Source organism: Oryctolagus cuniculus, chromosome 12 (genome assembly GCF_964237555.1).
Source record: "Oryctolagus cuniculus chromosome 12, mOryCun1.1, whole genome shotgun sequence".
Taxonomy (NCBI): Eukaryota; Metazoa; Chordata; class Mammalia; order Lagomorpha; family Leporidae; genus Oryctolagus; species Oryctolagus cuniculus.
The window spans coordinates 19597935-19742113 of NC_091443.1; the positions used below are offsets into that span (position 1 = coordinate 19597935).

The 144179-nt window shown below is 44.9% G+C and overlaps 1 long non-coding RNA gene across 1 annotated transcript; it reads left to right on the forward strand.

Annotated features, from left to right (window-relative positions):
* The first annotated feature begins 3463 nt into the window (after positions 1 to 3463).
* Positions 3464 to 65234, forward strand: LOC138844534 (uncharacterized). Its single transcript, XR_011380444.1, has 4 exons — positions 3464 to 3652; positions 5288 to 5447; positions 6522 to 7513; positions 62343 to 65234. It is a non-coding gene; the product is annotated as an uncharacterized lncRNA (long non-coding RNA).
* The last annotated feature ends 78945 nt before the right edge of the window (positions 65235 to 144179 follow it).

Genomic DNA, 144179 nt, shown 5'->3' on the forward strand with positions numbered 1-144179 from the left:
ATTTTTTTTTCAGGGGAGGTATCTGAGGCACAGAGTAGGCAAATGGTTTGTCCAGGATCACACAGGGAGACAGCAGTGGAGATGAGGCCAGAGTCCCACCAAACCCTTTTCCGTCCGCTCCTGGAAGCGATGACTGACAGGCAGCGAGCAGCTTCTGTCGCTGACGCTGTATACTCCATCCTGCTGCTCTTCCCCATGGAAGAGTAATCCAAACAACGTCTAGCATCGATGCAAACACAAACAGCTTGCTTGCTTTCTTTTAAGATTTATTTGAAAGGCAGAGTTAGAGATACAGTGGCAGAGAGAGAGAGAGAAAGAGAGAGAGAGAGTCTTCCATCCACTGATTGACTCTCCAAATGGCCTCAACAGCAGTAGGTGGGCTGCTCTGAACTTGGGAGCCAGGTGCTTCTTCCAGGTCTCCCACACTGGTGCAGGGGCCCAAGGACATGGACCATCTTCTGCTTTCCCAGGCCATAGCAGAGAGCTGGATCAGAAGTGGAGCAGCTGCGACTCAAACTGGCACCCATATGGGATGCTGGCACTGCAGGTGGTGGCTATACCTGCTACGCCACAGTGCAAACCCCAGAAACAGCTTTTTTTTTTTTTTTTTAAATAAAAGAGAGGAACATGAACTACCTGAGAATTGGACTCCAAAGAGAATACATTTTCACATGTGTGCTCAGGGTTTCGGGGATGGTATTTTTATTTTACTCGCAGCTGTGAGCACAACATTTTACTTCCCCAGCTCTGCTTCCTCACCACCAGGACCGGTGGACAGAGGATGCCCTTCCCTGTCTTTCCCTCTCTAACTTCATAGGTGAGAGTGTTTCATTTTGTTCATGGTGCAGGTTTTGCAATTGATTTCTGTATCCAGAAGAGATTTTAGAAGGGGAGAAATCGCTAATGTAAAAATATATCTCATCATTGTACAGCCAAATACTATTAAATGAGCAATTATTTAGCTAGTTGGATGCAGTATTGTTTTCCTCTAAGGAGAAATCAATTTTTGTCACTATTTCTTTCCCAACTCTTTTCTTTTTACTGCCAAAGAAATAAAGATTTTTATTTAACCCTATAGATTGATTTTTTAAGTTGTTCTTCATTATTTAAATCAACCAGGCAAATATGTACTCTTGATAGTGTGATGTAAGAATTATTTATTCCTATTTATTATGAGAATAAAGAATGATGATTTTATTTAGTAACTTGAATACTTCCTGGAGAAAGTAAACTGATAGAACATCTCAATATTTAAGTTCAAAGTTGATTTTCAACGATTTGACTGGGAGGCATATGAATTAAAAAATCAGCTATTTGGAAGAGTCTGTCCTGAATTTTGTATGTTTGCTGTGGTGTTTTTGTCACCCTTAAATTAAACCTACCAAGAAGCTTCTTTTGTGGCATGTATGTGCCCCAGCAGTTAAGCTGTGGCTCAGGGATACCCTTATCGTGCATGCCTGAGTTTGAGACCAAACTCTACTCTCTATTCCAACTTCCCACTGAGGCACACCATGAGAAGGGAGCAGAAGATGGTCTAAGTACTTAGGTCCCTGCCCTCCATGTAGGAGGCCTGGATGGAGTTCCATGCTCCTGGCTTTAGCCTGGTCCAGTCCTGGCTGATGCAAGCTTTTGGGGAGGTGGGAGATCTGTCTCTCTGTATCTATCTCTCTTACTTTGTTTCTCTTTCCCTTTCTAGTAAATAAATTTTAAAAATAAGCTGTTTCCATTTTTTTTTCAGATTTATTTATTTGAAAGGCAGAGAGACACAGAGAGACAGAGGCAGAAGGACACAGTGAGAGGTCTTGCATCCACTAGTTCACTCCCCAGAAGGCCACAGTGGCCGGAGCTGAACCCATCTGAAGCCAGGAGCTTCTTCTGGCTTTCCCATGTGGGTGCAGGGGCCCAAGTACCTGGGCCATTCTTGGCTGCTTTCCCAGGCACATTAGCAGGGAGCTGGATCAGAAGTGCAGCAGCAGGAACTTGAACTGGCACCCATATGGGATGCTGGTGCTGCAGGCAGCAGCTTTACCCACTATACCACAGTGCCAGTTCCCATAAGCTTCTTTTTGATGATAAAAATCTATGTTATAACATTTCTTCCATATTGTTCATTCAGGGCAGAGATCAGCAAACTTTTTGTATTCAGAGAGTATATATTCCGGTTTGTGAGTCATAGGACCTCTGTCACAGCTACTCAACTCAGCTATTGTAGTACATGCATACTTGTAGATAACAAGTCAGCATGGACTTGTCCCAATAAAACTGTATTTGTAAAGGCAGGCAGTGGGTGGTAATAATGCCATCTTAAGTGTTAAGGTGATCATATTAAGTGTTAAATTGATCATATAGATAGAATTAAGTGTTAAAGGAGATCATTTAAATAAGGTCAAGCGTCTGGTAATAACAACAGATAGAATTAAAAAGGAGAGAATGTTCCAACATGGGAAGCAGTCCACATAGCAGACTCATAGAATGATAATCACTTTAAGTAGCACTCTGACTTCAGAATCAGCCCTTAAGGCATTCTGATCTGGCTGAAAGGCCCATGAGAGCATTGGATTCATGGAAAGCCAAGATACCGTAGCAAAAAAAAATGTCCTACAGGAATAATCTCTGTGAGTGAGACTCCAGTAGAAAGAAGGAGCAATCCAAGGAGATACTTTTCTCTGAAGGGAGGAGAGGACTTCTACTTTGCTTATGGCCTTGTCTAAATACTGATGGAGTTCATGGACTCAGAAGGCTTCCATAGCCTTGGCAGCTTGTGTCAAGAGCCTCGGGTAATCTCTGACATCATACATCAGCAGACTCATAGAATGGCAGATGTCCTAAAAAGCACTCTGGCCTCAGAATCAGGCCTTACGGCATTTGGATCTGGCTAAAAAGCCCATGAGAGTTTCTCAGGCATGGAAAGCCAAGACACTGTGGCAAAAAAATGGGATGGGAGAGGGAGTGGGAGATTGGATGGTTGCGGGTGGGAGAGTGGTTATGGGGGGAAAAAGCTGTTATAATCCAAAAGTTGTACTTTGGAAATTTATATTTATTAAATAAAAGTTAAAAAAAACTTGTTCTCAAACATTTTTTTTTTATTTTTTATGTGTTTGTGTGTGTGCAAATTGTTGAAATCTTTACTTAGTATAGAGTTTGGTTCTGTTTATAAAGTTCATTGAAAATGAATCTTAATGGAGAATGAGACTGGGATGGGAGAGGGAGGAGGTGGTGGGGTGGGAGTGGGGGTGGGAGGGCTGGAAGAATCACTAAACTCCTAAAGTTGTAGTTATGAAATTTATACTCATTAAATAAAAGGTTTCTCTGGGAAAAAAAAAATAAAAAAGGCAGGCAGTGGGCTAGATTTGGGCCCGTGAGCTATGGTTCATAGACCTCTGGTCTAAGAGGTTATTGGAGTACATTTGTTTTTCTGGGCAAAGGTCAGTCAGTTGTAGACAAGAAGCTGTCATTTCATGATTTCAGCTCTCATGAATCAGTCTTCAGAACTGTATCTTTAAAAGCAGAATCCAGAATTAGGATGAGCAATGAAGAGAATTTCAACGGCTTCATTTTAAAATGCAGCTTCTAAGTGGGATATGCACCTCATGAAAAACGATGTCCCATGCAAGGACTCTTCAGAAAGCTTGCAGCAAAATGGAATTAAAAGGTAAGCTCCCGGTGAGTGCTGTCCGCAGGGGAGGTGTGTGGCTGCTGTGATTGTTAGATTTCCCCTGTGTAGGTGGTCGCTGGCCAGGTTGAAGACATGGCCATGGGAGCCCAGGACCCTAAGGCAGAGGCTGGGGTCTGGTAAGACCTGTCATTGGACAGGTGAGGGAGTTGGACAGAGGTTTAGTAAACTGAAAGAGATGGGACAGTGAAGGGCAAACGAGAGGACCATTCAGAGCCCACTCCAGTGCCCTGTGGATTTTGCACCTGCTTAGGCAGCCCTTCTCAAGGCAGTCTGGCCCCATTTCCCGACTGGGGACGGTTGTTGGGGTCATTGTTTACTGTGACTGAATCCTGTGTGTTATACAGTGACCTAGTCCTGGGATCTGTAGGGTTCTGAGCCGTCAGTTCATCTTGTGTTCCAGGCAGGAGTGGAGAATGTCTGGCCCATGGGCTGTACGAAGCCTGCGAAATCATTTGTTCCATCCCTGCCAAGACAACTGCAGGTGGGACTCAAAAGTCAATAAATCTATAGCAAGATAATTTTTAATGTGATAATTTTGTGTGGCCCATGAATGATCTCACAAATATCCATATGGCCCTTGGCAAAAAAAAAAAAAAAAAAAAAAATTAAAAAAGTTTCCCCAGTCCTGTGGAGCATAAAGTCAACTGGCTAGAATGAAGACCAATAAAACTTTTATCAAACCAGTGTTAGGCAGAGAATCTCCTTTAACGTTTGCTGGTGACATTTTCAGCTTGAGTTAGGGGACTCAGTCTAGGTTAAGAGCAAGGGCTCTGAAAGCCAGCTGGCAGGGCTCTAACACCAGTCTCGCCACACTGGCTGTGTAATGGTTCTGTGTACAATAGCCTAATCTTTCCAAAACCATCTTCTCTGTAAGATAATCTAGCCTTCTCTCCAAAAGGCTGTGAGTGTGTGCCTGCCTGCCCGCCCCACTGCCCCATCCGCACCCCAGATATTTTTCCCTGGCTGCTGCAGATGTCTGGATGGAATCATATTAATTTTAAATTACTTTTAAAAATGACATACTTTGCTGCAAGCCAACTCCTTCCTAAGCTGTGTCAGCTAAAGGTCTCCCCACCAGTTAGTCTGAAGAAGTTTTTGCTGTCATATCTGTCCTGTTAATTTAAGCAGAAACTGTAATTAGATGTAAGTGGTCCTGTTCCCACAGAAATGAATGGCAGCATCTGTAGAGAGACAACCGTTCCAAACCCTTTTGGCTACCAGTGCTGTACAAGTTAGCTGTGGAGCGAGGCCCAGATCCAGACTTCTGTCGGCCTAATTTTCTATCTATGGACACACAACACTAAATCCAATATTTCTAATGCCTTGCTGTGATGGGTGCAAAGCCAAGCACATTCCAGACTCTGATGCTGGTGGCTCCTCCTGAGAAGGACACACGTAACTGGTGTGTGTGTGTGTGTGTGTGCGTGCTCACTTGGCATAGATAGGAAAAATAAATAGAAGTTCGATGAGCTGTGTGGAAAACCAGAAAATCGGAAAAAGCAGAAAGTTGTGTTTATAACCAAGCAATCAAACCATAAAGATATTTTGAATGAAGATGTTTTGTTTCCTTGTTAATGCTTCTGATTAAGAAATGCACTCCTCATACTACAGAGGCCTGGCCAATGCTAAAGCCAAGTGCAACGGCTTCCTTTCTTCTGTGCACTGGGGAAAGACATGTGCATAGAGACGTTCCATACTGTACCAAAGCTTCAACAAAGTGAAAAAAAAACAAACAAACAGAAAACATCAGTCTTGATGGATTTGCAGATTGGTAAGGACTTGAAATACACAAACTCAAAAACATCACCATACAGAATTGAGAACAATAATAAGAAATAGAGTGAACCTCTCTCCACGATGACAAAAGCATAGTTAAAAAAATTCATAAAATCTGGTCTCCTATTGTAAGATCAATGAAATGACAGAGTGAGGTTACCCAGTTAACCAACTGCCCGGACATTCCAGGGGTCTGTGCCATCAAATCCCTCCTGATCTTGTCCCCAGTTTGGTGCCGCCTGGAAGTAGTCGTCCACTTCCGCTTAAATATGCCTTGGGGTGGACTGGACCTTCAGAAAAGATGTTGTAATTCCTGGAATCTCCCAGAAAGCTGGTGCCCTTTTCACTAGCTGGATCCAGGGAAATTGGGATGTGGGAATTCCTGGCCTCCCTGCTTCCTGGTGGGATTCCTGCATAGGCTTCACTTTGCCTTCCATGCACCTGTCCTCCTGCCCACCAGTATCTTTGAGAACCACACCAGACAAGGGCAGCCAGTTGTTAATTTGTCCAATCCAAATTTGCTCCTTCCTATGCTTTCTTAACTTTTTCAAACGTAGAAAGGAATTCTTCCAGTGTAGATTGTAGCTGCAAAGGTTTCTTGCGAGAAGATAGACTGAGACCTTAATGGAAATGTAAAATTTAGCTGTCCCAAGGGATGATGAGGGCATTTCAGGAAAGATAAACTTTATAGCATCAAGTAAAGAGTATTTTCCTAGCTGACTTTGCGATTCCCTAGAAAACACATACGTGGTTTAACAGGGGTGAGGGTATTTCAAAATTCATGGCAAACAGAGCAAAAAGATTTATTTTGGCACGAAAATTTTAGAATCCATGCATATATATGAGGGGGGCATTGAAAAATTTGTGGAAAATGCATCTTATTTAAAAAATCCTATGCATAGATTTTAATTTTTTGTACCAAAATTAGCTTATCTGTTAATTCCACTTTCCACAAATTTTTTAAACTACCTTTATATTTGACCAAAATAGGGAACTTTGGGATCTTTTGGGGTGGCAGTAAGGGAAAAGAGTCTGTATTGGTACCTGATAGTGTTTTTTTTTTTTTCAGATTTATTTATTTACAAGTCGGAGTTACAGAGAGAAGGAGAGGCAGAGAGAGAGAAAGAGAGAGAAAGAGAGAGAGAGGTCGGTCGGTCTTCCATCTGCTGGTTCACTCCCCAGGTGGCTGCAACGGTGAGAGCTGTGCCAATCCAAAGCCAGGAGCCAGGAACTTCTTCTAGGTCTCCCACATGGGTGCAGGGGCCCAAGGACTTAGGCCATATTCTACTGCTTTCCCAGGCCACAGCAGAGAGCTGGATGGGAAGTGGAGCAGCCGGGTCTCGAACCAGTGCTCATATGGGATGCCGGCATTGCAGGCAGCAGCTTCACCCAGTACGCCACAGCACCAGCCTGATTTTTTTCTTCTTTTGAGCTCTTGGCTTCTTAAGCATTTGGGGTAGTAGAGGAAAAGCTGTGTTTCTCGAGAGGACATTTAGTTGCATCTGTGCATCACACAAGACCCCATCAACTGTGACATGTTTGGATGCGAAGACTAAAAATCAAGAGACAGAAACAGAGAGAGATAGGGGTTGGCAGGGAGAGAAAGAGAGAGAGAGAGAGAGACAAAGCCCAATTCACCTAAGGACCAACCTATCAGAATTTTCTAATTCAAAAACTGAGCTTGCCCTTTTATATAAACACAGCAGCTTTGTCTGGAATTTTGATTTCAGTTAAATCTCAATCAAGCAAACTGCAAATACTCCAGGGATCAAGACAGGAAATCTAAGTTGATAGCAGTTGTGTAGCTCATTTTAGTAAAGGCTTACCTTCTGGTTGATTCACTTGTCATTATCTCTTCCCTTGGTGATTTTCCTATTCCTCCCTATGGTTAATACTTGGCTTTTTTTTTTTATGTAGAGCATTTTAATCTTTAAAGTGCCATGCAGGCAAGAATTAATCTCTGGTGGAATTTTTCCATTTTGTCGATGGAGGAGATGGTGGAGGAGATGTAGATAGATTGCCTGGGACTCCAGAGTGGAATATTTTCCGAGCTGGGATTTGGTGAGTAATCTCAGCCCTAGAAATCCTGACACAGCGTTAGAATTTCAGCCGGCTCCTGCCTTACAGAGAGCCTCTTGCTCCAAATTTGTGAGGATGTGAGTTTGTATGGTGGTGGGGGAAGAGGATGAGGGACTGCTAATGAATAGAGTAAAAGTGATGTGGTTCACTTGAAAAGAAAACAAAACAACCAGCACCCAGACAAGAAATTGCTGACAGCATTGGATATAACAGAGTTTTGGGCAATTATTTTCTGCCTTTGGGGTATGGTGCTCCCATCTATAAGAACAGGAACAAAGACAGAAGTATGTGCTGAGCTACTGTGCTTTGCTATAAAGGACTGAAAGGGAGTTAGGTGGCTTCCTGTGGTCACTGACGTAGACAAAGGAGACTGGGAGAGATGTCGGGACTTGCCGCAGAGCCTGTAACTAAGAAGCACAGGAGTGTATTGTGTCATGCGTAGCAGCCTCAAGAGAGAGGGCAGGACTGGCTGACCCTGTGGGACCTGGATGGCTCTCATGTCACAGGATCCCATGAGAGGGGGCAGTTCGGCGAGTCTGAGTGGATGACCAGATATGATTAAAGAGCAGATCCTCTCTCTGTGAGGGAGACCCCAGTGGAAAGACGGGGCCATCAAAGAAGGATGCACTTTTCTCTGAAGGGAGGAGAGAACTTCCTCTTTGCTTATGGCCCTGTCTAAATACTGACAGAGTTTGTGCATTCAAAAGGCTTCCATAGCCTTGGCAGCTCACGTCAAGAGCCTCAGGTGATCACTGATGTCATACATAAGAGTGTTACTTGCTAAGTTAACAACAGAAGTCACTGTGCACTAACTCCCCATGCAGGACCCGTGTCCTCAATGAGTTAGTTGTATTATGAGAATTAACTGTAAAACTTGTTCTCAAACAGTTTTTTTTGTGTGTATGTGTGTGTGTGTGTGCAAATTATGGAAATGTTTACTTAGTATAGAGTTGATCTTCTGTGTATAATGTCAATAGAAAATGAATCTTAATGGAGAACGGGACTGGGGATGGGAGAGGGAGGAGGAGGAGGGGTGGGAGTGAGGGTGGGAGGGTGGGTAAGGTGGGAAGAATCTCTATGTTCCTGAAGTTGTACTCATTAAATAAAAGGTTTCTTTGGGGGAAAAACAAGAGGTAGTCATCCATGGTGCTTTTAATAAATGTTTCTGACAACTATGAAGCAAACAAACAAACAAAGAGTGGACCCTCTCCTTGCAGCTGTGGGTCACTGATTCAGGCAGTGGTTGTCAAGCTTAACTCCTCATCTGCATCACCTTGGGAACCTAAAAAGTGTCCTGAGGCTTCGGTCCAGACATGGGAGAGGGGCCCGGACATCAGTGTTTCCAGATCTTCCCCGGTGAGTCCACTGCACAGTCGGAGTGGAGTACAGATGCCTTGGACTTAGCAATTCACACTGGGGAGCTTCCTTGGGGAGGTGGTTTGACACAGCCTTCCCTGTCTCTCCCGTGCCTTGTCTCCCTTTGCTCCTGTGAGCGAGCAAACGGGATGGACAGCATTCCCCAGCTTCCTGCTGCTTCCTCCTCGCTCTTCACAGCAGAGTGTGATTGCTGGAGGGGTGGGGAAGAATGAAAATTAATAACAACAGGCATGAACAACAAACACTGGCAACAGGTTTATTCCTGACAAAGACTTAGCAGCGCCTAATCATGACATGCCAAAACATTAGTGAGGAGACTAGTCACGCGTGACTTGCTCGGGTAGCTCTGCCAGCAGACGTCGACTGGCTCTTGGGAGTAGCTTCCACCCAGTGCACCTCCCCAGACAGAGGATGTGGAGGCTTTACTTTGAGGGGAGACACAAAAGTGATGTGCAGTGTCAAAGCATTCCCATGTTCAAAATGACCCAGCACCATATGGGATTCCGTGAGCTAGAAAATGCTTGATTAAAATTCCCACCCTGTCCACAGACCAAAAGGGACTTTATCCCTAAATCTGGCACATTTAAACTGTGGCTACTTCTAGAGTTGTATTATATGGGTTCTTGCTTAGAGACAGGTCCCCTATTTTGGATTCTGATTTCAAACTCTCTGACTAATGGAATTTTGCATGTTTCACAGTAATGAACATGGCAGAATTATAAGCAATCTAGATCCCATTATGTTTGCAGTATAAATGTGTTGCCATAGAAAAGTGAGAAAAATCAGAGAAAAGATGCTTTTTCATTTTGCACAGCATATCAGGTTCAGTTTCAATTGTTAGAAATGTTTTTAGTAAGTTTACAGTTTCTTATTGTGAAATACACACATACATCATAATGCAAAGATATTCGGCTTGGACCATGTGTTGAGCCTGGCAGTTAAGACGTCTGTGTCCCACATCAGAGTGCCTGGATTCTGTCTCTGGCTCCAGCTCCTGACTCCAGTTTCCTGCCCTTGCAGACCTTGGGAGCAGCAGGTGATGGTTCAAGTAATTGGGTTCCTGCCACTCACGTGGGAGACCTGGGCTGCATTACTGGATATTGTAAGCATTTGGGGAATGAACCAGTCGATGGGAGTGAAGGAAGAAATGAATGCAGGAAGGGAGGGAGGAGGACAAGAAAAAAACAGAGAAAGAAAAAATATTCAGCTCCATGACCTTTCATAAGGGACATTTGTGAACCTGCCACCAGCCCAAGAAACAGAATGTGGCAAATCCTCCTATAGTGAATTGTTAGGTAGGAGAGCAGCATCATTTTGAAATTCTGTCTTTCTTCTTGGAAAACTGATGAACATTTGAATCTGGTTCTGAAAGGCTCTTAAGAGGGAAAAGAAGGAAAGTGTGGTCATGGCTAATGCTGAGTTCATCTACAGTGCGGGAGACCCATCTCCAGGCTGGCTCCACTTCCCGCTGTTGCCTGGGCCTCCTTCTGTGCCTTTGCCCCTGCTCTTTCTCTGCATGGAGAGCCCTCCCGCTGTTGAATGTACAATGGGACTTGATAATACCTTTCCAACCTGAGGCTTTCATTCTTAATCACTTGAATATAAAGAGAGGCCCATGTAGCCCAGTCTCTGAGGAATTACATTTGGAGAAGTGTAGCAACTGCAAGAAATTAAAGCAATTCTAAATCTAACCTGCATCATTTGAAGAATGTATTAGGAGTATATTTCATATTCCAGAGGGACAAAAATGCCCTGTCGCCTTCTCACCGCTTCCATGCCTTACAGAATTTCCAGAGTCCTATTACCAATTCTCCCCAGAAATTACCTCCTAGACAGCTCACACCCTGGCACTGTCTCTCTCTGTCCTCCCTCCCCTTTCCCTCTTCCTTATTGTGTAGAATAGTTACGTAGCACAGGCTTCCTTACGTTTCCTTTCATCTCCACCCATCATCTAGATCTTTAAAAGCAAAGAGCTGTGGAAGTGGGCCTCCTAGCAAGATGGTTTCCATTTTCCTCTTTATTTGGGATCCTTTTTCTGTCTATTCATTCCTAGAATTCTGTCTCACACAGAGCCCAGACCGGTTTGGCAAAGGCCAGATTATGCTTAGGGGATGAGCTAGTGGGGGTTGATGATCAGTGTGTGTGGATGGGTGGGAGAATCGGGTGCAGATTGGAATGCAAAATTCTGATCACAAACATAGCTCTTTGGGTTGAACAAGATTTAAAAAATCAGAGCCGGCGCCGTGGCTCAATAGGCTAATCCTCCACCTTGCGGCGCCGGCACACCGGGTTCTAGTCCCGGTTGGGGCGCCGGATTCTGTCCCGGTTGCCCCTCTTCCAGGCCAGCTCTCTGCTATGGCCAGGGAGTGCAGTGGAGGATGGCCCAGGTGCTTGGGCCCTGCACCCCATGGGAGACCAGGAAAAGCACCTGGCTCCTGGCTCCTGCCATCGGATCAGCGCGGTGCGCCGGCTGCAGCGGCGGCCATTGGAGGGTGAACCAACGGCAAAGGAAGACCTTTCTCTCTCTGTCTCTCTCTCTCACTGTCCACTCTGCCTGTCAAAAATTAAAAAAAAAAAAAAAAAAATTTAAAAAATCAATTGAATGAGTAGGACTTAGAACTGCTACAGCTTAAGCTCATATAAGGGGCAGGACAGTCTTTTAAAGGGTTAAACACATTGATAGCCCTGTGTGGGTCAGAGTTACCGAAAGCATTGCTTCGACCTTGGAAGATTCCTCAGGACTGAGGTGGTGGGGAACACAGGGTTGGGTGGGGGTCAGAAAAGTGGAATCGACCTGCTTGGGTGGCGCTCGTCTTCCTCAGGGGTCTTTGCTAAGAAGCTCTTCTTTCTGCCGGCGCCGTGGCTCAGTAGGCTAATCCTCTGCCTGCGGCGCCGGCACACCAGGTTCTAGTCCCGGTCGGGGCACCGGATTCTGTCCTGGTTGCCCCTCTTCCAGGCCAGCTCTCTGCTGTGGCCCGGGAGTGCAGTGGAGGATGGCCCAAGTGCTTGGGCCTGCACCCAATGGGAGACCAGGAGAAGCACCTGGCTCCTGCCATCGGATCAGCGCGGTGTGGTGGCCATTGGAGGGTGAACCAACGGCAAAAGGAAGACCTTTCTCTCTGTCTCTCTCTCTCACTGTCCACTCTGCCTGTCAAAAAAAATAAAAGAAAAAAAAAAAGAAGCTCTTCTCTCCTTCACTCACATCTGCAAGGACCAAATCCTCATGCAGGGCGGAGCCAGAGGAGCCTGAGAGCAGACAGACTCATAAAGACAAGGCTGTGCCAAGGGCCGGTGTGCTGCTCCACAGCCTGGGCTATGAGCCTTTGGGTGGTGAACACGATCGGGAAGCAAAAGTGACCAGTGAAAACATAGCCCTGAAGCCAGCAGAGCGCTTGGTGGGTCCTCTCTTCTAATGTGTCCGGTGGCCAAGAGAACAAAGTAGCCTTGATAGAAAATCAAGGAGCAGGAAGATGAGCTCAGCTGGCCTCACACACGGGTCAGACAGATCCCAGATGGGTGGGCTAGCTAAGAGAAAAGGAGATGATTTTTAGAGAACAGTAACAGAAAAGAACTAGAGATTTTATTTACTAAAAGTTGCTTTAGCCATCCAATGGTGTGAACTCCATATCCTGCAATAATACTTATGTTTCTGAAATCTCAAAAAACAACTCTGTTAACTCCCAAATCTGATTCCACGCAACAAAGCATCTGCTCACTGCAGACGTCATCCTTCATATAATGCATACGTGGGAGTCCTTGTAGGGCTGCAGCCCATGTGTGGGGTAATATGACACAATATATTTCCTAGCTCCCACTGATCCATGGATGGAAACTTGAAGACAAGCAAGGAAAAGGATTCTCAACACCACTGGGAAATAACCATTTGCTAGGCAGGACTATGTCTCTTTGATAAGGAGAGCAAAGATTCAGTAAGTCCTTGTCTTTTCTTGAACTTAAACACTTCTGCCACTCATAACCCAGCTGCCCTCTCAGGCAGTATCTGTTCACAAATATTCATGGTTGGTATTTTAAGGACAAAGGACAAGAAATGGGAACAGCATTTTCTGGGGGCTAAGAGATGTAGCCAGCCTGGTGGCTGTCAGCATGGCGCATCAGACCCTCCGAGTCACACCCATGATCCCAGGACTCAGGATGCTGCTATTTGGACCCATCTCTTCTCTCCTTACCCAACACAGCTACCCAAGTCCTGCTTCTTGTTACCTGGGACCTTGGTACTGAAACAGCCCTACCTACCTGTGGGCTTGTCTCCTGCCAGTCCACCTGAATCACCTGTAAGATGAATTTTGCAAATATGCCCTACTGTGTCATTTCTTTGCCTTAGAATTTATAGTAGTTACCTGCTGCATACTGGATAAAGTCCTAAATTGTGACCTGTAACTTAAGGACCAAATTATTTTCGCTTATTTCCTAATAAATACCTTTTGCTGAACCAAGCTGCTCCCTTAATACAAATGCTTATGAATATTTCTAATGCATGCTTTTCAAAAACAAAAAAGATGATTATCCTAAGGGCTGATGTTCAGCCTAGCCATTAAGATATTCCTGGGGACACCTGTATCCTATATCAGACACTTGGGTTTAGTTGTCAGCTCTGCTCCTGATTCCGGCTCCTTGCTAATTGCACACCCTTGAGAGGCAGCAGTTGATGGCTCACGTAGTTGGGTTGCTGCTACCCACATGGGAGATCTTGATTGGGTTTTCATTTCCTGACTTCAGTCTGTCCCGTCCCTGGTTGTTGTGGGCATTTAAGAACTGAACCAGCAGATGGAAACTCTTTGTTTGTCTTCTCTGTTTCTTTGACTTTCAAAATAAATAAATAACACATAAATAAATAAATAGATATTCTTTAAAAGATGATTAATCTAAACATTCTCACTTGTGATTTGCCTGACAATATACCATACACAGCTTTCCGTGTCAGCATATCAGAATGCCACAGTCTTTAAAAGCTGGATATAATGAATGTTACATGTATGTAATACATCAACTGTAAATGAATACATAATACTATGTATTTCAAAGAGTCATAGTAGAGATCAACAAGGTGAAAACAATTGAAATGCTTAGAACTGTATTTAGCACGTAGTAAGAACCAATAAGTGCTACCTATTTCATAATAACAATAGCAAATATAATGATAATAGTATTGATAATAATTATTGATTTACGTGTCAGTTCCTCCACTGGTAAATACCTATTTCTTCTCTAGTTTTTTTTTTTGTTTTTTTTTTTTTTGTTTTTTTTTTGACAGGCAGAGTGGACAGTGAGAGAGAGAGACAGAGAGAAAGGTCTTCCTTTTGCCGTCGGTTCACCCTCCAATGGCTGCCGCAGCCGGCGCGCTGCAGCCGGCGCATGTACTGATCCGATGGCAGGAGGCAGGTGCTTCTGGTCTCCCATGGGGTACAGGGCCCAAGCACTTGGGCCATCCTCCACTGCACTCCCTGTCCACAGCAGAGTGGAAGAGGGGCAACCGGGACAGAATCTGGCGCCCCGACCGGGACTAGAACCTGGTGTGCCGGCGCCGCAAGGCGGAGGATTAGCCTAGAGAGCCGCGGCGCTGGCCTCTAGTTTTTCAGTTGACAGATAATACTACAACTTATAACATATCTTTGTACACTAGGTGACGATACTAATTCACCTATCAATAGTATAAAAAATGTGGAATAATAATTTCTAAACGTGTGCTGTATTTATAATTAGAGAAATGCTCACTGTGAGGAATATGGAAATACAAAAATGTGATAAAAAATTAAACCCTGTCAAAACCTTACCGTTTAGAAATAAAATCATTGCCAATAGTTTAATGCATTTCTTTGGGGGATCATTTTACTAGATAAACATGTTTTCCTTTTTTCAATATAATATTTTTAAAAATTTATTTATGTATTTATTTGAAAGCAGGATACAGGGGGAGAGAGAGAGAGAGAGAGAGAGAGAGAGAGAGAGAGAGAGAATATCTTCCATCTGCTGGATTCACTCCCCAAATGGCTGCAATGGCCAGGGCTGGGCCAGGCACAGGCCAGGAGCCTGGAGCTTCTTCTAATTCTCCCACATGGGTGCACAGCCCAAGGGCTTGGCCCATCGTCTGCTGCTTTCTCAGGTACATTAGCAGAAAGATCAGAAATGGATGAGTTGGTACTTGAACTGGCTCTCCTATATGGGATATGGTATCCCAAGCAGTGGCTTAACCCACTGTACCACAATGCCCACCTTCCTTATTGGATATTTAAGTTAGTGCTAACTGTTCACCATATATAGAAGTCCACAGTCAATTCTTTCCTCCCTCTCCTTCCCTCCCTTCCTCCCTCCCATCCATCCATCTATCCATCCATCCTTTCTTGAGACAGATAGGCAGAGGCAGAGACACAGATCCAGAAAAACAGAGCTCCCATCTCAGTCTCTAAAATACCTGCAATGGCTGGGGCTGGAGCAAGCTGAAGCTGAGATCCAGGAACTCATTCCTGGTTTCCCACATAGGAGGCAAGAACCCAATCACTTAAGCCACCACTGCTGCCTCCCAGTGTGGGCATTGGCAGGAAGGTGGAATCAGGAGTGGAGCCAGGACTCAAACCCAGGCACTCCGTTGTGGGATGCAGGCATCCTAACTGGCCACTTAACCAGTAGGTCCAACACCTGTCCCTGCAGAGAGTTTTCTTGAATGTAAGCTTTTAGTTCATTTCAGTTTTACTTGAATTGGGCAGAATGCACACTCTTGATTGCCACAGTGCTTTCTGAAAGGGTGTCAGCAACATTAGAGCGCCCCTGACCCAGGAATAGCCTGCAGCCATCCGAGCCCACTTTCCCATTTGGAAACACCCAACCATGCTTCTTTGGCTCCAGACTGGTCCTGGAAAGCCTGGCAACAGATACCAGGCTAGACCTCCTGCCATCAAGATGCCAACAATCCTTAGACTGGAATCTTGCTTTGCAATCCTGCCTTATCGAATAGTATCAGTTCTTGCTTTTCACAATCTTCCATTCAAATTCTTTGTGGCAACACTTCATCCTCTTAGATACCACTGCAGTGAACTATAGAAGATAGGCATCTCAGCAAATCTAAATTCTATTTTCTGCTCAGGCAGGCACTAGCTGTGTGATGTCGGGAAAGTGATTTATCCCCTCTGTGTCGCAGTGGCCTAATCAGTAAACCAGAGGAATGTGTAACAGGTCTTTCTGCAATATGGCATTTAGCACCAACAAATGGAATAAATTCACTACAAGATAATTTGGAAGATAGAAATCCACATGTAAGTGTGCTTAAAAGGAGTCTACAAGGGCACTTCAAAAAAGTTGTGGAAAAATCACATTAAAAGAAAAGCTTGTTTTGGTGCAAACATTGTTTTGGAATCCATGCATGTTTTTTTTTCTTAGTATGCATTTTTCCATCAACTTTTTGAAGATTCTTTCATAGGCATGGACACCAACATAAACTGATTTTTTAACTCCTGTTCTTCCACGGACTTTTCAAAGTCCCGTTGTCTATGGCTCATAGCTTTGTTGCTTTGATTAAATGAGTGATTTGTTAGCTAAGCTGACTTTGGCATTTTCTTTAGCACTGAAGGAGCCGGTGAACACTGGTTGCGTTCCGTACTGCAGAGTAAGATAGGCAGTGAGAGGGGGTGAAAGAACAGAGGTGACTGAAGGGGCTTGAAACAGTCTACCTATCAGGTGTGTTGATAGCGTTGGTCAAGAATTCACAAGCAAGGGGTGTCAGGTACAAAATATCACTGTCTCTTTAGCCACAGGCAAAGAGTTTGTGTCAGTTCCTTTTCCCTTGCTTTCATCCATATGCAAGCAAGTGATAACATGTGCTAAGTTAAATAATGCATGGTACTTCAACTATTCCTACTTTCTATCCTTTGGTTATTGTAATTACATGTAATTTTGTGACGGATTTTCTATTTTTTAAGAAATCGCACTTTTGTACTTGATCCAGCTAACAGGATTTTCTTACATTACTTCATAAAGAGACCATCTTTAAACTTCTAATGTTATTTCTTATTCATTAGTACATTTGCCTGTGGGGTATGTTCATAAATGGGTTAAAGTTACAAAGTTATGCTTATAAAAGCTCATGGTAATTTGGAGTATCAGGAGGATTTATTAATTTTGAAATCTTAAAAGAGCAAAAGCTAAAATGAGATTGGATTAAGTATATTCTTGCATGCAGTTATTCTAAACACCCTTAAGGACCAAAGACTAACTTACAGAGGACATTATGCAAATGTGAATATATCTCCAAGTGCCTCGTAGGCTTGCTGATGTAATATTTTACATGGTTAGTTAAGTACATCAAGTAAAAGGTTTGACCTTGATAGAGTACAAAGGTGCTTATTTAAAAACAACTCCGTTATTTTCCAGGCCATTGCAGAACAATCAACATAAGGTGAACAAAATCAAGAATCTCATCATCAGCGTCTTAGTCAGCCATGCATCTGCTCCACGGGAAACCAAATATATTCAGTAGAACCCCCCTCCCCCCGTATCTCCCATATTTGTGCTGGTCACCTGAATATCCCATGTGCTTGAATGCTCCTTTAGGGGCTGTTTGGTTGCAATGTGAAGAAACCATCTCCAGACATGGCTGAGCCCAAGAATTGCCTGGGGAAGGTAATACAGATTCCCCAGGTCTCATCTAGGTTCATTTCATCAGAGCTTTTGAGAGTAGGCCCAAGAACTATGAGCTTTCAATTCTTTTCTTTTCTTTCTTTTTTTTAAGATTTTTTTTTATTTGAAAGGCAAAGTGACAGAGAGAGAGAGAGAGAATCTTCCACCTGCTGGTTCACTCCCCAAATGGCCATGACAGCTAGGGTTAGACCAGGCCAAGCTCAGAACCAGGAAATCAGTCCAGATCTCCTGTGTATTGCAGGGACCCAAATAATTGGGCCATCTTCTGCTGCCTTCTCAGAAGCATTAGTGGAGAGCTGGGCTAGAAGTGGAGTAGCTGAGACTCCATCCAGTGCTCTGATACCAGATGCCAGTGGTATCTCTAGTGGTAGCTTAACCTACTACACCTCAGTGCCAGCCCTGAATCATGAACTTTCTACGAAAGCTTCCCCACCCCCAAAATTTCTTGATCTGATTTAGGAACCACTGGAGGCTTTGTCAGCCACAATTTGACAGCCTGACATGGTAGGACTTTATCTGTTACTTTTGATTCCACTATCGTTTCCATCAGATAAAGACTAGAGATACTTGCCTGGGATTTGCACTTTCTATTTTAAAAAAGGAACAAAGTATGAGTGGGATATGATAACTTAGACTCTGGAAACTCAGATTAGAGGGGCCATCCCGGGGCCCTCAGCATCTGTTTGTGGTACTCACACGTAGGGGAGGCTGGAGGTAGGGATGGTGTTTAGGGTGGAGAAGACAAGAGATGGTTATGAAGAAATCTAGACATTCATTGCCTCACCTCTGCCCCAGGTAGAATTTTTCCTCCAAAAAACAACATAAATGAGCCAATTAATTGATCAATAGTTTATGTAATTATTCATTTTTAAAAACTAAACAAATACAAGTACTTATCAAGCATTCATAGGAAACAGAGTTCTCTGCTTGCCATGAGGTCACGATTTTAGGAATGTTCTGTGACCTATTCATTAGCAATGAGCAAGAAGAAAGCAGAATATAAGTTTTATAAGCAAACATTTTATGTATTTGAAAGGTAGACCACTGTGGGCGGGGGGGAGAAAGAGAGAGAGAATTTCTATCTGCTGGTTCATTCCAAAATGCCCACTACAGTCAGGGCTGGACCAGGCTGTATCTGGGTGGGTCTCCTGGGCGGGTGGGGGGAACCCAAGCACTTGAGTCATTACCTGCTGCCTTCCAGGGTGCACATTAACATGAAGCTGGTTTGGAAGCAGAGGCAAGACTTGAACCCAGACATTCTGGGGCCAATTTATTTTAGAAGAAATTGTTCTGAGGTTCTGGGATCCAGGAGGGATGTAAATTTCTCATACTGAGCCAAGTGCATTCTCCTCATCTTAATAGAAAGTGTTCGTGTTTCTTTCTGATCATTTTAAGTGTCATTAGCGGCCCAGCAGACTGATACGGGGGCGAGTGGCAGGTGGGGGAAAATGGTGACAGTGGAAGAGAAATGTAATTTCTTCCTCTGTCATCCTGCATGAGCTGTGTAAACTCCTCACAGTTAAACACTTTTAAAGACAGAGATTTAGCATTTGCATCCAAACACTGCTGGTAACACTGCTCACTTTCCCTCTTTTGGAGCCTTCCCAAACAGCCTGGAGATTTGCATTTTCTCTAATAGTCTCAGCAGTATGCTCCTTGCAAAGCAGAAAGAGAAAATGGAAACCTTGCCTTTCCCTGAATGCTGGGTGGAATCACACAACCTTATTCCAGGTGGCCCAGTGAATAAATATGCAATTACTATTATTATTGATTGATGGATGGAGCAAACTCCCAAAGCTTCAGGCAAACTCCCAAACTAAAATGACGTCATTGCCTGCCTGTCAGGAGGGGAGAACTTAGGTTTGTTGTTCCCAGCAGCAGGTGGGTCGCTGAGTGTCTCCTTCAGTTGAGATGGGGAAAAGTGGTGGGGAAAATCCTGAAAATGTAAAATAAAGGCAAATATATGGGATGTGGACTTTTAGTTCTGTGGAGGCTTTGGGTTTCTAAATTTCACACTTGTATTGGGGGAAATAGGGTATCTAAGGAGATTGAATTGTATATTTTTCATTTATTTGAGGGACACACACACACAGAGGGAAGAAGAGAGACAGAAAGAACTCCCACCTTCTGATTCTGTCCCAAATGCCTGCGATGCCCCAGCCAGGAGCTGGGAGCTCAGTCCAGGTCTCCCACATGGGTCACATGGACCAATTACTTGAGCCATCCCTGCTGCCTTTCAGGATCTGCCTTAGAGCCGGGATATGGAGCAGGATGTTAAACCTGGGTTCTCCCATAGGGGATGCAGGCATCTTACTGTGGCATAACCAGGTGGTCAAACACTGGCCCACGGAGAAGCCTTGTGGTAGGGAAAAAGAGGACTGGTGTTGGGAGGACTGTGACTAGGGAGCGCTGTCCTCCCTCACTTTACTAAAATGTTCTGCAATTCCCTCTGTCATTTCTCAGCAGTCCACTTGACCCAATGGCTTGAGCCGTGCCATTTGCTACAAAAGTTAAAATAATGTAAGTGACCTGAACAGACATTGAAAACCAGGGACCCACTGAATGAGTGACATGATCAGCACAATCCTAGTTTCTTAGTTCTTAGTCTTAATGTTGCCCAGGAAACAAGCATTTATGTGACACTAATTGTGTATGTTTTCTTGTCCAAGAACCTCAGAGGCAAAAATACAGTATTTTCTCCTATGCAATTCCTAGTACATTCTAGCACACAATATATGTTTTAATAGATATAGAAAGGAACTAAATTCCCAGCATCTCAGCTTGACTTCTGTAAATAAACCAAATACTAAATATTCCCTGACAATACTCTAAAGGCAAAATATTAATATGTTCAAACTTATTTTCTGCTAAAAGTTATTCTGGAGATGAAATGGCAGTGAAACATATCTACTGATGTATAGTTATTTCTAATGCAGTTGATAGGATTCAGATTTGTCTAACTCTTATTGCACAGAGCAGGTGTAGAGAAGTCTTTTGTTAACAGAGACAGAAAATGAAAGAGATTTAAACCTAACAGTAAACACCACGGCCTTTGTCTCTCTGGTTCTCAGCTGGAGTTGGTATACTGACCTGCAAGTTTCCTGTTGAGACACTTTCTAATAGCAACTTCTGTTCTAAGTTCCTAGAGCACTAGAGTTGGGTGAAATGAAGGAGAAGGACTGATAGTCGCACTTTGGTTGCAAACAACAGAATCCCAACTTCAATTAGTTCAAGCCAAGATGAAATTGATGAGCTCTCATTACTTGAAAGTCAGGCACTGCAGGATCCAGACCTTCTTGATGATATACCTGTTCTGTCTGTCTCAGTCCCTTGGATTTATGTGTTTCTTCTTCTTGTGAACATTGGTCTTACTCTTTCTTGCTGCAGAGGAAGTTTCCCTGTGTTCAAGGGAAGATGTCTGCTAGCCCTCTCAAGTCCATAGTTTTGCATATCATGATGCAAAGGAAGAGAGACACCTGTCTTTCATGCTCACATATCAGTCTCTCCAGTGAGACTCAGATTGATGCCGCTTGTGTCATAAGCTTATCTCTGACCAGTGGGTGCAGTCAGGGCTGCAGGCTACCAACGTGGCCCAAATCTGGACCCCACATTCAGCTCTGTGGCTAAAGGGGACATGAGGTTTTGTGACTGAGAAATCTAAGGAAATCCACTTGAAACAAACTAGGGGCAAAGGAAATGGGGATGCTTTCCCAGGAGGAGGGGGGAGGAGAAGAACAAAACCAGAGTTGCAGCCGAGGTGGGATGGGACGCCAGTGTTGCCTGACAGGTAGTAAAGCTATGGGTTGCTGTGCATCTTTCACTCAGAGATCCACATCTCATCCACTTCTGGGCATTTGATGCCACTAAGTAATGTGTTTCCTACCCCCAAAACAATCCACATGTTGATTGCTTCTTCTTCCTTCACAGGCCCCTCCTTTGAGCCTACTGATGAATGTGGGTGAGGAAGGAGTTGCTTGCTCCCCATGCCCCATCCTGAGATTGCTGACGAGTGGGTGTAAATGAAGTGAGCTGTGCTGAGGGAAGGATCTAGTGGGTATGCTTGGAAACACCGCCAGCTGGACCTACAGCACAGATTCAGTCTCTCAGAATAGAGACTATTCTGATATTTGACAGTCTGCGAAGTCAGCAAGCTCCCTTGGCTTTGCATAGGCTGGTTTTGACTCAGAACCATTCATTCATTCAGTAATTTTATTTTTATAAGATATTTATTTATTTATTTGAAAGAGTTTCAGAGAAGGAGAAGCAAAGAGAGAGAAAGAGAGAGAGAGATGTGTCTTCCATCTGCTTGCTCACTCCCCAAATGGCCATAACAGCCAGGTCTGGGCCAGGCTGCAGCCAGGGAGCCCGGACCTTCTTCCAGGTCTCCCACATTGGTGCAAGGGCCCACGCATTTAGGCCATCTTCTGCTGCTTTCCCAGGCTCATTAGCAGGGAGCTGGATCAGAAGCAGAGCAGCCAGGACTTGAACTGGTGCCCATTTGGGATGCTGTTGCTGCAGCCAGCACTTTCCTCATTCAGTGATTATTTCTTGAGTTCCTTGTGATGTGTTGTTACTACAAAGGTAAGGCAAAATAGACATGGTCCTTATAGAGCTTACAACCTATTAGAGAGGACAGACTATTTTTTTTTAAAGATTTATTTATTTATTTAAGAGCCAGAATTACAGAGAGAGGGTGAGGCAGAAAGAGAGTTCTTCCATCCGCTGGTTCACTCCCTAAATGGCTGCAATGGCCGGAGCTGGGCCAATCTGAAGCCAGGAGCCAGGAACTTCTTCCAAGTCTTCCATGTGAGTTTAGGGGGCCAAACACTTGGGCCATTTTCCACTGCCTTCCCAAGCCATTAGCAGGGAGCTGGATTGGAAGTGGAGCAGCCGGGACTTGAACTGGCACCCATATGGGATACGAGCGCTGCAGGTGGAGGCTTAACTTTCTTTTTTCTTTCTTTTTTTTTTTTTTTTTTTTTGACAGGCAGAGTTAGAGAGAGAGACAGAGAGAAAGGTCTTCCTTCCGTTGGTTCACCCCCCCCCCCAAAATGGCCACCACGGCCAGCATGCTATGCCGATCCAGAGCCAGGAGCCACGTGCTTCGCCCTGGTCTCCCATGTGGGTGCAGGGCCCAAGCACTTGGGCCATCCTCCACTGCCTTCCTGGGCCACAGCAGAGAGCTGGCCTGGAAGAGGAGCAACCGGGATAGAACCAGTGCCCCAACCAGGACTAGAACCTGGAGTGCTGGCGATGAAAGCAGAGGATTAGCCTAGAGAGCTGCGGTGCTGGCCAAGGCTTAACTTTCTATACCACAGTGCCAGCCCTAAGAAGGTATACATTAACCAAAGAATTATGCTAATATTCTTTTCAATTTTGTTTCTACTCTTGCTCCTCTGACCTACCCATTCTCCATAGAGCAGCCAAGCTGATCTTTTAAAAGCATATACCTAAATGTATTCTTCAGTGACTTTTTATTTCTATGTGAATAAAATCTAAGCATTTATTATGACCTCCAAGAACTCTGTGGACTGGATTCCAGTTGAATTCACTCTCTTCTTGTTGTACCCACTACACCTGCCCCTTACCCATTTCAGCCGCCTCTCAAGCCAGGCACTTTCTCTTCCCTTAGCTTTGCATCTGACTAGCTCCTTGTCATCCTTCTGGTCCCAAAATCAGAGATGTGGGCTGAGCAGTCCACATAAAGGGGCTTCCTGCCCCAGTTCATTTCTGTCATTATTCCCTCTACAGCACTGATCACAACCTGCAGTTGTCTTCCTTTTGGTTTTCTTCCTCAATGCCTGCCTCCTCCCAGAAGAATGAATGCAGGGACCATGTTGGCCTCATTCAGGGCTTCATCTTGGTCTGAGCGATTGATGAGCTCTCACACTCCTGGAGTGATCCCTTTAAGACCCATCTCCAGAGCTACCTCCTCCTCCATGACGCCTGCCTTGGGCAGAACTGATTTCTGCTTCCACAGTATCCCCACCATTCCTCACCCCATGGACACTTTCAGTACAACAGTCACAAAGTTAGGCTGTAATTGCTTCTCTCCATGCCTCGCTTCTCTGCTTAGCTCACAAGCTCCATGAGATTAGGCACTGAAACTTATCTCTGTGTACCCAAAGCCAAGCAGGGGTACCCAGGACGTGGCAGGGGCTCTGATGCTTACTGATGGAATGAAAGCAGCCCCAATTAATCAGCAATCCATACCCAGATGTTTGTGTACTCCTCAAGGCAGGGAAGGGTGGAGAACTACAGAAAGGTTCCTTCTGCTTTATTTTCCATCCCAATGGGGGCGCAGTGGGGTGCTGGGAGCCCCTTACAGTACAGGAAAACAATCAAACTTGCAAGGAAAGGACACATACTTGTATGTATTTCAGATTTAATTAGTAGCCTCTCTGGTGGCTTAAAAACAGAGAAAACTATTAGGGGAGAGCCCAAAGACATACTTGACAGTGTTCCTGTAATGCTTTGCCTGTTCCTTGATGTATTGTCTTCTTGCGGAAATATCAGCACTGTGTGTATACAGGGGGAAAAGCATCATCTTCAAATTGTAATGAATCTAAAATGGAAACAAGCCACGCGGTTGGCCAGCAGTGCTTTAAAATCGCACATCAAGAACACTCCCAGTGACAAACACTTTCAAGGCAAACAAACCAAACAGAAATTAAAAAATCTCTGTGGGGTATAAATATGTAATTACACTCACACAGGGAGCATTTTATCAGGTAAACCATCCCACTTTGTTAATTGAAATGCTCCAGCGCTGGGCGTTTTTGACAAAGCGTCTGCATAGGGACGTGTACGGTATAGACACGCTGTTTCATTGCAGCTCTTCCTAGCTGGGGTTAACCGCCGCAAAGCTATTTTCCCGTGCAGCTGGGAGGTCAGTTCTCTGAGCCTTCCTTTTGTTTGTTTGCTTCTGTTTTCATCTAGCTGCATTCACCCAGGATGCAAGCTGGTTTGGAATTCTAAATATCACAGCTAGGTTAAAAATTGCGACTAACTCTTGACTTTTATCAAGCTCATTTGGGAGACATAGGTAAGCAGTTCTCTTTGGCAGTTTTTAGAAATGTTCAGACAACGGAAAAGAGAGGGGATCCAAGGAGGTCCTGAGTGCTGCATCAGGCTCTGCCTTCAATCCCATGTATTTCCCCACCTGTGAGCATGTGGGGGCAGGGGTCTTCTGCAATGTGAGAGACCCAGGGTAGTGTCTAGGGACTGTGTCGGAGCAGAAATCCAAGCCCCAACATACAGATCTAGTAGTATAGCTGCAATCCAGGCTGTCAGTTTTCCAGCTAGGGCTGCCACAAACTAGGGGGCATAAAACAGAGACTAACTGTCTCATGATTCTGATTCTAGAGGCCAGAAACCTAAATGCAAGGAAGCATCAGGGCTGCACATTCTTTAAAGGCTTCAGGGAGAGATTCTGTTCCTTTTGTCTTCTGGCTTCCGGTGGTTGTAGGCATCCTTGTCTCCTGGTTACGTGGCCCCAGCCTCTGCCCTTGCGGTCACACTGCCTCATCCTCTCCTGGCTCCCTGTGTCTTCTCTTCTACCTCTTATAGGACACTTGTTGTTGGATTTAGGGTCTATCCAGTTAATCCAGGATAATCCTATCTCGATCTTTAACTTAATTACATCTGCAAAGGTAACACTTAATGTTCCCAGGGATTTGGATATGGACATATCTGTTTTGGGCCACCTTCAACTCACTGTGCCTGATCTCTGTTCCAGGATTTCTAGCTGGTGGTGTAGAAAATCTGAGGCCAGTTATTAAAGGCACCTATAAGTGATTATCCTGATTCATCCCCAGATCACCTTAGCTTGTAATTTATTTTGAGGAACTGCGGGAAAGTCGAGGAATAAGACACAGATGCACTTGGGATTAGTGAGGGTGTTAGGACACAAAGAGTACCAAATCTGGTTCTGAGCACTTACAACCTCAGCTAGGCACCATAAATACCACAATGACACCTAAAAGAAGGCCCTACCCTTCAGCAGCTCACAATACTGTAGAGTGGAAAGGCATGAGAACCAGAGATACGGAAACAAAGGAAAGCTGGATATTCATATTTCTAATGGGATAAGCCAGCAATTACACTTCCCTGAGTTCTCAAATATTTCTTCTGAAACACATTTTAGAAATGTGCTCTAACTTCAGGTGTTGGAGGGTGGACAGGCAACTAGAACCCTTCTTCTCTTCTCTAAAAATGATCTAATCAGCCTCTGACACCTGTGGGTTTCCCTGGGACAGGGACTCTAGAATGGGGACGAGCACACAGTATGTTTCTGAGAAGTGCTGTTGGGATGCACAGCTGTAAAAGGGAAGGGTTAGGTTGTAGAGGGGGAAGGGTTAGGTTGTAGAAGGGCAAGGGTTAGGTTGTAGAAGGGCAAGGGTTAGGTTGTAGAGGGGGAAGGGTTAGGTTGTAGAAGGAAAGGGTTAGGTTGTAGCAGGGGAAGGGTTAGGTTGTAGCAGGAGAAGGGTTAGATTGTAGCAGGGAAGGGTTAGGTTGTAGCAAGGGAAGGGTTAGGTTGTAGAGGGGGAAGGGTTAGGTTGTAGAGGGGGAAGGGTTAGGTTGTAGAAGGAGAAGGTTAGGTTGTAGAGGGGGGAGGGTAAGGTTGTAGAGGGGGAAGGGTTAGGTTGTAGCAGGAGAAGGGTTAGGTTGTAGAAGGGGAAGAGTTAGGTTGTAGAGGGGGAAGGGTTAGGTTGTAGAGGGGGAAGGGTTAGGTTGTAGAGGGGGAAGGGTTAGGTTGTAGAGGGGGAAGGGTTAGGTTGTAGAAGGAGAAGGTTAGGTTGTAGAGGGGGGAGGGTTAGGTTGTAGCAGGAGAAGGGTTAGGTTGTAGAAGGGGAAGAGTTAGGTTGTAGAAGGGGAAGGGTTAGGTTGTAGAGGGGGAAGGGTTAGGTTGTAGAGGGGGAAGGGTTAGGTTGTAGATGGAGAAGGGTTAGGTTGTAGAGGGGGAAGGGTTAGGTTGTAGAGGGGGAAGGGTTAGGTTGTAGAGGGGGAAGGGTTAGGTTGTAGAGGGGGAAGGGTTATGTTGTAGAAGGGCAAGGGTTATGTTGCAGAAGGGGAAGGGTAGAGGCAGGGTTGGGCTCTGAAATGGCCTCCAACAGGGTCTCAGTTGACTTCCAAGGAGCTCTGGAGCCAGGAAGGTCCTTCAGAATTGACTTTGGATTGGGCAGGACCTTTGAATCACATGCCGATAGTCATTGGGTCTGATGCTGCCCTGAATGAAGAAGCCCTCTTCAACCATGGCATTCCCAGAGGGGCTGAAGGCCAAGGGCAGCATGCCAAGAACAAACCCAAAAGCTGGAGAAAGAGATTCTTCAGTCCTGAAGGAGGATCTGACACATCACATCATCCAATTCAGATCCTTGCTCAAGCCTACCCAAACTCCGTCAACTCTCCCACAGCTCAACAACTTTGAAACTTCCTTACCGACACACACATCACACTACCTTGTGATTGCCTATTTTTGTGTTCCCTCTTGAACTCTAAACGCCGTGAGGTCTAGGACCTTACTCATTCTGTCCCCTCATGTATCTCCAGAGCTCTTCAGGAGGAAGGTGCTCGATATGTATTTACAGAAGAAACTAAGGAGGGACTGAAAAGGGAGGAAGGGGAAGGAACCTGAGAAGGGAATAAGCAAGAGAGGCAAAGGGCAAAGGCTTTCTGGGGATTTTTGTCCAGGAGCTAGAGCACCATTACGGAAAAAGCAAGGAAGGGAGTGCCATAGAGAACAGAGCGACTGACATCTAATCTGTCCAGGACGGGGGACTTGAATTTATTGCAGACAGCACACCTGTTCTTTGATTGTCTCCTCAGTATCATGAATTTGAGCTCATCGTTACCAACGTTTGACCTCACTTTTCACTCTGACAGTGATCATGTTCCGTGATCCTGAATAGACAAAAACATACATGTAATATGATGACTAATGATATAACACAGGAAATAAACTCTGGCATCCTGTATCAGAGTGCCGGGTTCAAGTCCTGGCTTGTTGTGCTTCTGATCCAGCTTCCTGTTGACATTCCTGGGAGGTAACAGATGATGACTCAAATGCTTGGGTTCCTGCCACCCATGTAGGAGGCCCAGATGAGGTACCTGCTTCCTGGCTTTGGCCTGGCCTTGACCTGGCTGTTGAGGTCATTGGAGGAACAAACCAACAAATGAAAGATATATATCTGTCTGTCTGTCTCTCTGTTACTCTGCCTTTCAAGTAAAGAAATCTTAAAAAGAAAAGTTTATTTTGGTACAAAATAATTTTGAAATCCATAATGCATTAGAGAGGTCTTCAAAAGGTTTATGAAAAATGTGCATTATGAAAAACTATGCATCGATTTCAAAAATGTTTACACCAAAATAAACTTATCTTTTAATTCTATTGCCATGAAATTTTTAAGTATCCATATATAAAGAGACAGAGGGTACACACATATACCCTTGCATATATACACTTATGTGTATATACACTGTGTATGTGTGTCTGTACATACTTATATACTCATGGAAGTTATTATACTGTTAAATATTTAGCACAATTCCTGGCTTAAAGTAAGTACCCAATCTTAACCATTGTTAACATCATACTTTATTTCTGTAGTCACAATAAGATATCCTTGGGTGTCATCCTTGTCCTATCTGAGGGTTCCCTACTTTCTCTCTTTTGCTCATTCTTTGTCTTTATCTCTTCTTGGGGAACTCTTCCACTCTACTTTGTACAAACTCCCCTGACCTCACCAACATTCAGGCATTGTCTCCTCCTCTGCACTCTCATAGGGTTTTTTCTCCTGGATGCCACCTTATGACTTCATTTAACCTTAAAAACTTTATAAAACCTATCTCCAAATAAAGTCACATTGAGGATTAAGGCTCTGATCTAGAAATTTGGAGGTAGTAATTCAGTTCATAATATTCCATATGCAGCCCCCGAAATTCATGTTCTGCTAACGTGGAAAATACATTCACCCCAACCCAACAGGCTTCAGACCTTAACCCATTCCAATATCAATTATAAGTCCAAAGTCTCATTTAAATATCATCTAAATCAGATATGGATAAGGCTTGAGGTATGATAGATGATGGTTCAAAATTCCTCTTGAGCTATAAGCCACTGTTGTGTTTCTAAATACAGTGGTAGAATAGTCAGGGAATAGACTTTGCCATTCTAAAAAGGAGTAACAGAGAAGGGAGGGGTGATAGGTCCTAGGCAAATCCAAAGCCTAGCAAGGCAAGTTGCATCTGTTACCCAGGCTTAAGAATCCTCTTTGCCTGCATGCCTGCCTTCCAGGTCCACTTGGGAACTGGCATCACTTCCAGCACCCCAGGCAGCCGCTGGGCTTCTGCTTCCCTGGTTCTCTTTTTGGATCACCTGGCTTGCTGAGAGTGAGGAGAAGGCCTCATTCTCTGAATCCGTGGAGATGGCAGCCCTGCCCCCTGTGTCTATGATGGGAAGGGCAGAGTTGGTGACATTTGAGTCATCTTCAGGGTCACTTTTTGCCTTTCTTAAAGAATAAAGCATATTCACAATCAGACAGCTCTATTGTTCTGTCTGTAGAATCCCAGAAGTCAACAGCCTTCCTTTATTCCATTGTTTTCCTCTGTTCCCTCCAGTCTCAGCTGGGTGTGTTTCTGATGGTGCAATCCCATCTCTACCTGACATCTGCTAATTTGACTGATCACATCTGTGGCTCACTCCCATGCTAAAATCATCCAATGGTTGTTCATCCACACCTTAACAATAGGGATAGGTTGAGAACTTTCCAAATCTTTAAAGTTTGATTCCTTTTTGCTTAATAATGTAACTTACCTCTCTCCTCTAACATTTTACTATAATCAGTAAGGAGAAACCAAGGTGCTCCTGTAACACTTGACTTAGGCATCTCCTCTGTGAAATATCAGTTTCATCACGCACAAGTTCTACCATCCACAAGCCACTAGCACATGACTCAGCAAAGTTCCTTGCTACTTTAGAGCATCTTTCTTTCAATTTCCAATAACATTTTTCATTTCTAAGACCTCAGCAGAAAGGCCACTGACATCCATATTTCTAGCAATAATCTGTTCATAATGATGTATGCATTCTCTAAGAAAACAGGGAATTTTTCTATAGGCCTCTTTCTGAAACCTCACCAGGATCACCTTTAATGTCCATATTTCTACCAAGAGTCCCTTTAGGCCGTCCAAACCTTTCGTAATGCGTATCTCAGAACTCTTCTGGCTGTTACCTATGACCAGTTCCAAAGCCCCTTCCACATTTGTAGGTATTTGTTACAGTATTGCCCCACCCCTGTCATGGTGCCCCAACCTGTATTAGCCTGCTTGGTCTGGCATAACAAAATACAGACTGGGTGATTAAAACAGCAGACATTTATTTTCTCCCAGTTCTAGAAGTCTATAACCAAGGGGCCAGAACGTGTGGTTTCTGTTTTTTCTTCTTGGCTTGTAGATGGGCACCTTCTTGCTGAGTCTTCTATGCCCATGAGAGAGAGGAAGTCTGGTCTCTCTTTCTCTCCTTAGAAAGATAATAGTGGCCGGCGCCGTGGCTCACTAGGCTAATCCTCCGCCTGCAGTGCTGGCACACCGGGTTCTAGTCCCGGTCGGGGTGCCAGATTCTGTCCCGGTTGCCCCTCTTCCAGGCCAGCTCTCTACTGTGGCCCGGGAGTGCAGTGGAGGATGGCCCAAGTGCTTGGGCCCTGCACCCACATGGGAGACCAGGAAAAGCATCTGGCTCCTGCCTTTGGATCAGCGCAGTGCGCCGGCCGCAGCATGCCAGCCATGGCGGCCATTGGAGGGTGAACCAATGGCAGAAGGAAGACCTTTCTCTCTCTCTCTCTCTCTCACTGTCCACTCTGCCTGTCAAAAGAAAAAAAAAAAGAAAAAGAAAAAGAAAAGAAAGAAAGATACTAGTACCATCAGAGGTGGGCCCTATCCCTACGGCCTAATTTAACCTTAATCACCTTGTAGCCTATTTCTCCAAGTCAGTCACATTGTGCACTAGGGATTCAACATATGAATTTTAAGAGGGGCACAGTTTGACTCATAACACACAACATCTGTGTGAAGTAGCTGCAGAAAACACCAATCTACACTGATACATTATCTTAACAGAAGTATGTTATCTCAAACATCTTACTTTGTCCCAGCTGGTTATCTAACTTGGATATCCAGTTGGATGCTTTGCTTTAAGATAAGGGGGAGAATTAAACACTTATTGAGCTTATACTACATATGATACCTTATTTAATCCTTACCAAGCATGTTAGATGTTAGTATCACAGGCTTTGCTTGAAAAATTGATAAAATGACACTGGTGTCTTACCAAAGTCAACCAGCTAAGTTGAGTAGAGAACCAGTAATTTGAACCCAAAAGAGGCTGATAGGAACAAGAGGTCTTGAAAAGAGAAACAATTAGGAAAAGCTGAAGATATAACAGATGGTTATCCTGGCGAAAGGTATTTTCATTAGGTTTGTTCAATATGATTCCAAAGGACATAGATAAATTGGTAGAAATTACAATGAAGAAGCTTTGGAATTAATATTTACAAATTTTTTTCCAAAACTCATAACTCTCCAAAGTAGCATAGGCTGTTTTAGGAATTGTGTCCTGCTGCTTACTGTTGGTGATACCCTAAAGGCATAAACACTTGTTTGGAGAGGCAATAGAGTAGAACCTAGCAGCAAATGGATTGGAATGGAGAATGGGCCGGAGTGTTCTCCATCCTTCCAAGCTTTGGGAGATTTCCCATTATCCTAGAAGGAATTTCACAAGAATAAGTATTGTACATGAAATTCTGCATACTCTAACCTTTGGGCAGTAGAATAGTTCATGAAATTTATATGACACAAAATTGTTTCTCATTGACTTCTAAATATTTTCAAATGTGAAAATGCAGGCAATTCACTAGAAATCTATTTGAATTAAATTATTAGAATTAAAAACCTCCCTTGAGAGCTATTCCTATTTATGACAGCTGGGAACTATTTCCCAAGTATGCCCTTGTAATTACATTTAGAGTTGCTTATCTAGGGCACATCAAAGAATTAGATGCAAGTGGTCATTGCACTAATGTAATGCTTATCTTTCTCTTCTCATCAGGCTGAAGAGCTTTCAGAAATGCCTAATATTTGGACTCTTCTCCCACTATTAATTAATTGAATGGATATCAGGGTTTCCAAGCTCTATTAAATTAAGAGAGAGACATAGATTACTTCTGTTTCTATACAATAAAAATGTTTATAAGCTATAGAATGTTTGAAAGCAAAGAAAACAATTATCAACATAGTTATACACAGATCCAGGTTGGGATGCCAGAAAGAACAATAGTCCTTCCTCCAAAGATTCCTGTGTTAAAAAATAAATGCAAAAAAAATTGAGATCTTGTAAGGAATCTGAAATTAAGCTTCCATCATTACCCTTTTAATAAGTATCTTCTATAGATACGAGACATAAGTGGATTATTATAATTCTGTAGATGCATTGACACTCCATATTTAAATCTTGAATTTGTTTGGGCCCAACAGCTCTTGGTGAAAGTCTCTTGCAAGTCCAGAATACCCTTTGCTGGTTTGTCCATCCCAAGGAAATGTTTCTGGCAAATAAGTTCAAGGGAAAGAAGCTAAAATCCCCAAGAGCTCCAAGCCTGGGGAAAGTTTTTTTGAAACTTTATTTAAAAATAAACATTTGTTTTAAAAAAAAGATTACAACAAACCTTCCCAACTGGAATAAAGGGGACAAATAAAACAAAATTTTCCATGGGAACAGAAGATGGTTGGACCACAAAAACACTCAGATGGAGAAAAACGTCTTCAGTGTTCAGAGGACCTATGGACTTCCTATGGCCTTGCTATGTGCCTGGCACCATGAAGACAACCTTGCTCCTTCTTAGCCCCACTTTATAGTAGCTCTGAAAACCCCAGCCTCCTTTCTCAACCTGTGTCTCAAGACCCCCCTCCCTGCCCCATCAGCTTATTTCTTTAATCTGAAAGAAAGCTTCAAGCAACTAGTCTAGCAAAACACTCTGCATGGATTGCTCTGCATGGGTACTAATTATTTTAAGCCATGTTTGTTTGTTATTTTTCACCTGCTGGGATGAGCCTCACTTCCCATGCAAGCTGCCACAGGCCAGCTTTTGCTCAGAGCCCAAACACATGTTGATTCCACGATGACTTGAAGACTTACAGAGAGGAACACATTTGTAGGTTTAGTATTACCACGGCATTGCCAACTAAACATGATGTCAGGGTTTGACAGGTTCCTTTGAAGAAGTTAACCTTTGACTGAATGTAGAGGGAAAAATGTATGCTCAGTTGAGTAACTCGATGCTGATGACAGTGTGAGAAAGCCGCTGACGTGCGGAGGATGTGAGTGATGCTGGAGGGCTCTGTGTTTTCCTTTCAGCAACTCTCAGGTTGGGTCAAGTGTTCGAGATGATGAGCACCCAGGCAGGAGGCCCTGAAACCTGATCTCTGGGTACACCAGCAATTAGATAGGGAGACTCCAGGCAGAATCTGTACAAGCAAATTGCTTCTTCAGAACGGTCGTGTGAAATTGCTTTTATCTGCTTTTCTTTGGGGGTGAGGGACTGGGTGATGACTCAGTAATTGCCGTGTTCTGGTTTGAATGGCCTGTGGACTGCGTTTGTGCAGTAAGCAGCGGCCTTGCGACTTCTGAGGGGGCTCTGAAGTGTTCTTGGTGCTCCTTGCTCCCCTGACACATCTCCCTCACTAACCCTGTGAGGGCCTGAGACACCTCAACTTGCAAGTCTTAGGATTGGAAGGAACGTCCAAAGTCAGTTCTTCTGTTCTTTTCCCAGCGCAGGGACTTCCTCTGCAACAGCCTCATGCAGTTATCCAAATGTCTTCTGTTGTAATCACGGCCAGAAGGAAGACTCATATCCAAGGGTGTCAAGTCTTCCAAGCAGTTGCTACCGCTGCACCCCTGTTTGCCCTTGGCAGACCTTACCAGTGAATCTTGGTCCTCTGTTCAGCTGAGCCCAGACCCAGGCCTCCTTTCTCTGGGCAGCCACAATCCACCTTTAGTGCCGGGGCATGAGATGAGGCCTATTTTCTATGGCTCCTTTCAGGCACTGGCTCCTCCTGCACCTGCGTCTGCTTAGTTAGCGATGCATCTAGATGTTTTGCAAGACATGTAGGTTTTCCTTTCAGTACTCATCTAAGATTTTGTTTCTTTTATGTAGTCATGGTCATAATATATGTATTAACTTTAACCTAAAAGTATATTCAATATTATTATCATCTCTTTATACACATAGTGTTAAATGCATGCATACTTTTCATGTAACTGATAATATTACTATCTTAACTCTTTCTTATGTTGAGCATTTAATTTCCATCTGATTATTTGATATTACATGTCATTGTTATGAATGTGATGGGGATTTGTCATGATTTGGGATTATTCCTGTGGGGAGCAACTCGGACTAGACTGTTACTGAAATTAAGACTTATTCTATACATCTGCTCTCCCACAATATGGCGCTGGGAGAGGAGTAAACAGCTTCTACGCAGCTGCCTCTCGCCAACTTGAGTGATGACCTGCAGGAGCTGATCCTGCTCCTGATTGGAGGAGAGCAGCGAGCTTGGCGTGTGGGTAGCAGAGTTAGGATTGGTGGAAGAGGACTATAAAGGAGGAGAGAGACAACATGCACCGGGAACATCTATCTGAAGGAACACCTGTGCAGCCCCCGAGAGAGCCAGCCGGCGGTGTGCCACTCTCCCACAGAAGTGGGGAAAGTGGCAGGGGGAACTGCCCTTCCACGGAGGTGGAAGGGTTGGTAGCCAACCCGGGAAGAACCAGCAGCAAACCCGGGGAGGGCCGAGCAGACAAAAGAACAGCGCAGGGTCCTGTGTCGTTCCTCCGCGAAGAGGGGGAGCGACATAATGGTGCCGTGACTCGGATAGGAAGCCTAGGCAGGGTTTAGTGTCGTTCCTCCATGAAGAGGGGGAGCGACAATTCCCTTAGATTGGATTGTCATAGTGAATTGATTGTGTCATGAGCATTTGAGATGCTTGGTAAATTACCCAACTGCTTTTGAATGGATTGTATCAACCTACGCTCCCACCATGTATGAAGTGACCTCTTTCAGCTCTGTGGCATGGTGTGCTCACTGCTCTGCTGCCATACTCTTCCTGCCAGGAGGCTGCCAGTGTTCTCAGTCTCCAGGGCATTTAAAGCTCTTCCCAAATGGCCTAGACACTGACCTTCGAATTTCCCTGTTGTTTGGCCAGAAATCATAGTTCTCTTGGCAGCGTTGATAATTAACAACTTGGTTCTCTGCTCCTGACCTCCTCTGTCCTAACCACCAACAATGAGAACAACTGCTGCTACTGTACTGCCACATAGTAAGTGCTGGTTCTGTGCTGGACATGGCTCTAAGAGTTCACATTTAGTCCTCACTGCAGTCCGCTGAGATGAGTGTTGTCATCCCCAACTCATAACAAGTGTGGTTAGTTAAAACCAGAGAAGCTCAGTAACCTCCCCAAGGACACTCAGCTAAGTAAAGGGACTTAGAACTGAATTGAGGATCTATCTTATTTCCCACCCTAGGTTTTTAGCCATTTTATCTGATGTCCCTAAGTTCCTGCACTGCCCACCTCGAGGCTCAACCAATCCTCTGGCTCTGAAACCAGCCCTGTCCCAAGTAATGGACAAGTAAGGAACCCTAGCCCAGTATCTAAAAGTCACTCTTGTTTCTAGGCCAGCTCTGATTTTGTTAATTTCACACTAAATGACTTCTACCCAATGATGTAGTTGAGAGGACGTAAAGGGAATAAGGCTGATGAGAACATTCCCTGAAAGTGTGCCTTTGCAAGCTCTGGAAGAGGTCATCACGAGGTACTTATATATATATATAAGGTGTTTCCTCTGCCAATGGTAAAGCCTAGAAACACTTCTGCTTATGCCTTTTCCTTAGGAGCAAATCCCCACCTGGTTAATGCCTCTGCCTTTTCCTCAGTTCCTTATGACTGCTGCCTCGTCTTGATAACCTTCCAATGGCTTAATTTCTATAATTCCTACAAAGTAAGACCTGGCTACAGTATACTGGCAGGAAAGTGGAAGTGAGTTTTAGAGTAGGAGATAGAATATAAGGCTACTCTCATTAATGTGGAGATAGTCACCCATAACTCTGGATTCAGTGTTAGCTCAGGTACTTGCAAACCTAGCCAGAGATTTTTCTGGAATAATTCCTGAACACCTAGGTTTGAAGATGGCTTCTGAATGTGGAGATGTCAAGACTTCTTAGGCACAAAAGTGGTCAGAAGGTTCAAGGATGTGAAAATCTTAGAGGAGATTTGTGATGTATAAACTTACAACTCACTCTTTGGTCTCAGTTGCAGAAGCGAGATGAAAAAGGGAATGCCATTATTTGGAAAACACCACAATAAAACAAGCACATTGTGTCACCACCTTCAGAAGTCAACCTGTGGCAAATGTAGCCATGCTGCCAACAACAAGAGAAAGTATACTTGGAGCACCAAAGCTAGAGGATGAAATATCAACTAGACTGGTTGAATGAGGCATCTAAAAGTTGTGAACCAAAGATTCAGGCATGGGTCCTATAAAGTCACTGCACCCAAACCCAAGATGGCAGCAGTTGGCTGTATCAGGTTCATCTTGAGAATGTCAACAACTAATCATGCAACTTATGTTCTGGTTTAAAACAAAGCAAAGTGGACAAAAACCTTGCAACCCCTCACCTGACTGGATTCCCAAGTACAGTTCAGATGACCCTCTCCATTTTACTGATAAGAAATGTGTTGGTAAGGGGATGGATGGGCAATCACAACTTTAATCAACGTGGTGGTGGCTGCATTGTAGAAGCTGAGATTTGGAGAAAGTGACACTGGAACTGGGTCAAACTGTCAGAAAAGCACTGAGGGAAAGCAGAGTCCAAGCAGAGAAACTCTGAACTGTGTATAATGGACACTGTGGTGCTCCACCTGAATCACTTGTCCAGGGCCAGTGCACCTGCAGCTGGCAATGTTGGCTACAAACAAACAAACAAACAAAACAGGTCACAGATGTGTCTTTCAGTGGAAAATGCCTCACTTAATATTACACCCCTTCCCAGCCAGCCTTTGGCTAATAGATGGGAGCTGTGGATATACAAAGACCTGGTTACCTGGCCTTAATTTTAAACAACTCTGAAGGGCCATCCCAGTTCTAGAGTTCTCCGCTGAATCAACTGAGGCCTCAGTGACAACTCCATTATGAGTCATCCTGGTCCTCTGTCCATGCCTTTCCTCTTCGTTCCCCTCAGATGTATCTCCTGAGAGCATTCACCTGTAAGCCTTCCACACACAACTTTTATTTCTTCTTCTTCTTCTTCTTCTTCTTCTTCTTCTTCTTCTTCTTCTTCTTCTTCTTCTTCTTCTTCTTCTTCTTCTTCTTCTTCTTCTTCTTTTCTTTGACAGGCAGAGTGGACAGTGAGAGAGAGAGAGAGAAAGGTCTTCCTTTTCCGATGGTTCACCCCTCAATAGCCGCTGCAGCCGGCGCGCTGCGCTGATCCGAAGCCAGGAGCCAGGTGCTTTTCCTGGTCTCCCATGCGGGTGCAGGGCCCAAGCACTTGGGCCATCCTCCACTGCCCTCCTGGGCCACAACAGAGAGCTGGCCTCTCTCTGTGTAATTCTGACTTTCAAATAAGTAAGTAAATCTTTTTTAAAACAGAGAGAACATGTTTTCATGTGCTAGTTTACTCCCCAAATGCCTGCAACAGCCAGGACTTGGCCTAGCCAAAGTCTCTCACATGGGTAGCATGAATCCAATTACCTGAGCCATGAGTGTTGCCTCCCAGGGTCTGCATTAGCAGGAAACTGGAGTCAGGAGCTAGATCCAGGAATCAAACGTAGGTACTCTGATGTTATGGGCTATGTGCATCTTAAATAGCATCTCAACTACTTGGCTAAATGCATGCCGTGAAACCACTCTACTGAAGAGCATGTAGATGCCTCAAATAATTCAGGTGCCTTCAAAGACTATGCCTGCCCCCACCAATCCCTCATCACTCCTCCAATGACCAGACCAACAACAGAAATCAAATGTTGATTTTTTTCCCCACTGGGAAAGTGCTAGGCTGGCTAGAAGAGAGCCTAAATACAGAATGAAGTATGGCCAGAATATGCTTAGGATTGTTTCCTGAGGTTGATAAATCAAGGGAGTAGAACATAAAACTGAACAATGAAGTTTATTGAATGGTAGCAATCTTTTGATACAGGATTTAATAACTTGTCAGAGACATCAGTGATAGTGCTAAGGAGAGCTCTTGGAAGCTTGGTAGAAGGGGTGAGCACACTGAGTGAATAAGAGCCAGGGCTGCCAAGGCAGGAGATAGAGGGAAGGATCAAAAGGCACGAATAAACACACGTGCTAGAACAGATAAGCTGCATAAGTCTAAGAACTCCCACTAGTCCCATGTGATGCATGGGACTCCTGCATCCTATGGAGGACAGCCTGATTTGAGTTCCAGCTCCTCCACTTCTGATCCAGCTTCCTGCTAACATGCATTTTGGGAGACAGCAGGTGCAGAAGCTCAAGTACTTTGGTCCCTTCACTATGTGGGAGACCAGATTAAGTTCTGGGCTCCTGGTTTCAATCTGGCCCAACTTGGCTCTTGTGGGCATTTAGGGAGTGAACCAGCAGATGGGAGAACTCACTCCATTTCTCTTTCCTTCTGTCTCTCTCCGTCTGCCTTTCAAGTAAAATAAAAATAAATTAACATTAAAAATTATTTTAGTTTATAAAAAAGAGAAGGTCAACCAAGCAGCACAAAAGCATTCTCAAAATCTGAAATTTAGTGTTGAAATTAAGGTCAGAGGAGAAAGAACAGCTCAGGAGGACAAGACGATGAAGAATCACTGGGATCCAGTTTTAGGCATTTTCTCTACACTGCTCTAAATCACTCAACACTTTCATTTCTTCATAGTCAGCCTGCACAATTGGCCACATGACCCCCATTTCAACAGATGACTTGGTGCTGGAGAGTTGCTCATCCCTGCTGATTTGGGGGCTAGCTGTGAGTGCTCTGTTTATATGGTGCCGTTTGACACCCTGGAATGGACTAGACAGATCTCCCATCCCAATGGAAGCCTCTTCAAGCCCGGGAGATGAACAAGCTGAAGATATCACGGAGATCTCAGAGTGGAGAAATCTGAGAAGAGTCACATTCAGAGCAAGAAAACCTCAGACACCACGTAAGAGGAGCAGACACCAAAGCCCCTTGGTAAAACGCTCTCATTTCCAAGAAAGTCCTATGGCTTGAAGCCCAAGTAACTCATTACCGCGAGCTTCCAGTTAAACGCCACTGCTACTCAAGCACAACCCATTGCAAAGTGACTTCTTGCAAGTAACGTCCAAAGATCCTTGATTTATGTTGTTTCCCACTCACTGGCAGATTAGAGCAGGTTCTCCCACCTCAGTGAAGAGAGAATCAAGAGCTTGACCAAATGCCGCCACCCTAACTGTGAGACGCACTTCCTGCGACCAAACCCAGAGAAGCGCTGGGCAGGAGCTGGGGAGTCTTCCTTTCTGGAAATCAAATTACGACTTAGAGGAGTATCTGCTAATCAGAACAGCTAACATTTATTGAGTGCTTAACGTGGACTTGGAACTGTACTAAATATTTGACATTCATTATCTTACTTAATCCTCATGATCTCCATTATATTCATTTTATAGATGGGGAAATTGAGGATTAGAGAAGTTAAGAAACTTGCCCAAATTTGTGTGGTCACATGGCTGGGTAACAAGGGATCCAAACCCAGGTCTGACTGTCCTGTATGTTGTACATCCTTGCTGACACCTGCCGCTGGGGAGGACACAAAGGGAGACTGGTGGGAGCCACGCCGGCTGACAGTCTTCAGGAAAAAGAGGTGGACATCTTCTTTCGGTTGTAAGCCCTGGGACAATTTCCTTTATATATCATAACAAAATGTGAAAAATGAAAATAACAACAAAGATGATGCTTATCATAAAACCACATCCAGCCTCTTTAAAGCTCTCTGGGTTTTACCAGAACACATGAAAAATAATTAATGTACTTTATAAGAGGGTATAAAGATACATCAACTTCTCTCTGAGACAAGATGGCTTAACATTTCTGAAGTCATGAGTATTTGAAATGTATTTAGAAACGTTGCTTATTCATAATGAATAACGTTTTAGAGAGATGATAATGGTTTCTATTTAAGGACAGTAGATAGTAGATAATGCCAATACCACTTCTCTTTTGCTTTAATGTATGTTTTGTTATTTTTTTGTGGCAACAGATTTACCTTCTTATTGAATGTTTCATGTTCAGACTGGTGAATCAGTTTGTTTGCCTTGAGTATAGGTCGACTGGGTAAGTTGGGGAGTGGTTTAGTGTCAGGCAAGTCTGGGTGCACTGAGTGACAGTAAATAAGCACCCCGCTTACATGCTCTGGTGCAGAAGCCTGGACTTGATACTCTTTGAGGACATCGAGAAAATTCCTACTCTTGTGCAACTGATAGTTTAGTTGTAGAGATAAAATACGCACATTTAAAGGTGGGCCTTTGGTCTAGCAGTTAAGACACCAGTGAAGAAGCTGCCATTCCGCATCAAAGTATCCGAGTTCATTCCTGGCTCCCACTCCAGATTCCAGCTTCCCTCTCTCTCTCCCTTTTTCTCCTTCTCCTCCCCCTCCCCCTCTCCCTCTCCCAAGAAAAATTTTTTTTAAAAAATGCATACATGGGGTAGGTATTTGACACAGTGGTCAAGGTGCCATTTGGGACTCCTGCATCCCTATCAGTGGAGTGCCTGGGTTTGAGTCCTTGCTCTGCTTATGAATGTAGCTTCCCGCTGATTAACACCCCGGAAGGCAGTAGGTGATAGCTCAAGTAGTTGAGCCACCCACATGGCAGACATGGTCTCCATTCCTGGCTTCTAGTTCCTGGCTTTGTCCCGGGCCTAACCTCAGCTCTTGTGAGCATTTGGGGAAAGAACCAACAGATGACAGATTCTCTCTCTCTCTCTCTCTCTCTCTCTCTCTTTCTGTCACTCTACCTTTCAAATAAGTAAAAATAAATTCAAAAAGTAAATAGATATGCACATGCAAGACACCTTACATTTTTGAGGCAATATGATAAAAAATAGCAAAAATGATACTATGCAAAGTATAGTTAAGTGCAAAAGTTTTAGAGAGATGCAAAGAATAGAATAATTGCAATAGAGTTGTAAGTAATAAGTGAAGAATTCTGAATAAGCTTTACAGGAAGCCTTCCTAGGATGAAAAGCGTATGAAAGGTAATTTCCCAAATCTGATCTAAGTTCAGTAAAGGCTGCTGCTTGCTGATGCTTTTTCACGTTAAATATGCCAGGAGATGTACACGATTCTTTGTCAACAGAGTTACAACGGGAGCTCTGCTTTTCCTTTTCCAAGCAAAGAAGCATCTCAATCGTTTTTGGTTTCTCTGTGTGAAGTCAGTATTTCGGTGCTCTCCTTAGGTATTGGGAGTGCACATGGCCATGTATAATATTACTTTATATTCCATTCACGTTTGAATTTATTTGAATAGAGGAGGGTGGACATAAAAATCTTTATTTACTACACATTTTAAGGTAAACTGCTACCGGTTCTGTTACATTATGCCAAGGTAAGAAGTTGGATGACTCATGGCCAGTAAGGGACGTGTCACTCTATAATGACACACAAAATGAAAATATACAAAAATAAAACAAAATAAATTAATTCAGTTACAGAAGAAGCTGAATATATCATGGTGTTTTTCAGTATAAAGTAGTTTTATCTTGTCTTTGTACAGAGAAGTTCAGGAAGTAGCTATTTAACAACAAACTAGAATTTTTTTGATTTTGGTTTCTTTGTTTTTGTTTTTTTGCTGTGAGTGCGACTTTCAACCTAGCCATTGCAAGTTCTCTTATCATATTTTGTATTAGAAATGTCTTCAAATCTCAAACTCTGTAATCTTGACATGATTCATAATGACCAGAGAGCTGTGAAAGAAATCCATAGGAAACATTTCTGTCTCCTGGATTTCCATGTAGCTCTTTTTTATATCTTTGCAAGAGACAGAAGTGGATCTAACTCACTATTACAATTCAGCCTCAACATCAAGAATTCATATCATGAGAATATTCATTTGATTTCACTGGCCAATCATGGAAAGTTCTAGAAGCGAGTAGTGGGTAAGGGTCAGTCTTCACACCCTTTAACACACACACACATTCCAGTCCTGCTTTTTCCCTTTACAACATACTGGGTACCTGTGTACTATTTTCTTTGAGCAAAGTGTTCTACAACTTTAGACATATTTTAAAATCAGTGCCATAAAGATGGCATATAATGTCTTAGAAGATTTCTAATTTAAAGCATGACATTAAGTCAAATTCTCTGCAGAAAAATTTTATCTATCAAAAACAAGAAAAACAGGCCGGCGCCACGGCTCACTAGGCTAATCCTCTGCCTTGCAGTGCCGGCACACCGGGTTCTAGTCCCGGTTGGGGCGCCGGATTCTGTCCCGGTTGCCCCTCTTCCAGGCCAGCTCTCTGCTGTGGCCCAGGAGGGCAGTGGAGGATGGCCCAAGTCCTTGGGCCCTGCACCCCATGGGCGACCAGGAGAAGCACCTGGCTCCTGCCATCGGATCAGCGCAGTACGCCGGCCACAGCGCGCTGGCTGTGGCGGCCATTGGAGGGTGAACCAACGGCAAAGGAAGACCTTTCTCTCTGTCTCTCTCTCTCACTGTCCACTCTGCCTATCAAAAAAAATAAAAAAAATTAAAAAAAAAAAACAAGAAAAACAGAGTAGATATTGATTTACTAAATAGAAGGTAAGACAAATGAAACTAAAAGGTGGTATTTAAAGGATTGTAAATTTTAACCCCTCATTCTTTCATTCATTCACTCATGACAGAGGCGGCTCCCAACCATTGGTTTACTCTTCAAAAGTCTGCAATGGCCAGGGCCGGGCTGGGGCTGTAGCAAGGAGCTGAAACTCAATCCAGGTGTTCCTTGAGGGTGGGAGGAACGAGGAGCCCAAGTATTCGAGCCATCACCACTGCTTTCCAAGGACTGAATTAGCAGGAAGCAGGAATTGGGAGTGCAGCTGTGACTCATACTAGGTAACCCTACTAGGAGATGCAGGTGTCCCACTGTGCCTCTTAACTGCTGGGCCAGGTGGCTCCCTGCTTAAGCTCCTATTTCTGGAAAATAAAAACCATCATCAACATTTGCTTACATTGTACTCAATTTGTCTAAATCAAAATCCTTCACATGAATATAATATGTTGTAAGCACAAAAGTGTTATCTCACATAATGTATTTGTGCTTTCTGGGCTCCAACCCTTGTGCACACATAAACCTACAACAGTGAGTCCAGCTCTGAAGTTACCTGCTTGGATGGCACGGTGTTCAACACAGTCACAGCATTTTGTCTGCAGGCTCGCTCTGATGAGACGTGTCAGTCCTCTGAGTGAAGTCCTTTGTCAACTGCAGACACACAAAGGACATGAAGATACTGAAAGCTTGCATTCTAAACACTGCACAGAAATAAGACTTGGCAGAAAAGCTTTGAAACTGGTTGATTATGCTGATTTGATTCATACACATTGTATTTCCAAATGTGTGTTGTAGAGTGCCAATGTATGCCAGGCAGGTGCCATTATTACACGTCAATCAGAAAGTTTTGTAATAGCATTTAAGGATATGGGAAAATGGTTTCAAACAAAATCCACTTAATTTTTCATTTAAAACGCAATTATACCCAATGAAAATAACTAAAAGAGCATTGCCATTTGCAGTTGCTCTTCCGTGAGCCATTAGCTCATTTTGCCCACAAGATGGGCACTGTTGTACAAGGAAGCAGGCCTAGAAGAGACTAAGGCCTAGAAGTGGCTAATTTAACTGGAACTCAGATGTTCTGATTCCAGATTCTGCACAAGGAACAAGCTCACCTCAGACTTCAAGTCCCATTTATTTTTAATTCAAGGGTAGTATCAGAATTTGGTATCTGATTAATGCTATCAGCAAAACTCACCTCTCTCAAAGTATTTATTTGACCTACTGTCTATGAAACTGAGAGAGAGAGCGTGGTTTGACAGGAAGATACGTGAACCTTTCAAGTATACTCTTGAGTCCATGAAAATCTTCACCAGTTTCTCGCATTATTAGAGGCAGACTAATGTGAATACGTATATGCAAGAATAACTGCAAGCCGAAAGCATCAACACGTCTCAAAAGTCAACAGCTTGGAATAAAAAAAAAAAAAAAATTCAACAGCTTGAGCTTGGTGACCCAAATGCTATTGCAGAATTAAGCAATGGAGTCCTTAAAAGCAATCATATTTCATTCATGGTGAGCAAAAAATTAATCTTAGCAGATTTGTGTGGGCTGAGGAAAAGAAAGAATCTCATCTTGAGGCTGGCATTCAGCGTAGAGACTAATGTGTCCCTTGGGAAGCCCTCACCCCATGCTGGGGCCTGAGGTGGGGTCTCAGCTGTGCTTCCCACTCCAGTTTTCTGCTAATGTGCATCCCGCAAGGCAGCATGGGTGTCCTTGCCAGTCAGGTGGGAGACCCGGGCTGAGCTCCTGGCTCCTTGCTTCGGCCTGGCCCAGCCCAGGCTATTGCAGATCTTGGGCAGTGAACCAGCCAACGGGGAATTTGCTTCTGTTTCTCTTTCAGATAAATAAATAGCCCGAAATAAGATTAAAAAGGAAATTTCATATCAGTTTATACACATAATGGGTCTTCTGTGTACATGAACTCATATTTTCTAATTAGCAGTAACCCAATACAACCAATCAAGTTACTATTCTATAGTAACATTCAAACTAGTTGTGTGTGACATCACATCCGTTGCTTAAAACAAAAAGAATTTAGAGCTTAGAAGTACATTTATTACTTTGCTGTTTTATTTTTTGTAAATGAGACGCATATACAAATTGCCCTTGGTAACAGAAAAGCGTCCTGCAGTACAGAGACACAGCGAAATCCTGCTCTCCCCTCACCACCTGCTCCCGTTCCCAGATTTAACCACTGGGATGCTTCTTGCAGAATTAGATTATCATGTATGAGGGGAATTCAAAAAGTGTGTAGAAAATGGAATTAAAGGATAAGTTTATTTGGGTGCAAAAAATTTCTAAATCCATGCATAGCTTTTTAATACTATGCATTTCCATGCTTATGTGGACATTTTTATTTTTCTTTTGTGGAAGTAAAATATGCTTTGGAGATTAGCTTATATCTATACATAAGGAGCCAAAAATTAGTCCCTGGGAGCCAGGGAGGGACAAAAGTGAATTGCTTGTTCACAATAGAAAAATGAATGACTTTTTTTTTAAAGGCAGAGTGGACAGTGAGAGAGAGAGACAGAGAGAAAGGTCCTCCTTTTCTGTTGGTTCACCCCACAATGACCGCCACGGCCAGCACCCTGATCCGAAGCCAGGAGCCAGGTGCCTCTCCCGGGTGCAGGGCCCAAGGACCTGGGCCATCCTCCACTGCACTCCCGGGCCACAGCAAACAGCTGGCCTGGAAGAGGGGCAACCGGGACAGAATCCGGCGCCCCGACCGGGACTAGAACCCCGTGTGCCGGCGCCGCTAGGTGGAGGATTAGCTTAGTGAGCCGCGGCGCCGGCCAAAATGAATGACTTTTAACTTAATATTTTACAACTCATTCTTCCTAACAGTTGTACAGTATTTGGATTTTTCCCACTTTCACTATATTGAATTTGGAAAAAACCGTAGTGAATATCCTACATGTGCTTTTATGTACATATATCTTTGTAAGATAAATTATTAAAACAGATTTTCTTACTCAAGACACATGTAACTGAGAATTTCTGACGTTACTTATTTCAACTGAAAATGAATCAAAATAGATTTACACTTATTCAGAGAAAGGGATCAGGAGTAAGTGTGATCTCTTTTGCAAAGACACTATTGAAATGACTCGCAAGGAATGCAGCTTTTTTGTGGCAATGTGGGATGGTCAGAAAGAAGAGTGGGATAATTTCTAACACTTAAGGTCTAGCCACTCATTACGACCTCTGGGAGAAAGGCTATTGAGAACAGTAATTCACAAAGCTGCCCTCTTCCTCAAGGCGTTAGCTCTCCCACCACCTCTACTGCATGCTGGCCTGAAGTAGCGGAAATGATATACGCTGTTTTGTTTATTTATATATCTGTGTATATATATACACCTGTGTATATATGGGTGTATATGGGGTGTGTGTGTGTGTGTGTGGAGAGAGAGAGAGAGAGAGAGAGAGACTTTTCTAAACCACAAACAGTAGTCTGTGCAGAGACAAAACCCGCATCCAGATCTGAGACTTCTTATTCCTCAAGGGTCTCCTTGGAATCTTGAAGAAAAGATAAGAAACAGCGTTAGCGTATGTGCCCTGCATCTGAGGAAGCGCGTGTGCAGGCAGACCCAAACTTTCGCCGTAACACCCCCTGCCTTTGCCAAACTCCCAGCGCGGCTGAGAATCCCCCAGATTTCAAGGTGCTCAAATAAAGGCAGGATCTGGGTGAGAATAATGTTTGCCTGAGATAAAATGCAAAGCCACCTCTGTTCTTTCTGCACACACACACACACACACAATTAAAATCACCTTCCATATTTTTCTACCCAACTGCCAAGAACCTGAGACAGGTTTTTTTGTTTTTTTTTGTTTTTTGTTTTTTTTATCTTGCCCTCAGCTGCTAGTGCTGGCTTCCTTAGAGGCAGTTCAGGACAGCATCTGGCTTACCTCATGTTTCACTGAAATATATGTTCTGAAAAGCAGCCTGAAGATGACATTCTGGGAAGGGGACCGATGTTATGTTTGGTGGGGGAGGGACAGGGAGGCCAGAGCAGGGGAGGGGGCCGAGCGGTGTTAATGCAGATATATTCCCTGGGCTTCCTCGCTGGCAGACTGAGTGGACACCCAGCCATCTGAATCGGGGCCAGCGGGTTTGGCACATCTTGTGCTGGCAGAGCGGGGGCCCGGCACAGCATCCTGCTGCTGTTGGCATGTCTACAGCTGTCTTTCTTCATCTGACGCTCTCCGCCACCGCGGCAGACTCAACAGGTGTTGCCAGCGACACAGTGTGTTTGGCAGCTGTCAACTTGCAATAATCATCTCTGGAGCGTATCCCTTTCTAGTCTCCCGCCCCGGCCCTTACCCCCTCCCCACCCCCTTTAGAAAGCCCAGGGCCACTGGGGCCTTTGCAAAGGGCAGAGTTAGACACACACACACTGCGCAATACACATGATCATTTGGAGGGAGACAGCCTGCCTGGACCTCGGCTGAGGAGTGAGTGGGCGTTCCCCAACACACAAGCTTTTGGGGTTGATCCAATTACCCCGTTTTATTCCCCCCTCTGAGCAGGTAAAACTGTCTCGGTATTTTGTTGACTTAAGCCCTGAGATTTATTTTATACGCAGCCAAAATGATAGAGGCTGGAAATTGCATTAACGGTCATCACCACCATCTCCATCTACAACTTAGCCTGGTCCCAGAATATCCATAACTGTGTTTATTTTGGGGGGGAGGGTGTAACTGATTATTATTTTTTTAATTTAAAAAAGTCATATGTGTACAGCATGATGTTTTGAATCGTAGACATAGTAGAGCTACTAAATCAAGCTAATTAACAATGTATCACTCTGCAGGAAACTGGTAGCCCATTTGTTTTCCTGGCCTTGGAGTTTTCATTAGTCATTTTGAATTCTGGCTCCTCCCCTAACAGCCTGTGTGATCTTAACCACATTCTTTAACATTTCAAGCCTCAGTTTCCCCATCTGAAGCGTGAAGATAATGTTTGTCATCTACATTGATGAAAGTAGACAAAACTGTTTAGCAGTGAGTGAATGCCTATTATACATTAAATATTCCCTTTCTCTTCCATCTCCTCTTGAACGTCATCCTTAAAAGCCTCAGGTTTTCCCTCACGCCCTTGAACTCCCAAGCATGCGAGGGCTTGCCTGCCTGCAGTGTTCTGTTCCGGGCCTTCCTGATTGCTTTCTACCAAAGTCAGAGTCAGAGCATGCAGGTCTAGGGGAGAGGCTGAGCAGCTGCTTTTCAAAGGCAGAAACACACAGTTGCCTGTGACCGGCGCCTTCTTAATAATTCTAAATATGGGAGACCTCAAAATGTCCTGGAGTGGAGAAATGGTCAAGAAACTAACTCATTGGAGGGTCCTCTGTGTAAGAGGGAGAATTGGTAAACTGGGTTATTTATGTAAGCACACATAGCCCTAACTATGTGCCACCTGTTTTATAAAGATGAATCCATTCCAGTGTGGTAGATACCATTCTTGTCATCATATCTGCTGCGGAGGAAACCAAGGCACAGAGAAGCAGAGGCCCTTTTATATCCGCATGGGTGGATCTCACTAACAATTTGGCAGACTAATGCAGGCATCACAGACTTCATGTCAAGTTCAGAGATACCCAAGGAAATAAGTTATGCATGGACACACATGTTTAGTAAAATTATTTAAAAAGGGTCAGGAAGAAGACATGCCAAGTTCATTTGTAGGGTGGGACTGGAGGTTGCATAGCTAATAATTCATTTTATCTGTAAGGTTCCCTTTAATTTTCAAGGGACAGCATGTTAAAATCAGATAGTTCTGATTTATAGATACACTGTTTTTTTAAGTTTCATTTTCTCTATACTTCTCTGTATTTTTATTTGTTAAGATTTTTATTTATTGGAGAGAGAGTCAGAGAGAGAAAGAGAGAGAAACAGAGAGAGAGAAAGCACAGGCGTCTGCAAGCCTGGGGTGGGAGTGGGGGTGGGGTGGGAGAGCTCTCATGTGCTGGTTCACTCTCCAGATGTCTACACTGGTTGGGACTGGCAGGAACTCAATTACTTGAGCCATCACCATTGCCTCCCAGGGTTTGCAGTGGTAGGAAGCTAAAGGCAGGAGCCAGAGCTGGGAATTGAACCCAAGCACTCTGATGTGGGATGCAGGCATCTTAACCGTTGGGTCAAATCCCTGCTCCTTCTCTGTATTTTTAAAGCATGAGACATAATGCACATACAGAGAAAGCACATATAATGTATTTGGAATACTGCACAATTATTAGGCACATATCACGTAACCTACCATCCAAAGAAAGATGAGTGCTTTAGTACCATCGGGCAGTTCCGCAGTCCTGAACTCTCTCTGCCTCCTTCCCACAATAAGCTCCATCACCAGTTCTCTGATGCTTATTAGCTTATTCCTCCCTAGCACTCCACTACTTAAGTTGGCACCTAAGCAATGTAGTCTAGATGTCTCAGTTTCTGAACTGTTACAAATAGAATCATAGAGTGCAAATACTTTTGTGTCTTTCTTTTGCTTAACATTGTATGCAGGGTTTTCAAAAAGTTTGTGGAAAATGAGTGTATAAAAAAAAAGCTATGCATGGATTTCAAACTTTTCTACTTCCATTGAATGCCATTTCTCCATGGACTTCTGCAAGTATCCCTGTATTTGTGTGCTTTGTCTGCATTGCTCCTGATTTGTTTTCTTTGCTGAACTGATGAATACATTCGGTTTTCCTTTTCACCACTGAATGACATTTGAGTGGTCTTCTCCATAGTTTTTCAGCTTCAAAGAAAGGGCAGATGTTTTCTCAGCTGCTCTCCAAGAAGGAACATTTTCAGATGTCCCTCAGCTCTGCCTTCAGCGAGGATGAGAACAGCCTGACTTGTTTAACCAGGGAGCGCATTTTCCTTTGCACTTTTTTTTTTTTTTTTTTTTTTTTTTTGACAGGCAGAGTGGACAGTGAGAGAGAGAGACAGAGAGAAAGGTCTTCCTTTGCCGTTGGTTCACCCTCCAATGGCCGCCGCGGCCGGCGCGCTGCGGCCGGCGCACCGCGCTGATCCGATGGCAGGAGCCAGGAGCCAGGTGCTTTTCCTGGTCTCCCATGGGGTGCAGGGCCCAAGCACCTGGGCCATCCTCCACTGCACTCCCTGGCCACAGCAGAGAGCTGGCCTGGAAGAGGGGCAACCGGGACAGAATCCGGCGCCCCGACCGGGACTAGAACCCCGTGTGCCGGCGCCGCTAGGCGGAGGATTAGCCTAGTGAGCCGCGGCCCCGGCCCTCCTTTGCACTTTTATTGATTTCTTTCAATTTCTTCTTCACTCCTGTTAGTCAACAGGTAGCTTTTCTTTGCTACTTTGTTTGCTTTTATAAAGTGTTGTAGTCCAGAAAGACATCATCAAGGCCCTCTTCCAGTCTATATCCTTTGTCCCACATGTGAGGAAACACATTGTGTCTTGCATCTAATCTTGAAGTTCTGAGATCTATGGCTGCACCTTGGTCACTGCCACAGGAGTTTTAAATTTCTTGTTGTCTCTGCCAACTGGTTATAGTCACTTGGGAGAAAGCACTGGCAGTGTTTCTCTGTGGGCAAACCTACTCTATGTGAATGAAGTCATACTGGAGGGCAGAAAGATGTGGCCAGATGTCTAAAATGAGATTTCTACCTCTTCAATCCTAATCTCACACAGAACTGCTTCTAAAAACCACCCCAGGCCCAAGTGAGGGGGAAAGAAGGAACCACAAAATATAATTATTTTTCCCAGTCCCCCTCAGTGATTGTGCCAAGCAACAGAAGAATTTCTGTATTGAAAGGACGGCAGCAATGCTATAAAAGGCATCTCCCTGCTCTCCAATGTCGCCATTAATATGTAAAAGCTTAAGCTTGCTAAAGGGATTATCACACATCCTATCTGATGGTAAACTGGCACTGCAATGATTACATGTATCTTTTTGTCATTTTCTTGCAGAAGATCTTACTCTTGAACAGTATAATTGCCCTCTTACTAATAGTTACGATTAAATTGGCATAGATGAACACATTGCTTTAAATGAGAGGCGTATTTGCAAGCTCCATGCTTCTGAATGTTTGCTTTACAACATGGCCATTGTATTCACTATACAAACATCTGCACACACACATCCATGTACATATGTTATGTTGACAAGAAGTGCAAATTCCACAAGTGCGTGATCAAGTGTGATAGTGGAGTTGTCCCAGCTTCTACTCCTACAGCCCATATAGTCTAGGGATGGGAGATGAAGTGTCATATGTCAGGCAGTCATTTGGTGCTTACGCCACTTCCTGGAAGACAGCTCTGTGGCCATGCAAGGCGTGGCCCCCCAGTCAACGTGAGCTTGGCCAAAACTTCAATAAGCTCATCTACGGTTGGATTTGACAGGCTGCTTCTGTACTTGGGGCAGATGAAGCACATGGTCAGCCTTTGGTGCTGAGACTACCTCTACATCTCATTTGCCATAAATGGATGCCTTGTCCTAAGGCAGTTTGGGGGAGAAGTAGTTAATGACTAGATGGTGGTGCTCTTGGAGGCACTGCACACAGAGAAAGCAAACTCATGTGCAAAAGTGTGGTGATTCCAGTAGTGATGAACTCACCCCACCAAGGTAGAAGAGGATCAGAGGTAGTTGATCCCCCACTACGTGGCTAGCCAGTTTCCCTGAGAAATTCATGGCAGGTGGGGGCTTTCTTGTCCATCTCAGTTGCTGGCAGGTTGAACCCTAGTGGCAGAAGCTAGATCAGACTGAAGGGGAACGATCGGTGGTTTTGGGCCCAGGGACAGCCTCAACATCTTCTACGATGGCCATTGTCTCCAGGGGCCCACTAAGCAAGATTCAGAATGGTGGGGAGCAAGTCTGGCTGACATTGAAGGTGAGCCAGTCTCTCCACCTGTTTGTTTTTTAAAAGATTTATTTATTTGAAAGTCTGAGCTACAGAGAAAGGGAGACACGGAGAGAGAGATCTTCCATCTGCTGGGCCACGCCCCAGATGGCTGCAACAGCCAGCACTGGGCCAGGCCAAAGCCAGGAACCAGGAGCTTCTTCCAGTTCTCCCACGAGGGTGGCAAGGGCTCAAGCTCTTGGACCATCTTCTGCTGCTTTTCTCAGGCCATTAGCAGGGTGCTGAATTGGAAGTGGAGCAGCCGGGACTTGAACTGGCACCCATATGGGATGCCAGCTCCACACGTGGCAGCTCTACCCACCACACCACAGCGCCACTCCCCCCCCCTCTGGTGGGTGTCACTCGGTGGTAACTAAACTGTGTGCCACTCCCACAGGGTTCTTCATCTCTCTTGCCCAGACCTCCTTTTTCCCTGTCTTCCACTCTTCTTCCACTTCCCTGTCTTCTTTCCAGACCCCTCATTAAGCAGCCAAGCTATTTGCCATTGCCAAGGAACCTATGTACACACCGTGTACACGAGGGTACTTCAAAAATTCATGGAAAACGAAATTCAAAGACAGAGTTCATTTTGGTGCCAAGAATTTTAAAATCCAGGCATTGCATTTCCATGAACTTTGTAAAGCGCCCCCTCATATGCATGGATTTAGAATATTTTTGCACCAAAATAAGGTTATCTTTTAATTCCATCCCTCCACAAAACCTTTGAAGTACCTTCATGTATCAGGTTGCTTCTCTCTGGACACAGAGTGGATAATTCAAGTGTAATTAGGAGTCCATGACCAACACTTAACATCCCCCTAGCCCAACCATTTTCAACTTCCGTTGTCTTCAGTTTGCAACTCTGCTGGTCTAGGTGGCTTGCCAGGTGGGTTCATTCAGACTCACAACTCTAAGGCCTGGCTACTGCACTTGTCCATTTATTGTTAAAATTGGGCATGGAAGCACTAAGAAACACATCAGTGGGTGTCCTGAGCACCAGTCGCATTCTTGCTTGGCCCCATTGTGCCACCTGCTCCTAATATACCATCTCATAGCTGGCCCCAACTCACACCTCTACTGGCACCACTCTGGTCTTGCTGCTAATTACAGTAACCGCATCTACCTTGCTTCTGATACTTCGACGCTGCTGATACAGCTCCGTTGCTCTCAGAGATCTGGGTTCTGTAACAGCCCCTCCACCATCAGCCCTGAGAATCTCAGTGATGCCAGCATCCCTTACTCCTGCAGGCGATGGAACACAATACTTTATTTTTAGTTATTGTTCTGTTTTAAAGTTTTTATTTATTTTTACATATTTCAAAAGAGACCGAGAGAAAGAGAGGGAGATTGATCTTCCATCTATTGGTTCATTTCCCAAATTCTCACAATAGCCAAGGATGGACCAGGCCAAAGCCAGGAGCCAGAAACTCCATCTGGGTCTTCCACATGGGTGACAGGGACCCAAATACTTGACATCTGCCCCTAAAATAGTATTTATTTTTTAAGATATTGAAGTACAAAGAAGAAAATAATTATAAATCCACAGCTATTGACTTAGTGGCGTATTTGCTATCAGTATTTTTAAATAAGAGAAACTCCCCAGTCTTTTTTATTTAAAAAAAAAACGGAGGACAAGACATGGAAGCATAGTGCTGAATATGGCCGTGGTCGCTTGCCAACGGGATCAGTTAGGAGAACTGTGTCGCGAGACACTTTTGGTGTTGCATGAGCATCCCGGAGTGCTCTTCCACACCTCTGGATGGTACAGTCCTCTGCACATGTAGGCCATGTGCCCCATTTCTATATAGTCTGTTGTTGACTGAAATGTTGCTGTTTAGTGTAGGACTATATGTAACGCTTGCCCCAAATTCAGTCACCTGGAAGTGACATTGCTAAGACTGCATTAGGTGAGCATTTTTCAGATGTCTTTCTGTGTACATGCACAGACATGCAGAAGGGGAGGATAGAGAAATGCCTTTATAAAAGTGGGACCAGAATCTAGAACTCCTTTTAATAAAATAAAGACAAATGACAGGTGATTTTCTTCTAATTTAATGGAAGAAAAAATGTTCTTTAGGATTTTTTAGCATTTTATTAAAATACAGTATGCATACCAGACATGCACAAGTATGCAGACAATAAGCTTTTTGTCCTCATGTGATCCTTCTCATAACAAACATCCAAATTAAGAACAAACAAAAATGGTTTTCATTGTGTGATTTAGTATTTTCTGAATATCTCTAAGTTTAAGTAAGATTATGACAAACTTTGGAGTTAGGAGTCAATGTTAGATATTATTAATTAAGCTTTACTGTGAAATTAGAGGATATTATGATTATTTTTTTAAATATTTATTTTTTGTTTGACAGAGTTACAGACACACACACACACACACACACACAGGTCTTCCATCCACTGGTTCACTCCCCATATGGCTCCAACAGCTGTGGCTGGACCAGGCCAAAGCCAAGAGCCCAGAGCTTTTGGATCTCCCACATAGGTGCAGGGGCCCAAGCACTTGGGCCATCTTCAGTTGCTATCCCAGGCATATTAGCAGGGAGCTGGATTGGAGGTGGAGCAGCCGGGACTCAAACCAGTGCCCATGTGGGATGCTAGCCTCGTGGGTGGCAATTTAACATATTCCACCACAATGCCTGCCCCAGAATAGTCTTACATGTCTTCTCATCTCTCCATGCACCTCTCAGTTTTGTGTTATTTTCTGTAAAATTCCCATATTCATAATATTGCTTTTGATTCCTAAAAATGTATCATACAGGGTGGATGTTGGGCCTAGCAGTGAGATGCCAGTTAGGATGTTTGTGTCCAGAGTGCCTGGGTCTGATTCCCGGCTCTGGCTTCTGTTTCCAGCTTCCCACCAATGCAGATCGTGGGCGGCAGTGGTGATGGCTCAGCCAACTGTGTTTCTACCTCCCACGTTGGAGACCCTGGTTGAGTTTCTGGCTCCTGGCTCTGACTAGCCCAGCCCCAGCTGTTGTGGGCATTTGGGAAATGAACCAGTGCAAGAGAGCGTGATCTCTCTCATCTTTCTCATCTGTCTCTTTGGCTCTCAAATAAATAAATACATTTTGAATGTATCCTATTACTTCATCTGACAAACGTAAGTGAAAACGATGCTCACTGCCCGAGCTCTTACGGTAGGTTCTCCAGTCTAAGTCATGAATTTTGAGTAACCCCATAATATGATGTGTTTAATTTATCAAGTGGTTGGTCCCAAGAAAGGTATGTGGAAGTTGCATTTCTGAGTTGTACATGTTTTTAATTTGAGAAATTAGGAATCTACCTATAGCTTTCAAACAAGAACAACCTTTGGCTCATGGGATCTGAGTTTCTTGGATTATATTTTCTTTTTTCAGTCCTTGGATTTGCAAATGCAGGTTTGTGTGGCCACCATAACGAAGACACAGAACCATCTGACTGGCCCCAGGCTCTCCTTCTTCCTGCCCTGTGTGGTCATGACCACCTCCCTTCTCCACCATCAGCCCTGACCACAAACCTATTCTCCAACTCTACAATTTTGTTACTTTGACAATTAACTGTGATCATATAATATATAAGCTTTAGGACTGACTTCTTCATGTGCTATGCAGTGGTCCTTATCCACAGGGGTACATTCCAAGACCCCTATATGTAAAACCATAAATAGTTTTTCCTATACATACACATATGTTAATGCTCCGTTTTAAATTAGGCTCAGTAAATAGATTAACAACAGTAGCTAATAATAAAATATGACAATTAAGGTCCTATAGGAATTATTATTTCATACTTGTGAGTTGTTTATTTCTTGAATTTTTCCTTTTACCATTCTTAGACTGTGGTTGGTGGTGGGTGCCACACTGTGGAATGCAACGGGAAGGCAGAGCCTCTGTAAAACCTTTGAGACACAGTGGAGGCTTCATTGCTGTTCAGTAGACACTCATCGACAAGGCCAGCATAGTCTTCCTTTGGAGAGTCACTCTCCAGTCTCAGTCTACTCACTGCCATGCCCACAGCTCAGTGTCCTGGGGTGGCCACGTGATTCTTCCTTTCTTCCTCCTCCTTATAAAATCAAACATCAAAACAAACAGGGGCCCGTGCTGTGGCATAGTGGGTAAAGCCACCACCTGTGGTGTCAGCATCCCATGTGGGCGCTGGTTTGAGACCCGGCTGCTCCACTTCTAACCCAACTCTCTGCTATGGCCTGGGAAAGCAGTAGAAGATGGCCCAAGTGCTCGGGCCCCTGAACCTACATGGGAGACCTGGAAGAAGCTCCTGGCTCCTGGCTTTGGATTGGCGCAGCTCCAGCTGTTGAGGCCATTTGGGGAGTGAACCAGCGGATGGAAGACTTTCTCTCTCTCTCTCTCTCTCTCTCTCTCTCTCCCTGCCTCTGTCTCTCTGTAACTCTTACAAATAAATAAATCTTTAAAACAAATAAGCAAACAAACATATCCCCCAAATCTGTTTGAGATAATCATTTTCTGAGAGTCAGAGAGATAGAAAGAGAGACAGAGAGAGCTCCCATCTGCTGTTTCACTCCCCAAACACCAGCAAAAGCTGGGGCTGAGCCAGACTGAATCAAGCCTCCACACGATTACTTGCGTGATCACTGCTACTTCCGGGGGTCGGCATTAGGAGGAAGCCGGTGTCAGCAATCAAACCCAGGCACTCCAATATGGGATGCAGATGTCTTAACCATTAGGCTAAACGCTTTCCCTGGTTGTATTTGTGTTTTATCTTCTCTCTAAAGATCACGCTTTTCTTCTTTTGGATTCTTTAGTTCAGGATTATGATCCAGACAAGCCTCTTCCTATCATGATGTTAAATGTAGACCTGGGTTTAAAGGATGCAGTTTTGAAATATTATTTCTTAAACTAAAACTAAATCATATGACACATTTCATGTGCATTTTGACTTTGTAATATCTGTAGCATACAGGGCCAGTGTCACAGCCTTGAACTTGCAGGCTCTTGGAGGACAGCTCCCTGTAATCTACGTACGATTCTGTGCTATAAGTTATCGGAGCTTATGTGATTGCTACATCTGGATTCACAGAGTCTCTATTCAAACAACCACAGGGCTCATTGCTGTTATTAATCTGTCTCTGTTGCCAGATTCATAGCTTCAGAGTAAGAAAATATTATCTGAGCAAATATTTAAGCAGAATTCTCTACACCGTTCTGCTTCATTAAAGAACAGTTTTTATTCAGTTTGTTCTGGAGTAAAGTGAAATGCTCCAAATAAACATACTCTCTCGTTTTCCCTGGCAGTCCCCTCCCCCCAGCAGTAGGAACACACGGGCTTCTCAAGAAGAAAGGCTTTGCAATGATGAATCCTTGTCTCTGAGCCATGCTGTTTTACAAAACTGCACTCTGTGGTGGGAAATGCAATGTAATAGAATAGTTTGTGTCCACACATGTGCAAAGTGCTTAAATAAGAGTGACATTATTCTACGAATTGCTGAAATATATGCTTTGAATTGGCTGGTCCATGTTCGACTTCCACCTTGTGCGCTTTCCTGTATTGCAGGTGTGTGTAGGTATTGGCCCAGATTAGAATGCATTAAAGGGGCAGGTGTTTGGCCAAGTGGTTAAGATGCTACTTGGGACACCCACATCCCACATCTGTGTGCTTGTGCTCAAGTCCTGGCTCTGTTTCCTATTGCTGCGTCCTGTTAATGCACACCCTGGGAGGCAGCATGTGATGGCCCGTACAATTGGGTCCTTGCCACCCATGTGGGAGACCTGGATTGAATTCCCGCCCTCAGCTTCAGCCAGGCCCAGCGCTGACTATTGCAGGCATTTGGGGAGTGGTTCAGAGAGTGGGAGCACTCTTTCTTTCTATTCCCGTCAAATAAATAAATATTTAAAAAGAAAATATAAAAGTACTTGTACATTTGTACGGTATTCTGTGGTAATATGATGCCAAGACTCCTATCCCAATACATTAGAGGGTCTTTCCTTCCCTCTTCTGCTTTGGTTGCCCAATACTTATTCATTAGTTGAAGGCACCAGGTATAAAGTGACTAGAAAAAATGTTGGATGTTGAAATTATTGATATGAATAAGTTGTGTTGGTACACAAAAAGAAAGAGGTGTTCGTAATGCATTTAATTACTAATATTTTTGAAACTATTGGAAAACTGGTCTCTTTAATGTATTTCACATTGGCAGAGGTGATTTTAGGAAATTTTCATGGTTTTTTTTCCTTAGCAACAGTTGACTGAGGAGTAGTATCTTTCAACTGGTTTTGTCAATGTCTGTAACTACCTAACAATGGAATTGTAGGCAGTCACCGCATGTCTTGGAAAAGCCTACACTATGACAACTGGCAGCCAGAGATGGAAGGTACTATGAACCAAAGAAAGAGGCAAACAAGTCCAGGATTACACAAAATGTAGTTTATTAGGAATTTGTAGATAGAAGCATGTCTTGGGGAGCCACAAGGCTTAAAGATCCCTGCACCATGAGACATGATACAAAGGGTTTTCTAGACAATGATAACTAAGCAGAATGCACCTTGTTAGCATTTCAGACATGAGAGAAGAAACATCTCCAGTGTGAGTGCCCACCACAAGACACTCAGCAGGTTATCCTATGACTGTGTACCCCACAGGGTTGGGATGGTTGTCAGCATGACCCAAGGGTCAAGATGGCAGCTGTGACAAGATGGCTGCAATCCTGCCCTGCTAAGTCCTTACACTCTGTGAGTGGAGGAGATGCTAATCAGCTGGTGGAGAGTCCTGCAATGGCAAATCTTTCCACCTCCTGCTTGGCCTTTCTCCAAGAAGGGAACTATGGTGCCAATAAACCAGATTCTTTTTTCTAATACACTTTACTCTCTCTGTTTGCACATTCACACCCCCTGAAAAAATGACCATCGCTGGCTCCTCCCACCACATTTTATATTGAAATTTTGTAGAATAAAGGCAATGGAGTCCTGTTCTCAGTTTCCAGAAAATCTACATGATCAGCCTTCAAACCAATGAATCAGTTCTATTATTTAGAAATTTCGGTGAAAGTTGTATCATGTTTTTTTAGTGGATTCTTGAAAATCTGTTGGAGTTGGGTCCATTTTTTTAAAACACACATACTGAAGGAAAGCTATAATTTTATTATTTTGGATCAAAAAATTATGCTTAGAATTATAGATAAAAAAATCAAACTTTTATCGTATTTTAAAGTATACTCTATTATACCAGTATTAAGGAAAAACATCTAGCTCTATCTTGTTATTTCTTTATCACAAAGAAGAGAGGAGTGAAATCCGTATTTAAAAGGCTGTGGAACATTGTGTATTTAAAGTACTCATCAAGTTATTCCCTAAAGCACTCCATATGATATGTAAATCTTTTGATCTTTCGCAAAATGCATGAATGCTATAAAGAATAATGAGTACAAGCTTGGAAAATACAATATTGACTGTCAGTGTAGTGCACTTAGCCACAATTATTATTTGCATGGCTTTTGCAACATAACTGGAGGGGACACTTCTGTGAATATGTCAAGAACATGCCAGTGTCTGCGAAAGGAGAATTAATTCTACTAGAAAGACTTCTTTCACCCTTTTCCCTACCACTGGCTACTCTTTCTTTCAAAACCCATTTTCTCAAGATAGAAAAAGTCTTTGGGAAAGGGTAGAATTGACTGGAATTTAAAAAGAGAAGCCCTGCTACCCCGTTGTTATTAATTACCATATGATGGATAAAATAACTTGGCTTTGGAAAGTGTCGCTCTATGATACCCTGCAGAAAGAATATTTAAATCAGGGTAAGCTGTTCTTTATAGAAATTTTTATTTCAAACTTACTTCAGCAATCTGAATAAAATTTTCTTTTTAAGTTTAGTTTAGAGAACAGTTTAATTGATATTTCTGAATGTTTTGATATTATAAATTCTGTTTGAACTTGCCAATAGCATTTATTTAAAATAAACACTCAAGTCACAATCTTTTTAGTATCTCAAAATTTGGTGCCTATGTTCACTTGGTTTTAGTCAAAGTAATGAGCTATTTTGTTGTGTTTGTGGAATGATAGTACCTGGTTAGATAATCCAGTCCTAAGGGTACAGAGCTGCTAGCTAAGGACGAATGACTCCCTGGCAGAGGAAATAGAAGAGTTGCACAAATAGGAAGAAAAATTGTTTCCCCTGATGCGGCAGGTGATCTCAAGTCATTGTCTCAGTCAACACAGGGATAAAATGTGTAAAATTCTACTTGGAAGCGTAACTAAATTGAACCTTTTAAACTTCAACTTTTAAGAGTATTGGAATAGATTTTGATTCTGAGATTTGTATAAAGTAGCAAAGAACCTAAACTATCTAGAAGGATTTGGGGAAGGGAATCCAAACCTGAAGGACTTTGAAATTTGATTTGTTTTTATGACTTTTATAAAGCTATCGTGATTAAGACAGGATGACATTGGCATTTGGACAGATAAATGGTGTATGGAACAAAATAGAGAGCTCTACATTATGGTCATTTGATTTTTTTAGATAAAGGCACCAAAGTTATTCCAATAGGGGAAAGAAAAACCTTTCAACAAATGGTGATGGAACAACTGGATATTCATAGGGAGGAAGATTTAGCCTTGATTCTACATCAACCACACACAAAAGCCAGTCCAAGATGTGTCCTAGTCTTAAATGTAAAAGCAAGAACTTAAAGAATTTGGGGAGTATAGAATAGTAGTTTCACACTGAGAGCTGGCAAAACATTCCTGGATAGGACATAGGAAGCATGAAAAATAAAAGAGAAAAATATGATAAATTAGATGAGACTTACTAAGAAAGGAATAAGTAAAAGTAAAACATGGCTGGGGATAAAGTAGTTACAAAATATATATATGACAAAGAACCTGCATCTGGACTATGTAAAGAACTTACATAACTCAAAATATAAGATAATTAACCCAATTAAAAAATTAGAAAGTATTTCAACAGTAACTTCACAAAGGAAGGTACACAAGGCTAACACACACACACACACACACACACATCACTATGTGTAAAGAAGGAGCAGATGTTAGCCACAAAGAAGCAGCACTACACATGCACCAGATTTCAAAGTCTGACATCAAATATTGGTGAGAATATAAGGCTGCTAGCACTCTCATCGTGCATTGTTGGTGGGAATGTAAAATTTCACAGCCACTTTGGAAGGCACCTGAGCACTTGCTTATCAAACTATACACCTACTTTGTAACCCAACAACCCCACTCCCAGATATTTAACCAAGGAAAATTAAATGTTGAAAAAACATATAAGAACTAGGCCGGTGCTGTGGCTCACTAGGCTAATCCTTTGCCTGTGGCGCTGGCACACCGGGTTCTAGTCCCAGTCAGGGCGCCGGATTCTGTCCCGGTTGCTCCTCTTCCAGGCCAGCTCTCTGCTGTGGCCCAGGAGTGCAGTGGAGGATGGCCCAAGTGCTTGGGCCCTGCACCTGCATGGGAGACCAGGAGAAGCACCTGGCTCCTGGCTTTGGATCAGCGTGGTGCACCGGCTGCGGCGGCCATTGGAGGGTGAACCAATGGCAAAGGAAGACCTTTCTCTCTGTCTCTCTCTCTCACTGTCCACTCTGCCTGTCAAAAATAAAAAAAAAGTAAAAAAAGAAAAAATATATAAGAACTCATAACAGCTTTATTTATACAAGTCGAAACCTGGCAACGACCCTGGTGTCCATCAACAGGAGGGTGGATCAGCTGACAAATGTACCCAATAGTGTGCTTCTGCACAAGCAGAAAGGGACTACTGAATAGGGGACGTTTGTGAATTTCAGAAGCAGCTTGCTGAGTGAAAGGAGTCAGAGACAAGAGCGTTCATATCACATTATTCCGCATGCAGGAATTTCCAGGAGAGGCGAGATCGACCTATGCTGCATCTGGGATGTTAAGGAAGGGTGCATAGATAATGCTGTGTGTTTCAACAGAGTCTGAGCTACATGGGTGTATGCGTTTGCTGAAACCAATGGAAAGTACACTTAAGATCCTTTAACTGAATGAAAATTTTATGTCAAAACAAAGACTTTATAAATAAATATTTAGCTCTGCTTAGTATATGCCTGCTGAGCTGTTTGGGAGTGAAATATAATGATGTCTGCAACTTATTTTTAAATACATTATAAAATAAGATGGGTTGATTGATAGGGATGTAAAAGTACAGTAACATGTCCTATGGACTCTAGGTGATGGGTATATAACTAGATATCTGTGTATATGTATGCTTAACTGTATATGCATGTATTTAACTTGTATATAACTGTAACTACATTTGGCTATGTACGTAACAAGTATATATGCATACACGCTGTTATGTGTGTAATCATCTCAAATTTTCTGTAAGTTTGAAATTTTTCATGATAAAATGTTGGGGAAAAGTAGAGTGATTTCACAACAGTAGACTACACTTGATTTTCTATTCATTTAGTAGAGAGGAGAAAGATTTTGCAAACTGAGCTTCTCTCATTGAACTCATGTAACACCCTGGTCTCCCACATGGATGGCAGGGGCGCAGTGACTTGGACCATCTCCCACTGCTCTCCCATGTGCATTAGCAGGGAGCTGGATAGGGAGCAGAGCAGCCAGGACTCAAATCAATGCTGTGACACTGGCATCACAAGCAGTGGCTTAACTCACTGCCACAATGTTATTGGCCTCTAGTGTTGGAATTTCTGCGTTTTAAAGTGTCCAGTCCCAAAACCCTGAAACTCAATCTTGTAATAGGGACACACAGGCCAGCAGTGTGTACTGGCCTCTCTGAGTGCTTTATATATTTCTATTACAAGTGTGTGTGTGTGTGTGTGTGTGTGTGTGTGTGTGTTTGCACCTAACCACTGTACTGGAATCCAAAATCTTAAAGGAATGGAGACAATTTAAAGGATATTTATATCAAATCACTTGAATATTTAGAAAGATAACAATGTATCTGTTGCTGCAACCTCAGGGCATGAAAAACCTTTCACGCTGGTTTGTTGTGCTTTAACAAATGCCTCATTATCCTGGCAAATGCCACAACACAAGCTGTTTTTAGCATTAGCAAGATGCTGAACATTTTCTTAAAAACATACAAAGAAATCTTATACATTTGTGTACAATAAAATGTTTTCAGGAGCCAACTTCTTTTGGAAAAGACATCTTCTTGTTTTGAATGACAGCTCGTCATTATACCAACAAGCACTTCCATTCCCTGCTGCATCGGAAGAGATGGGTGCACCTGCTGGAACATCAGAGGAGATCAAGATCCAAATCTCTGTGTGAGTGTACTGGGTTTGGGTTGGTTGATTTGATTTGTTTCTTGAATTTTCCTTTGTTTATTTAATTTATTTGAAAGGTGAGGAGACAGAGAGACACACAGATTTCCATCTATCGGTTTACTCCTCAAATGCTGTCAGCAGCCCAGGTTGGGCCAGGCCAAAACTGGGAGCCTAGAACTCCATCCAGGGTGCCCATGTGGGTAGCAGGAACCCAACTGCTTGAGCCATCACCTGCTGCCTTCCAGGGTACACCTTAGCAGTAAACTGGAAGCCAGAGTGGAGCTGGGACTCAAATCCAGCCACCCAACAAGAGATACGGGCACCCCACACAGCATCTTAACCTCTGCACAAGTGCCCACTTCTCATGTTGTTTTATTGCTATTATTTTTTGACTTTTGCTGTTGCTGTTGTTTATGACTGTAATGTAATTTTTGAGATCCTCAATTTAAAAGGTGCTTTTGAAAAAACAAAAGTTTGTTCCTGGATCATTGATCTGGTTTTAATTTAGTCAATACCTACAACACCCCTTAGAAATAATTCTTTTGGTGAGATTCTAGTTTAAATGAATGATCTTTGAAAAAAGACCAGATGTTGGGATGTTGAAAGTAAAAGTTATTATTTATACTTCTTCATCAAGGTTAGGAGGGACACTATCCTAGATAAGTCCATGTTTTTCTTACTCAAATAGGCCAGTTAGGGAAGAGAGATATTCCAGCTCTAAAGTACTTATACTTTGATCCGATCTCATATTTTCTGATATATGTGAAAGCTTAGGATGAAAGTTAAGTTACCTTAACAAAGAAGTGTTAAATGCAGGGGCATAAAGAAGAGTGTTCTGGGAGAGTATTCTAGGGAAGCAGGATGATCCTGCTCCACACAGTCATTCAGGAACCCATCTGGTTCCTGGCCACGCCCACATTTCAGCTTAGGGGATTGGGGGATGGAGGTGCAGTGGGGCAATTGACTTGGCTTCAAAGCTGGAAGTCCCAGAAGTTGTTTGCATCCAGTTGGCCTGAATTTAGTCCCATGGCTACACCCAGGTACAAGAGAGGCAATAGAAACTGACCACGTGGTCTCTAGCTGGGTATGTTCAAGTATTTTAAACTCTAGTACCTATGGAAGAAAAGGGGAAAGATTTCGGTGGACAACCAGGGGGTTTGGGGTCCTTGTGGGCTATTCTGATGGAAACATAATGTTGACCTTGTACTCATGGCTCAAACAATGGTTACATTGTACTAAAGATCATATTGTAGGAAAAGGGAACTAGAATGCAATCTACTCTAAATGAATATTTTTGGGCGATGCAGTAATGCAGAAAGATAGTAAAAGGCTTAAATAAACACATTTGAATAAGAGGTGATGTGTTGCGAGACAAATGAAAGTCAGTTGATTTACCCTGCCTCTATCCAAATGAAAATAAGGTCACCCCTGATTCTGAGAAGTTCATATAGGAAAGGGAAAGAATTCTAATTAGGATTAAGAACATTATCTCTCTCCGAATGTCTGTGAGCATACAATACTGGTTCAGTCTATGGCTATACCTATAATTTTGCAATATGACTTTTTTTTAAAAGAAGGAGACAATTTGGTAAACTGATAACTAATTTAGATAACACTAATTGTATTGGGTGGAAGATGATTAGGAAAGTTATAAAAGAAACCTCAAGTGTGCTCTGCATTGGCTATTATTGAAAACATGAATATTGTGTAAAGCTGTTATCCTTCCCACAAAAGAGAGATGATTCCTGGGTGTGCTGGCATTATACAAAATCAGAAGAGGTCCTGGGGGCAAGGGTGGTGATCGCAGCGGCTGCACTGATTCTGGAATATTCTGGAATCTTTCTGAGCCCTTCCATGAAGGGTATGTGTATGCTTGCACACACATGCGTCCTAATTGTAGAACATCATCATCTGGTTCTGTCATCACAAACCATACCTTGCGTGTGGATTACCAGTACAGATTTACTTCCTTCTCAGTGAAATACAAGTAGATTTGGATGTTAAGTAACTTTTCTTGATTTTAGCTGTGCACACAATGAGCTGTCATACACTGTTGTGGGACTTGTATGTCCCTTCTTACGGACTGCTTGTTATACATCAGTTCTTGGAGCCTTAGTCAAATACTTGTTTCCCATTTTAGGTAAACATAGCACATGGGATGGTTTAAGTGTCACCTCAGCTAGATTAAGGGATACCGAGATAGCTCGGAAAGCACTGTTTCTGGGTGTATCTGAGAGGCTCTCCCCAGAGGAGACAGGTATGTGAATGGGTGCACCAAGTGCGGAAGATCTGCCCTCCGACTGGCAGTGAATCCAGATAGAACAAAAGGCAGAGGAAAGGCGAACTCATTTTCTCACCTGAAGCTGGGATACTCTTCTCCTACCATTGGACATCAGGACTCCAGATTTTCCAGTCTTTGGAACCCAAGACTGTCACCGGCACCTCCCCGGTTCTTAGGCCTCCAGCTTCGGACTGAGACTTCAATCTCTAGTTTTCCTGATTCTGAGACCCTTACGCTTACACTGGCCTCCCTGCCTCTCCAACGGACAGCCTGCTGTGGCATCCCTTGCCCTCCATAATTATATGAGTCAATAACCCCAAGAAATCCCCTCGTATCCATGCATCCATTCAGCCATTGTTTGTCTATCTACTGTTGATTTTGTGTCTGTGGGAACCCTGAATCCCCACAAGCATGTTATCCTACACAGAAGCCTGTTTGGTATTATTTGTAAAAACCATTTTTTATATATATTGTGTGATAGTCAACAGAAAAGAGCGTAACTGTCCCAAGAGCACTTGTGTGAGCAAAAGACATGTCATTTATGAAGTCCAGCAAATATCCTTCCACTTCTGAAGTTCAAGTCAAGCTACCCTGGGAGCTGGTGACCTCTAGTCCTGCCCCTCCCTGCACATTCATCCATTCTCCATCCCTTTTCTACCCTACGTTGGGCCAGGGGAGGAAGAGCACTTTAGGACATACCTCCTGTGCTTCCTGGTTTGGCCATATCAGGGAATGAGAGTAAGTTCTTCCTGACTCCCTGCTCCTTCCCATGCTCTTGCTTGGGTGACAGCTGGCTCTCTCTGTGACCATGGCTCCTGCTGGGTAGGTAGCATTTTCCACTGTTCCATCTCTCATTGTATTCCTGCAAGCTGACTTTTTCTTTCTGTCCCTTAAGGCTAGCGCTAGTAATAACTTCCCACTAGAGCAGTGTGCAAGTTCCTCACCATCTGTCATTTAATTCCTAACCCAGCCCACACCTCTGTCAGTAGCACATTTTTTAAAGTTTCTTCATCTGACCTATCTGGGATGAGTTCTGTTTCCTGCCTCAATTATGACAGGGAAGTGAAGGACAAACCTTTGCCTCCATCAGGACTGGACAGTTATCCTTGACCTCTCAGGTTCCTTCATTTTCCTTGTTTCTCTGTTGAACTCATTCCAAAAAGTCATGCCTTTGTCACTCTAGTCAAAGTCACCACAGACATTAATAATCACCCACCGGTCAGTTCTCAGTCCTCGTTTTACTTGATTCTTCAGCTGCACTGGGCACCATTGACGACTCCCTCCTGGAAACCTCTTCACTTGCCTTCCTGGACATCACACTCTATGTACTGTTCTAACACTTTGTTGGCCGGTCTTCTCTGTCCCCTTTGCTGGATAATCCTTGCGACACAGCCTGGGCAGCTATTCACTAAACCTGCTTTCTTCCATCCCTTCCTTGTTTTAAAGATCTATATATTTATCTGAAAGTCAGAGCCACAGAAAGAGAGGGAGAGACACAGAGAGACAGAGAGGTCTTCCATCTACTGGTTCACTCCCCACATGGCCACAAAGGCCAGGGCTGGGCCAGGCTGAAGCCAGAAGCCAAGAGCTTCATCTGGGTCTCCCACTTGAGTGCAGGGGCCCAAGCACTTGGGCCACCCTCCACTGCCCTCCAGGGCCACAGCAGAGAGCTGGACTGGAAGAGGAGCAGCTGGGACTCGAACCGATGCCCATATGGGATGCTAGCATTGAACATGGCGGCTTATCCCACTGCACAATATCTCCAGTCCCACTAAACTGCTTTCTGTCCCACATGGGCATTAGCCTGCCTTTGTGACCTCTCCCTTGCAGTTTAGAAGGGCCACACACACCACCTCTGGGCATTGTCCCTAAAGTCCTCCCTCGCACTGTCCTCCATGCTCTTTCTCCATGAGTAAGTCAGACACTCATGATGACCTTGGACAACATGGGCTGGAGCTGGAGGGGCCACAGTCACCCCCAGTCAGGAAAACCCATCTTGGACTTTATGTGAGTGAGAAATAAACAACCAAGCTGGAACCACTATTCCTTTGGGGTTCATTTCTGTTCATCTGAACAAATCCTCTCTTTATTTCTCTGTCCCCTTAACACTGAGTGCCCAGCACTCACTCCTTGGATTCTTTCTTCTTTCGTGCTGTGGCATTTGCAACCTCATGCAGCCTTGTGGCTTTTTAATTTTTATTTTCTCATCCTTCAGTTTTTCAGGCTAAAAGGCTTTCTTTTAAAAATTACTTATTTTTATTTTATTTGAAAAGCAGAGAGAGAGAAATAGAAAAACAGACAAAGAGAGCTCTTTCATCTGCTGATTCACTCCCTTAAATAGCAACAATTCCTGGGATTGGGCCAGGCTAAAGCCAGGAACCTGGGTCTTTCACATGGGTGGCAGGGACCCAAGTACTTGAGCCATCACCTACCGCCTACTGGGGTGCTCATTAGCAGGAAGCTGGAATTAAAAGCAGAGTTGGGGCTTGAACCTGGGTACTTCAGTATGCATGAGCATCCCATGCAGCGTCTCTACTATTGCATCAAATGCTTGCCCCTTAAAACCCTGACGCCTGAAACTGCCTTGTTGGCAACGCCTGCTGGGCTCTGCTCTCACCACATATGCAGTCTCTCTCCCCTCTTACCATCCGCCACCCACAGAGGGATCACACCGCTCTGACACCTGCACCTGCAATACTGCAGTGCCTTTCTGGTCTCCCTGCTTCTGACCTTGCACTTTGCAGTCTGTCCTTAATGTAGTCACCATAGTGACCCAGAATAAAATCACCTTCTGTTCAAGACCTTTACAGCTTTGCTTTCCACTCCGAGGAAACACAGGAGCCCCCCTAATGGCTTACAGGGCCCACGGGAGTAGCCCTGTGGCCTCTGTGACCTCATTGCCTACAACTCCGACACCCGTGCCACACTGGCCTCCTTGTCTCTCCATCTTTGCACATGCCTGTCCCGGAGCCCCTTGTTTTCCTGTGTCTCTCCCCCAGCCCCCAAGGGTTCAGGGCCACTGTCCTCTCTCACCAACTTGACTCAAATATGAACTCATCTATGAGCATCCATTTCAGCTGCAAGCTCCCTGCACACACGCATCTCTCCCTGTCTCTCCATTCTGTCCCCGTAGTAGTTATCACCACCACGCACACTCTGTGATCGATTAAATCGTCTGGTCTCTGTGTCTTCCCTCCTAGAACTTTAGTTCACTTCAGGCAGGGATTTCGCTGCCTGCTTAATTTCAGCACCTAGAACAGGGCTCGGCACACACAGTAGTGCTCAAAAATGTTTGTGGAATGAAAGAATGAACAGGTGAGTGAATTTCCTGGACTTCTTTCACACCAGACAGGAAAATCCTAGTTGTACAGTGCAACTTACAAAGCAGGTCATTCAAGAAGCAATGCCGAGGAGATGGGAGTGACCCGCGAGCACAGCCCCCACCTGGAGTCTCCATAACAAGGCCAAGGAGCAGAGGACTCTCGGGGAGGTGCAAAGAGGGCAGTGGAGGAGTAAAACAGGCTCACACTCTGTGCTCACACAGTCGGCCCAGAGCAATGCTAGGTGCTTGTTAACAGTTGCAAGAACACACGGCCCCGGGGGTCTGGACAGATCCTGGAGAATGAGAAAGAGATGTGGACCCTACAAGAGCAGCAAGGACAAGAAGTCCAAGTCTGTGAACAAGGACCACTGTCTCCAACGTGAGCCCCCTGTGGGGACTCCGTCATCACAGCCTGGGAACCCACTCCCTGCTGCTGGCAAACAGGGACGGCCTCCCCTTACAAAGGCTGCCCTTTGTGATGGCAGTGAAACACTAGCGAGCCCTAAGATGCAAAGAAAGAAAAGTGGGCAGTGATGGCTTCACACCCCTAAAGAAAATACTGAGCACCGTTACTCACCGGGGTTTTCACAGCCCTCCAGGCTGAAGCCGCCCAGGGAGGCAGCCCTGCTACAAACAGTTTTGCTTTCTGAAGTTGCAGTTACTGCAGGCTACCCTGGTCTGGAAAGTGCCAGAGAGAAACCGTCCATAAGTTTGATATTACTTATCATCTGAGTAGCACGATGAGCTCTCGCTGCACTCCAGCCATGATCTGATTTGCCCCTTATTCAAGCAGATCCAAACCGTATGTGCGGCCAACCCCTTAGTCACTGAGCGGCTGTTTCTGTTATCAATCAACTGTTATGGTACTGCTGGGATTGTTTTCAAGGAACCCTGATTTTCCATCACAGTGGCCCCCAAACCCGAGAGTAGTGAGGCTGGCCATTTGATTTGTCACAAAACAAAACATACAGTAGCCATTTAAGTGACAGGTGAAAGTTGTCTGCTTAATAAGGAAAGAATACAAATGCCATGTGTTGAGGTTGTTAAGATCTATGATCAGTTATTGCTAATGCCGTACTGTACCTAATTTATAAATTAAACTTGAGCATAGGTATATACCTATGTATGTATAGGACAAAAGCATAGTGTATCTACAGTTTTGTACTATCCCATGGTTTCAGGCATCCCCAGGAGTCTTGGGACATATTCCCTGCAGATACCACCTGGGAGTCGCCCTAACGGAGCTTCTTGCAAAAGCCTGGGGATTGCAGACACTTCAAGTGCAGACACTTGAAGCTGGTGTTGTTAGGTTTAACCTAACAATACGTTCAACCGAGTGCATCTTGATTTTATGTAGTATTATCGATTGCTTATGATGTTAATGTGTTTTGGAGACATATTTATATTTTTCTTTGTAAAAATAGTATATACTCAGTTTTATAATTACAATGTAGACAAAGATTAGAGGGATAAAAAGAATGAAAGGGAAAGGAAAAAGTTCACAAAGGAAGGAAAGAAGGGATGGTTCATAAACAATTAACCCATGAGGCATGGCCTGCAGTTTTTCCCCTGAAGTTAAAAGCAATATCCTCTTGCAATGACTTTTCCAAGTTGACAGCATTCACATGGGGCTCAGTGCACATAGCATGAGTCACCTGTCAAAGGCTGACCTGGAGCTGCTGCTCGCTCTTGCTGCACACCCGGCAATCAGTTCGCGTCCTCGTAATCACTCTGGTCAGCAGCAGCCCGAGAGTCAGGCGGGACCATACAGAGCCTATACGCAGCTCAATGGGCACGTTCCACTCGCCGGTTCCCGCCGTGTGAACCAGCCCTTCCAGGTGTGTAGCAGTGATGAAACGTTTCTCCCTGAAAAACCATGGGAGATGAGAAACGGTGTTGGCCTTGCCTGTGAGTAATGATGTCAAATGATGTAGCAGGGTAATTATTGTGAAGACTTAATTCCTGTGTCACCAGGTATTTATGGATACACAAAGCATTCTCCTGATTAAACAGCGTTCAAGGTGACTAAACACTAACTGTGATTGGCAGCTTACAGCCCCGACAGACTAAAAAGATTAAATAACATTAGAAAGTGGCAGGTGACTTCTTTCCCCTCGGGGCATTTTGCCCTGTGAGGAAAAAACGATTGAGACTTCTAATAATATTGCTAACAAGTGAGTTCTGAACTGTTTGCTTGCAGCAGTCATATTCCAGTAAGGAATGCAAATCCTGTTATGCATCTTTTTCATCTTGGTGAGGTTGCAGTGGCTATAAAAGTTAGATAGAAGGTAGAGGAAAGTCTAACTTCCCTTGAGACTTAAAAGACCCTGAAACATGTCCAGCTTCTGGGGCAGATAATGTTTCAAAGCTGCTAGCCAGGATCAATTTGTTTTCTATCTGATATCTTCTTTCTCAGAAATAAAGCCAAGGTTATCCCAAATTCAGGTAACCAACATTGCTTCTCTATAAAATTTCCCCTGTAGCTGGGCCTTCGGGTACTTTTACATGATTCCTAATTACATACTATGCCTGCCTTTCCTTAGCCTCTATCTTTTTCTAGAAAGTTCAGAGATTTTTTTTCTTCTCATTGCTTTTTTGAGCTGGATGCTCCTACTTCCTATAAAACCATAATCATGAAATCTTACGTGCTTATAGTTCTTTGAACTTGATGAACTGTTTCTTTCCTCCGTCTTATCTCTTGGCATTCGCCGTGCCCAGGCACAGGGCTGTCATGGGAGCTAGATAAAAGACTGTGCGTGTAAAGTGTTTAGCGAAGTGTTGGCACACTCCTTTGCCAAATAATTGTAAGCCGTTTACATTAATGAATTTGCTGAGCTTCATCATTTACAAGAGCCTTGCGGAGTGGACGAGGTAAGCAATACTGTTCTGGTTTAAGTGGGTGAGAAGTCGAAGGCACAAAGCTGGAGCGGCTTTCCAATGGTCACAAGACTTCTGAGGACCTCAGACAAAATTAGAATCCACACCTGAAGATTTGCAGCCCTGGTGTGTTCCCTAGAATCTTCCAGAACCCACAGTCCTGATGGGGAGAGAGACGCCCCTCGGTCTCCCCGTGTCTTACCCCTTGAGGCATCACAACCATCACTAACGCTCCCAGCGGTTCTCCCAGCAACCTGTCAGTCGCCATTCCCGTTCTCTTCCATTACGACTGCATTTTCTGACCTCAGGAGCTTTGCTCCCTGACTTAACTGGCTTTAAATCCAGGTTCTGGTGCTCAGGTGTATAAAACGGGCATTGGATTCTTGTGAGGATTAAAGAGAGCGAAATGTTGCCTACGTAATGCCAAGCGCGTGGAAAGCACTCCATGAATTATTTTCATTGTAATTATTATTATTCCTAGATAAACTTCAGAGCAGCACGGCTGTACCTGCTGCCATACCCACGTCTCCACACCAGCTGTCTCCTTGGGCTCCAGCCAACCTGGCTCCCGGCCTCAACACTCCAGCGAAACTATGGCTCTCCCTGTCGATAAACACCCTCTTCCGTTCAGCCCGGGACCTCTCTCCCACTCGGGAGATGGTGGGTTCGTCCCTTCCCACTGAGCATTTCTCAGTCCTGGCGTCAGTGCACCCGGCCTGAGGTTTCTCTCCGCGGCCCCCTCCTCTTCTGAAGACAGCCCTTTCCGGTCCCACCCTTCTGAGCTCTGCCTGTCCCCGCGAAGTCTTACGCATGCCTTCTCTTCAGCTGTACCCTAGAGAGAACGTGGTCTTATTTACCTCTCCACAGTCTCCACCTTGTGGCCACCATCTCTGCTTGTAGGACATTTGGCTGGTTTGTTCCTACATTAGACATGATTATATATAGTTTATTTATATATGGTTCTCTCTCTCTGAAGGCTTGGCAGGAGCAGCTGAGGGCGAGTGATTAGCTGAGCTGGCAGCAAGCAAATTGGAGAATGCCCCAACATCTCTTTAACTGCACGTTGCACATCTTCAGAGGTGCAGCCCTGGAACCCTGTTGGGCCTATCTCCCCAGTGAGGGTGCTCACTTCTTTCCCATGCGACCTCACAGAAGGTGGGAAATGCGGGATTCAGGGCTGGGCAGATATGGGTAGCGTGGGGCAGGCCCGGGACCGCCCTTGTACGGCCATCCTCACACAGGTTCCTGAGCCACACGGGTGGGTCTGCCGCGCCACGATGAGTGTGGGGGTGAGGGGGAGACCTCCACCCACCAGTGTTCTCTGTGCCTGGAGGATGAGAGCTCTGAAAACCAGAGAGAGGCGGGGCCTCTTCACAGAGACTTGAAGGCCCAGGGTTTGAAACCTGCCCCTTAGAGACCAGTGTTGGGATGCCTAAGGGAGGCTTCCTGCTCCTGCAGCCTCAGGCTACCACACATGGAGAGCAAGCCCTTTCTCTCCCATCACGATGGACTTTCTGACGAAAAGGATGTCCTCTAACTGATGGGGGGCAGGTCATAGGAATCCATGTCTTTCTGGTGTTTTCCTGAGTAGCCTTCAATAAATGCAAAAAAAAAAAAACAAAAAACAAAAAACGGATAGACATGTTGGCCCTTCGATGTCAGCTTTCATTGCCTTTATCTGATACAGCTACCTTCTTTTGTCAAGAGGATTCCAATAAAATACTTGGGGAAAAAAAAAAAAAGAGAAGAAGGTGGGAAGTGAATGAATGAACCAGGCGTATCTCTGGTGCTGGTGGCCATTTGGAGTCTCGCTGAAGCAGCAGTAGGTGACAGTTCAAGCAAATGGCGGCCCTGCTGGGCACTCCTGGGACTAGGGAGGCCTGGACCTCTTGTTTGATCGGCAAGTCCTACTGCCCCCCTATCCACCCTGGAAACAGCTCAGAACCCCTCTAAAATGTTGGAAACCCCCTCATCTTGTAGTCCACTTCCCATACATGTGCCCTGTTGTATCTCACGGCAGCCATCACAGGGTTTTGTGCCTTTGAATCGGGGAATCGGGGTACTGTTAGCCGCCCCCAGCACTCTGGACACCGTGGTACAGAGATCCAGACACACAAAAGTCAGGACCGTCAAGGCAACGTGGTCCTAACAAGGAAGAAATTCGGGATTACGGGGTGGAAACCCCGAAGCCTCTGTCTGCTTCTGCAGTTTGGTGCCTGGAGAGACTCTAAGTATGGTATAGACACGCGTGTCAGTGCCCTTTTGCATAAAAAAAGACGAACTGAATTCCAAATAATACTGGAAACAGCTGACCCTTTTAGCACAATGCTTAAATATGCTAGTGCTGAGCCAAAGCAGCATGTGCAGAGTAAATATTTTAATCCCTAATTAATCACTTTGGTTAGATTGGTAAAACACAAGTCTAATGAAAATAATTTGAAATTTCCTTCATGAATAATTGCCTTGTTCGAGGAATTGTGGGAAGAGTCAACTGACTGACCTTCCATTCCTACTCAGCCGCGCTACACGGAGACTTAATTTGTGTCCTTCACCCCTTCCAGATTAGAAATACCTTTCGTGCAGTTCAGCAGCAACTATGCGAAGCGACAGTTAAGTCAGCAGAGAGGGGAAGAACCAAGCGACTCCCGGCTTTCTTGCTGCCGACTCTTACAGCACCAGTAGAGGGGAGCGTGTCTTTGAGACCCTGAATTCTTTGAGGAGGTTATGAGCATGATGGATTGCTCCAGGTTATTGAACTGTTCCTGTTCCTTTTTAATTAGAAACTTGAATAATAAGGTGCCCAGGGTTTGGGCATTTACAAAAGGGAGAGAATTTTCCAGCTCCAAGTGCTGAATGCTATCCTGATTAGCACTGTGCCACCAGATTTAATTACTTCTTTGAGTAAATCAAATCTTTCTCAGAGGGCGATGTTCCTGGGTGTGCAGAGACCAAAGGTTAAGCCACCTTCCTGGTTACCTGTTCAGACATGTTGGAACCTGTTAGAGCTGGGTAGCGAGTATATACTCTTTTCCATCCTGCTTGCCTGCTTGTTCTCCTTAACTTCCTCCCCAGCACTCCTCAACCTCCTTGCAGCAATGAATGTATTGCTTCTCTGGTTGGAATGTCACTAGGACTGACGACTGGCAGAGGGCCATATGGCTGGTGCACTCTGGCTCAGACTGCAATCATTGCTAAAAATTGCCCAGTCCACCAGTCGGTTTGGCCAGTTCTGTGGACTGTCAGAGTCCACCTGGTGGACCATCTGCCACCTCCCCCTGGAGGTTCCTTCTCTCTTTTGTTTTCCAGTCTGGTCCTCCTCCTCAATCTTGCCCTTTTATTTGGGAGACTCAAATATTTGGGGGGAATTTTGCTTTTGCTTCTAAGCCATCAGGAAGACATGATGTTCTTGGGTTGCTGGAATGCATTTGGATAATAGCACCTTAACTCTTTGCTACCCTGCACTTTCCTAACACAATGGCCAATAACATGCTTAAGAAACTTGATTACAGGGTAGAGAAATACTGCTCAAGTGGAGAGGTGGAGAGGTAGGCAACTTGTAACCCAGGTGATAATTGAACCAAACATTGGAGCAGGTGTGGTGTCTCTATTCCCAAATGGAATTAGTCCCAATCTATGGCAAAAGACCATGGAAGTCCTCTCATTTCACAGGGTTGGAGGTAGAGAACTGGAAGCCAAACCATTGCCCTTCAATAGGCTTTGACCATTGCGAATGTGTAGAAGGTTAACTGGGAAGCTTAGCTATGTAGCTAAGGACGACTAGTTAAATGTCTGGTTGTCCTAACAATGATCATCTTTTAAAAATAACTCTGAAGGATTACTTCCCAGAGGTCCCAGTGGCAGAGAATCAAAGCGTTGCCAGCAACCAGACTAGTTCAGGGGAGAAGTGGCCAAAAGGGGAGCCTGGATTGCAGAAGGCAGCCTTTGACTGCCTTGTCACTGTGCCCCCGTCAGGTCCTGCTGATGACACCCACTGTGGGCTTACCCTCCCTTACCAGAGTTTGCTCGTTTGTGCGCTAGGAAAAGGGCGAGAGTGAGAACTTGCCTCTCCACAGTATGAACTTCCTGGAGTTCACCTCTGAACACACACCTCTGGGCAACAGATCTCCACAAAGCAGGTCTGGAAGTGGTTTTTGGTATCATTGCTTTTCCAAACTTTTCTGACTTAAATAAGCCAGGCCAGAACTCTCACAGACGCTGCAGTATGAATCAATCAAGCTATCTAACATCCTTTGTGATTTTCTAGTGCTGCATTTCTACAGTTGTTGGGCAATGTCCTTCTCACAAGGTAACCTGTGCTGGAACAGGTTTTATTAGCTGGAAGTCATTTTTAAAGTTTTTATTCATCTGGTAAAGTCGATTGCGCACATACCAGACACTAACTATTGAGATGAGCCCTGCTCTATTTAGATTTAGCTTCACTCTATTCAAATTTTTCTTGACACTCCCATTTAATTCCTTCTTCAAGCTCTTTCAGCTGTTTTAAGACCTATCATTCAGTGACCACTCAGCTGGCCATTCATACATTTCTGCCTTCTCGCCAGCACTGCTGATCCCAGAAGTGTGGTGAAACTGAGACTGCACTGGACCACATTCTAGAGAGACAGATAGATGTGGCTGTGGATGGGTGGAAGGGTGGGTGGCGGATAGACAAATAGCTCTTTCGGTGTGAGTTGTTATGTGGCACAGAAATATGAAATTGGAAGAAATACAAGAGGTTTATAGTCCTCTGACATAGACGTTCACAGGCTTAAGTACCTTGCTCAAGGTCATGGCTAAGCGTGAGACTAGAAAACTGGCTTTTGACTCCTCATCATTGCTTTTTCTAATGCATTCGGATCCTTAACTGAAATAACTCGAGTGCCTGTGTCGATTTCCTCTGCTATCCAATCATTAGGAAATGAGTGAGATATCAAGAAAATGTAAAGTGTTTAATAATAATAGAGTACATACAAAGTCTTCTGATTTAATCTCTTTTCAGCATACTCAAAATATATTCACAAAAGGTTGGAGCTTTTCACTGGGTTTTTCCTGGGGATAGCCATTCCAGGCAACAGCCCTGAAGTTGGCTGTCATCACACTGGAGAGAATCCAGCCCTTCCTGTCTCTTGCCTTCCCCTGTTTTAATGACTTCAGTGGCGCTTCTTCATTGGCTGAGTTTGTACATAAAGGCTGAATACCTGGCTCAGTGCCAGGGCTGCCTCTTGGACGAGGTAAAACTCTGGGTCTGAATTTGAAGATGAAAAGTTGAGTTTGTCTAGTTGAATTCTCCCAATGACAGCACCAGGAAGAACATGGACCTTCCTCCCTTAATAAAGCAGCATGATGTCCAGAAATCAGCTCAGCTATCCAGAGTGCACGAGATTCCCATTTTTGGGGGGCAGATATCTTACAGAATATTCCTTTTCCTTACTCAACCCTTAAAGACAGCTCCTTACTGATTTGCTGCTTGCTTTTATCAGAGTGGCTAATAGTTGTCAAAAATTCAGCCATGAGTTCTGAAAAATAGTCACGTCTGAAAAGTTGAAATACTTTGGATCTGTGAAATCTGTCAAAATGGACACACTCTGCTTTGTTTGTGTGGGTCAGGGCTGGAGGGAGAGCTAAGGAGGAAACACGCTACCAAGGTTAGAGAATTTGGTGTATGCGCTGCCGAAGCGAGCACATGGGTTAGACAATCTAGAGTGTGGACTAGGGCAAGGAGGGCAGATTGGATGTCAGGTGGTTTGTGGGCACTGAGGGTCTGCTCCCCAGAGTTAGTCTCCCTGACTGTGTAATTGCTGTGGAAAATGGTAGAATTTCACTCTTTCTTCTTCAGAGCTGCTACTGGTGGGGCTGGCCTTTAAGACTTTCAAATTCTGGGCCCAACTGTGTCCCCTCTGGTCCACACAGGGCCCTTGAGAATGTCACTTTATTTTGGAAGACCCGAGGATAGCAGGGACAGTAGCTCCTGAGAGCTTGTCTTACTCTGCGTGCACTTGGACATCCAGGAAGGCAGGTTCGCCCTCAATGGGAATGAGAACATTTTAACAATTAGCAAAGATCAGTCAGCCGAGGAGTACAGTGGACTCTCTGGCATGGGGAGTAAGAGGCTTACAGGCCACGTTTCAAGAATTTGCAGAGTTCCTGTTTTGGATGGGAAGTTGGATTAGATGATCTCAAAGATTCCTATAACCAAAAGGGCTGTCACTCCCAGAAGATCTTTATTTTTCTTACAACATCAGTGTTACAGGTTGGTGTTACTGAGTTCCGTCTCCACATTGGCTCATTCATACACACCAAGGTCAAGGGCAAAGCCAGAGGAGGCAACCACAGCTGGACTTGGATTTCAGGGGTCTCAGGAAGAGTCTGCAGATTCAAAACATATCAATTACAGGCTCTAGAAGAAGCCACTCACTAAGTGGTCCCCGTCATCCGCTAGCAACCACTGAGGCCCAAAGGTTGTAGAGTTGTATAATTTAGAGAACAAGCTTTGCAAACCTTCCTGGGTTGGAATTCCAGAGTTTTAGCAAATCCCTAACCTTGTCTGAAAAATGTGGATAGGAATAATGCCTGCTTTTAAGGTTGCTGTGAGAATGAAATGACAAGATAGGTCACGGGCATCTGTCAGTGACTGTTTATGCCTTGGTTTAAATGGTTTGATCCAACTCTTGCTAGACAGTAAGTTTGGCTGTGTGCAGGGGAGGACCAGGAGGGATTTTTTGTGTTAGGGAGGAAGGTTTTTTGAGGGCTGGAGATGGGAACCAAGATGGCCAAAGAGAGCAGAAGTAGAGAGCCCTGGAGACAAAGATCCATTCTATAATTTTCCCTAGGAACTCTAGTCCTACCTGGTTTTCTGACTTTCCATTCTAATGAGTAAACCCCAGATAAATAGTTTTGGGAACTCATCTGCCTATCAACTCATCAGACTTAAAATATCAACACCCACCTCACCCCACCCCACCCACCGCCATTTTTTAGTCTGTTTTATTCCCCTCCCAAGGAAGGCAAGTCTAGAGAGACGGAAAGCCCCCTAACAGAACACATTCACCAGAGGGTTGAACCTGCTTCCTGGACTTTAATGACGTCCCCCTGAAGACGAGTGAGCCTCGAGCGCTGCGGGCAGAGCCGGGGAAGCAGCCTGCCCAGCTGCTGCAGCAGTATCCGGCTGGCCTTCCAGCAGCTTCTTGCAGAGAAGTTAGGGGAGCAGCCACACTTCTGGCTTCCTCCTGACCGGGCCCAGCTTTACCGCAAGGAAAGAAAACTCATGCCACGGCCTGAATAAAGCCTTTGAGGGCTCCTTCAGGAGCTGTTTTAATAACAACGAACACAGCCTTGCATTTAGCTCTTTTCCCCAACCTCCCCCCCTACTCCACCCTGCTCTCTGCTTCTGTGAGGTTTAAAAATTAATTTAGAATACGATGAGATCAGCGAAACAAGGGCATTAGGCGGTGTCCCCCAGAAATGGACTTCTTGTACTCCAAAAATGTTCTTAGAAACACATGTGAGTTTCTTTGCACTCAAATTAAGGAGGATTAGAGCAGTTTGACAGTTGTTGCTCAGTTCCTCTGGATCATGTGGCCAAGGCTCAAAAGCCTTAAGTTGCTGGCATGAGCCTAAGTCAGTTGCCTGATCTCCAAATTAATTTTTGAATTAAAAGATTGTCCCCCTCCCTTTTTTCCTTCTAATTGAGACTTCCATTGAAAAATGCTTAGCAAACAGATGGAAAAACCCAGAACAAAAGGCCGTTGTGAAATAATAAAATAGAGGTCATTTGAAACAGTTTTAGGTTAGTACTGGAGGTACAATTAAACCTTTCTTTTAATTACACTTTTTTAACTATAGAAATATTTAAAGGTAAATCATAAGCACTGTGGTTAGAATCCAAAGGATGGTTGGAAACAGCTTCCACCGATGTTATCACTCGTGGCTGTGAGCTTCTCCTCTTCCTAGAGACCCAGGAGGAAAGCTCTTGGGCAGAATCCCTTCCTGTTTCATTTTAGAATAATAGTGATGCTTTCTTAGGGATCTTAAACAATGTTTTAACTACTAGAACACTTGTAAGATGTTCCCATAAAGTACAATACAAAGAGGCACAATTTTTAGATTCAAATGAGAAAGATCCACAAACAACAGCATTGAGGACAGGCAAGTGTCAGAATGAAAAAAAAATGATATTCTGAAATTAAGATGTATTTAAATCAAACAAGTAAAGTGCTAGGCTTCAGGATGTGCAAAGTTTTAACTGTGCCGATGGCCTAGATTTAAAATATTCAATAAAAAACTTCACACTGAACAAAGAATGGAATAGTGTGTGGTCATGCCTGTGTAATAAGTGAAACAGCCTTGTAGTCGATGAAATTGGTGAACACTGAAGTAAAAATATCTTGCACAAATTTATTTAGACTAGCCACATTTTATGACACATTTTTGTATGTGAAGAGTTTGGGGTTTTTGTCACCTAACTGACTCTTTGTGGATCAAGAAAAGGAAACAGAATAGGTGTAAATAAATATTATTTTTGATTTAGGCGCTGGAAGGACTTTCTGTGACTCAATGAATTACAACAAAATTCTCAGACTTCCTTAGGTACAGTTATTATACCTAGGTAGGGTTAATTTATAGCAACTTTGTTAAAGGAAAGGGATGGGCAGGGAAGAGATAGAGATAAGCCTTTGGAATAGCCATTAAAATGTAGATTTACTGCCTGCAATCCCTAGACACGGCTCTTTCAAACCCCTTTAATGTTGGTTTTCAAAATGTTGACTACAGAGTCCTTGGTGATTAAATTGTACACAACTCCAGTAGAATCCTAATGATCAAGTTTTTTTCTTGCTACATTGGTCCGAAAGCTGGGGTGAGCCTTTATCTTCCCTCCCTGCTTGCAGAAGATGACACTAGAGAGACCCTAACATGAATGAAGAGATGACAAAGGAGAGACTGGTTGCTCTCAATGAGTTCATTAGGATCTTGACCTTCATTCAAAAATATTTATTGTGTACCTATTATTTGGCTGGAGTTGTTCTAGATGCTGAATATACTTTACTACTTTACTGAACAAACAAGACAAGACCTCTGCCCTCCTGGAGTTTACATTCTAGTGGGAGATGGAGAAAGAAGATATAACCAGCAAATGACTGGCAGGGGTGATAAGTTTTTGGATAAGAGTGAAGCAGAGAAGGGACTGAGGGAATGCTGCAGAAAGAAAGGTGGTGATTGCAATCTGAATAGGAAAGCCAGGAAAATACTCACTGTCAGTGGTATGTCATCAATGTCATCTGGGGCAAGTGCTGGCCGGGCATAGGGACAACAGGTGTGAAGACCTGTTGGATGGGTGGGCCTGGTCGGCCCTAGAAGTGAGCAGGAGAGAGAATTAGATCCTACCAATATTTCAATGCGCCAACTCAAACAAGACAAGATTTAATGGCATAAACAAAGGTAGGAGGATGGTAATGAGGTCAGAGATGTAATGAGGGACCAGGTTGTGTAGGTCCCTCTAGGCCATCGTGGAGACACCTTAAGATATTCCAGAGAGAAAGAGCAACTGATATTGATCAGCCACCATCTTAGTCAATTTGGGTTGCTAAAGTGGATTACCACAAACCAGGTAGCTTAAACAATAAACATGTATTTCTCACAGTTCTGGAGCCTGGAAATACAAAATCAAGGTGCCAGAATGGTTGGGTTCTTGGTTAAAAAAAATCTCTCTTGCAGGTTTACAGATGGCCACCTTCTTACCCTCTCATGGTAAGAGCAGAGAGAGAGGAAGCAAGCTCTCCAGTGTCTCTTCATATAAGGGCAGTAATCCCACTCCTGAAGGCTCCCACCCCCATGACCTAATCACCTCTCAAAGGCCCAGCACCTGTTACCATAACCTTAGAGATTAGAATTTTAACATAGGATTTTGGGGCAAAAACAGACGTATAGTCCGTAACAACCACACTATTATAGTCCTAAAAACCACAACTGACCATATAAGCGTGCAAATGGGAAATGGAAGGGGAATAAGAAATAGAATTGGGAACTGTCTGCCATTTAGAAGGTAAAAGCAGCTGGAACCCACAAATTATGGACCATAGTTTGGCTTTTTTGGTAAAGGATCAGAGAGTAAATATTTCAGGCTTTGAATACCATACAGTCTTCAAGTCTTTACAGAGTGGAAGGACTGTAGACAATACATAAATGAATGAATATGGCTGTGTTCAATAGATTTTACAGACAATGTTGGATTTGGCCCACAGGCTATAGTTTGCTATCCTATGCATATAAATTAATGATTTGTGAACACAGATAAGAAAGCCAAGGATCACTATGCATTAGTTAAGGCTATAAGTGAGTAATCTTATTTCTTCATCTAATGGAACTGTCAGTCTTTGAAGATAAGTCAAATGGAGTCAAAATTATGGATATGGACTTTATTAGGAAGGACACTTAGCAAATTCTGTGTTTGTGTATGTATGAGCAAGATGGAGAAATAAGCCTGGATTCAAGAACAACACATCAGTATCTGGTTAAGCAATCTTTCTCAAAAGGACTATACTGCTACTGGGCGTGTATGAGCTCAACCTCATCCCTGGTCCTTAGCTGCTCTGCTCTGTATCATAGGGGCTGACCTAAGCTAGCCTGTTCCCCAAGCTCCCGCATTGGCCTGCTTCTAGCTTGGTTAGGTTGATGGACAGAAGGCTAATGTGTCTCTGGTGGCAGCTCCAACAGTGGCTGTGTCTCCTCCTTGGCTCCACTTTTGCAGCAAGGTTCTGCCCCCTTGGTTACCCCAGCCTACACGTGTCTAGGGCTTCCTGCTGCTGCTACTCTCTGTTGTCTTAATGTTCCCCAGCCAGCTTCTCACATCTTCCATTGACTGGAAACAACTCCGTCGTATTAAATACTCTCTATTTTAAATGCTCAGGGTGGTTTCTGTGTTCCTAGTTGGACCTTGACTGATTCAGGAGCTAATTTATGAACCTCACCCTTGAGGGAGGGTTGGACTCCAGCAATACCGGGTTCTCTTGGCTGCAGTCACCATTTTTATCAATAACTTGGATGATGATGTAACAGGTGTGCTAATCATATTTGCAAATGGCCTGGAGCTCTTTGGAAAAGCTATTTGATGGATGGAAGAATCAGAATCTAAAAATATCTCAGTGAACTAAATCTAACAAGAAGGAATTTCATAATCAAAATGTAAACTCCTGCACTTGGGTTTAGAAAATAGCATAGAGTCTGAGATGGAAAAATTATGACATTAAAGTGGATGAGTGTTGAGAGCATTTGGACTGAAATCAAAATGAGACAAAAGTTTTCCAAAAAATTACAAAGCCAAAGGAAGCACAGGTTTGCATTAATACTTTGGGACAGAGACAAAGGAAGTTATCGGAACAATTCTAGTCTTTCTTGGCCAGACCACTCTTGGAGTGTTGCATTTGGCTTGAGACACTGTATGTAGAAGCAACATAGAAAAATTGGTTTGAAATGGAGGAGGATGGCAGAACAGTTAGGGAAAGTGAGTTATTGGAGGAAACTAGAAAGAATCCTCAGAAAGATGAGTAGGAATAAAATGTTTCCACGTCCAAAAGGGTAGGAGGTACTAAATTAGCAGTGGCTATAAAGAATGAACACATTAGCTGACACTGGTTTTTTGTTTGTGGTTTTTAATTGTTTATTTATTTTATTTGAAAGGCACAGAGAGAGGGAGCTCACACGCGTGCACGTGAGATCTCCCATCTGCAGGTTCACGCCCCAGATTCAGAGCTAGGTACACAATCCAGGCCTTCCATGTGTATTACAGGAATCCAATCACCTGAGCCATCACTGCTGACTCCTGGGGTCTGCACGAGCAAGAAGCTGGTGTCAGGAGCCCAAGCCAGGATGAACCCAGGCATTCTGATGTGGGCTGCAGATGCCTTAACTGCTGGGCTAAATGCCCACTCTGCAGCAGACTTTTAAAAACTTGAATATCTCATTCACAGTACACTCTAGCAGAGACATCAGGTTCTCCTGTAACTTTGAACACCAAGGTGTTTTTCCTTTATACTCTGAGTCAGCCATGGGACATGTTTTGTCTGGCCTGTTTACCTGGTGGCAACTTCCTTCTCTTTTCTCTTTGGAAAGAAATTAAGGAATTGACTTACATCTCTTCAACACGTGCAGAATCAACCTATGGAACACATTAACAACATTCATGTCATGTGGCCTAATAATGCTAAACTCTAGCCTCCACCCTGGGTATTTCAGTGTATTTAGCATGGTCAGGTTAAAATAACACATCACCTATTGCATGTTACTTTAGGGAATTTCAGAAAACCCAGGGTGTTGCTGGCCATTTTCTTTTAGTAAAATGAATTTTTTTGTGTGTGTGTGATCCAATTGTCATAGTTGACAAATCCTAAAGTAATCAATGTAGCTCTATGATAAGGACACCGGGTTTATATAGCATGTTGTGTTGTCAGCTTTACAGATTTTTATAAACAAAAGAGATCTTAGTGATTATCCAGTTTCTGCTACAAGGTTAGGTGGACCCCAGACAATTTAGGTGAATCCTCCAAGGTTGCCAGCAGACTGAGTCTTGGAAATAGAATCCTGAGCTCCTTTCCACTAATCCAGTGGGCTTTGCTCTACACCACCCTGAGAAGCTTTGCTGAGTTCCTGCCCATGAACTCATAGATGTAAAGCCAGGGTCATCAGCAGGACCAAGGCCACCAGCCAGTCCCTCTGTCAGCTTAGAGTTCCAGGGAGCACAAAACCGATGTGAAGATGGTGACATCATTATGTCACATGCACTAAGATGCATTCTTACGAGCTTTTATCTCCCCCACCCCGAAACCTTTTATTTAAGAAATACAAACTTCATGCATTTCATAAGCACAACTTTGGGAACAGTGATTTTAGTGATTTAGGAATCTTTAGTGATTTTTCCCATTGTACCGCCCTGCCACCCACAGTCCCACCCTCTTCCTCCTCCCCCTCCTATTCCCATTCTTACTTTTTCCTAAGATCTACTTTCAATGAACTTTATACACATATGGTTAATTCTATACTAGAGGCTTTATCTTATACTTCCTGAAAGTGCTCTTTTAAACTATAATATTTCACTTTGAGGCATAAATAGAAAATATAGAGAGCTAATGTACGTCTAAAACATCTTTATATGAAATATTCCACTCCAGTTATTTTTATATATGCAGTCATTGCTATATTCTCTGGGCCATCAAGAATATCAGTAGTCCTGAAATTTTCCCTTAGCCGTTCACACCTTATCTGCAAGTTGTCATGCACATGTCCACAGAAAGACAACTGTGTCTCTCAGCTCTACCTGGAGACAGTGTCCTTGCGATGCATTCCGATTGCAGAGGTGTTAAATGCTGAAAGAAGCTGGAAGGAAGGAAGGGATGGAAAGAGAGAAAGGGGAGAGTCTTGGGCTAAATGCCAAGTGACATGGACGGGTTACTCCTAACCTTCCTGCTGATTTAGTGGGAGAATACGCACAGGTGTGTGCGGGGGAGGGGGCGTGCTGGCAGCCAGCTTCCTTGGGCCTTTGGAAGCAGAATTGCAAAACCAGAGAATGAAGGAGCCCCACATCTAATGAGAGTTTGAGTGACGTTTGCCCCTGGATTCAGCCATGCCTAAAAGAATGCTTGCACTTGTCATTAACTAAGTCTATCAAATGCCTTTTAAGATTTCACTAGTCTGACCTGACTATGTTCACTCACACCCCTAAGACTCCCGACGCGTCCGTGGGGCGATCCCGTGAAGATTTCAGGAACAGTCTATAGATTTAAGCCTGTACAGGACAGCAGAATGAAAAAAATTTTTTGTTCTGATTGCAGTTTTAAATAATTATCTTCCTGAACAAGGGCCAAAAAGAATACTGAGAAAAAGAAAAGACCAAGGCTAATGGCAAAGTTGATTGAACAAAGTTAAAGTTTCAGAATTTAGTCTCAGAAGAACACGTGGAAAGCCAAGGCTGTCTTTGCCAGTGGAGCTAATTCTGGGCTCCCTGTGCCTGCAGACTCCAGTGACACTGGGGGCCGCTTGTGGCCTTCTGTGTGATGGCAAACTGACACAGGCTGGCAGTATTTCACAGGAAGCCTCGGGGACACGCCACTTGCTGGGGATGACTCATGACAGAAACCTACTTGCCATTCCTGGCTGGCACAGGAGTAATTAATTCTGTTATTAATGAATTAATTCTGTAATTAATTAATTAATCAATGACATAGACTTTATCCACTCCTTTTTCCGCTATAGAAACTTGCGTGCTCTGGCTAGGGTTGAAAGCCTTTCTTTAAGGAAATCTCAAGCTTTTGGCTAATAGTAATATTACATACAGTTACTCAGCAGGGTATATAATTTGTCACCAAAAGTAGGACATGTTTGAGAATGAAAGGAGACACTAGTAATAACTATTTGGGAATGACAAGTTTGTGGACATATATCAATGGCACTAACTTAAGGCCAGTATTGTGGCGCAGCAGGTTAAGCACCTGCATCCCATATGGGTGCTGGTTTGAGTTCCGGCTGCTCCACTTCCCATCTGGCTCCCTGCTAATGCACCTATGCACCTAGGAAAGCAGCAGAAGATAGCTCAAGTGCTTGGGCCCCTGCACCTATGTGGGAGACCCAGAAGCAGAGGGAGACCTCTGCGCTCCTGGCTTCAGCCTGGTCCAGCCTGGCCTTTGCAGCCACTTGGGGAGTGAACCAGCAGATGGATGAAATCTCTCTCCCTGTCTCTCCCTCCCTCTCTCTGTGTAACTCTGTGTAAATCTGTAAAAGAAATAGCACTAACTTGGACTATGCTTTGCTCTTAAGCTTTGTTTTTTTTTTTGCTCATCAAACTTACCATCATCCACTGAAGTATGAGCCCAAGAACAAGATTGGGGTCTTCCTCATCCTATATCACTGGCTCCTAACACAGCAGGACAGTACAGGTGCTCAGTGAGGGCGGGGCATTGTACACTACGTCATGAGCAAGAAGACAATGGCAATGAAGACACATGAAAGCCATATACCTCTTCACTATTCAAGTCCTAAGTGGCTGCCCCTGCTTCATAAGCAAAGCCCTGTGGATTGGGCATAGACACACAGTGAAGAGGGCTAAGCCTGAGCAAGAGCCACATTAATAAGTGTATTGGACACATCAACACCTACACATCATCACACACCTTATCTGATGCCCAGACAACCATGCGAGCAGGTCAGGCCACTTGTATGCAGAGGCACTCAGCAGCAGGAGGTAAACTGAAGTAGGAAATTGCTCTGAGACTTTTACAGACCCTGAGCCAGACCCTGGTGTGTGTCTTCTGTGTGTGTGTGTGGGGGGGTGCTTGTCCCCTTGGTGTCACTAGTCGGGACAGGGAAGAGCCCAATTTCTCAGGCCACACAGACTTCAAACCGAGTCGCCCACTGCTCCCCTTCCCTGGAACATGTCTTTTTCCATGGAAGGAAAAGCAGGACTTCACAAGGTCGGAATCAGGTATCCTGAGCTTCAGAGCCACACACGAGGCAGCAGGGAGTGGTGGAGGAAAGGCAGCGGGAAGTGTCACTGACCCACACCTGTCACTGTCACGGGCAGGCGGGGACCTGAGTCCTGGGTATCCCCTTCCCGCTCCTTGCTTTTTCTCCTAAGTTCCTCATCTTGGTCCCTGGGCCTTGGACGTCCTCATTTTTAGTTTCTTTCTTCTTTCCCCCTCTTTCCTTTCTTCCCCTAAGGAGGTAAAAAGGTGAAGCAGATGGGACCGGAAGCAGAAATTGGTGGGAGTTTTGCGAAGGTCATGCCTTGGCCCAACGCCCTGCTGCAAATGGTTGGGTGGAGGCAGCCTAGAAGCAACTGATGCTTGCCCTGAGAGCTGCAGGTTCCTTGCTCTCGTCAGAGTTCCTGCGACCCATGAACTGCAGTGTGTCGAGGGGGGGATCCCCTCACCCCAAGAAGAGAGAGTGGAGGCTGGCCTCACTGAGCAGAGTGCTAGAAGGTTGAACAGAAGGACAGATGGAAGGGCTGCTCTCTGAAGAGCACTGACAGCCCGAATCGCCAGTGTTCATATAAGGACCACAAAGGGATTAGAGGCAGAGGGGCAGATGTAGTGTCATGGAGGCAACTACAATGGGATTGAGGCATTGGAAAGAGGGTCCTGGTCTTGGGCTATGATTTCCTTTAATATCAGGAGGACAACTTCACTAGCTTCCAGGCCGGCATTGAACGCTGCTGGGAAGACTGGGGGAGAAGACGAGGGAGGAAGCATGATATAGAAGCAAGTGATCTTTCTGGGAGTCCCACTTCCCCAGCCAAGTGCTCATTACGTTTCTAGTGTTCAGCAATGTGGGCAACCTTAGCTGTTGGGAATGTCTCCGAGTCCTACCAAGGTGAGCCCTCCTGAGCGAGGGTCTTGCTCAAAGCTCACCTCTCAGTCCTGCCCCTCATGCCTCCCATTTCTTCTGTCAATGTCATCTGCTGGATAGCAAGAGCAAATTCAAGTTCATCCATTTTCTGCCCTGTGTTTTTAACATTAACGTGTAGCTCTCAAAGTATGTGAAACGCAAGGCACTTGGAACTACAACAATATGAGTATCACAGACAAGTCAGCCGGGTTGAAAGCTTCATGCTCACTGGGTGGCCCCAGCGACAGCATCCAGTTTCTCAGATGCTACACCTGTGCAGCAGGGAGGCCAGTATCCACTTTACCAGGATTGTACAGAAAGTGCTTAGCATGGTGCCTGGTGCCACGTAGTTGTCGAGTAATTATCCTTCCCCTGCCCTTTTCAGATTCCTCCAAATTACAGATCATTATTCCTCAATTAATGACTAGTAGATGGTTGTTTTCATTTGGTTAGAATTCACTCAAAGGAATCAGGTAAAGCAATTTTAAGCATGACATTAATTTATTATATCAACTTCCCAGCAATTCTGCTTCCAATCACATTACTTAGGTTATTTGGCAGAATGCAAGAGTTAGTGTTTAGACTTTTCACCGACACAATGAAAAATGGAATGTCTTATCTGTCTTTAAACATTGTGACAGTGAAAACAGTTATTAACTGTGTCCCATCATTACAAAAGGGCCATCTGGCTGTTCTGTCGCAAAAGCAACCAAGAAAATGAGGACAGCAGTGGCTCTCTCCAAGATTGTTCTTGATAGAAAGGCTGTGGATCATGACTGCTTGCAGTCACAGTGTAAGGTTTCTAGAAAATAAAAAATAAGACTAAAATGGGGTTTTAGGCCTTTATCCATAAATGGAAAAGCTAAGTTCTCCAGGCGTGTGGCATCTAAACCTACAGGCCAAAGCAGGTTTCTTGAAGGGTTCAGCCAGGACTTGATTATCCAGGCTCTGAAGGCTCCATATCAATAGGTAGATAAGGGAAGTGTATTGATAAGAATAGGGCTGTGTTACACCTTTCTTAGAGAATGCTCAGGTCAGTTCTCTTGGCCCGTGACCATGACCGAGAATTGGAGGGGTATGAGGGAGGGAGATGTAGAAACGGCTCAGGGAGCCCGGAAGGAAGAATGCTTCCTTGGCCTTTTGTATCGGCCCTGCCCAGATGGGGAGAAGAGAAAGCAAGGTGCGGGAGAGAAAGTGTTTAATGGACTCCTCAGTACACCCCAGCACCGCCCGAATTAACCAAACGTGCACCAAGCTGATAAAAGACAAACTAGCGGTTCAGCTTTGAGAGGTCTGGTTTTTGGCCCCTTCATGCAAAACAGGTTTCTTTCTTTCTTTCTTTTTCTTTCTTTCTTTTTTTTTTTTTTTTCCTCCCTTAACACAGTTTCTTCCCCAGGAATGTTTTCAGTGGGAGATAATGCACAGAAGGTGTACAATACAGCCGACTGTCAAAGGAAAGAAGCTGGGGTCCTTCTAGTGGGTGGTAGGTAAGAATTACTAATCCAATCTGCTTGAGTTAACTCAAAACAAGGATTAGTGTGAAGTTCCAGAATATGTTAATCTTCCTTTATAGAAGTAACCTTCAGCTCTGCCACCCACCCCATGGTTTATAGTTCCTGGGAACAATGAGCCAATTAAACTTGAGAGGGGAAAAGAATCTTGCCCCAAGTTTACTGATTGTTACCTAATACTTGGACTTGCTTTGATTCTTGATTATTTGGCTTTGTGTCTCAGAAACAGGAAATAAGACATCATTGATTATCCATTAGAATGTTCCTAAGTACAGTATACCTCCTAATTAAACACACACTGCTGTGTGCTGCCATTTTTCATCTTCTGCCTTATTAAAGAGACTTCAAACAGCTTTTGTATACAACCGGCATTGCTTTGCCAAAGACATTCATCAATGTTAATATGCTTTTTTTCCAAATCACATATTTAGAGGTTGCATGATTAACAAATGGAACAAATTGGCAGTTATTTGTATTCAACCTAACTGGTAGAGGTTTACAAATGGAAAATAAAATCACCATAGGGAAGGTTGAAAAAATATTTCCCCGCCAATTGGTCACTGTCATTTAGGAAAAATTTTTGCACCTAAAATTGTTGTCATTAGCTTACTTTTAAGATTTTGCTATTGGAAAACACTTTGAAATTATTTGCTTTTGTTTATTTATTTGATTTCCTTAAGTAATGATTGGCTTATGTTATTGAAGTATTGGATCAGAATAGAAATTGTAGAATATCAATTACTTTGGTCACCAATAGTCAGGTATTTACTTAAAAACTACTCTAATTACTAAATAACAGCAACCAACATTTGCTAAACTTTGGCTGGTTACAGGAGCACCTTACATAAACTTCTTTATTTAATTTCTATCAGTTTTAAGGTTTAGAATTAGTTGGAGTTTGTGCTGCATAAAACTAATCAGGATATATGCCACTCATTAAGTGTTTCTATAGTGTATATTAAAATAGTTTTTATGGATTTTTAAGGGATCAATAGTAAACTCTAATTTTTCAATCAATGAAATTTATACACAAATATATAGGGAAGCGTTATGCCTTTCAAAAAATACATTTCCATTATTCTGGTAAATTTCAGGAGTCAGACTCATTTAAAAAACAGTTGCTTCTAAACTTATTCATACTGCCTAAGTCATGACTCAATAAATTTACCTGAAATTCATTTTCTATCAGCAGGTTTCTTGTTGTGTTTTGTTTGCTCAGCATCAGAAAATTAGAAAAATGACAATTGGAACAATTAATCATTCAAAGTTAAAATCTTGTTCTCTTTTCTCATTGGTGACCACGTGTAAACTCCCCACACAACAATGGAAGCCAAGTCTCCCACAAATGAGGGAGACTGCATTTCAAGAACTTGGCTTTGTAGGACTGATAGTCTAACTATGTTCTCTAAGAACTAGAAAATGCTTATATCGCCAGTACTCGAAAACGTGTATGTGTTGTATGTATGTGTGTGTGTGCGTGCAGATTTTGGATTTTATTTAAATATAAAATGCAAATTTATTTACTCTAAGTTGAATCTCACTGAAATGAAAATGAAAAGGCAATACTATTCCTTTAATATGGTTCACTAACCTTGTTCACACCGTTACTGATGCTCGGTAGGGGTTTGCCGACCCCAGTTCTTCTCAACCCTTGATGATTATGGAGGATTTAATTATAATTGAAAATGTGAAAAAAAGAGACTAGATCTAATCCAAAAATCAATTTTGCATAGAATTTAATAAGAGATAAAAGCTCAAAATTCTATAACTAACAAATGAAAAATATCAACACTGGGAAAAAGGAGTTTAGTTCCCAGCATCAGGCCCTGTACCTGTGTGGATGCCTCCTGGCCTCTGCTCTTTCATCAGCTGCGTGACAAAGGCATCGGTCTCACACTGAGCCATGGTAAATACATTATGAAATAAAGGCAGACCATGGGAGACAAAGCCGGCAGTTTCTTCCTCTCTTGTTTTTAGGCAGAGCTTTCCTAGCTGGTGTGTAGGCTCCTCTGCCTGTGACTGCTGTGACGTGTGGGTGACAGCCCTCGGTGGTCCCCCATAACGGTAAAACAGCTCAGGAACCATTTGTTTATCAGAGAGTTCTCTACCTGCCTTGCACACCAACAGACAACGCGTAGGTTTCTCACGTCTTCTTGATTGGCTTCCAGGCCTGCCGTAGTGGCGTGCCTGCTGTCTGCTTTAACTCATAATATGAACTTCCCGATACAATCGCTGAAAAAAATTAACACACTTCCAGTGTGGCATGTGTTTCCATTTTGATTTTGTACTTTTAATGAACACATACTATTTGGACCCATGGATGGGGTACAGCGTGATGACGCAATAGATGTACACAGCTTGTCCTGTGCACATCAGGGTCATTACCATTTTAATCACCTTGAATGTGCATCCTTTCCATGAGTTGGGAACCTCTGGACTCTTCCAGCTATTTTTATCCATTTTGTTCGCAGGATGCAGTAAGCCAGGCCTTGAGCAAGTTGACTTCTTGCTTGTTTTTTTACGCATGGACAGTGGTAAAATATCATGGTTGATGACATGGTGCCTGGTCGACTCAAAAGAAAAAAGCCAGTGCTAAAGTGTTAAATGATGAAAGCAGAAATCACAGATGTGTCCTACATATGGAACCGACTTTTCCATGAGGAAGCCGTTAGGATTTTGTTATTAACAAAGACTTGAAGGTTCCTCAAGCAGGTCCCCTCACCAGGTTCTACCGCACGTTCATAAGCAGTGCCTCCGCCCAGGGTGCTGCCTCTCCCAAGGGAGGAGCCCCTGGCAGATGTGCCCAGGCGTCTGACTCCTCACACTGTTTGGGGAACGCCAGGGAAAATGTAGGTGTGTTGAGGGAAAGTAGCAGTGGATCATTTACTTGAAAACACGACCTTCTAATGTAAACCAAAGGCGTGAAAAAATAAAAGTGGATCTTAAATGTGGTTTAATCAGTCGGGCGAGAGATGTCCAATGAAGCTGCCAGACGGATTTGGAAGGGGGCTGTCACTTCAGCCGTCAGGTTTACAGCTCCAGGAGTGAGATTAGCGCCATGTGAAGGCAAAAACTCGGGCAAAATTTCCCGCGCCGGAGATGGCTGTAAATTTTGACAATTTGGTAAATTATTTTGTTGTGGCCATGATGGTTTGAGAAACATGACTTGTAAGCTTGTGGTCTGTTGAGTTGTCTTTTCTGTGGCACCAAGAGAGAGGATACCCTTTCAACAGAAAGCAGCAACCCACGCTGAAACGTTGGTAAACAAATTTTCCCGTCTTCTTCACACGTCATTTCGTCCAGTGCTTTCAAGGAGAAAATAGCCACTTTTTCCCATACCTCAGCTAAAAGTTCTTTTCCAAAGACACACTAAGGATTTTTGATGGAGGGAGTTATGATAACTATTGTCATAGTTATTAAAAAGTTCTTCTGCCATTTGAATTCCCATTGCATTGTGCATTTTGCTTCTAGAGAAAATTTGAGTATAAGTTTCCAAAAGCCCTTTTTGGCCTGTTGCAGATGATTAAGTAAATACTGGGGAATTTAAGTAACTTGGCATGCTATTGGTACTAATACTCTTAGCATTGTGTCTTAGCATTGCAAGACACACCAGATCCTAATTCTCTTTTGAAACAAATGTTTACTGGGCATTTAAAGAATTGCAATTGACAGGGGACAGTCAGGAAACCTAAAAAGAATGGAAACTTTTATTGTTCTGTTTCAGTAGTATTTTTAAAAAATTGAAGATCAAAGGAAAAAAAATTATTGTCTTGGGAAAAAATGGTTGAGTGTTTTTCTCTCCTCTCTCTCTCCTCCTTCCTTCCTCCTTCCCTTTCTCTGTCTTTTTTCCTGACTTCTTTCCTCCTTCTCTCTCTCTCGCTCTCTCTCTCCCTTCTCCCTCCCTTTCCTTCTTTTTCCTTTCTTCATCTCCTTTGAATTCCTCATGTTTGTTACTGGGAATGGCATGAAGTCGTGCGTAAACATGAATATTATCCACTTTATTTCCTGTTAATTATCCAGGGAAACATCAGCTTCAACTCTCCCTCATTTCATGCCTGAAGCACAACTGTGTTCCTTTTGTTTCACTCCATGTTTCATCCCATCTGCTGGAAGTCTCCAAAGTCAATATTTATCACATTTATAGATTTTGAATCACTAGGGGAAAAAAAATCACATCTGGAGGAAAATACTCTTTACTGATGGTTTTGAAGTTTAAAAGTGTGCTCTTTGCAATGTTAATTACATCTTTTGGAACTAAAATATTGCGGCTTGCATTATTTTTGAATGAAAACAATTTAAAAAAGAAAACTTGGTGTTTTCAAAGTTTTCCATTTTCCCCAAACCTCTCTATAATTGCCTTGTCATGATTATCATTTTCTTTTCACTGTTGCTTTCCATGGAGGCCCCAGGAAAGAGTTACTAAAAATTAAATTTCATGCTTGCGTGTGTTTCTGTGATCTGCAGCGTGTATGATCTCTGAGTGGAAAACTTCTCTAAAAATAAATGGATTACCCTTTTTACTACACTGTCTGATGTCTCTTCAAGAGATAGCGGTACTTGCCTGTGATCACTAACCCAGCACAATTGAAATGACAGGCGTTGAAATGGGGGCCTCATGGTGGCGCCCTCTGCCTTTGCCGGCCCCTTCGGCAGCCGCCAGCCGTCCAAGCTCAGAGCAGCCCTTCTCAAACTTGAAGCAAGCCCGGGGCCACTGGGAAAGGGTGGCCAAGGTCTCTACTGGCCCCCACAGCCCATCAGCGGGGGCGTTTGAAAAATACTGGCTGAAAACCAGGATCTTACTCTGTAACGATGCCTTTGCACCGAGAATTATGCCTTGCAAGGGAAGATCTATCTGTCTTTATAACCGCTGAAAGGTTGGATTGTAAAGCATGGATTCTGTTCTTGAAACAAAGCAATCAAAAATGTTTCAGATAACGCTAAAAGCCTCGGAATCCTGAAAATGCGCCCGTGGACCCGGCTGGAAGCGCCTCTCTCCCCTTCGCGAGGAAACACAGCCCCCGTTGGCAACCGAGGAGTGTTTGACCTTTTATCAACTGTTCTACAAATATCATCATTGCTTAGTTTGTAAAAGACGAATGTGTTCCCACTAACAGAACTGTCTTTCCAGGGTGCTGCTCCCGACAATAACGCTTGTTTTCCTAGCGGGCTTGGGATTGTTGCTGCCTTTTTTTTTCTTTTTAAGGCTACTGAATATGTCTAGGAGATTGCACTTTGAGGCAATCCAAAGAATTTTAATCAACAGCCAGTGAGGAAGTCAAGGTCTCCAGCATAAATAAAATCGTGACAAAAATCAAAAACATTAACCAGGTGGGATTTTCTAATATTTGACACTTCGGAGGTGAACTGTTTTTTTTTTAAACAAACATTTCTTAAGCAAATACTTACTAAAAGTACATCTCCTGTTATTTTCTCGAGATAACTGCTCCTATATTAATTAGGTAACGCCAACAAACAATAGAGTTTGGCTTCCCTCTCCTCCCAGCAATCAACAAGTATGAACTTTCTTTTCAAAGAAATACCAGGAATCTCTGATGTCTCTAAAGGGTCTGTTCTTTCAGAAGGGTGAGTTAGCAGGGAATGGTGAAGAGACTAAGCTTAGAACTCTGGCCAGTCCCACGACGGGAGAACTTATCTGTCGTTCTTTATAACCGTGAAAGGAAACAAAGCAGTTAATATAGCATTGTTGAATTCTGAACCAACATCCTCAGCTAAGAAAATCAGGCCACACTGCCCAAAGGTATGAAGACTTCCTGCCCTCCTTTATGGTTCTTGGAACTCTAATAAGCTTACAACCACAGGTGAAGCTGGCACCGCTGTCTCTCTCTGAGCCAGCTCACACGCCTCAAAAACAAACATATATAGTTACTCCTGCACCACCGTGGGAACGCACCATGAAACCAACAGAAAGGAAAGTAATAAACATGTCATACAATAAGCATATGCTATGATGTTGTAGCTTCAGGTTTTCAATAGCTAAGCTTTATTACAATAACCACAACATGCACAGCTTTGGGGAACTGAACAATGAGGTCAACATGGAGGCCAAAGGGATCCATCAGTCAAACGGTCTTTTCAAAACGCACTTATCAGCGTTGAGCTAGAGTTAAGCTCTTTGCACCAGAAACTCGTTCATCCAAGGAGCTGCCCAGGTAGAAATAAAACCAGCCAGGCTGAAGGAGTATTTCTGATAGGTCACAGAGGTTCTGTGGGGAGATTCTTTGCAATTAATATAGGAAAATACACATTTTAATTCATGAGGGGTGTAATTAGGCTGTAGCAGAACCCACGTAGTATGTCACCAACGTCTAAAAATCAGGAGAATGCATTTCCCAAGAGGCTCCACGTGTCCCTTATGTGAGACTCAGGCAACGGTTCTTCTTTGTGATCATTATTGGTGGGCTTCACATATGACATCTAGAAGATATTTTAAATCTTTTAAACAAAATGCCAGTAAAGTCCTCAAGTTACCTCTGTGTTATTGTTAGTTTTAAATATTCAGCAATTCTCAAAAAAAAAAAAAAATTTAACCCCTTACTCATTTCTTTGAGTTTAGAAATGCAATGTCACCACACTAGTATTATTTTGTTAAACCAGGTGTGGTGGCTAGGAACAGAGACGTTGTTTCCTCTTTTCTTGTAGAATCAGATGCCTGATGCATGGTGCCCAGTAAGTATTTGTTTGGCTTGGCAATTAAGATACCTGTGTGGGGTTGTGCTGTGGGGTAACGGGTAAAGCTGCCACCTGCAGTGCTGGCATCCCATATGGGAACCAGTTCAAGTCCCGGCTGCTCCACTTATGATCCAGCTCCCTGCTGTGGCCTAGGAAAGCAGTGGAGGATAGCCCAAGTGCTTGGGCCCCAGCACCCACGTGGGAGACCCGGAGGAAGCTCCTGGCTCCTGGCTTCGGATCAGCGCAGCTCCGGCCATTGCGGTCATCTGAGGAGTGAACTAGCGGATGGAAGACCTCTCTCTCTTTGCCTCTCCTTCTCTCTGTGTGTAATCTGACTTTCAAATAAATAAACAAATCTTAAAAAAAAAAAAAAAGATACCTGTGTTTCATAGCAGAGTGCCGGGGTTCAAGACCAGCTTCGGGCTCTTCAACTTCCTGCTAATGCAGACCCTGGGAGGCAGCAGCGATGGGTCGATGGGTCGATGGGTCGGGTGATTGGGTTCCTGCCACCCTCAGGACAGACCTGGGTGGTGTTCCGGACTCCCAGCCTTGGTTTGCACAGACCCGTCTCTTTGAGCCTTTGGGAAGTGAACCAGCAAATGGAATCTTTCTCTCTCCCTGTCTCTCTTTGAACCAATGGAAAAGGAAGACCTTTCTCTCTGTCTCTCTTTCTCTCTGCCTAGTAAATAAATAAATTTGAAAAAAAAAAGACGAATCTTTTGAAAATAAGTCTTTGTTGAAGGGAGGACTGAATGACTGAGCTGTGAAGTGTGGAGGCGGCATAGGTTGCGGTTATGTTAACTATGTGAAAAGCGACGATTATGGTTATCCCGGTAACAACAGAGGGTCCTTTGATGCTTGCCTTTCCCTACGTGTGAGTGAGCCACTCCCCTCTCCAAACCTTGTTGCCTGTGGCAGAAGCCACTCACTCATCTCTGACTTGGACAACTTTCCGTCTTCAAACCCAAAGTGTCTCCAAAACATGCTGAAATGCATGCTGATGAGGGAGTAAACCTTAGGCGATGCATTGAGCCCACAGGATTGCTGCTCCGGCGCCTGCCTGTAATGTATTTGTTCTTTGCGAGACTGCGAAGCACAGTTTCACCTGTGATCTGCAGGATTCAAGTGCTGTATGTCTGAAGTCCAGGAGCTCCCCCTGGAATGTGATGTACCATCACTGTGCACTAGCCTGTAGGTAGACTGGAAGTTTGCCAGCAAAAAATTAGCCTCTGCCAGACAAGTAGAGGAGAATTAAGGTTTTTTTTTTTTTTTTTTTTTTACAGATTCATGCTATTACCAAATTTTAGCACTGAAATATGTCTAATCTTGCATTTTTCTGTAAAGCAGAAAAACATACATTGCAAGAGGCAAGAATTCATTCTCATGATGAAAATCTTTAACAGTTGCAGTCAGGGCAGAAGAGAGAGAGAGAGAGTTCATCAGCAAGTATTTATAACAAGATCCACTGTGCCCAGACCCGTGCAAGGAAATTCAAAACAGAGGAAAATAAGGATCCAACTTACGTGACATGCAGTGAATCGAGGAAGTAATGACAGTGTGCATTTGCAAGCATACACACACACACACAAATTAAGAGAGAAGAATTAAAAACAACACATGAATAATAATAATTGCAAGATGGCAAGATTAAAAGCTTATATAGAAATCCATGAGTACAAAGTGCCTTCCGAGCATGGGATTCGTCAGGAAAAGCTCTCTGAAGTAGTGGGATTTGAGCAGAGCTTGTTAAATGCAATATTTCATGTCGCCTTTCATTCAACAAATAGTTGTGAAGTGCCTCTGTGGGTTGGGTCCTGGGTTAGCTAAAGCCTGGGCTGTCCAGATGAATAGGACGAGGGCAGGTTCCTAAGTGTTCCTGTTCTTTTTTTTTTTTTTTTTTTTTTTTGACAGACAGAGTGGACAGTGAGAGAGAGACAGGGAGAAAGGTCTTCCTTTACCGTTGGTTCACCCTCCAATGGCTGCTGCGGCCAGTGCGCTGCGGCCGGTACACCGTGCTGATCTGAAGGCCGGAGCCAGGTGCTTCTCCTGGTCTCCCATGCCGGTGCATTTTGACCCCAGCACATACTATGCTCTCCAGCATGCTAACGTTTTTAGTTAAATATTCCCAGAGCTAGAGTCTGCTGTTGACCCTCTGTTTGCTGCAAGAGCAGGGATAATGAAGGGTAACTGACGCTATTGCCTAGGGCATGTCCTTGCAGCCAACATGGTACAGCCACCCCAAAATTCTGAAACAAAAGGAGCTGAACCAAGGTCACAAGCACTCATGTACTTCTAGAACTCAGCCAACAATGTGGTCTATCCTGTCGAAGTGTATCCCAACCATTTAGCAGCCATTTTGCTTATCAGAACTGCTTTATTCAGCCTTTCAAGAAAGGGGCCGGCACCGTGGTTCAATAGGCTAACCCTCTGCCTGTGGCACCGGCACACCGGGTTCTAGACCCGGTTGCCCCTCTTCCAGGCCAGCTCTCTGCTGTGGCCCGGGAAGGCAGAGGAGGATGGCCCAAGTGCTTGGGCCCTGCACCCGCATGGGAGACCAGGAGAAGCACCTGGCTCCTGGCTTCGGATCAGCACAATGCACCGGCCGCAGCAGCCATAGGAGGGTGAACCAATGGAAAAGGAAGACCTTTCTCTCTGTCTCTATCCCTCACTGTCCACTCTGCCTGTCAATAAATAAATAAATAAATAAATAAGAAAGAAAGGAAGGGGTGGTTGTTACAGAGCCACAGATCTTAAAGTTCCCTTGAAATCGTCACTGATGTTCTCCATCTCTGGTACTTATGGTGCTGTGTGAAAAGATTTTTAAATTTTTTCATGGAATAAGTGTTTTGGGTTTGGTTCAGGTTTTTGTTTGTTTCAGCGTCTCTAATTACCGCACCTGAAAATGAAGTTTGACAGGTGCACTGAGATGAACCTCAGGGTTTCCCGCTGCCTCCCCCGACCCCATGACCACTACCACCCCTCGGCTGGATTTCTCTGGCCCTCACCCTCCTGGTCTATTACGATTGCATCCGCTGTCTCCCAAGGGTTCTGGCCTGGCTCTGTGGTCGCGTCTCCTGTGTTTTCCCTGCTTGGCTGTTACACGTCTCGGAACCCATGCGCTCAGTCTGGACCTCACTATCTTCTCTCTCAAATACGCTTCCTTCCCTCCTCACCCCGACCCGGTCAGTGTTCCCAGCTCCCGGACTGCCAGCCGAGCGAGCGGCGCAGGATCTCTCGGGTTTCCTTCTGCTCCTCCCCCACTTCTTTCCCAGTCTCCGTCAATCTCTTCTGCCACTCAGGCCCTGAACGTGTTTGCCAGCCTTCTCATTCTGACGTCTCCTCCCTCATCTTCCCAGGTGGTCTCCTACGGTGAGCGCTCTCAAATCTCTCTCTTCAGCCCAGCTCCTCAAATCAACGTGTCCAAAACCACTCATGTCTGCGCCAGAGTCAGCCACCCCTCACTCCCCCATGCTGCCTCTTCTGTCTTCAGTGGGTGGGACATGCCCACTTGGCCATCCAAGGGAGAGGGCGCCCTTGATCCTTTCCTCTCCCACCTGCCCCACGCTTGGTCAGTCCTGTCAACCTGACCTCCTTAATGTCTCTGGGCATAACCTTATCTCCATGCCATCACCATGGCCTTATTGTCGGCCCTCAAAATTCTTATCTGCATTTCCAAGATGCCCTTAGTTAATGTGTGTAACAGACCCATTTTCCAGAAGAAAAAACTGAAGCATAGTGGTGTTGCTTGTGATGAGACTGGTTGGGACCAGTTCTAGAATTCTTGTTTTCACATTATTTGTTTATTGGAGATAAAGAGACAGAGAGAGAGAGAGAGAGAGAGAGAGCGAGCTCCCATCTGCTGATTCACTCCCCAAATGCCTGTAACAGCCGAGGCTGGGCTGGGCTGAAGCCAAGAGCTGGAAACTCAATCCAGGTCTCCTGGGTGGGAGACAGAAGCCCAATTCCTTAAGCCGTCCCTGTTACCTTGCAGAGTCTGCATTAGGAGGAAACTGGAGACAGGAGCCAACTGGGAATCAGACCCTGGCCCTTCAATGTGGGACAAGATGTCTTAGCCACTAGGTTGAACACCCACCCCAAGATCCCTTACCCCTAAGCCCAGTTTACTGCTCCTCTGCTTTGAGAGGGTGAAGGAGACAGTTGACATGTTTTGTTTCTTGTCTACTGAAAGTGTGGGCAGGATGCTCGCGACATCACACCCCGGGGGCCCTTGCTGGAACTCGGAGCCTCAGGGCCGTGTGGAATGGCGATCCGGTGCCTGTGAGTCCCTGCCCTGGCTTGGCTGTGTCCGTGCACTGGAACAAGCCCGACCCTTGTCTTCATATCCCTGTTCGTTCATTTCTTGCCACATGGACTTACCTGTGGTTAGAGGTAAAAGACAGAGACACGTGGCAATGCATCTTTCCAAGCCAGCTCCAGCTAGCCTTGGGGACCAGGAGGAGAGGAGCGGGAACTGGGGTCACAGCTTTGTGACCTGAAGACTGTTGCTCCCTCTGGGGAGCCAGCTCCACGCCCGGCCATGTTTTCTCCCAGCGCTGGCAGGGGCAGGTATGAACCGAGGTGTTTCTACGAGGCTGGCTAATGCGAGGGGAAGCACAGCCCCTCCCCTAGGTTTATTACACTGCCCGATGGCAGAGTCGTGCTCATTTGTAGTCATGAAAACCAGAGGTGGAGAATCACCAAGGCTCTGTGCACAGTGAGTTGGCAATAGATGCAATCAGAAGACCCAGGAATTCCTCGCTCTTCGTCCCTGGCTTTAGCAACGGGACCACACACACGAAATCATCTTTTGTACCGATTATTGAATCCTCCTTACAGAAATCTTGCCCTGGGAATCTCTTGTCTCTCTCTCTCCGAGGCCACGTATGGGGAGGAAATACTGAATGCCACCTCACCAGCTCACTCACGCAGGGAGAAGATTTGCGTTCTGTATTCACCCCGACAACTGTAGTCTGTGTGACTCTTCTTTGGTTGCTTCAGAACCACATCCAAAGACTGCCATTGTCTTACAGCTTATATAAGAAAATCCTTATCTCGGCTTTACAATTAACACAGAAGCGCTAAGTGGCAATATTAATGAGTTTGGGGAGAGAACCAGAAGTCTGGGGAAAATGTGAATGAACCTCTCTTTTTTTTTAAAGACAGGCTTAGTGAAATTTATACCACTGAATCCAATCCCATTAAGACGGGTTGTTAAAAAAAATAAAGTTTCCATGCGGCTAAGCTGCTTTTATGTGGTTGCTGGTCTCTGCGTGCTGCATGTGTGTCTGGGATGCCGGCGTTCCAAATCAAGTTCGTGCAAAGGTAGACCCCGGATCTGCTGTCTTCTCTCTGGAGTCTTCCGAGAGACGCACCTGCCAGCTCACTCACTCTCTCTCTCTCTCTGGCTACGACAGCCCGCAGCCTCCAGGTAGGGAAAAAAGGTGATGGTGAATGGAACACAGCTTCTGAAAGACCCGGGACTCCACGCTGCCGAGAGTGGTAGGCGGGGACCCATGATGCTGACCCCACTTGCCAAAACAGAGGTAGGATTCGCTTTGTGGGGTCTTGAGAATTCTTTCTGTAGTAAAGGAGAAGAATTTAATGAACGTTTGTCTTACAGAAGCCGGAGGCTGACAACGGAGCGTGGGGCGAGAGTCCTCCTCGGGCTCCCCTCGGGCTCCCTGTTCCCTGCCTGGTCCACTCACTGGGCCTCCCTCAAAACCTCCCAGTCCCTTGTCTGCCCGCTGAAGTGGCTGACTTCGTTAACCTTCGACCTAAATTGTGCTGGAACTTTCATCTCGAGGAAGCCAAGTTTTGTACATTAAGCCCCTGAGGACTTCAAAAGCCCCCGGGGTTCCTGTCCCATTCTGTAGCCAGTATCTTAGTCCTCTCGTCTCTGATGAGCAAAGAAAGAAGGTGGAACCTGCTGGCCCAGGTGAGCAACTGGACCAGAACCTGCTGGCCCAGGTGAGCAACTGGGCCAGAGCCAGGGCAGCTGCAGCCCCTGCCACATTCCAGTAGATGAGCTGCCCGGGAAACAAATGGGAGATTCCCCCAAGCTCTCTGAGACTCTGAAATGTGAGTTCTTTTTTTTAATTCACAGCATGCTGGTGACATCGTTTAAGAAAGGCTTGTTTCTGCCTCCATGAACATACATACGGGCATTTTAATTTTTAAAATATTTTATTTATTTATTTGAGAGGTAGAGTTACCTACAGTGAGAGGGAGAGACAGAGAGAAAGGTCTTCCTTCCTTTGGTTCATTCTCCAAACGGCCGCCATGGCAGGAGCTGTGCTGATCTGAAGCCAGGAGCCAGGTGCTTCCTCCTGGTCTCCCAAGCGGGTGCAGGGCCCAAGGACTTGGGCCATCCTCTACTGCCTTCCCGGGCCACAGCAGAGAGCTGGATTGGAAGAGGAGCAGCCAGGACTAGAACTGGTGCCCATATGGGATGCTGGCACTGCAGGCGGAGGATTAACCCACTATGCCATGATGCCAGCACATATGGGCATTTTAAAGGACGTCAGGGTAACAGGTTAACAGGGTGCGGTCTGGGCTTAGAAAGTTTGGAGGCCAGCGCCGCGGCTCAATAGGCTAATCCTCCACCTAGCGGCGCCGGCACACCAGGTTCTAGTCCCGGTTGGGGCGCCGGATTCTTTCCCGGTTGCCCCTCTTCCAAGCCAGCTCTCTGCTGTGACCTGGGAGTGCAGTGGAGGATGGCCCAAGTGCTTGGGCCCTGCACCCCATGGGAGACCAGGAGAAGCACCTGGCTCCTGCCTTCGGATCAGTGCGATGAGCTGGCCACAGTGCACCAGCCGTGGCGGCCATTGGAGGGTGAACCAACGGCAAAGGAAGACCTTTCTCTCTGTCTCTCTCTCTCACTATCCACTCTGCCTGTCAAAAAAAAAAAAAAAAAAAAAAAAAGAAAGAAAAAGAAAGTTTGGAAATGCTAACACCTGCAGTGACTGTGGACGCGCTGGCACGTGGAGCCACTGTGGCTGCTTCGGTGGACTTGCCCTCCCGGTCCCCCGCTGAACTCCCAGAGGGCTCCCTTTTAACCCTAGGCAATCCAGGGGAGGAGATGCCTCACGGAGAATTTTCGAAGGGCAATGTCTGTCTGAGAAGACACATTGCAGATTAAAACCCAGACGCAATCAGATAGCCACAGAGAAATTAGCAGACCTGGAAAGGTTGCAACGTCTGTGGCGGGCGACCGCCTGCCTTGGCACCTTGACAAAGCAGGTTCTCCCGCAAGGTTGAGATCAAAGTCCCAAACTGACTTTGCTTTATCTTTGTGACTTTCGGGACTTGCTCTTTAAAAAAATAATTTACATGAATTTTATTTGTCCTGTCATTTAAAAGAACAGAGGCTGCCAAGACACTGTCATTCCTTCTACCCGACTCCTGCCCCCTTCCCACGGCTGTCATTGTGTCTCAAGTGTATTTGTCTCTGGAATGTTCTTCCTTTATTGCCTTTTGTGGGCCCTGTCTTGCTCTGGCATTTTTACTGTGGTAGACACATTGCTATATTACAGTAGGCCAAAGGTCACGTACACAGCCATCAATTCTGAGAATGATTTTTTGGTTAATAAAACTAATTTTCCCTCGCGGAGGGCCGCTTGCTGTGAGAAGGATTTACATTTGCCAGATTGTAGTTTCTAGAAAGGGACAGAATGCCAACCGCTACACTATAATTTATGATGCTCTACCAGTGGGCTGGAACCAGATGCACACGGATTCTGAAGGCAGCAGGAAAGTCCAGGTTGCTGGTTATGGCAGCCGGTGAAACGGACGTGCATGTTGGCAGGAGGTGTGACAAATGCTGCGTTCTTCCTGGCCCAGACAAGCCCTGGGCAGAGAACGCAGAGGTAGATGGTTCAAGACCACGATTTGGAGCCACACGTGTGTGGAATGGAAAACTCTTCATCATATGCATTGACTTCAGACTTCATTGACTCCCCCTAGCCAGGGCTTTCTCCTCCATAAAACGGGCACGCGAGAGCATCTGCCTTCTAGGTGTGTATGGAGGATGATGTAGGGCATGCACGGCGGGGCCAGCATTGTGGCTTAGCAGGTTAGCCCACCGCTAGGGACACGGGCATCCTGCATCAGAGCACCAGTTCAAGTCCCCGCTGCTCCACTTCCAATCCAGCTCCCTGTTCGTGCATCTGGGAAGCAGCAGAAGATGGCTCAAGTCCCTGAGCCCCTGTCTTGAACCTGGAAGACCCAGGTGGAGTTCTGCCTTCTGGGCTGTGACCTGGCCATGGCCCAGCCCCAGCCGTTGTGGCCACTTGGGGAGTGAGCCAGCAAATGGACGATCTCTCTCTCTTTTTCCCTCTTTCTCTTTGTGACTCTGCCTTTCAAGTAAATAAATAAATAAATCTTTTTTGTTAAAATGGAGTATGCACAAAAAGTGTTGAGTTCCACAAATGTGTGTCCCCCAGACTGACCACGTGTCCTGCCCTGAAGGCCCCAGATTCCCAAGGGCTTGGGATAATGAGTGGTGGTTTCTGTTCGTGCTTAAGCCCACTGTGGGCTAGTGGAGTGCAGCCCGTGGTGGCTGCTCACAGAGGTCATTCAGAGATCCAGGGAATGGAGCGGCCACCCTCTCGGACACAGGGGAAAAAAACTCTAGGGATTTTATTTCAGCAATGGAAGGCTCATCACAGAAGTGACACCTGTCACTTCTCGTCAAATTCACCGGGAAGAAACAGTGGCCAGCAGCAAAAAGCCAGAAATAGTCAGTGAATGGCATAATGGCCGCCACAGCATGTTTCATACATGTGTGCATATAGTTGACATATATGGGAAAAGACTTCAGAAAATGCACGTAGAGCTGGAAGTAAAAGACGAGTTTATTGGGGTGTAAAAGGTTTGGAAATCCATGTATAGCTTTCTGTAATATGCAATTTTCATGAACTTTTTAAAAAATATTTATTTTATTTATTTGAAAGACAAAGTTAGAGAGAGAGGTAGAGACAGAGAGAGAGAGGTCTTCCATCCGCTGGTTCATTCCCCAGATGACCGCAATGGCCAGAGCTGCGCTGATCCGAAGCCAGGAGCCAGGAGCCTCCTCTGGGTCTCCCACGTGGATGCAGGGGCCCAAGCACCTGGGCCATCTTCTACTGCTTTCCCAGGCCACAGCAGAGAGCGGGATCAGAAGAGGAGCAGCCATGACCGGTGCCGTGGCTAATCCTCCTCCTACAGTGCCGGCACCCTGGGTTCTAGTCCCGGTTGGAGCGCTGGGTTCTGTCCCGGTTGCTCCTCTTCCAGTCCAGCTCTCTGCTGTGGCCCAGGAGGGCAGCAGAGGATGGCCCAAGTGCTTGGGTCCCTGCACCCACATGGGAGACTGGGAGGAAGCACCTGGCTCCTGGCTTCAGATCGGCGCAGCGCTGGCCATGGGCCCATTAGGGGAGTGAACCAACGGAAGGAAGACCTTTCTCTCTGTCTCTCTCTCATTGTCTATAACTCTACCTGTGAAATAAAAATTAAAAAAAAAAAAAAAAGGAGCAGCCAGGACTAGAACCTGAGCCCACATGAGATGCTGGCACTTCAGGCCAGGGCTTTAACCCACAGTGCCACAGCACTGGCCCCATTTCATGAACTTTTTTAAAAAAATATGTCTTTATTTTGAAAGTTAGAGTTGCAGAGAGAGAGAGAGAGTGAGCTTCCATCTGCTGGTTCACTCCCCAGATGGCCACAGTAGCCAATGTCGAGCCAGGCCAAAGCCAGGAGCCAATAGCTTCATCCAGGTCCCCTACATGGGTGCAGGGGCCCAAACACTCGGGCCATCTTCTGCTGCTTTTCCCAGGCCATTAACAGGGAGCTGGATGGGAAGTGGAGCAGTCGGGACTTGAACTTGCACCAATATGGGATGCCAGCATCGCAGGTGGTGGCTTTACTTGTTACGCCTCAATGCCCGCCCCTTCAGTGAACTTTTTAAAAGACTCCTCATGCATGTGAATGTAGAGTGAGAGAAAGCACTCAATTCCCTTGCTTTCTACAGGTGCAGCCAGGAGAGTCGCTGCAGATCAGGATCCCGGTGTGGCATCCGAGCCACGTGCAGGACAACCAGGCATGCTGCGGGTGGAGGAGCCACCCGCTGAGTGCCCAATTTAAGGGAACGAGTGAGATTTAAATAGAAAATAAATAATAATGCATCGTGGCCCTGTGGAAAGGGGAGAAGCAGGGTGGGCTCTGGCACAGCAGGGTGGGCATTGCTTAGGGAGCCTGCACTTCTGACCCCGCTGCCTGCCGCTGCCCATCCGGCTCCCTGCTGATGCGCACCCCGGGAGGCAGCAGTGACGGCTCAAGTGCTTGGCTCCCTGCCACCCACGTGGGAGTCCCAGGTAGAGTTCCAGACTCCTGGCTTTGGCTTGGCTCAGCCCCAGCTGCTTGGGGCATTTGGGGAGCGAACCAGCAGAGGGAGGACCTCTCTCTGTGTGTCTCTGTGCGTCTCCTGGTCTCTCAATTGCTTTACCTTTCAAATAACTGAAAATTAAATAACTTTGAAAACAAATAAAAGGGAAAAGCCCTTTCCTCGTTCTTCCTACTCACAGCAGGGCTTGAAAGCACATGTTCCTTCAATAAACGTGTCTAGGCGGGGCACCTAAAGTACCCAGCAAGAAAGAGAAGACTTATCCGTCAGCCCGAATGCCAAACGGGGTGTTGGATGGATCATGGGGAACTCAGCTGCAGCTGGGGTTGGGGCAAAATCCTCTTTCGTGTGACACTGGGCATCGAGTCTCCCATCAACTCTCCCAGCTTCAGTGTCCTCCCCTGGGAACTGGGGCTAAGATCCAGCCTGGCAGAGGACAGGTGAGATTTTTAACGAGAACTCTGGAAGCAGGTTGTGGGGCCATGGCACAGAGCAGGGCTTGGCGCTGACCAACCGTCCGTTCACTCATGCGATCACTCGGTCAACGCATCCGGGTCACAGACACTGCGTCTCGGCCCTGCGTAGGCAATGTGACATTCCTTTCAGTTCTACTAATAAAATGCTTTTTAGGAACAGGATGTCCCGTATGAACTCTGACCTGGTTACAGGGTGGTGTTCACGGCACAGTAAAAATACCACGTGCACAGGGGCACCTGCCTCCACTTTCAAATATCTGTGGGCTCATGGCCACCCCCGGCCTCTGGGTCAGCAATGCCACTTTGCCCACTAACCGCCAACAGGCAGTCCTGCCACTGGCTGAGCCTCCGGCACCTCCCCCAGCACAGCCACTTCCCTGGTGGCATCCAGGCCCTTTTAAAACCAGGTTTCCAGCAGAAAGAGCCTGGAGCTGGCGATGGGCCAGACCTGACTGGTGGTCTTGGTTCTGCTCCTGAGTGGCCCCATGCAACCCTCTTCACCACTCCGGCCTGGTCCTCAGTTTCATTTTGCGTAAAAAGGTGGGGTCTGAATTAGGTTGGAGGTTTTCGCACTTTTTTTTTTTCCTCTTCAGAAGTAAAGGAAATCCTGCAGTCCCCAAGTCAAAGCAAAGAGGCAGAGCCGCTCAGGAATGTGATCCCAGGTCCCTTTCCAAAAGCTCTTTCTGTCCCCTAAGGAACCCGAGACACTCACTTCCATGTAGAGAATCGCATACCTGGCTTAGGATGGGACAGACCACTGGGAGTCCCCCAGGCGCCCCTGTCAAACCCCTGGGGAGGGAGTGCTGACCGCACAGATGAGGTGGGGGAGGGACATCTGCCCCAAGCTGTTCCTTGGAGCCCCTGGGCTCACTGCTGCTGGCCACACACCACAGTTTTGCCTGCAGGTGGCCTTGCCCTCAACTGTAGCCCTAAAGCTATTAGTTTAGGGGGCCAATTTCAGATGGGAAGAAAACAAAAAGAAATGGTGCTTAATGGGTGTCCAGGAGGGGGAGACGCGGTAATTACCGGTTTGTGCTCCTCTGCCGTGTGCACTTCCAACAGCGGCGTCTTGGCTGTCCTGGGAGAAGCCAGTGGAGGTGCTGTGCGGATAGGAGCTGCCGACACACTGATGTTTCTGTGAACACTTGGGCTGCACCAGCCCCGGGCTTGGCAACTTCCATGCGTTAGCTCAGCAAACCATTAGTGGTCCACTGAGGAGGCAAGAGGTTGGTACCCTGCCTTCACCCCAACATCGCAGGTTAAGAGAAAGTTTTAGGTACACAGAATTTTCAAAATTCACCCGAGTGTAACATGGAAACCTCGTTTATGTCAGACCCTGACTCTTGTCTTCCTCATTTTTCTACTATTTTTACAGGTATTTATTTATTTATTTTAAAGCCAAAGACATTGAGAAATCTATCTTCCACCCACTGGTTCACTCCCCAAATGCCTTAAAACAGCCTGGGCCAGGCTGAAGCCAAGCACTAGGAACTCCAACTGGGTCTCCCATGCGAGTGGCAGGGGCCCAAGCACTTGGACCATCACCTGCTGCCTCCCCAGGTCATTAGCTGGAAGGGAAGCAGCGGGGACTTGGACTGGCACTCTGCTATGGGGCGTTGATGTTGCAAACAGCGGCTTAACCTGCTGCACCATCCTATTTTGTTTTATATTTATTGTTAACTGATATAGAAAAACTGTACATAGTTATGGAGTGCCGTGTGATCTTCTGATACTTGTGTGCATCACATAATGTTCACATCAGGGTCAATACCTCTACCTCCTCAAACATCTGTCATTTCTTCATGGTGGAAACCTTCAAAACGCTCCCTTCTGGCTTTTGCGGAGTTTCTGATCACGCTCTCGTCTCTCCACTCACCCTCCTCCCATTAAATCACGAGTGTGTGCAGAGGGTTGGTCGTAATTAACTTCAGAAAAAGAAGAAAGAGAAATCTGTGGCATTTTTTTAAAAAAAGATTTATTTATCTGAATGGCAGAGTGACAGAAAAATGGACAGAGAGAGAGAGATTTTCCATCCACTGGTTCACTCCCCAAAAGACCACAATGGCTGAGCCAGGTCAAACCTCAAAGTCTCGGGCCGGCGCTGTGGCTCACTAGGCTAATCCTCCGCCTGCGGCACTGGCATCCCAGGTTCTAGTCCCGGTCGGGGCTCCTGGCTTTGGATCGGCGCAGCGCGTTGGCCGTAGCGGCCATTGGGGGGGGGGGGGGTGTGAGCCAATGGAAAAAGGAAAGCCTTTCTCTCTGTCTCTCTCTCCCTCACTGTCTAACTGTGCCTGATTAAAAAAAAAAAAAAAAAAAAAAAAAACTCAAAGCCTGGAACTGCATCCAGCTCTCACACATGGGTGCAGGGGCCAAGTGCTTGGGCCATCTTGCGTTAGCAGGGAATTGGATCTGAAGCAGAACGGCCGGGACTCGAGCATGGGCTCATACGGGATGCTGGTGTTGCAGGCAGCGGCTTAACTCGCTGCTCCACACCACCAGCTCTCTGGAATTTCTTTTTTGATGCTGATTGTCCTGTGTGCACCTGTTTGTGAGTTTTCCCTACTTAAACCCATCTTTGGCTTTCTAATGCCTAGGACAGAAAGTCCATCTTCCTTCGTCTTTCTTCGTCTAAAACCTTTCCAATTTGCCGCATCCTGTGTCTGAGCCCTGCTCTTGCAGCTCCTCTCACCTGGAACTCCCGCTCTGTAGTCACCTGTTTGATGGGTCCATGAGTCCTGAGCTCCAGTCCCTGGAGCTACCAAGGGGAGTAACCAACCTCAGCCAGCTTCCAGTGTGGTGGGACACGCAGAGCTGAGCAGGCCATTGGCAGACAGCTGGCAGGGAAGATGTACCCCAGATTCAGGGGTACAGACATAGGTGCAGGGAAGGCGAGTGCTTCTCCTGGAGAAACGGCCTGAACTAGAACTTGAAGGAGGAGGAGGAAGGCAGGCAAGAAGGGGGAGAAGTGGGGAATGACATGCTAATGTCAAACTCTGAACAGCAGATTCCGGGCGAATGAGTGGGAGGGAGACAGAGAAGGGGCTTTGGGTCCTGTTAAAGAACTGTCAATTTTTAACTTGAGAAAATGGAGAGCCACTGGAGGGTCTCTCTCCTTAAGTAGGGAGGTGACAGAATCACGTCCATGGCTTTGGTTAAACTGAAAACAGTTTTTGGAAAGACGTCACCAACTTAAGCGTTGTCAGTGCTTTGAGGAAAGCTGATCCAAGGCGAGCAAATACGTAGGAAGATCATTCCCTTCCTCAAAGACATGCATTTCCCTCTCCTGTCTTTTAGAAGCCTGTGGCTCTACTGATTTGCCTTTATTTTCATTTTTAACAGGTACAATAAATGAGTAACAGAAATAATTCCTTTTCCTTTTAGCTGTCAGACTTACTAACAGTAAATCACTTTGTTGATGGCAAGACTTTCCTGAGTCACAGCATGTGGGGGTATGTAGGCCAAACCTAGGTCTGCTTTAAAAAAAAACACTAGAGATCCAAATTTTAATGTAAAAATCTACTTACTTTAAATATTGGCAAAACCCAAAACACTAGGAGTAACAGCCTTAGTAAACAGAAGTACAGGGTGGGGGCCAGCGTTGTGACATAGCAGGTTAATGCCCTGGCCTGAAGCGCCAGTGTCCCATATGGGTGCTGGTTTGAATCCCAGCTTCTCCACTTCCGATCCAGCTCTCTGCTATGGCCTAGGAAAGCAGTAGAAGATGGCCCAAGTCCTTAGGCCCCTGCACCAGTGTGGGAGACCTGGAAGAAACTCCTGGCTCCTGGCTTCAGATCAGCCCAGCTCCAGCCATTGTGGCCATTTGGGGAGTGAACCAGCAGATGGAAGACATTTCTCTCTCTCTCTCTCTCTCTCTCTCTGAATGCCTCTCCTTCTCTCTCTGTGTAACTCTGACTTTCAAGTAAATAAATAAATACTTCTTTTTAAAAAAAGAAGTACAGGGTGGCTTTTTTTTTGCTAAATTTGAATATCAGATAAATAATAAGTAATTGTAGCATAAGTATTTTCCAGCTGTTGCATGAAATATATTAGAATATAAAATTTTGTCTGTCTGAAATTGCGATTTGACTGGGTTTACTGAATTTTATTTGACAACCGTAAGTCAAACAAAATGCACCCATGGGTCGCATCAGGTGTGCAGGCTATTGGTGAGCAACCCATGGTGTACATTGGTGATTCTGGACTATCCAGGTTGTGTTGCCTTCTTATAACAAATACTTCATGTAATCACCTTTATTATGCTGAAGTGAAATACATAGATAATACAACACAGGTACACGTAATATTCTTTTAAATCAACCTAAAGTCTTAATTATAAAGAAGAAATGAAAAACATTTCAGTGTTCAATTATTTTGGCAGCAGCACACTGGGGGAATCTGGTAAGACATGCAGGTGTGTGGGGGGTGTGGCTGCCCCCAGGCTCCAAGTTACCCAGCTTCCCTGCACCCTGGCTCTCAGAGGCTCACATTGCCCTACGGTCTTGGTGATCACCAAAAACATTCCCTCCCCCGCACCCCCCACAAGAAGATTTACAGAATGTCCCCTGTGTAGGGTTCTGTCCCTTGAGATACAGATCAGCGCTGGTGAAGGGAGTGGCGATGTGGAGGGGACAGGCAGAGAATGGTTCTTGTGCTTTCTGGAGAAGGAGGCAGCCGCCCTCTCCTAGACTGAAACTGGCTGCGAACCATCTGGGGAGCAAGCAAGGCTGAGGACGCAAGACGGGAGGCACGAGAGCCGTGTGTACTGAAATCAATGAACGCAACCTCTGGAGTCCTGGGTTCCCATGGGAGATCCCAGTGCGTGCTGTGCTGCGGGGTCTATGAGCAGCGTGGCCTGAGGTCAGCGCCGGCTGTAGACCCTTGGGAATTAGCAGCAGGGTCATCGCGGTGTGCCTGTGAAGTCAGGAGAGCAGAAGAGATGTCTGCCAGTCGACCCTGTGGTGTCCAGGGTCAGGGCCCTGGAGGACACCAGGGGTGCAGCTCTGCCATGGAGGAATGAAAGAGTTTGCAGAAAGGGGGTGGGCAACCCAGGAGAAAGTCAGAGGACAGGTGAGCAGAGCCAACTCCACGGAGATACGAATCCTACAGCGAGGACGCAGGAAGTAAGAGGACAACGTGCAATCAGGAGACCGGTGGGGGATGCAGACAAGACGTGCAGACCAGTCTGTTCAAGTGCATGGCCACAAGGGAGAATAAACCCCATTACCTCTCTAGGGCCTCCTCACGTGAGCTCTCTGAGTTTCTCTTATCTTCTGTATCCCTCAGGATGCCTTTGTTGAGCGACAGAAAACTGAGCTCAAACTGGCACCAAAAAAAAATCAAACCCAGCCGTGTGTATTTAGGCTACTTAAAAATGCCCAGCAATAATGTGCACTTGGAGCATGGTTTGAGCAGGGCTTTTGATCCCCATTCTCTTACCTACATGTGTTGGATTTTCCCTTGGATTGTTCTCTATTTTTTAAAATATTTATTTATTTATTTATTTTAAAGATTTATTTATTTGAAAGAGTTACACGGAGAGAGAAGAGGCAGAGAGAGATCTTCCATCAGCTGGTTCACTCCCCGGTTGGCTGCAATGACTGGGTTGTGCTGATCCAAAGTCAGGAGCCAGGAGCTTCCTCCAGGTCTCCCACGCAGGTGCAGGGGCCCAAGGACTTGGACCATCTTCCACTGCTTTCCCAGGTCACAGCAGAGAGCTGGATCATAAGTGGAGCAGCCAGGTCTCGAACCAGCACCTGTATGGGATACCAATGCTTCAGGCCAGGGCATTAACCTACTGTGCCACAGCGCCAGCCCCTAAAATTTGTTTTATAAATATTTATAGAGTACCAATAATGCATGCCAGGCATTGTACTCTTGGGATACAGTGGTAAAACAAAACTGTTAAAGCATACGTGTGGAGCATATGTTCAAACAGGCTTATGTAATATAAATTGTTTGATATGTGAGGGGTAGATATGAATAGTGGGGGGAGGGGCCCCCTGGGCAGAGGAGACAGCCTGCACTGAGGTCCAGGAGGGGCTTCCGGCCTGAGGAGCATCAGGGAGGCCAGGGTGGCTGGGTCTGGGGTGGAATCCTGGAGGCACAGCAGTTGGAGATGATGTCAGGAAGTGACAGAGGACACATTGCGTGAGTCCATTACCAGGGCTTTCCATCATGAGGGCTTACAAAGAGTGAATGATCCAACTCAAGGTCTCAGAAGATCTCTGTGGCTCCCGTGTGCACATGGGCTGTAAGGAGCAAGAACAGTGTTTAGGAAGCCATTCAAGGGCTTTTCCAATAATCCGGGTGAGAAGTGATTGTAGCTAGATCAGAGAGTAGCTGTGGAGGTGATGAGGTATGATGGGTTCTGGAGAGAGTTTGAACACAGGGCTAGGAGGATTTCCTGACAGACTGGATGAGGAAGATGACAGAGCACTGAGAATGACTCCAGGACTGTCAACCTAAGCAGGCAGTGGATAGAAAGGGTTTGGAGAGGAAGATCCAGGGTTGGGTGTTGGACGTGTTAGATTTTCAAAATCTATTAGACATCCAGGGGTGGATGTTGAGTAGGGAGGAGACCCTACGAGTGTGCATTTGGGAGAGGAGTCTAGGCTGGTGGTGTGCACTTCCGGTTGAAAGCATACGGATAATATTCATAGATGTAAGACTGAATGCATCACCAAAGAAGCAGGGGAAGGTAGAAAAGAGAGGAAGGGGGCCGGCGCCGTGGCTCACTTGGTTAATCCTCCACCTGCAGTGCCGGCATCCCATATGGGCACTGGTTCTGTCCCGGTTGCTCCTCTTCCAGTTCAGCTCTCTGCTGTGGCCCGGGAGGGCAGTGGAGGATGGCCCGGGTGCTTGGGCCCCTGCACCCATATGGGAGACCAGGAGGAAGCACCTGGCTCCTGGCTTCGGATCGGCGCAGTGCCATCCATAGTGGCCATTTGGGGAGTGAGCCAACAGAAGGAAGACCTTTCTCTCTGTCTCTCTCTCACTGTCTATAACTCTACCTGTCAAATAAATAAATAAAAAGAAAGAAAAGAGAGGAAGACTAGAGACAAGCTGTAGTGTTTCAAACACCAAGCATCTGGAGAAGAGGGAGGTACAGCAGACTAGGACAAGAAGGAAACAGGGCAGGATGGGGGTGGGAGCAATGGGGCTTCTATCAAGCCCAAGTCCTAGATTTCCCATCTATTGGACTATTTCAGGTTTCTTTCCCCAGTTCCTCTGGCCAAGGGAAAGTAATAGACCAAGTCTTTTTCTTGAGCTTAATCACTCAGAAGGGGACTCAGATCGTGTTGAGTGGCTTACCCTTATGGGAATTCACCCTGGAACTAAGGTGGAAGGGTTAGTCCCTCCTAACCCCACTCACAGGGAAAACTGAATATCGGGAAACGAACAGTAATGTGACTCTACCATCTTCTGTGCGTGCTCCAGTGGGACTGATCATGTGCCCTCTTGGACTGACAGTTTGATACTGATGCTTTTGTTAAACAGTTGCTATCTATTCTGAGTCCTGGGATGGCTGTCTTCCTGAAGATAAACTGTCTTGTTCATCCTTGAGCCTCAAGATCAACACCCAGTGACGATTTCCTGAATGAGTTAGATGTGAACACGTAAAGGTATGTAGAATTCTGATTTCTGTGGGACCTCATGAGTGACTCGAAACCTTAAAATTTAAAAGGAAAAAGTGGGGCCGGCGCCTTGGCTCACTTGGCTAATCCTCCACCTGTGGCGCCGGCATCCCATATAGGCATCGGGTTCTAGTCCTGGTTGCTCCTCTTCCAGTCCAGCTCTCTGCTGTGGCCCGGGAAGGCAGTGGAGGATGGTCCAAGTGCTTGGCCGCCTGCACCCGCGTGGGAGACCAGGAAGAAGCACCTGGATCCTGGCTTCAGATCGGCATAGCTCCGGCCGTAGTAGCCATTTGGGGGGTGAACCAACGGAAGGACAACCTTTCTCTCTGTCTCTCTCTCTCACTGTCTAACTCGGTCAAATAAAAAAAAAAAGTGTAAAAACCTTGGAATAGCTTCTGATCCACCTGTAACATAACCACATAGAATGCCACCTAGCTAAACTGGCTTTATGTAGGTGAAATAATAATAATAACAATAATTAATCAATGTGGCTCCAAGAAAAATAAATTCTTAAATAGCTTTGAGTAGAGAAATCTAAAGGCTTCTTTTGGTAATTTGAATACACACACACACACACATACACATACAGCTCATAATTGAGATCTCATGAAAAGTGCCTAATGGACCTATAAGGACCTATAAATTCATTGCATATTCTATGGACTGGATGTTTATGTACCTCCTCAAATTCATATATTGAAACCCTAGCTCCCAATGTGATGGCGTCTGGATGTGGAGCCTTCGGGAGGTAATCAGGATTCAGTGGGGTCCTGAGGATGAGGTCCTCATGGTAAGATTAATGCTTTTATTAAAACGAGTGATAGGCAATTAGCCGAGTGGTTAAGGTGCCAGGTAAGACCTTCATCCCATATTGAAATACCTGGGTATGGGGCTGGCACTGTGGCATAGTGGGTAAAGCCGCTGCCTGCAGTGCCAGCATCCCATATGGACTCCTGTTTGAGTCCCAGCTGCTCCACTTCCGATCCAGCTCTTTGCCTTGGCCTGAGAAAGCAGTAAAAGGATAGCCCAAATTCTTGGGCCGCTGCACCCATATGGGAGGCCTGGAAGGGGCTCCTGGCTTGCAGCTCCAGCCATTGCAGCAATCTGGGGAGTGAACCAGTGGATGGAAGACTCTCTCTCTCTCTCTTTCTCTCTCTCTCTCTCTGTCTCTACCTCTCTTGTAACTCTGCCTTTCAAATAAATAGAAAAATAAATCTTGAAAGGAAGGGAGGGAGGGAGGGAGGGAGGGAGGAAAGAGAAGGAAGGAAGGAAGGAAGGAAGGAAGGAAGGAAGGAAGGAAAGAGGGAAGGAAGAAAGGAAGGAAGGAAGGAAGACCTGGGTTCAATACCTGGCTCTAACTCCTAAATCCAGGCTCCTGATGGAAACCCTGGGAGGCAGCAATGATAGCTGAAGTAACTGGGCTCCTTCCATCCAGTTCTCAACTTCAACTTCAGCCCAGCCCTGGCCATTGCAGATACTTGAGGAGTGCACTGGAAGATGGAAAACATCTCTCTCTCTACGCTTTCTCAGAAGAGAATAGAAAAGCCAAAATATTTTTCTGTTCAGTGTTTGTGTAGAAAACAAAAGAATGGCAAAATATCAACATAAACACCCAAGGTACCCATAGTCATTCAATCTGTCTTTATACTTTTGGGAAATATTTTCTGTTGTTATCTCCTACCACGGACCTTGTAGGCTGTAATTATCCACACGAGTATTTTTGTAAACATAGGCACTACTATAACTTCTTTAAATTATAAAAGGTTCCAAAGATTTGTTTTGTTTGTTCTTAGAAAATGGTGAGGGGCCGCTGACCCTTTTTGGTGACTTAAATTATATGATGCAATGAAATATTTGATCCCTGTCAAACAGATAGTGTATATGTAAATTTCCTTTTGGAGTTGAGTTATTTTCTTTTTACAAAAAGCATTGAGTATAAGAATGAGGACCTAAAGAAACCTGAGTCACTGTTGTGGAATCTTTGAGCTCACAACTTGTACTGGGTGCATGGCAGTTCTTGGACTGGGAAGCAAGTCACCAATTTTGGTAGGCCAGACTCTCTTTACAGCGAAATAAAAAAAAAAAAAAAAAAAAAAAAAAAAAAGGACACACCTGAAAAAACAGATAATATAATGAATAAGATTCTTGGTAAATAAGAGCAATTAAAAATAAAAAAACCGCACACATCTGAGAAAACAGATAATAGAGCAAGTAAGACATTTGGTAAATATGACCAAATAATGATGTTGTAAACCTCAACCTGAGTCAGCCATCCAGGATGGGCTTCTGTATCAAGTGATTTTTCTTCCTACTTGTACTAGCTGTCTAGGTTTTTGAAAAGTGAAGGTAAACTCCAGCAGTCACAAAGAGGTTGCCTTGGCAAGCTCTCTGGACCGGGGTGAGACTACATGTATGACAGGCATGTGTATAGTTTAAGGAGCAGGGTTTGTGCCAGAGGAAAGGTGGGCCTTCTCTTAGCACAGCGATCTCCCCACTTCCAAGATGATACAGTAGAGAAATGGGGCTGCAGAGGGTCCCAGTGGAGAAAACACAGGCAGGGGGACAGAAGACAGCCTGAGGTGGTCGTTCGGTCTGAGTGGAGAGTGGCTTGGTGGTGGGGCTGGGGGAGAGAGGCCTGGTGGGGGTCTGGGGCGGAGTGGCTTGGTGCTGGGGCTGGGGGGTCTATTCTATGCCATTACTCTGTTCCTTGCAGGGCTCCCGGAGCTTTTCCCTGCTGCCTTTGAAGATGGCTGTCAGTGATTCTGTGCCTGTGCATTTGAGAAAGCCAGGCCAATATCCTATTAATCCTCCAGGCAACTTCAACAACTTGAAAATGACCAGCGCGTGATCGATGACCGCATTGGCGTCTTCAAGAGTGTTGCCGAAGGGCCACACAAGTCATTCCATTTAAAGGATCTTCCCTTCCATTGTCACCCAGACCTGCTCAGCCCCACTGCTTGGCGGCCTACCTGGGGCCCATTGTAGCCGTCCTCCGGGGACACAGGGTCAGTTCAGGGAGCAAGCATTGCCTTCCGCTCCCTCCAGGGAGCAAACTTCTCTTCGTAAGGATTCTTTTTCCCAGCAAGCAAAGATGACCTGGAAATTTGAGAGTGGCAGAGTTACAAATCATACTTTTTCAAGAGAGAAATATTACCTTATAGAAACTAGCTTTTATCCTGCTGGGGAGCTGTGCGGTGCGGTGGGGATTGTCCCTTATTAGAGCCGTGTGAGCTGGGGGAAGCGTGTCGGGCTATCTCGAGCACACCAAAAAGGCTGTTGGAATCGAGTATGACCCTGCAAAGAAACGACAGTGTTACTTAGAGGGGAGAGTGAAAAAAGAAAAAAAAGTCAACCTAAGCCGGTGCATTCCTTGTGCACAATGAGCTTGAATGCTCTTAAACACACCAGGAGAAAACTTCTCAAGGTTTTGAAACTCCTAGTGATGGTGGAGTTCTTGGCTAACTTCCTACAGCATTATCAAGGCATTAGAAATGTCCTCCGAATTCATGCAGCCACGTAGGAACAAAAACATTGTTATAAGGATTTGAGTGCTTAAGCTTCAGGGGGTCTAAAGCCTTGATTTTTCATTTCTCAATAAAAACAAACCTTTCTCCTCTAGAAATGGGTAGAGAGGGTTGGGAAGCCATTTTATAATGAAAAAGGTATTTAATCAGAGTCAAATAATTTTCATCGACCTCTTACTTGGTGCCAGGCATTGAGCAGGGGGTGGGTTTCTGCTGGTGATTGACAAGCTGGACACACCTGGTGGGCAGCACAGGTGTCTGTCTAGTGTGATGAGCTAGCGGGTCAGGCCGCCTAGGAGACAGGAGGGTAGTCTGTTGTCCCCCAGCTCCCGTAAGAATTAGTCGTGCAATCTGCTGGAAGGAGAGTGAAGAAGCCGGAAATCTCACAGTCCCCTCTCTCCCACGCGCTGCGCCTTGGACATGCAGGAAGCTCCTGGAGAACTGAACATCTCAGTCGTTTTTGTGCTGGATCTCAGGAGATGGTTAACGTGCTCTCCCTCGGCTTTTAAACCAAGTTTCTTCCCACAGCATCTCACACTCCCTTAACAGTTTCAAACACCTGTGTATCCCTACAGATGAAGCTGCACACCCTCAAATGCCTTTTATGTCTCTCTACACCACTTTCCATTCCTAAACAATATTCAGTATTCATATTAGTAAGCTTGGGTGGTACCCAGTGTCAGACCAAAACCATGAGCAGAAACATTTATTTTCTTCAAGAGAAAAATCTATGCTAATGATTCTAACAGTTTACTTTAAATTTTAAATTAGCAACGTTTTCAAATATACACAAAACTGGAGAGGATAGTCCTAAAGTAGCCATCACTAAGCTTCAAGAATTAACAGTTTTATTGGTCTTATTTCATCATTATAGCTTCTCCCATCAAATACAAAACACCCTTTTTCTTTTAAATTCTGAAGAACTTAAAATTTCAGACATAATTTCACTTGAAATACTTCTAACATAGTTAATTTAATGCAATATTCATGAACACAACCAACAAAATTAACCAAACATTCTCCAATATCATGGGACACGGCCATAATCCAGTTTCCTGACTAACCTAAGAAAATGATGTTTAATAGCTTGCTCAAGTCAGGAGCCATAAAAGGATCATATGAAGGGTCTTCAAAATGTTCTTGGAAAATGCATACAATGAAAAAATTGTGTATTTCAAAATTTCTTTGCAACAAAATAACTCCATTTTCTGTGAACTTTTTAAAGTACTCTTGTACATCACATTTCTTATGTTTCTTAAATTTCTTTCTAAAAATGATTTACTTATTTATTCATATGCAAGACAGAGTAACAGAGAGAGAGAGAGAGAGATCTTCCATCTGCTCATTCACTCCCCAAATACCCAACAGACAGGGCTAGGCCAGGCAGAAGCAAAGAGCCAGCAACTCCATCCTGGTCTACACAGGGGTGGCAGGAAACCAAGGACTAGAGACATCACGCACTGCTTTTCCAGGCACATTAGCAGGAAGCTGGATCAGAAGTGGAGCAGCCAGGACTCAGACTGACACTGCACTATCTGCTGCCAGCCGTGCAAGTGGCAGTCCAATCTGCTGCACCACAACTCTGCCCCCTTAAATTTCTTTTAGTCTGTAATGCACCCCTCCCTCCTTTTCTTTCTTACTATTTAGTTTTCAAAAGAATTAGGTTATTTGTCTTGTAGATTTTTCCACCTTCTGAATTTGGCTATTAGCTTCTTGGTGTCATTGTTCAGCTTATTCTTCTACCTCCCTGTCTTTTCTGAAAGCTGATAGATCCACAAGATTCTTGAGTAAAGTTTCCCCTTTCTCCCTCCATCCCCCCTCCCTTTCCTCTTCTCCCTCCCTCCCTCACTCCCTTCCTCCCTTCCTCTCTTCCTCTCTTCCTTCCTTCCTTCCTTCCTATTTTTCTTCTCTTCAAGAATATTCCTGGGTGGTGCTACGTACCTCCTATTGCATCTCATCACAATATACATAATGTGTATTTGTCCCACCTTTAATGATGCTGAAGCTTACCCAAGGACTGATTAGGTGTTGCCAGACTGAGGCATTCATTAGTAAGTTTCCCATCAACTTTTCACCTAATTCCTTTAGCATTCTTGGACCATCTTTTCAGAGAGCCATTATTTGGCCATGAATACATTTCTACTGTCATATTAAATTTCTTCAACCTTAATTTTGAATCTCAAGCTATTTTAATAAATTTTTCTCATAGAAATATCCTAAAGAGCGCTATACTGCATTTTCAATTTAAGTGTTTTATACCTGTGGAATGTGCATTACAGAAAATTTGGAAAATGTGAAGTATAAATTTGAAATAAAAATCATCCAAAATTCTTCCATCAAAGGATATTTATTTTTATGATTTTGATGTACTTATTCTTGATCTTTCAGACAGCATATTTAAACAAAATTAGGATGATATATTCTGTTTTATAACCTACATTTTCCTCTTATTAGTATTTTAGACATCCTTTCACTTTAAAAAATATCAACATTGTTTCTTTTAATGGCATATTTATATTTCCTGAAACTATGTTCCTAAAAATGGAATACTCTGAATAAAAGGTACTACAAAATTGAAACTTTTGATATATATTTTCAAAACTTCAAGAAAGTTTTCTTACCTACAATGTTTCATGAGTACTACTTGTCCTACATCTTTGATAACACTAAATATTATAATGTTTAAAATTGTGGCTGCTTTGAGATGGAAGACTGATGTTAATTTGGTTAACTCACAGAGTGATTGAAAATCACTTGTGGGGGTAGGCATGCAGTCTAGCAGTTGAGATGCCGGGTCCCACACCCAGAGCCTGAGTTCCATTTTGGCTCCAGCTCCTGACTCCAGCTTCCTGAGAATTCAAGCTGTTGAAGGCAGCACTGTTAGCTCAGGTGGTTGGCTTCCTGACAGTCACATGGGAGACCTGGATGGTCTTCCAGGCTCCCAGCTCAGCCCCATCTCAGCCCTGGCCATTTGGGCAGTTCACCAAATGATGAGATTTCTTTCTCCCTCTCCCTCTCCCCCTCCCCCTCCCCTTCCCTCTCCCCCTCCCCCTCCTTCTCCCTCTTCCTCTTCCGCAACTAAATGAATAAATAAGCAAATAAATGCATTTTAAAAGCAAACCATTCAGGGGTGGGGTTGGCACAGTGGTACACTAGGTTAATCCTCCACCTGCGGTGCCGGCATCCCATATGAGTGCCAGGTTCTAGCCCCGATGCTCCTCTTCCAGACCAGCTCTCTGCTGTGGCCCGGAAAGGCAGTGGAGGATGGCCCAGGTGCTTGGGCCCTGCACCCACATGGGAGACCAGGAGGAAGCACCTGGATCCTGGCTTCGGATCGGCATAGCTCCAGTGGTGGTGGCCATTTGGGGAGTGAACCAATGGAAGGAAGACCTTTCTCTCTGTCTCTCTCTCTCACTGTCTGTAACTATACCTGTCAAATAAATAAATAAAAATCTTTAAAAAAAATAGCAAACCATTCAAGTGTTTAGTGATTATTTGTATTTTTCTTCCATGAATTTTCTATTGTTCTGTCAGTTCTTCTAGTAGTCTCACAAACTTTTTGAAGAATCCTCATACATTAGAAATTACATCAAAAAGTTCATGAGAAGTGTGTGCTATAAAAATTTCATGAATTTTAAAAAATTTGCACAAAAATAAACTTATCTTTTAATTTCGTTTTCCCATAAATTTTTGAAGTACTTTGTTATACTATAATTATATTTTTATCAAGTGTTCACATTTCTTTTTTTTTAAGATTTATTTTATTTATTTGAAAGACAGAGTTACAGAGAGAGGTAGAGACAGAGAGAGAGGTCTTCCATCTGCTGGTTCATATCCCAGATGGCTGCAATAGCCAGAGCTGTGCCAATCTGAAGCCAGGAGCCAGGAGCTGCTTCTGGGTCTCCCACACTGGTGCAGGGGCCCAAGCACTTGGGCCATCCTCCACTGCCTTCCCAGGTCATAGCCGAGAGCTGGATTGGAAGAGGAGCCGCTGGGACTAGAACCCGCACCCTTATGGGATGCTGGCGATTCAGGCCAGGGCATTAATCTGCTGTGCCACAGCACCGATCCCCAGGTTCTCACATTTCTATAAATTCTTGTTTAACATATTTAGTTTGCAGGGTTATTGGACATATGTGGTTTGTGGCTACTATGTCTTCTTTATAAACTGTGCCTTCTGTTGTCACTACTGACTGGTGGTGCCCTTTGGAAATGCCGCCTCCTGTCAGCCTCTGGGAGGCCGTAGTCTCCCACTTTTCCCCCCATGTCATTGGCCACTTCTTAAACGTGCGTGTTGTCTGTATTCTGCTCTCCTGCCTGTACTCCAGGAAATGCACATAAACCTGCTTCTCCGACCCAGATCTCTCCTCTGAGCTTACGACTCACACAGCTGATTCCTGTCTGCACTGTCATCCTGGATCGGCGCAGCTCCAGCTATTGCAGCCATCTGGGGAGTGAACTAGCAGAGAGAAGACATCTCTACTCTCTCTGTAACTCTGTTTTCAAGTAAATAAAATAAATCTTTTAAAAAAATGTAACTTCTGGCTGGAATCTAAGAATTCTCCAAATTGAGACGTTAGAAAACAAACTGACTTTAAATATGAGCAAAAGGTGTTCAGAAACACTTTCCTAAAAAAGACATCAGATAGCAAATTCTCACATGCAAAGGGTGATAAAAAGTCAAACTATAATGAGACACCGTTATACACTTACAAAAACTGTGTTCGGACAGAGAAGTGACAGTGGGAGAAGGCTGGTCAATGTTACTGGTTTGGGAGGTGGAGGACGGGGACCGGAATCCAAGCACTGCAAACAGCTTCTAGAAGAAGGAGGTGAATTCTCCTCCCAGGCTCCCAGAGGGCTACAGCCTCACCAGCACCTTCACTGCAGAAATTTATGTCAGGTTTTTCACTTTGTTTGTGGGTAATTGGTCATGGCAGCAATAAAAAACTGATTCAGTAAGAATCCTTAAAAACACAGGGAATGTTGACATATGCTCTACCTACAATTACAGCGATTTTTCAAAATCACATTAGAAAGTGGAGTGACCAGTTTTGTGCGGACCATGGCAGCCACAAGCCACAGGTGGCAGCCAAAAGTGGCTTTTTAAGTTGAGGAACTGGATTTTTAATTTTAATTAACAGGTAAGCTTAAAAACTGGTATTCAGTTCAATTATTGGCAACTTAGAAAATATTTCTGGGGGGGGGGGGCACTGCTGTGGCAGAGCTGGGTAAAGCCACCACCTGCAATGCCAACATCTCATATGGGTGCCAGTTTGAGTCCTGGCTGCTCCACTTCCCATCCAGCTCCCTGTGTCTCCTCCTTTCTCTGCAACTCTGTCTTTTAAATAATTCAAATAAATCTTTTTTAAAAATGATATTGTTAAAGTTATTTTCATCTGTTTCTTTTTTAAGTTTTAAAAGGAGGCTAATGTAAACTTTTGTTATAAGGTGGAATGGTTTGTGGATGGGAGGGAGGTTATGGGAGGAAAAACCACTATAATCCAAAAGTACTTTCGAAATTTATATTTATTAAATATATGTTTTCTTTTTTAAAAAAAGATTTTTTATTTGTTTATTTGACAGGTAGAGTTACAGACAGTGAGAGAGAGAGACAGAGAGAAAGGTCTTCCTTCTGTTGGTTCACTCCCCAAATGGCCGCCACGGCTGGCACGCTGCGCTGATCTGAAGCCAGGAGCCAGGTGCTTCCTCCTGGTCTCCCATGTGGGTGCAGGGCCAAAGCACTTGGGCCATCCTCCATTGCCCTCCCGGGCCATAGCAGAGAGCTGGACTGAAAGAGGAGCAACCTGGACAGAATCTGGCGCCCCAACTGGAACTAGAACCGGGGTGCCGGCACCGCAGCTGGATGATTAGCCAAGTGAGCCGCGGCGCCAACCGGGTTCAACATTTTTCAAAAGATTTATAAGGCCAGCGCCGCGGCTCAACAGGCTAATCCTCCGCCTGCGGCGCTGGCACACCGGGTTCTAGTCCCAGTAGGGCGCCAGATTCTGTCCCGGTTGCCCCTCTTGCAGTCCAGCTCTCTGCTATGGCCCGGGAGTGCAGTGGAGGATGGCCCAACTGCTTGGGCCCCTACACCCACATGGGAGACCAGGAGGAAGCACCTGGCTCCTGCCATCAGATCAGCGTGGTGCACTGGCCACAGCGCACCAGCCACGGTGGCCATTGGAGGGTGAACCAACGGCAAAGGAAAACCTTTCTCTCTCTCTCTCTCTCATTATCCACTCTGCCTGTCAAAAAAATTTTTTTAAATATAAGATTTATTCTATTTATTTGAAAAGCTGAATCAGAGGGAGAGAGGGTGATATAGAGGATGAGCTCTTTCATCTGCTACTTTACTCCCTAAAATGGCCACAATGGCCAAGGCAGGGCCAGGCCAAAGCCAGGATCTAGGAACTCTACTGGGTCTCTGACATGGGTGGCAGGGACCCAGGGGCTTGGGCCATCTTCTGCTGCCTTTCCCAGTGCATAAGCAAAGAGCTGGATCAGAAGTGGAGCAGCCAAGACTTGAACTGGTGCCCATATGAAGTGCTGGCATTGCAGGTGGCAGCTTAACCCACTATGCCACAATGCTGGCCTCAGTTCAACATTTCTTAAAGGTTTCTTTCTTTTCTTTTCTTCCTTTCTTCCTTCCTTTCTCTCTCTCTCTCTCTCTCTCTCTCTCTTTCTTTCTTTCTTTCTTTCCCTTCCTTCCTTCCTCCCTCCCTTCCCTCCTTCCTTAGCCATGGTGCCACATTTATTTTCTTAGCTGACATTATTTCTCTAGAGTTCTATCGGGCAGGCTGCTGGAGCCAGCTGGGATAGGTCTCAGTGCAGCTATTCTGTGTAGTAAACCTGTGGGATTGTTGTCATGTACGCTTAGGAGCGCCTGCAAATCGCCCTCCTCTAGAGAGGACTGATCGGAACGCAGCATGCGTCCGGGGTTTTTCACTTCCTACACCAGCTCTGCTGCCGTTCCAGTCGTTCTCCAAGATGGCCCTGTCACTAGACAGAACTTGCAGACGTTCAGGTGTGAGCTGCTGTCTCCGGGATCCTGAAGGTTTGTTATGGATGCTACCCTCAGGGAAAGGAGTAGCCCTTTCGTGTGAACCTTCGTTCCACAATCCTCAGCAATGCAGTGCAGAGGGAAAGGCTGGGAGAGGCAGACTGACGGCTTCATCGGCTGGGGTATGAGTTCAATACCCGAGTGCCTCTGTGAGCGCCTCAGCCTACTGATTCTGGCTTCCTGATGGTGGCGCATCCTGAGAGGCAGTGGTGATGGCTCAGGTAGCCAGGTTCCTGCCACCCACGGGGAGCCCTGGGTTGAGTTCCCAACTCCTGCAACATAGCAGGTATTGTGGGCATTTGGGGAGGGAACCAGTGGATTGGATCTCTCTCTTGCTTTCAATTAAATAAAAATAAATAAAACATTTTTAAAATGTAATTAAATATATATGCATATATACATACATACACACAGGGGTATTTCAAAAGGTTAGTGAAAATAGGATTAAAAATTTCAGCTTATTTTCATGCAAAAATATTGACATTTATTGTGTTTTTTGTAACCTTCATGTCCATGAACTTCTTGAAGACCCTTGCATACACAGTCCCTCCTTAAACAATGCTGAAAATTTCAAGGAGGTCATAGCATAGCATTACACAAGCATGGGGGGCCTTCAGAACGCAGGTCCCTGACGCCAGCCCTGCCAGAAGGCTCCTATGTTGTCTCTGGATGCCTGATTTCCTCATCTGTAGACCAGGAGAGAAAGCTAACACTTTAAAGTACAACGAGTATTAAATGAATTATTTGTGGAATCTGTGGGACATGTAGCAGGTTCTCAGGAGAGGGACCACCCTCTGATGTGGGAGCCAGCAGTGAGTTCTCAGGAGTCAGCCAGAAGTGGACAAAGCCTGGCTTTGCTGCTTTCTTGGGTCAATCGCCTACTGACACTAAACCTTGTCTTCCTCTAGAGAGGAGGTAATACTCGGACCCACACCTGGGAGATTACTTGGAGGATTAACACAAAGTGCGCGACAGCCTTCTGTGTGATCCTGGTACAGAAGGTTCCCTGGGTGCTATTGTGACCATGTACCAGACACAGTGGGACCCACGCTTCCTCTACCGGCTCCTTTATCCTTACCACATGGAGACTCGACACCCTTACCTTCAGGGCTCTGAGGCTGGGGAAGGTAAGTACTTTTCCAAATACCACATTTTACTCTGCGGTGAGGCCACCACTGAGATCCTGGTCTCTGATTCTAAAATCTATGCTTTTAAGCACCATGCATCTCGTCTTTAGTGGCAGTCTTTCCTATCCCCATTCTTGCTCAGATCCCAATATCATCCGCCTACCTGTTTCTGCCAGTGGTGAGGGAGGCAGTATACATAAGGAGGTTTTACATGGTTAATTTATTTGAGTGGTCATTGTTAAGTTTCCTCTCTTTGCATCTGTCTGGCTGTCTATCTCTCTGATGGAAGGCAAGCAGAAGTGAAATCGCTGTCTGTCTGTCTGTCTGTCTGGCTCTTTGCCTATCTCATGAAAATCAAACCAGACTGAAAGCGATGAGAGTTGGAAATGCTTACAACCTTCAGCAGCCAGATCTGGTTGGTTTACCCCTGGTGTTCTTCACTGGGTATTTGTGAAACAATGCTATGAAGGGCCTTTTACATTGTTTTTTTTCCACTGAGCAATCATTGCGTTTCTTTTGAATAAATGCTGCTACTTTCTTACGTGAGCCTGAGATGGCACGTGTTGCACCCATGTACAGCCTCAACCCCAAAGCAGTCAAAGTCGCTCTGGGATCTAGGATCAGTCTCTGCTTGTTCTGTTTTCTCACCAGCAGGCGTGTTACTGTCTGCCTTTGGTCCATTCTGCTGCAGAGTCCGGCTTCTGTTCAGAGCCTGAAGAAGGCAGGCGAAGGGGAAAGGGATGCGTTTCCTTCGGTTCCGCCGTCTCTGGAGCATGGAACACATTTCTCTAGGAGCAGGCATTTAGCCCCAGTGAAGCTTCCCTGCAGCCCGCATTGAACGCCGGGGTGTGACACTCAGCTCTGGCTCCTGCTTGTGCAGCCCTTGGGAGACAGCAGTGACGACGCAAGTGGCGGGGCTCCTGCCCCCTGGGCTGCGTTCTCAGAGCCTGACCGGCCTCAACTCCAGCCAGGGGCAGTTGTGGGCATTTGGGTGTGAGCCAGCATGTGGGAGCTCTCTGTCTGTCTCTCTGCCTCTCAAATTAAAGAAATAATAACGTTAAGTATTTCTGTAGCCTTGGAAACTAACTCCTAGGCCACTTGGAAATGTCTGTGGGAAGGACTTTCTAGAAGTTTTCCTAGATCAGATTTTTCTCTTGTTCTGAAGCAGGAGGGCAGCAGCATACTTATGCCATCTATATTGTAATTTAGTTGATAGTAAATTAATTAATGACAGGTCTTTTTATCAAAGACCTGCTGTAAGCCTGACATTACCAGGATTGCAGAGACAACCATAGCTAAATTGGTGATTCATACATTAAACAGAATTAGAAAATAAGCAAACTCGCCCTTGTCCATTTTCTCCTCTTTCCTTTGAATTAATTTTTTTCTTTTTTCTCCCTTTCTCTGTTAGATGACAGCTTCACTTTGCTTTTCCTTAAAATCCTCCAGGGTATATGTTTCAAGAGGTGTCAATAGGTGGTTTGCGTTCACGACACACCCTCAGTGAGCTCCATGACTGCTACACCACAGGTGAAAACAATTAACATTTGTTTTCTTTTTTCTTTTTCTTTTTTTTTTTTTTTTTTTTTTTTTACAGGCAGAGTGGATAGTGTGAGAGAGAGAGAGACAGAGAGAAAGGTCTTCCTTTGCCGTTGGTTCACCCTCCAATGGCTGCCGCAGCCGGCGCACTGCGGCCGGCGCACCGTGCTGATCCGAAGCCAGGAGCCAGGTGCTTCTCCTGGTCTCCCATGCGGGTGCAGGGCCCAAGCATTTGGGCCATCCTCCACTGCACTCCCGGGCCACAGCAGAGAGCTGGCCTGGAAGAGGGGCAACCGGGACAGAATCCGGCGCCCCGACTGGGACTAGGACCCGGTGTTCCGGTGCCGCAAGGCGGAGGATTAGCCTAGTGAGCCGTGGCACCGGCCAACAGTTAACATTTGTAAGTACCTCCTTGCGCTGATCAACTGCTGGAGTTTGGATTTATTGCCTTATTTAGCTCTCCCAATAACCTTAGGAGGTAAGGACTTGGTTAGCTTCACTTTATCCAAGGCATGCAACCAGTGGGTGGCGAAGGCACACAGCTAAGCCAGACGATGTCCTTAATGAGCATGCGTACACACCTGCACCAAAACCGGTGCGAGCAGGCTTCCCGACTGTGCAGCTTCTCAGGGTCTTTCCCGAGCTGCAGAGCCCCGGGAGGAGTACGGAGTACACTGTGGCTCCCTGTTGACTTGTTTCCTTCCTCGTATTTTATTTTCCCCTGGAGGAATGTGAGAGATTAGAATTCCAAAGAACACATTTTGGGTAATATTGGCCTAAAAATTCATAATTAACAACTGGGAAAGCCAAATGCATTCAGGAACCGTTCTAAGAGCACTCCTGAGATCCATGACACAGGAAGAGATATGTGCTACTATGATGTCTTCTAGTTGCTCCCTAAATTCTACTATGCTCAATAACTCTTCTTATAACATTGGTGGACTTCTGATATTTTGTTGACCTTTTATGGAAGAACATGAATATAACAGGGTTACTCTAAGGATGAGTAAAACACAAGGATTGAAAGTAGACAGGGGCGCCGGATTCTGTCCCGGTTGCCCCTCTTCCAGGCCAGCTCTCTGCTGTGGCCTGGGAGTGCAGTGGAGGATGGCCCAAGTGCTTGGGCCCTGCACCCCATGGGAGACCAGGAGAAGCACCTGGCTCCTGGCTTCGGATCAGCGCGGTGTGCCGGCCACAGCGTGCCAGCCGCAGCGGCCATTGGAGGGTGAACCAACGGAAAAAGGAAGACCATTCTCTCTGTCTCTCTCTCTCACTGTCCACTCTGTCTGTCAAAAAAAAAAAAAAAAAAAATAGACAGGAGTCAGCGGCAGTGACGCATTTCCACCAGTTTGCGGAGTCCAGCAGCGTGCTCTTCTGGGAGATCGGCAGGGTTGAGTAAGACCCCGAGCACTGGGAAGGGCACTGTTTTCAGAGCCCTGTTGATTTCAGGTAACGTGGGTGCACTCAGCCAGCACAAAGGAAAGGCAGCTTATGGTAAACATCCGTCTGGTGCAGACTCCGAGGTAGGAAGTGAAGCTGAACTCGGCACGTTAGCCCCTGCAGAGTCCTCAGGAGCGAGGTCTGCTCTGGCTTGTCTTAGGGATGCAAGCTCTGGCGCCTTTCTCTCCGCCATCATCTCCACTTGCCTGCCTCTCCATTGACTGACTTGCAGCGTCTCCTCATTTCCCATGCCAAGACCAGCGCCTCTCCTGGGTCTCTGTGGCTTTCCAGGGCTAGTGAACTGCTTTTTTTGTCCCTCGGTTCAAATTTATGAGATAAGGAATTTGGCAGCTTCCCCTTGATCAGATGTCTAACCGGGGCTGAGTTCTTAAAACTTACAGCCGCTGAGCAGGAACTGTGCCTGGGAAGGCAATGATAGACATGTCCGGTGCCAGTACTTAAAGAACAAGGCAATCAAACTGAAGATTGTTGAACAATGTTTAATCTATTCTATCACTTGATTACATGTTATGGGTCTTCCTAGGAAATAGCATTTCAGTACATTTAAAAGGATATCATGAATACGGTTATTCTTTCAGTAAATGATAAGGCTTCAAAGAACCAGTAGTTACTGGGGTGGGACTTTGGCTTAGCAGTCAAGACATTGGTTAGAATGCCTGCATCTCATATCAGAGTGGGTGGGCCCCAGTCCCAGCTCTACTCCCAAGTCCAGCTTCCTGCTCATGCACACCTTGGGAGGCAACAGTGATAGCTCAAGCAGCTGGGTCCCTGATACTCGGGTGGGAGACATGGATTGAGTTCTCAGCTCCCAGCTTCCACCTGGCCCAGTGACAGTATCTGGGAAGTGAACCAGCAGATAGGAAGTATGTCTGTCTGTCTGTCTGTCTCTCTCTCTCATCTCTGGCTCTCAAAAAATTATTTTAAAATAAATGAATGTATGAGATAGCATTTTTTAAAAAGGGTTGGCGATTACCGATTCCTCCGAGACTTTGACAGCTCACCCCACATGCTGGATGCTGAGCCTGTTCAGCACCATGGAGTTGAGCCCAATCTATAACTGGACCACAGTTTGGTCTTTTTCTGGATTCTTCCACTAAGAGTTCAGAAACCTTGGCCGGCGCCGTGGCTCAATAGGCTAATCCTCCACCTTGCGGCGCCGGCACACCGGGTTCTAGTCCCGGTCAGGGCGCCGGATTCTGTCCCGGTTGCCCCTCTTCCAGGCCAGCTCTCTGCTATGGCCAGGGAGTGCAGTGGAGGATGGCCCAGGTGCTTGGGCCCTGCACCCCATGGGAGACCAGGAAAAGCACCTGGCTCCTGGCTCCTGCCAGGATCAGCGCGGTGCGCCGGCTGCAGCGGCGGCCATTGGAGGGTGAACCAACGGCAAAAGGAAGACCTTTCTCTCTGTCTCTCTCTCTCACTGTCCACTCTGCCTGTCAAAAAAAAAAAAAAAAAAAAAAAAAAAAAAAAAAAAAGAGTTCAGAAACCTAAAGAATATTAGAAGGTCCTTAAGGACCAGATTTAGAAGGACTGGTCTTCTAAGGATCATATCTTCTAGGACAATGCCATGACAGAGAGTTTTCCAGAAGCTGGTGGTCAGTTTTCTGGGAAGCCAAAAGAATGAGACAATCTAGGACAGCAAAAGTACCCCAAGTGGAGATCCGAGTGCCCTCCACCTGGCTGGAGCTAACTGCCTGACTGGAGCTAACTGCCTGCCCGGATATGACAGGAACAAAGCCTGAGTGAGCGACTTTTTCAGCAATTCTAGCTAGCATTTTTTTATTAATGTAACATGTCTTTATTAACAAAAAATCAGTAGTGAACTAAGTAGCTTCTTTTCCGCTGGATGATTTCTTTGATCCTGGTTCTTTCGTTGCATCAGAAGGGACGCTCTGAAGTAGAAAATGGGCAAATCACAGCTTCAGCTTTCTGGAGGCGGGAGTAGTCTTCCTAACAAGTCGACTTGAAACAGACTGGATGAGAATTTCCTCCACTGAGATGGAGCTGCTTCCTGCTCGGCCCTCATGGAGCTGATAAGCTAAGCACCGGAAGCCCTGCATCTGCATGGAATGTATGCGGCGGGGAGATGGTGGGTGCGCAGCGTAGCAGGAACAGAACACTCTTCCCGGTGGTGCAGCAAATGGCTGGCTGTGCAGCAGTTCGCGGAGGAAGTCAGCGCTGGAGACCTGCAGACAGCTCCACGTAGTGCCCCAGCAGAAAACGTCCACTGCTCACCAAGAGCAGCAGGAGGCTCAAAAGTGGGTGTCTCAAGCTAGGACAGGAAAGGTCAAAGCAGGCGAGAATTGTAAAAACGCTGGAGCAGGACCTAATCATATGTGGCTATAGATCCACTATTAAAGATTTATTATGGGGCCGGCACTATGGCAAAGCATGTTAAGCTGCCACCTGTGATGTCAGGGTCCCATATGGGCGCTGGTTTGAGTCCTGGCTGCTCCACTTCCCATCCAGCTCCCTGCTAACACACCTGGGAAGGCAGCAGAAGACAGTCCAAGTGCTTGAGCACCTGAACCCATGTGGGAGACTCAGAGGAAGTTCCTGGTTTCAGCCTGGCTCAGCCCCGGCCATTGTGGCCATCTGGAGAGTGAACCCTGCTGATGGAAGATTTCCCTCTCTGCCTCCTCCTGTCTTTCTCTCTGTAATTCTATCTTTCAAATAAATAAATAAATCTTTTCAATTTACAGAGTTGGAGAGAGGGGGTGGGTGAGAGAGAGCAAGATCTTCCATCAAACACTCCAGGGAAGGAGAACTCTTGGAATGAGACCATTATTCATAGTGAGTAATTCTATGTATAAATTTCCCTATCGTGTTATTCAGGTATCCTCAATAGTTTACTTGTAAAAGAATCTTTCAGATTCTGTTGCAGTGGGCCGTGGGTGCTGGACCGGGGTAGACCTTAATTGAGGCCTCTCAGGCACTTCTTGAAAGGAGTATCTCACTTACTTTGATCATTTCTGAAATGTCAGGCCTTTTCTTAATGTTTCATATGCTTAGATTTGCCTAATTCTTACAACTCTATGATGTGAGTGCTGTTATTATCCTATTTGACAGATTTAAAAACTGAGGCAAAAAAAAATGACTCAGTAATGCGTCCAAGGTCACATATACATAGTTGGTGCATGGTAGAGCCAGAGTTCAGATCTAGTCTGGCTACAGAGCACACAATCTCTCTGCATCTCATTCCAGTTGAAAAGCCAGTTATTTGTTTCCTTTCAAGGCCATGCTTCACATCTTAGACAGTTGAGGAAATCTACCAGAATCCATCCTAGACAAATAGCCACGGGTTAGATAGGGGGGAAAGTCAAGGACCCTTTTCTCATGGAGTTTACGTGCTCGTGGGGGAGACAGACGTAAGCACAAGAACGAGTGAATGTGTGGAAGGCTGGGTAAGGATGAGTACTACACGGGAAACAAAGCACAGCAAGGCACTAAGGGGGATGGCAGATCCTCTTAGGTAGACTGGGCAGGGAGAGCTTCCGGGTCAGCTGTCAGCGGAGCCCTTCATGACCCCTCCCCTACCTGGCTGTTCCGAAGGCACGCTTCCTTGAGGAGGCTGCATCTTTTCCGTTTTGTAACAGACTCAAGCACTTGTAGGTTTCATGATAAATAGGTAGGGCTACTAAACAAGCATACTGCTACCCAGGGATCATATCCCTGCCACCAAAACCCGACAGAAACATTACAGAAATGAAAGAAAAGCCCAGTACTTGTAAATGATGTTCAATAACATAGTTAAAAAAACCCAGTGCATTGTGACTAAGGAAGACAGCTCAGGGATGCCAGGTGGCTTAAATAAATAAAATCATTCCCGTCAGCATAATCACCATATTAATACAATGAAGGAGAAACACCGCACAATAATTCCTAGGAGTCATAAAAAGCTTTTGACGTGATTCAACTCAATTTATGACGTCAAAAATGGTCAGCAAATTAGGAAAAGGAAAACTTCAGTTCAATAAAAGGCATCCATAGAAAACCTACAGTTAATATACAAAATGGTGAGAACGGAATGCTTTCGCCCTAGGAAACATGGGAACCTGCTACAGAGGCTTACTCTTCCCATTGCTATTCAACATTGTACTAGGCGTCCCAGCCTTTGTAATAAGATAGGACATATAAATAAAAATCATACATATTTAATTGGAAAAAAATAATAGTCCTTATTTGCTAATGGCATGATTATTGATTTAGAAAATCTGAGGAAATCTAAAACACAAATGGTAGAAAAAATATCATAAGACACAAGATTAACACAACTAAGTCAATTATAGGTTTATATACTAGGAACAAGCAAATGGAAAGTTGCCATTTAAAAGTTAGTTATATTTATGGGCTAAGCACTTGGCCTGACTATTGAGGTGCCAGTTAAGGTGTGTACATCCTACCAAGCAGAGCCTACACTCTGTCTGCAGCTCAAGCTCCTGAGTTTAGTTTCCTGCCAGAGCAGAACCTGAGAGAGAGTAGTGGTGGCTCAAGTGGTAGGGTTCCTGTTAGCCACATGGGAGACTTAGAGTGAGTTCCTGGCTCTCAGCTTCTGCCCCCTGCCATTGCCAGCATTTGGGGGAGTGAACCAGAAGATGAGAGCTTTCTCTCTATCTATCATATCTCAAATAAATAAATAGAGTTATAAAAAAAGTATAGACATAAAATAATTATGAACATAGTCATCACAAGTTTTGTAAGACTCCTGCATTAAAAACTGCAGGACGTCACTAAGAGGGATGTTCCAAGTCCTAAATGAATAGTGAGAGTTGTGATGGGCAGGAACTGAACGATTCAGTATTTCTAGGATGTCAGTCATTCTCAACTTGATTTTTACACACAGTGCAATACCAATCAAATACCAGTAGGCAATTTCATAGAAACTGGTAAAGTAATCTTAAAATGATTAAGAAAAATCAGTTGAAATAGCCAAAACAGTTAAAATGTTAAAGTGGGGGGGGGCCGTCATTTCTTGATTTCCACTTACTGTAGAAGTACAGAACTCAGTTGATGAAGAGCAGAGCAGTAGAACCAAATAAAAAGTCAGAACGAGAACCACAAATGAGTATTTGTGATTGATTGATGTTTTCAGCAAAGTTGTTAGGTAAATCCAATAGAGAAAGGAAAATATTTTCAACAAATGATCCTGAAAAAATTGATTATTTCTAGGTGAAAAAAAAACATAGACTTTTCTCTTATACACTAAAATTAACACAAAACAGATCATGTACCTAACTATAAAAGGCAAGCCTATAATACTACTAAAACAGAATTTAGGAGAAAAATTTTTGTAAACCTGACAAATATTTCTTAGATAACCCTCAAAAAGGCAAAAGCTACAAAGCAGACAATTGATAAATTGGACTTCATCAAAATGTCAAATGTTTGTTCTGCAAGATATGACATAAACAAAAAGACAAGTGACCAAGTAGGAGAAAACGTGCATAATGTGCCTCTGACAAAAGCCTTGTATCCAGGATATGAAATCAATAGAACAAAAACATTTTTTTAGTGAGCAAGCGATTAGAAGAAACACTCCACAAAATAAACTGCGAGGATAGTGAATAAGCATATCATTTGCCACAGGGAACTGCGAACAAGACCCACAAATATCACTACATACTCGTTGGAATGACGGAAACGAAGACCAGCAATATCAAGTGGCGAGGCTGTAGGGCAAGTCTCACATACTGCTGGTGGGAATGTAAAGCGGTACAATCACCTTGGAAAACACTTGGGCAGACTGACCCAGAATTCTGCTGATAGATATTCACCCAAGAGTAACCAAACATATGTGGACACAAAGACGTCTATGTTGTATCTTTATTTATAACAGCTAAAAAAATGGAAATAACCCAAATGTGCATTAGTTGGGGGATGGATAAGCAGAATATCCAAAGAGTGGGATTTTGCTAAGTAATAAGAAGAAAGGGACCACAGATACACCCAACAATGTGAGTGAGCTGCAAGATGATTCTCTTGAGTCAAATAAGACAGCTCACAGGAGCAGGCATTTAGTGTAGCAATAAAGATACACACGTGCCGCATCGGCTGCCTGGGATTTGACTTCTGGTTCCAGTTCCTGACTCAGCCCCAGCTTCCCATCGATACAGACCCTGAGAGCAGCAGTGATGACAAGTAATTGGGTTCCCCACTGCCACAGGAGAGACCTGCATTGAGGTTCCAGCTCCCGGCATTAACCCAACCCAGCCCAGCCCAGCCCAGCCCAGCCCAGCCGCCAAGTGCATTTAGGGAGTGGATGAGCAGATGGGAGCCCTGTCTGTCTCTCTGCCTCTCCAAAAAATAAAAACAAAGTTAAAAAAAAAAAAAAGAAGTCAAATCCAAAAATGTAGGCAGTGTGGGATTCCATTTATATAGATAGAAAAGGTGGGAGAATGTTTTAGTGACATTTATATAGATAGAAAAGGCGGGAGAATGTTTTAGTGACACACACCAAATTAGCGGCTGTAGGGATCTACTGAAAAGGAGCAAGAGGTGAGCTTCTAGTTGTGGGAGTGTCCTGTATCTGGCTTGGGGGATGGGTTTGCACATATATAGATTCGTCCGAGCTGTTGAATTGTACACTTCAAATGGATGCAATGCATTGCATGTGAATTCTCTCTCCGTACATTTTATAAAAGCTGTCAGAATCAAGATGGAATCTTTTATGTCAACCCCAACAAAAAAATACATAAGCAAAGCTGGGAGGTTATGAAAGACAGATTCTTCTGTACATCACCTGATAGTGAGTATCAGGAAAGACCTGGCCAGAACCACAAGCTTGCACTGGGGCTGCCGCAACCCTACACAGGGACTTCTGGGAGGGCTTCTGCCCAGCAACCGTCAGTTGCCTCGGGGTGATGTCACTCTTGTTATCAACTGTTGTGACCAAAGATTACTGCAAAATGTCTCGTGTAATCTTCATGTTTGCTTTTTTTAAAAGATTTATTCATTTATTTCAAAGGGAGAGTTATAGACACAGAGAGAGAAAGGGGAGAGAGAGAGACAGAGAGAGAGAGAGAGAGATCTTACATCCACTGGCTCATTCCCCAAATGGCCACAACAGCTGGAGCTGGGCTGATCCAAAGCCGGGAGCTAGGAGCGTTATCTGGGTCTCCCACGTGAGTGTGAGTGGCCTAAGCACTTGGGCTCTCTTGCACTGCTTTTCCAGGCCATGAGCAGGGAGCTGGATCAGAAGTGGAACAGCTGGAACTCAGATGGGCGCCCATGAGGGACCAACGCTGCAGGCGGCGGCTTTACCCGCGATGCCACAGCCCTATGCCCCATGATGTCTGCCTTTAAAAACTTCCCCTTGCCTCCATCTCCTTGTCTACGCCCATAGTTTCCTATGCCATGCCTACTCCCATTGCAATGCTATTCCCCAGTAAAATTTGATTTTGCTTTCATTTTAACCTCTCTTTAACTCAGTCAAAAATTTGAAAAAAAAAAGAAGCACTGTTTGGATCATTTTCCAATCTGTGATCATTTTGGATAGTCTCTCATTGTTGAAACATTTGACTGATTTGCATTTTAATTTTAAAATCATTTTATGCACATTTATTTTGTCTTATGTGATAAATTCCAATAATTTCAATCTACAAAATCTAAGTCTGTTGTTTACTGTTTCTGACCGACTTTCCCTTGTTATTATTATCTTCCTTTGTGACTGGTGATCTTTGATTGGAAGCTTACTTAATCACTGAGAAGCTGGAATCCAGTCTGACATGGGCTCACTCCTGATAGGATCTGCGAGGAACAAGGGCTACTACTGGACTGAGGGCACACCGGATTCCATACAGATTTTCTGCCTTGACAGCGAGACTCAGGTCCAGTCACCTCACCTTGCGCCCAGATCAAATTTGAACCCAGCCCAATCCTGTCTTCAGAGAAACTTTACGTGGTCTTTCTACTCAACTGCCCCAGTTCCAGCTCCCAGATTTCTCCCTCCCCAACATTCCCGTATTTCCCCTACTTGCTGCACACTGAACCCCTGCACAGAGGATGGGCCTTGCAGACTCCATTCACACAGCAGGAGGAACCCCCAGCGAGCCCGTCGTCGTTCTGCTGGAAAAGGCATGTTCACACTTATCTTTCAAAGTCTCCCAGAAAAGGGAAATAAGCCCTCAAAGGTAAAATAATAACCCTGCCTTTTAAGGGTTCTGAGCTAAAAATAGATAGCGTAATAGGCATTATATCCCCAAACCAGGATCTCCCTCCAAATCTGATCATGGACAACAAAGCCAGGTTCTAAAATAGCTCCCTGTTCAGTGCTGTGGTTGACCAGAGATGACCAAACAAACAACTCCACAGGGAATATCACAGAGAATGAGCACCCTATTTCTCCCAACTGAAATAACCTAGAAAGAGGACTACGGCTTTTCACAATTGTCAATAGTTTTTTTCTTTATTTATTTTTTGCCTCTAAATTTTAATGCAGGCTATATTTTATTGGGTCCTTAAGAATGAATTACAATAATTTTAGTTACTTGGGTATTGAATATTCACTCTATTTTGAATGTGATAGACTGCTTAAAACGAGGAGCTCACTCGCAGGGTTTCAGAGGTTGAGAGCCAGTGGAAAGCTGTGCCTAAATCCCGATTCCAGCTCCCAGTTCTCTTCTCGTGAAAAAGGGCGTAAAAAGTTTCTCGAGCGCTTTAATTAGCACGCGAGCCGAGTCTCCAACCCCAAAGAGAACCTGAGCTTCTGTTTGGTTGCATCTTAATAGCAGGTGACACAAGAATAAAATTGTGGGATAGTCTAGAGTGGAGCATTATTGTTCTTCAGATTTGCAATAAGAGTACAGTCATGGAGTTCACCCCCACCGCGCGCTGAGTGCTGGGGGCATATTTTGTGTTTTCTGATGAACACATTACCATCGTGGAAGACTGTAGCCTTTCATTGTTCTGCGTCATGACCTTGGTCTGAATTCAGCTTCCAGCAGGGCTGTGCCAGCTTCAGAACCTCACGTCCTTCCTTGTAACCTGTCTGGGTAACAGGGTGGGGGTCCATATTATTTTGGTCTTCGTTGGAAACGTGTGACTAACCTGCTTGGAAAACATTGTCTTGGTTAGCCAATCAGGAAGCGGAAATTAAGGGAATGGCTCATCCTGCTGTATTTTACTGAATGAACTTGACTGAGTCGCTTGGAGACCAGATGCTTCCTGGTTACAGTCTGCATCACAGACAGATATAGGCTGGTGGATGGCCTTGGCTGAGCAGCTAGGGGTGCCTAATGATGAGAGGCATGTCCAAATCCCAGCCAGCAGCCTCCGGCTTTGGACGAAACTTCGGGACGCGCCGGGACCTGGCAAAAATGGAAATACCTTCCCTGACATTTTTGCTCCTGCTTTCTAAATTCACTTTCAGATAAGGGCAGTTGAGTTTGCTAGTGTGGGAAGTGCTGACAGAGGAACTGTAGTCTACTACAAAATTCTTCCTGGCACTCTCATTATCCTTTCCTTCTCTACTTCAGTATCACATGTAGCCATGTGTAGAATCATAAAATAATTATGCAGTGTACAAGCTTTCTGGGAGCATGTACCACTGTTTTCCTAATTCTTTATCTGTCCCATTGATCGTAGCGTGTGTGCATTGATCCAAGTCGACCATCTGGTTAGGCAAGATAAGCGTGCTAGTGTCTTTGCATTGCACTGTCACGCGGGGAGGGGGCACATTTTGGCTGTAGGGAATTACGGGGGCAGGATTAGCCCTCTTCCTATGAGGAAACTGAATTTTAAATGCAATGTTGCAGCTGCATGGACCGTGTTGCTCACTTCTGTTTTTTGCCATGAACTGGGTGGATTTTTTTTTTTCCTCCTTGCTCCGAAGGTATAGAGACGGCTTGTCTGAAGCGGGGGAAGGGGCGGGCATTGGAGAGGAGATTCATTTTTAGCACATGTTAGGCTGGTAAGTGAGCGATACATTACAGGATTTTGAAATGGTAAAATTGCTTTCGAAAGACTACAAAAAGCTGCTGGATAAAAAGCATTTTTCAACCCAGACGCGTTGGGCCTCCCAAACAAAATTCTTTTCAAGAGGAAAGAAATATTTGTATGAGTCTGTGCAAGAAAAAGAAGGAGAAGAAAGGAACTAGAAAAAAAAAAAAACAATCATGCAGCTATCATAGCAGAAGGCATTACTGCGCAAAGCTCCTAAGAAGGGATGCAGGCTCCCCTCTCGGCTTGTTTCCTCTCTCCTTTTCACGGACTCAAACGAATGTTTGCCCCAAGTTTATGACCGCTGGGACCCACTGAATGTGCTGTTTCATTCAAAGACACTTTCCTCCAGCCCCGTTGGCCACTGTTGTTTTTAAAATTTGATTGCAGCCATTGTTGTCCCATATTCTGCAAATGTGTGCAAGACTCAAAAGCTTTTCCTCTAAAATTGAACGATTCTGTCAAAAAAGATTAGTTCTATTTTGTCTGCTGGGTGCTGACTATTCATGAATGTAAAGAGAGAGGGCTTGGGTGTCGTTCGAAGTTGCTAAGGTGGCTGGGTCTCCTCTATTGACTTGAGGCCACGAAAATAGAGCCCACAAAAGAGCAGCCGAGGCAGAGGGGAGAGGCGCCTGCCATGTGCTTGGTTCTACCTTCTTTAGCTCCCATTTATGTCTTTTGTTGCCAGAACTTTTATTGTCATACAGTTGAAAAAAATGTTAGACCCAAGCTTCAGGCAGCACCAAGCAGAAAAAGGGATTAGCATATCACTAGGGTCATCTTACACTGAACCAAATTCTTTTCACGATGTATAATTAGCGAATACAGTCTTTTTTTTTTTTTTTTTTTTTTGAGCCTATGGACAGAGGGGGAAAAAAATGAGCTCAGATCTCTGGCTGGAATATTAGAGGAAATAAAAGACGTTTGCCAATTTCAGAGCGATCTATACGTGTTAACTGTTTCCTCGCCCAGCCCTGGCGAGCTGAAATGCCTACGTGAATGGGGGACACTTAGCGGTGAATTCCCCCCCTTGTCTCAGGTTTTCTAACAGAGAAACACTACATCGTTGATGAGCACGTGCAAAATTTTAGACCGATGAAATCAGGTTCAGAAGCCAATGAACGTAGAAAAAACTTTTCGGAGCCCCGTGGTGGGGGTGGGGAGACCGGCAGGGAAGTGTGGCTCCTGGCAGCACCGGGACATCGGGACTTCGGGCTCTGCAGAAGGGCCTTGGGCTGTAACCGCTAACGCAGCTGGGGAAACCATAGGCAGTAGAATGGTGCCTTGGGGTCTCTTAGTGAGTATTCAGTGGGGCTCTCTGACAACTGTCTGAAGCTTCCCTTATGACTCACGGCTGCTAAACACATTGATCTGAAGTCAGAAGATGGAAGGCTCGGGTCGTTTTCCTTTTATTCTCTCTCCTCTTCCTCCTTTCTCTTCCCTCTGCTCTGCTCTGCTCTCCTCTGAGTTGTGCGTGTAAGTACTTTGACAGACTGCGTGTAGGCAGACGCAGATCTGTCTCATTAACTCATATGTGGCTGGATGGAGATCTGTTCATATTCCCAAAGATGTAGGATTTTATGTAAGTGTATAGGGAGTGGAGTGGGGGAGAACCCTTCTTCCCCAAAAAGTGTATTTTAAAAAATTCACTAAAACTGCAGGTGCGTATCTGCATGCATCTTGGTTTAAGTCTCTCCAGCTAGCTAATGTTTGTCTTAACAGTTGTGCTGTTACGTTGGTTTGCATTCGAAGGGCTTCTTTATTAGAATGGTTAATACTGAGCTTAATTTTTTTATTTTTTTGGCATTCTCCAGGGGCCTGCGCAAGAACCAAGACTCCACAGACCCCCAGTCTGGATTCTGAGTCATTTTCATGTCACATTTCCTAAGGATGCGCTCAGCTTATCTTGGAGGTGGTGATTTTTCAAATTAGTTCGTTTTAACTCTTAATGAGAGGCAGTGGGCACTAGGATCCACCAGGAGCTGTGGTTTTGAGTTTTATAACCCTTAGGATCCTGGGGCAAATGTGCGTGGAGCTTTTCCGTGGATTTGGAGAGCCCAGCTCTGACTATTTTCTTGTTGTTTCTGGTTTGGAATTTTGGGTCCAAAAACAAAATGGTTTGGCTGGAAATAAGCCCTGAGCCTAGGTAGCACAGAGGACTCAATTGTGTCGTCCGCATTGAAGGGAAATCACTTTAGCTTGCATCAGTTATGTCTCCATGGAAGTTGATGGGTGGAATTAGAAACATGGCAAGAAAGAGTAACAATCAAATTGTAAAAAGTGCGAATCAGGATATCGTTCTTTAATTATTTTATTTAATCATCATAGCAATATTTTAAAAATCACTCTGTTATTTGGGTGTTGTAATTTTTTTTCCCCTCTGACATTTATTTGTGGACAGAAATATTGGTGCCTTGGAGCAACCGGCCCCATATGCAGAGGCTGAGATCTTACGTTGTGAACACTTCCACTATTTTCTAAGGACACCTTTTAAGCAAGCTTGTGGTTTGCTAGCCTCAAATCGTTAGAGCCTTAATTATTCATGTACGTTTCCTCTTTCACCTGCTCTGCTCACACCGCTAGATTTCTCTCACCTACAGGTCCACTTCCACCCACACAGGTTGGCGAGTTGCACATCCTTTCAGGGACCAACGCTCAGAAACACAGCTCATAATGCACCTACTGAAAGAATCCTTCAAGCTGGAGTCCAAACTGTTGAGCTCAGAAAAGTGCAGGGTCAGCCCAGCACAGACTACCCACCCCAGGAACACGACCAGGTGAGTTTCGGAGGCTGTTTCTTTAAGTACTTGAGAGCGTGGGAAGCTTCCTCTAAGGCTGCATCCAGCTGCCTCTGAGTGGGGATGGCTTGGTGTCAGGTGCGGGCAGGGAGGGAGAGGGTGTGGCCAGGACAGAGGGCTGGCATAGGCTGTGACGTGGAGGCAGAGGATGCGGATGCTGACTTCAACTCTGTATGTGTTTTAGGGTTTTGTGGAAACCAGGAACAGACAAATACCTAGCATATCTTTTTGAACACTGGGTTTGAGCCTTAAGAAAAAGCCGTTTGTGACTGATCAGAACGGAGCTTGCTAATCTCAGCAGGGTCCCTCCTTTGTTTTACCGCATCTGTGTCTCACCAGTGTGATGCTTTCTGTGCAGAATGTTGCATAGTCTGTGACGCTGCGTACTTGGTGTTAGCACGTTGTTCAGATTAACCTGCTTGGCCTCTCGATGCTATAGCCATATGTCCCCTCCAAAGGTTACCCTCCATAGTGGCCGGAGACATTTCATAGAATTGCCATCCAGTTCAGTGCCACACATTCATTAAATATGATTAGCTACAGTATTTTGGATTGCTATGACTAGATATGCTTTCAAAGGCACAATTATGATTTGCCAGAACATAGGTGTGTAAATATGATTCCTAGCCTAACAGAACTTCCGTCTCCTCTTAGAGATGGACACTTAACATTTTAAACTTCTAATAATGCCATAGTTCACACTTAAAAATATTAGCTTTTTTGATGTATACAACTGGCTTTTTCAGACAGAAGCAGCCTAATTTTTTTATTTCTCTAAGAACCAGTATAAATTACTTTTTAAAATTTTTTTTCTAAAATATCATTTACTTTATGAGACAGAACTCACTGGCTTTTTTGATAGTACTTGTACATGTAAATAGCTGTCAAGAAAAGGGAGATATTCCACTCTTAGGAATAGAAAGTGTTTTGATGATAAGATGTGTGTGTGCGCGTTTTTGATGATGCGATAAAAGCATAAGCCTCCATCAAGCATAAATGGAAAGAAAGGTGTTATAGCTAAGGTTAAAGAACAGGACAGTAGGGCCTGGCGCTGTGGCACAGTGGGTTAATCCTCTGCCTGCGGCACTGGCATCCCATATGGGCGCTGGTTCTAGTCCCGGCTCTCCTCTTCCAGTCCAGCTCTCTGCTATTGCCTGGGGGAGCGGTAAAGGATGGCCCAGGTGCTTGGGCTCCTGCACCCATGTGGGAGACCCAGAGGAGGCTCCTGGCTCCTGGCTCCTGGCTCCTGGCTTCAGATCAGCTCAGCTCTGGCCTTTGAGGCCATTTGGGGAATGAGCTAGCAGATGGAAGATCTTTCTCTGTGTCTCTCCCTCTCACTGCCTGTGGCTATACCTCTCAAATGAATAAATAAAATCTTAAAAAAAGAAAAAAGGAACTATCAAAGCCATTTGTGTCTAACATGTCCTTGTATGTTTCACTGATTAATCTATAATGTGGAAACAAGGGGCTATTTCATTTTAATGCCTAGTAATTACTGAGCCCTAACAAGATGTGGGCTCTATTCTAAGAGCTGGACAATAATCATCTCCTTTAGTGCTCCTTTAGTGAAGTGAGGGTTGCTATTATGAGCATACCCTTTTTACAGACAAGCAAACTGAGATTCCTGGAGGCTGAGTAACTTGTCCAGGGTCACACAGCTGCTCCACGGCGAAGCTGGATTCAAAACCGCAGAATCAGACTTGAGTTTATTTCACCCACAACACTACACTAGCCTTTCCCATATTCAACAGAATTGAAAACATCAAATCGCACCTGGGCTCTCAGGGATTTTGCAGTGGGAAGCAGGTGCTCAGGGAAACAGAGGACAACGCAGAGAGAGTCAACGGGGCCAGTTGAAGAGCTGTCCATCATACAACTTAGGATCCAGTTAGGAGATTTAACCCAGATGTGGAAATGCAAAGGAGGTGAGAGGCAATAAGGGTAACCCTTCTGTTTTACAAATCAAGAAGCTGAGACCCAGAGAGATGCACTGACTCCTGCTGCCCATGGCAAAACTGGGACTAGAACTACAACTTCTCTTAAACCCCAGACCAGGGCTCTTCCCCGTGCTCAAGGCCACGAAGCTACGGCAGGAAGCTCTGGAAAAGACCAAAGTGGGCTTTTGATACCTGGGAAAGTGACGTCAGCTCCGATTTTTCAGCTTAGAATTTAACAGGTCAGAAATACATGTGTACTGCATGAGAAAATCGACAAACAGGAGGAAAAGGGGGGGGGGGGTAGTGACACGGTGACAACTGGGAAGTGATGTGGGACCCAGGCCAGCAAGGCACAGAGATGAAGAAAAACCATTGCATAGACACACACACACACACACACACGATAGCTGAAAACAGAATATTTATCCCAAATGTAGCGGGTCCTTCCTAAGGACTGAACATACTCCGTGACAATAAAAGTTGAACTAGCTTTTGGTTAGTTGGAAAGTTAAGCTTGGGGAAATAGCAAACAACAGTGCCAACATCAGACCAGGAACGACACCTGCCATGACCCAAAAAGCCACAATCGCGGCTGCCACCTAACATGAGGGCAGTCACATGGCCGCCAGAGAATTCTGGAAGCATCAGGCTATACCAGGAAGCAGACCTGGGAAAATGAAAGGTGAACCCTGGCCACGCAGGCCCCCGCGAAGTAGCAGAGTCTGCAGTAAGAGGAGCCCTGTGTGCAGCTGTGATACCAGCCCGCCCTGGGCAGA